Below are 144,179 nucleotides of genomic sequence, written 5' to 3' on the forward strand. Positions count from 1 at the left end.
TTGTGTGCAGCATTTTGCGTATCAGCATAGCATTTGTTAGTAAAGCATTCTTCATTGCATCAGCGTGTGTGTGTATCACTCTTCATTGCACCAACATCTGTATGTGTGTGTGGATCACTTCTCAGTGAATTGAATCAGCATTTCGATTTGTGTGTGTGTGTGTCACTTCTCAGTCAATCAACGAGTGCATATGTGTTCGTATGTGTGTTTCTCTTGATTCTGAGTCAGTGTATGTAGATGTGTGTGTTTTTGTGTGTGTTTGTGTTCATCACTTTCCTGTTCTGGTGTTCTGGGTAAACCACGGCCTGCCCTCCCCCTTTTCAGTCCGTTTGGGTCCATTGGTGATGCTGCCCAAAGTTCTGTCCATACTGGTTCTGGCCCCAATTGAGGCAGTCCTTTTCTCCAGTGTCCTGCATCTTCTCCTTGTCCAGCTCCTCCTTAACTTGACCCTTTTTGCTTCTGTAGCTCCTTCAGGGTTTGCTCCTGCTGTTGGAGCTTCTCGTCAGATTTGGCAACCTCCTGCTCCAGCAAGCTCCGGCCTGATTTCAAGTCCTGTATCTGGGACTCTAAGCCTGACTGACGGGTTCGATTAGCAGCCAGCTCCTCCTGAGCCATGCTCAGTTTCTGCTCTGATGCCTTGAGCTCTTACTGAGGGCAGAAACCTCAGAGTCTTTTCCGTACACGTCAGATTGAAGTTTATCGATGTTTTCCTTGCTTGGCTCCATGGCCTTCTGCAGCTCTGCTGTTCGGCTCTTCTCAGAGGTCAGCTCCTGGCTGAGCCCCAACACCTGTGCCTTCAGCTTATGTTCTTCTGGTGCTTTTGTCCAATCTGAGGTGCCTCCTGACCTCAGTTACTCCTCATGTCCCCCGTATAGTGAAACGGGCCTTGGATTTAACGCTCTCCGTCTCCGCTGCATGAGATCGTTTTCCTGCAGCACTGTTGACATTTTCAGGTTGTTGTTGTGGGTCCAGCTGCTGTAGCATTTAGTCAGGGTCACATCAAAGATGGTAGAGGGGAGAGCAAAGATGTTAGAGGGGAGAGCAGGAGTCCAGGTCAGCCTCGGCTTTCCGGGCCGACAAAGCAGCCTGTAATCAAGCATAAAGAGAAAAAACAAAAACAAAACAAAAACAGACGAACAGGAAAATGATGTTGTTTTGGCTGTGTTATTCAGAGAGGGGCCAGGCCCTGTGTCAGCCTTCTCCCCCCCTTTTTTTTGTTTTTTCTCACTATATAATCAACTCATAACCCACCAAGTTGACAGGACAACACAGGTACACGTTAAAATTCTTAAGATCATGTTTAATAACTCAAAAAAGGAATTTTATTTTATTCAGTAATCACTTGTATTAATCAATCAGAGGAAAACATGTCACAATTTGACTCTTTTAACCACTTAATTTGTTGTTTCATCACTGGTTGGTCATACCAGTGTCTTTCTTTTTGAAGTCAAGTCGTTGTCCTGCAACCCAGAGAGTTTATTTGTTAGTAGTGGATAAACTTTATCATTTAACAACAGGTGTATGTTAAGTTTCGCTACTTTAACCTTGCTGGGAAATTTTCACGTGTTCATGAAAGTAAGCTGTTTCTTCATTGCGTGTGTGTGCATTTTTGGGTGGGTTATTTTAACTTTTTCTCAAACAAGGCATTTCTCTAATTGTGTGTGTTTTTAATTTTGTTTCCCAAATTTTTAAGATTTTCCACCTTAAATAACAGCATTCCATGTCTTCAGCCAGGAATTAAAGCCTGCTTGTGAGATTCAGGGACACATGGTGCCAAAAACAATTCAGTGAAAAACTTGCCTGAAAATTTCCAGTTTCCAATTTCCAGTGATGGTAACCGATAACTGGAGGAGAAGATGTCCTTTAAGCTTCTTTTTCGGGTGAGGACAAAGTGAGAGGTCAAGCTGTAAAATTTTGAGCCAGAGCTTGGCCTGTCTGTCGTCCCAATTTTGTTAATCTATCCTCTTGCCGCTGTACTCAGGTCTCCAGGTTGAGAGAAATCCACCTGTATTAAGAGACTAAAACATTCATTTACTATTTTTCTTAAAACATCCATTTGGTTCATCTGCCTAGATTTTACTCTCTCTCTCTCTCTTGGTGCATAGTTCACACAGTCAGGCAGTTGCCTTTTATGGGCATGCAGACTTCCTTTCACACAGACACTCACCCCCAGCAGCTGCAAAGCCGTCTCTCCTATATCAAAACCCAGCCAAACATCAAACATTCACCGTAGTCATTCAAAACTTTATTTGTAATATTATAATCAGCAAAATCAGCATTTTAATTACAGGCATGTATCATTGTTTGCAAATCATACTTATAAAACTCAATAACACGCTAAACAGGAAGTCCTCTGTGGGCTTCACAGCAGCCACCTCATTTGCATGTTCACACACCGTCTAAGAATAGCTCGCAGCGCTGCAGCGCGCTGTCGTCACACACAGCCTCGTTTCACACTCAGCTCTCTATCTTATATTTACAAAGACGTCTTATATTTACATTCACTCTCAGGCCTGAAAGTTTTAGCGCCTACACAATTTTGACAAATTTAAGATAACGGGTCCAACCGAAGAAAGTCCAACTTTTTTGTAATCAATTAACCAGTATCAGACTCTAACTATATCTGGCCTCATCTCTAAAATCCCTAACTCAATTTAAAGTGTCCAAAAAAGCGCAGATACCGTTCAACACGGTAAGGAGACTCTAACTCCTAGCTTATTCCAGGATGCCCTGTACCCCACAGTCAAGCCAAACTGAACTAACCCTGTTCGCCGACAGGTCAAGGTCGCGCGTCCGCGGCCAGGAGGGAGCGTAACCTCTGGGCTATGCGCCTCTTAGCTATTGCCGTTCTTAGATAATTTATAATACTTTTAAACCGCCGTCAACCCTCTAAAACAAGAGTATGACTGACGCAGATGCAACGTTATGGACAATGGAGCCTCTAACTCGCAACATGGCCAACACAGATGCAATCCTTAGACCAATGGAGACTCTAACTCACAAAATGACCAATTCCCTATCAAACTACCTGGGACTCGAACCCAGTATTATTTTCCTTTATCTTGGGACTCAAACCCAGTATTATTTTCCTTTATCTTGGGACTCTAACCCAGTATTATAACTTATAAGCTTACTTCAAGTTTCAACACTCATGAGATTTTTCATCAAAATCAAAACAGACACTCACCGGCAACTTTTACTGAATAGACATTTAATTTTATCGTCCAATTCAGCACACTTCGGATAAAATCAACAGGCCTGTGCCTACCTCTGCCCGTCTGACCACCTCGGACCGTCCATGCCTCCAAAACTTCCACCCCAATACCACAGGATGAGCCCCCAAAACTGTTATGGATTCAAATATTGGGGATGGATACAAGAGGAAAACCAAAATAACAACACTGGTCCGGCCGGGTTGAGTCAAACGATGATTTAATGAATACACGCGTGGGAGATGGACACCATACAGCAGACAGCATCAGATCTCAAAATGGTGGAGCCTTGATCAAACTCTTATAGCCTCTAGTGGCCCCCACCTAATCATAAAAGCCTAAACATTCACATTCTTTCTCTCACACAGCGCCTAAGCTACGACCTTGGCTCCCTGTTTATCTGCTCCTGGTGAGATGGGGCAGAATGCTCTGTTCTCTTCTAACCAGAAAAAATAAGGCGATGACTTTCTGTGAACAGTATTTTCTTATAACTCAGCAGTATAATGCATCGTAAAACAATATCATTCATTCACAATAAATCAACAGTCTAATGTAATGCAAATCAGTTTACCAAATGTAATAGTTATCACCTTCTTCTAATTCAGGAGAATAATGCAAACTAAAACTACATAATAATTCACAATCTTTAATTAGGGGTCTAACATGGCATAAAATAATATTATAATCCCACACAGGGTAAAGTTTAAAAAACAAGTGCTTGATTGTCGCTTTGCTGTGGGAAATCTTTGATGTTTCTTTTACATCATACTGTATGACTACAGTATACACTTGTGTAAATCCCAACCTTTCAGTTCCCCTCTGCAGCATTTCGGCATTATTCTGCTAACTGTTCAAGAAATCAAGAAACCTCTGTAAAAGAACTACCAACCATTAGTGAGCAAACAACTTTACTCAAATAACTTGTTTTGCAACTAGTCAAAGTAAACAAAGGAGCTACAGAGAAGCAGTGTGACATTTCTGTGTTGACAGGTTGTTTTTGCTGCTCGTAAATGGTCAACCAAGCAAATGTTATACGTTTTAAAAAACTGTAATACAAGACCTTTGATGGAAATTGGAATAAACTGGTAAAAGTTGTTTATTAACCCTTTAAGATCTACCATAGAACCAAGTCCGCCAGAGCTTACTTTATATTTTTACATGCTGTAGTGCCATTTTTGGGAGAATTTCAAGTTGCTATACATCAATACAACTGTTATAGCCCCAATTTTAATAATATGTATGCATTAAGTCCATAGTAACTACATAAATTGTAAGAAAAAAAAAAAGGGCAATAAACTACAAAAAAATGTAAAATCGTTTTTGGATATTTTTTTTTACATATATTTCTACTCAGAGAAATTTAAGAGGTTTATCCCTCAAAACTTTAAATACAAAAAAGTTGCAAAAAATAGTTTATAACAACGATAAATTTAGTTTGTCTTCATAGTTTTATTTTTGAGATACACCAATTTTCATATACTGCAGAAAAAAACGAAAAACAATCCTATAATGCAAATTTGCAAAAAAAACAACAAAAAAACAGCATGTGCATCAAAATAAACTATTTAAAGCAGTGCAATTTGAGTTCTAAGCATCCCAGAAACTATTCAGAAATGCATAAAGTCAAACATGACTTTAAAAAAAGACTTACTCTGGATGGCATTACCTTGGCCTCCAATAACGCTGTGTCTTTTTTGACCAGGACATGTCCTTCAACGCACATATTAAACAAATATGTAAGACTGTGTTCTTCCATTTGCGCAACATCTCTAAAGTTAGAAATATCCTGTCTCAGAGTGACGCTGGATGTCCTAAAAACTCTTCAGTTAATCCAAAATCCAAGAGTACTGACAGGGACTAGAAAGAGAGCGTATATTTCTCCTGTTTTGGCTTCCCTCCATTGGCTTCCTGTTAAATCCAGAATTTAATTCAAAATCCTGCTCCTCACATACAAAGTCTTAAATAATCAGGCCCCATCTTATCTTAAGGACCTTGTAGTACCATATCACCCTATTAGAGCACTTCGCTCTTGCACTGCAGGCCTACTTGTTGTTCCTAGAGTATTTAAAAGTAGAATGGGAGGGAGAGCCTTCAGTTTTCAGGCCCCTCTTCTGTGGAACCAGCTTCCAGTTTGGATTCAGGAGACAGACACTTTCTCTACTTTCAAGATTAGGCTTGAAACTTTACTTTTTGCTGAAGCATATAGTTAGGGCTGGACCAGGTGACCCTAGGTCCTCCCTTAGTTATGCTGCAATAGACGTAGGCTGCCGGGGAATCCCATGATGCATTGAGTTTTTCCTTTCCAGTCACCTTTCTCACTCAGTATGTTTTAATAGACCTATCTGCATTGAATCATATCTGTTATTAATCTCTGTCTCTCTTCCACAGCATGTCTTTATCCTGTTTTTCTTCTCTCACCCCAACCGGTCGCAGCAGATGGCTGCCCCTCTCTGAGCCTGGTTCTGCTGGAGGTTTCTTCCCGTTAAAAGGGAGTTTTTCCTTCCCACTGTCGCCAAAGTGCTTGCTCATAGGACAGGGGTGTCCAAACTTTTTTCACTGAGGGCCACATACATAAAAATATAGGAGGGGCTGGGCCACTTAATAGAAATTAGGTATATAACCTTAACTTTAGTGTTAGAAAGTTAGAAAAAAGTTAGAAAAATCACTTAAAAGTGGTCAAATATGTTATATCGGTGAATACAATTAAAGACAAAACTGCCTTCATCACAGCTTTCCATAAATGGATCTTTATTGATTTATTCAGAAAAAGCTTAGGTAGCTCATTCTCAGAACAGCAGTAGATTTCTTCTTAGACAGAAGATTTACAGTACAGAGAAAAAACAATAAAGGGGAAAATGGGATGGGTAAATTTCAAGCTAGTTATTTAAGTTATTAGGCTTAGCAACACACCTATTAACGTTCGTTTGAAACGGTTATCAACATTAACAGGCTGAACTGGACTTAATAACAGGCGTCCGAATGATTTTAGTAAATTATTCTGGTGAGTATCAGCTGCGCTGGGTATGTAAACCGGGCCATCCAGCTGCGGTGCTGATCGCCACTCGTGCCAAAAATCTGGACAAATATGTCACTTGATCAAGGAGCAGATCATCAGACGAGATCGGCGTGTGCTGTGCACAGCGGTGTGTACTCTGTGCGTTAACAAGAAAAACGCATATAAGAAAGTGGTGCGAAAAAGCAGAGTAGTGACAGAATTGATGCGCATTATTGATATTTGAAGCATGTGTACCTGCACGTGCATTCTTATTAACACACGGGTACTGTGGAATATATTTTTTACTCACCTAAAGCGCTCGTGCTCTCGTCCACTCCCCGCAAAAAAATTAGCAGCTGTGCGGTGTCTGTGGCATCGGTGCTCTCATCGCATGCGATGGAGTAAAAATCAAAAGCACAGCTTCATCAGACAGTTGCAGTTTAATGTTGACTGACGAGTCTTCAGTGCATCGCACAACTGGATTTCTGGACATGCTGACGTTGTTTAAGTCCTGCACTTTTTTAGGGCACATTATTTCGGTGACTTTAACGAGGCCGTGTTTTATGAGGTCTTCATCTGAAAAAGGCTTGCCATGTTTTGCGATGAGTTGGGCGACCTCATAGCTGGCTATTGTAGCCTTTTCCTGGACAATTTGAGCACGAAAAAAAATACTGTTGCTGACCCCGCAGGAGAGCTACCATTTGCTTTAATTTCTGCTCTCGCTCAGCACCAGTGTAGTATGCATAGTACGGTGGCTGGGAAGTGCAAAGCGCAACAAATTAAAAATCCACAACAAATTAAAAAACCGCAACAAATTAAAAAACCGCAACAAATTAAAAATCCACAACAAATTAAAAAACCGCAACAAATTAAAAATCCACAACAAATTTAAAAAACCGCAACAAATTAAAAATCCGCAACAAATTAAAAATCCGCAACAAATTAAAAACCCACAACAAATTAAAAAATCCACAACAAATTAAAAAGCCACAACAAATTAAAAAACCGCAACAAATTAAAAAATCCACAACAAATTAAAAATCCACAACAAATTAAAAACCCACAACAAATTAAAAACCCGCAACAAATTAAAAAACCGCAACAAATTAAAAATCCACAACAAATTAAAAAACCGCAACAAATTAAAAATCCACAACAAATTAAAAAACCACAACAAATTAAAAACCCACAACAAATCAAAAAACCGCAACAAATTAAAAAACCGCAAAAAATTAAAAATCCACAACAAATTAAAAATCCACAACAAATTAAAAATCCTTGACAGAAAGAGATTGTCTGAAATACCGGAAGTGGCACAACGATTAGGCTTACTCCATATTTGTAGCTCAGAAAAGTGATTCGGGATGTCAACAAATGTCGAGAAACTCACTCCTCACAGCGCTTCCTCATTACCCTGACGGTGCTCGCTGCACTACATAGAGAACCGGAAAATGTTTTGTCCGTTTTGTGGCGTTAGCTTCAGCCTCTTCACCCCTTTTTGTGCTTCCTGTGGACGGTCTCTGGAGCTTTTGCGGCACACAGACCAGGCTGAAGGGTCAGACTCCCCAGGGACATCAAAACAAACAGAAAATTCTGAACAAAGTAATTTTGATATATTACTCACTTTTTATTCTCTTCAGACAGTCTATGCTATTTCAGTTAAATAGCACGTTTATTTACCATTTTGGCTCCGTTTTCTTTTTATGTTTGCTTATACTGTATTCTCGTGTACGTTTAGTAATGGAGAGTGCTTATAACCCCGTTTTGATGTTAAACGTTTTTCATTCAACCAGAACAAACATGTCCGTCATACAAGCAGTTCATGGAGTACAAAAGATCAAAATCCATAGAGCGTCAGGCCTTCAGCTGTGGAGCAAAATTAAAACTCAAGCAACAGAGTAAACCTGTCAAGGTAAGCCATCACAGGTAACTTTATAAATGAGGATTTGGCAATTATTCTTAAAGTGATCTGGCTTTTATTATTTCTTTCTAGATCAATATAGGTTTAATGGTGTCACAACAAACGGACTTAAAACCGCTAAGAGGGAAAACACTGCCCTTATTTATTAGCCCTGAAATTACAGCCCCTGACCTCCTGAAGCAGGCTGTAGAAAAAAATGAGAACATTCAACAAGGACTTGGTGGAGGGACCATATGTCCTTTTGTATCCCGACTGCACAGAGGTGATAAATGTGCCTGGGACAGAAAGGCCATTCCGATTGGCAGACTACAAAGAGGAAATAGGAAAGAACTACAACAGGATTTCTCTTTTCATTTGCCTAGAGAGCCACTTCAAACAAGGTTCGTTAATTTTATATTTTGATGTGTTTACATATACAGCAACTAATAATGTGTTTATTTTCTCAGCTCTGATTGCAGAGGATGGTACCTCAGACTCAGACCCTGAGATTGTGATTACATCAAGAAGCACAGCTGAGTTCAACCAGGCAGACACATTGGTGTGTACTTTTTTTCCCCCCTCCACCATGCCAGAGGCCTATGAGTGGCCCTGGCAGAGGTGCATGTCCTCTGAGTGCTCTATTTTTTTCTCTATAATGATCATAATTCTGTAACATCCATGGGTGGATTATTTTCATTGTGTGATTATATGTTCTTAAAATATATATAATTTTTTTTAAAGTATTGATGAACTATCTAAATACGATACGAAGTTGTTGAAAGCTTTGAAAAGTGCATATTTTTCATCTTAGGTTTTCAAACCACAAGACCAGAGTACCCCTAATGGTAGACATGCAGAGAAGGAGTAAGTTATTTCAGAGCTTGTTCTGCTATATATTAGAGTTGGGCAATACAATATTTTCATGTCACAATATTTCTTTGTTTTATTTCAGGGAATATTGATATACATCATGATATAAACCGCTAGATTTTTACATATTAAATATGCTATTGCTCATGGAAAATGGCCTGTATTTGTATAGCGCTTTACTAGTCCCTAAGGACCCCAAAGCGCTTTACACATTCAGTCATCCACCCATTCACACACACATTCATACACTGGTGATGGCAGCTACATTGTAGCCACAGCCACGCTGGGGCGCACAGAGGCGAGGCTGCCACTGGCGCCACCAGTAGGCAACGGGTGAAGTGTCTTGCCCAAGGACACAACAACCGAGACTGTCCGAGCTGGGGCTCGAACCGGCAACCTTCCAATTACAAGATGAACTTAAAATTTCACATAAGTAAGTTGTGAAATCCTCAGAAGCTTGTTTTGATTTAAATATTTATTTCCTGTCATAAGTTCAGACAGACAGATGTATTAACATATTACATCCGTTTCGGATAACTAAAAAAAGGTACATGTTAAAAACTAAATAAAAAGTCAGGGATAAAGATTTCCAGTTTCAAAAGACAACAAACACCAGATCACTCAAATTCTTGGTCAATTACATTTAAAAACAAAAAAGAATGATTCTAAAAATAAATCTTAGTTTACAGTAAGTTATACATGAGAACAGACGTAAAATTGACAAAGTTTTTGTCAATATCATATGAATAAGCTAAGAAATAAAAGCAAATTCTCCTAATCTCTCCTTGTATATTTATTTTAATGGTTGGTTTAGATGTAAATGGTGCCCAAACATCTCCGCGTGTGGCACTGCTTCCATTGCTTTCTGCTGCTACTGCTTTCCATTGAGAAAAAAGTATACTGCAATACATATTGTTGTTATTTTATTGCCCCGCCCTAATATAAATATTTATTGGTTTCATAGCCTTTTTATAATGTTGGTATCATAAATAATATTAAACGGTATGAGCTACTTATCTGGACATTTTAATTCCAATACTCGTATTCTGTTTCAGACATGCTCCAGGACCTTCATCTACCATACAGCCAAGTCAGGTATTTGGGCAATTTCTGTCAGCATGAGGTTTTTTGCAATTGTTGAAATAATACAATGCTATGTATGTTTATGTACAGTATGCAATTTTTGTTGTTGTTGTTTTTCAGATTGTAATATCTGATACAGAGGATCTTGATCACCAAAACGAAACAAATCCAGTCATGAGTCCCTATACGTAAATATAAATGTGTCTTATACGTAATTTTAAACCTGTAACTACAGTACACGTTTGGGTTTGTGAAATGGGTAAAGATAGTTATAGGGTGAATAGAAGTTAGTCTAATCTTGGAATTATAATTTCTCAACAGTAAATATGCAGACCTGTGTGCCCCCTGCATTGAGGACGAGGATGAAGAGCTGGTTGAAGTTGCTTCACCGATTGACTACAAAGCACTGTAAAATATCAAATACTACTTAAAATAACAACGCTAAATTGTATAGTCTTGCATTCTGTCTTTCATTTTTGTGATTACAGGGAAGACGTTAACATTACTCTACCTGACATCATTGCAAACTTATCCAGTGCTATTCATCATGGAAGTGTCAGCAGATTCAACATCTCAAGAGCAAATGTCTGGGATGGAGCAGTCAGGGGTTTCAGGCGGTTGTCATACTCTGAAACCACTGACATGCTGGTTAAATTTACTGATGGTGCTGGCATTCTAGAAGAAGGACTTGATGCAGGTGGCCCAAAACGAGAGTTTTTGAGTCTGCTAATGAAACACATGAAAGATCGTCCCATTTTTGATGGACCAGAAGGACATCGATTCCTCGTCTACAATGCAAAGGGTATGCAATGATCAGATGTTTGATAAACTTAATTTAAAGGCTTTTTTGGACTTGTAAATCAATTTGTTTTGATGTCTTTTCCTGTCAGAAGAGCTGGTACATTATCTTGCAGGCCAGACTTCAGTAAAAGCAACAGTTGCCTCAGTAACAGATGATGACATAGGGAAAGCTTTACAAGAGGTGAGGACAGCGCAGGATTTGAATGCAGGATAGAACTATAGCTTCTTCATCTGTATGAAATTAAAATATTCTTTCTTTGTGTAGGGAAAAAACAGGAATGAAAATCAGACATGTAAGCTTACATCGTGTATGTCCATTTTTATGGGTTTTTCAGATCGACAGTGCTGGTTCAGTGGATGTCCTGCGTGACTGTGTCATAAAACACAGTACTATGCTACAGGTGGCTGGTTGTCTAAGGCATGTTTCCACAGTTGAGGAAAAGAAAGACATTGTGTCTGACTATCTCTGGTGGTATATAATTGCTCGAAACTCATCTGTAATTGAGAGGTGAGACTACTATAGAAGAGACTATAGAATTATTGTTATGACGGTGTTGTGCATAATTTCCGACTGAAATGTTTTACATTCTCCAAGGTTTCCAGAGTTCAAAGTTTGTCCATAGTTTGTGCATGTATTATGAACTGGTAAATTACATAAAGTTCTCCTCATTCTTTAGATTTAAAGATGGTCTTTCAGCACTTCATTTCCTGAGTGCACTCCAGCAACTTTGCTTTCCCCGGTCCTGTGTCACATGGAAAAGAAACTCACAGCTCTTGAACTTGAGAGACTTTTCAAACCTGACTTCAGCCCATCTGGAAGTAACAGGAGACGTCTGGAAAGTCAAACTGTGGGCTACTGGTCAGACTATCTGCTTGACTGTGAAGGTGTATACCAGTATTTCTTTTAGTACTCATTACAAGACAATGTGTTGAGTTCACATATACATATATAATTTTTTACATGCATTTTTATTTTTTGCAGAATCACAAACTGCTGTGTCAGTGGGCGATGTTCTGATGTTTGCAACTGGGCTAACATCACTGCCACCTTCTGGATTAGATCCACTACCAAGCCTACAGTTCCTGGATGACTCTTTATTCCCGATGGCAAATACATGCTTAAACTTATTGAAACTACCAATGATAACCTCATATTCCGTGTTTAAATCCAACATGGATTTTGTTTCTAGGATGTCTGGCCTTGTAGTTCAAACCTGCTGTTGATTTGTTTCTCAAGTTTTTAAGTCAAGATTTTTTTTTAAAGATGTTATGAATAGGAGAAGGTGGGACATGCTGGTGGTGCAGCACAAATCCATTATAGTTTACCAGGGTTATTGTAGTTTTATTAGATAACCCAGTCACTTACAGCTGCTTCTTCTTGGCATTACATTGTAAATTCTGTAGTTTTTTTGCTACGGGACTTATCCAGAAATCAGTTGTGTATTTGAGCATGGTTTTTTTTATTCTAAAATGTAGGTACATATGTTCAAAGGAGATTTAAAATACAATGGCTTGACTTGATTTGTTCAAAGGTTTGACAGTGCTACTAAAAGTAAAGGCATTTAAAAGTGTTCTACTCTTAAAAGTTGTAATAAACACACAATACAGTGCATGATTTGATTTTGATTTGATTTATTATTGATCTAAATGTTCAGGACTGTATCTCAACTTCCATCAGCTAAACAAGGACCAGAATTAGCAAGACATTGCAGTAAGAATGTGCTTTTACAAACACAAACTTAAACTTTTGGCATCTTCAGCCAACTCATGTAGCCTAGTCCAAAAATACAGGATATGCGCTAGGTTTTGGTAAAAACGACAAAAAGCCAGGTTTTTTTTTTTTTTTTTTTTAGAAATGTGCAATTTCTAATAACTTCATGTAAAGTTCAGTGGCAGAATCCCAGCAGACTGGCTTTTGAAAATGATTTTGCTCCATTACAAAATTCAGATACTCCTGTATGTTTGAGTCCCCACATACAACTACTGACAGCCTAGACTCAGGAAAAGCGTCCAGTTCAGATTGTTGAATCAGGAATCCACAGTCCCTGGAGCCGTATCTGTGGTCAATGGAAGACAATTGCACTAATATAGGTTTACACATAAAGTAAAAAAAAAAAAATTTGTTTAGAAATAGAACATTTGAGTAATGTGCAAAAGTTAATTTATTTTAGTAATTCAAATTAAATGTGAAATTAGCGATATTGACTCATTACATACAAAGTGAGGTATTTCAAGTATTTGTTATAATGTTAATGATTAATCAATCAATCTTTATTTATAAAGCACTTTTCATACAGAAATGTAGCACAAAGTGCTTTACATGGTTTATTCTGGCTTTGAAGTTGGGGTTTTCTTATGTTCCAAATCATAATCATCATAATTACTAAATGGGCTAAAAATGTCTAGTTTGGCATATAATGAGTATTTAATATCGGTTTTACTTTTTAAGTTGAATTACTGAAATAATAATAATAATAATAATAATAATGGATTGCATTTATATAGCGCTTTTCGAGGCCCTCAAAGCGCTTTACAATTAGCCACAAAACCTTGCGTGAAACTCCATCAATGCACCCTGAAATGGCCAAACCGAATGGTTTGAGCTTGTCATAACCATCAGCATGCCACATGTAGTTGGGTCCCAGCGAATGATAGGTTCTCCTAATGAATCTTCTGCGTGTTCTCATCTGGCATCCATGAGGATTAAGCTCCCGGAGTATTTTCATCACATCATCCCTCTTCACTTTAAGATGATGCTTTTGTTTAAGTACCTGCCACATTGTTCGATACCCAAACAATCGCCCAGGTCCTTGAAGCTCCGCTCTGATTGCGTTAATGATCGTTGTTCTGGAGTGAAAATGTTTTCTTCGGTAAAGTCCAGCATTATTGAGTTTACTTTTAAGACTCCTTATACTCATCTTTACACCATGCAAACTTAACATCATGTCCACGATAACACTATATGAGTGATCTTCGTTGAAATATTTAATGCAGTACTGTAGGTTGTCTGACCCTTCAGCCTGGTCTGTGTGCTGCAAAAGCTCCAGAGACCGTCCACAGGAAGCACAAAAAGGGGTGAAGAGGCTGAAGCTAACGCCACAAAACGGACAAAACATTTTCCAGTTCTCTATGTAGTGCAGCGAGCACCGTCAGGGTAATGAGGAAGCGCTGTGAGGAGTGAGTTTCTCGACATTTGTTGACATCCCGAATCACTTTTCTGAGCTACAAATATGGAGTAAGCCTAATCGTTGTGCCACTTCCGGTATTTCAGACAATCTCTTTCCGTCAAGGATTTTTAATTTGTTGCCGTTTTTTAATTTGTTGTGGATTTTTAATTTGTTGCGGTTTTTTAATTTGTTGCGGTTTTTGTTGCGTTTTTTTAATTTGTTGTGGATTTTTAATTTGTTGTGGTTTTTTAATTTGTTGCGGTTTTTTAATTTGTTGCGGATTTTTAATTTGTTGCGGTTTTTTAATTTGTTGCGGTTTTTTAATTTGTTGCGTTTTTTTAATTTGTTGTGGATTTTTAATTTGTTGTGGTTTTTTAATTTGTTGTGGATTTTTTAATTTGTTGCGGATTTTTAATTTGTTGCGGTTTTTTAATTTGTTGTGGATTTTTAATTTGTTGCGGTTTTTTAATTTGTTGTGGATTTTTAATTTGTTGTGGATTTTTAATTTGTTGCGGTTTTTTAATTTGTTGTGGATTTTTAATTTGTTGCGGTTTTTTAATTTGTTGCGGTTTTTTAGTTTGTTGCAGTTTTTTAATTTGTTGTGGATTTTTAATTTGTTGCGGATTTTTAATTTGTTGCGGTTTTTTAATTTGTTGTGGATTTTTAATTTGTTGCGGTTTTTTAATTTGTTGTGGATTTTTAATTTGTTGCAGTTTTTTTAATTTGTTGTGGATTTTTAATTTGTTGCATTTTTTTAATTTGTTGTGGATTTTTAATTTGTTGCGGATTTTTAATTTGTTGCGCTTTGCACTTCCCAGCCACCATATATTTGGTGTCATAATGACATCGTACATTATACTCTTTCATAACTGCCACAGTTTCAGTGCAGATCAAACAGACACACTTCCCCTTGAATTCTTTGAAGAAATATTCACTCTCCCACCGTGTCTGAAATTTTCTGCACTCACTTTTCTACCTTTCGCTTCTTTGGTTCTGCCATGTTAAGTAACTGGTAGTGATGTGCGGATCGATCCTGAAATATCGATTCCTCCGATACCAGTCATTTATGTTCTAGAATCGATTCTCACATTAAAATATCGATATTTTAGTAATTTAGGGTAAATTTGTAGTTTATCATCAACAGGAACACAGTGGAAAGAAACTATAACATTCGGATTTTCTACAGTCAAAGGAACTACTTCTCCTTCCGCCTTTCATAGTTATGGGCGAAATACGGCTGTATAAATGTCTCGCAGCCGCTGGCGTGCGCACTCACAACAATGGCTGAGTGTAATTGGAGTCATGTGTGACGTATTTTACCTCCACAAACAGCTGAGACGTGGCTTGTGATACATGTGGCAAAAAAAGTGAGGTGTTGTGGACATACTTGCCAACCTTGAGACCTCAGAATTACGGAGACATTCAAAAGGGCTGTGTGTGTGTGGGGGGGGGGGGGATAAATACATTTTACAGGGTTTATTTATCGGATAAAATACGTTAAATGTCACCGTTATTATTGGCCGGCCTGGAAACAGCGGGAGTGTCCAAATTCAGAGGCTGCTTCCACCTGAGGACCCGCCCTTCGCGGTCTAAAGAAAGACGGGTGGTACGTCACAAGCTCCCTCGGTGGAGTGAAACTCTGCCATCTGCTCCTTGCTATCTAAAATATAACCGGGCGCTGACGTAAACTCTCGACCGTCTCACACTTTGTTTAATTAGTTTTCTGTTTGACGTTTATTCAGCTGTGTGAAAACCCCGGAGGAACCCTCCCGAGGGATTAATAAAGTTAAATTTAATTTAATCTAATCTAATAACTCAGCCAAACCAATTTACTCACGGACAAATAAAACACAGAAAAAGCCCAACAATAACATTTTGAAGTTATCAAAGTGACTTATATATCATGTTTAAACCGAGTAATGAAAGACCGCGGGGGTTTGAAGACGATGCGTCGGTCGTCTCAGATATTTGAAGTTTACACAGCTACATTCTCACCTGAAAATATGTTAAAAGTTTTTTTGCGACCCAGGAAGAGAAATAAGAGTAATATTAAAACTAAGTAGCTGCCGCCATTGTTGGAAACTGGAATTGGCTGAATTCTGTGATATGGTTTTTTAATTTTGTGTCCGGGTGGAAAATCGGGAGAATGGTGGCTCCGAGAGATTTTCGGGAGGGGCACTGAAATTCTGGATTCTCCCAGAAAAATCGGGAGGGTTGGCATGTATGGTTGTGGCAACATCACTAACGTCGTCAAACACCTCAGAGTAAATCATATCACAAAATATGACTAGCGTATGTTGAGACGAACTGAAGAGGAGGACAGGGACAGGTGCTGCTAGGGCGAGACAGACGTCTCTCAGAGTCCTTTAGTGCTGCAGGCAGGCAAGGTGTTCAAATAGCCGCAACTTCAGTTTTTTTTATTTCTATATGATGAACTCTGCATTATTAAGTGATAAGAACAAGTAATCTGATGTCCTGTAATCATTATGACCCTATAATTTGAGATACAATAAATAAAATAAGTTTTTGTACAAAGTATCGGTATCGGATCAGTATCGTCGATACCACCCTGAATATTACTTGGTATCGGATCGGAAAGGAAATCAGTGGTATCGCACATCACTAGTGGCCATACTTGCCAACCTTGAGACCTCAGAATTAGGGAGACATTCAAAATACATTTTACAGTGTTTATTTATCGGGTAAAATACGTTAAATGTCACCGTTATTATTGGCCAACCCGGAAACAGTGGGGGTGTCCAAATTCAGAGGCTGCTTCCACCTGAGGACCCGGCCTGTCACTACCCGATCCGTACCGGAAACCCGATCCGTACCCCGCATGCGCGAAAGGTGTCTACTTCCGGTCGTAGCATTTTACGATAGTTACAGGTCAGAGTATCGGTTAAGATGTTAAGAACAGTGTTGGGTAAGTTACTTTAAAATAGTAACTTAGTTACATTACTAGTTACTTCATTCAAAAGTAACTCAGTTACTTCAAGTTACTCGTTACTTTCAAAGTAACTAGTTACTAGGGAAAGTAACTTTGGTTTTACTCAGAATTCTCTTGTTAATGTGTTGCTTCCATAACTTTGCCAGTCTTCTAGCTTGCTTACTTGCCACAAGTGCACTGTGCCACCTACCAATAGAAAGGAAAAGATAATGTGCATATTTCCACGAGAGAAATCCCACGCCTGGACCATCATTGACCGCTGCCATGATTCTAGCCTACGTCACAGCGTCATGTGCGCCTTTTACATCCAACACAAAAACTGCAGTCGTGGTCCTTTGATTGTACTCAGAACTCGGAAATTCTGCCTTCTAAATAGGAAGATGTAGGTAACACCAGACTGCAGATGAGCTGCATACAGGGCTGGACTGGGACAAAAAATCGGCCTGGGCATTTTGACTAGAGACCGGCCCACCATTATAGGAAAAATCATAAAGCCTTTGAATGAAAACAAACGCTGTTGTGACAGTGATGTACACTGTCTTGATGGTATATATGCATCAATCTATCAATCGTTTGTTGTAAGATTCAGATAATTATTTTTTAAAAGCTAGACATTTTAAATGAGAATAAGAAAGAAAAGTATTTCTTTGTGCCCACTCTCCCTGTTAATGCCCTACCTGCCCCCCCCTGGCAAAACTTTGCTAGATCCGCACCTGCACAGTTACCAGCTGTTAGCTACCTAAAAAAGGATCCTGGGGTTATCTGTCTCTCAGAAACAGTTCATAACTTCCCTTCAACTCATTCATGTCACCTAAAAGGTAAACCTGTTTCTCCATCACCTGTTCAGCTCTGATGATTCAGTAAGGACATCTCCTGGTTTCATCTTCATGTTTCCCTCTCACCAGATAACCAAACCGACATCATGACCAGCAGCTTTTTTGCAGCTGTGGCTCCAGCAAACATCAGCTGATACTAGAAATTAATATTAAATAAATTCTAACAACTGCTGATCAAGCTTAAACGTGCTGCTGTTGTTTAACGCGACATTGGCTGGTTTCCTCTTTCTGGCGCAAAGTGGGCGATAAACAAACAAGAGAGCCGATCAGCTGATCATTGATCAGTTTTCATGATTGAAGTAGAAACGGGAGAGGGAGGGGGGAGAATGAGAGAAGAGTCAGCTGTGCAGCAAAGACACAGAATAACTCCAGCTTTGTGCCTTTTTCATTGTAGCTGAATTACGGGACAAACTGTTCCTTTTCACCTCAATAAGAAACGCGTAATATTTTATCTGAATACCAGACGGGACGGTTGGCAACTCTAATAACTTATGAACAAAATAAAGTTCAACATCATTAACTTCATAGCACCCACCCAGCTGTATAGAAACTCCGTCATGCTACCTAGTACGCAGTACGCAAAAAGTCAGAATAACGAAAATAAACTCCACCTAAACTTGGTTTATATCTGACCCAGATAGACTGCAGGTCATAACTTCTTACCTGAAGTTCAGTTCACACTTGGACCGGCGGCCGCCTCGGGTCTCTTTTCCTTCTGCGTCCCCTTTCCCTCATCCACCTGCTGGCCTCCACCACTTGCTAATGTTACAGAATCTGTGGAAGCTCCGCGATAGCCACCACACGAAGTAACGAGTAACGACCCTATCTAAATCCCAGTAACGACTAACGCGTTCCTGATTTTGGCATAATAACTAGTTACCGTGCTCGTTACCAGTGGCGGTCCTAGCCTGTTTGGCGCCCTGGGCGGCCCCCCCCCCCCATCCCCCCCCCCCCCCCAACACACACACACACACACACACAGACAAAGCATATTAAGGATTGTACATTAACATAAAGCTGTTGTACACACACACATATGAAGGGAGAGAGAGTATGCATAGTATGCACATGGTCACCAAACAGCCATCATAATTCCTCATACAATGAGAACAGGACAAATCAACAATTAACAATGACTAATTAATATTAAAATCTGTAACATAATGTATTGTTTGGAGTTTAGTCTGTTACTGTTACTATTTTTACCATTTCTTCTTGGACCAACTGTAACCCACATCATTTCCTTAGGGATTAATAAAGTATTCTGATTCTGATTGTTTCAGGATGACCTGCCATTATCCTGTGACACATCTGCTTACCTGCATCTTTTGCTCGTTTCTCTTCCTCTTCTTTTCTCTTTTTTTCTAAACTGAGCACCTGATGGCTTTGAGCTTTTCTTGTCCATCTTCCATTGGTTTTAATTTTGCACTCATCCCACCCAACGCCCATCCCTCCACAACATGATCTAACACACCTACACCTTAGTTCACAGATTCACTTTGTCTAGGGTTTATTTCTGAGATTTCACACAACCCAGGATTCAAATCATGAATACATAATGGGCTTGGATTTACAACATTATAAATGAAATGTGCTCAATTTGGAAGCAGCAGGCCCCACTCCCCTTTCGACGGCTTGTGTGTGAGATTTTAAATCATCAAACTGTAAATTATAAATTGTTATTGATCCCTTTAAACCGAGTCCTAAAGTGTATATTTATTTTCTTACTCTTTTTATGTATATTGTTTGTTTACTTCCACTGCTGTAACTGAAGCTTCGTCGTCTCGTCTCTCTATATACTGTACTGTATGTAGCGGAGATGACAATAAAGTCAAAAGTTTACTTTGACTTCATCAGCGAGCAGGCGCACCGAGGGCTCTCTCGCTCACTTTTCGTGTATAGAATTTCGAAAAAAACATCGGTGCAAATTATAAGTCTGTATCATGATGTCTGGTGTTTTCGTGTTTGTTGTTTTGTTTTTATTTTGTTTTATTTTGCGAGTTGGTTATTAGACGCTGCTCCAGCCAGCCAGAGAATCCCCCGCCGCCCCGCCCTCTCCTCCCTGCGCCGCAAGCAGCAGGCGCACCTCGCAAACGGAGGGCGTCCTTACTCCCAGCAAATGGGCGATAGAAAACCGATTGGTGCCTATGCCATTCCCAATATGCGCTAAAGAAGGGAAAAAGATAAAGAAGGGGAAAAAAAAAAACCAAATGCAGTATACAAGCCCAAACTCTGTGGATTAAGACTTGGAGCAATAACTCCATGGCTGACTTTGGGGCAGCATGAGTACGAGCATTTTTTTTTCTTTTTTTTTCTGCCCGTGATGCCGCCCCCCACCACGATGCCGCCCGGGGCAACCGCCCGTGTCGCCCGTATCTAAAACCGCTACTGCTCGTTACCACAATAATAACGTAGTTACTGTAACGCGTTACTTAATAACGCGTTAGTCCCAACACTGGTTAAGAATAATAAGTATATCTTAAAATGTTTGCAATAATGAAGCATTTCAGTACAATGTAGACAAAAACGAAAAATAAAAAGATAGTTGCGGATCGGGACTCCCCGATCCTTACTGCGCATGTGCAAAGTCGGACCGTACAAATCGGGTCTACCCGATCCTTACCGCGCATATGCAGATGTTTTCTTCTTCTTCTGTTCGTTTAATGGCAGTGTACTCCCCAGTGTACGAGGATACTGCCACCTGCTGACCGAGCGAATGAACCCCATTGTAAAATGAATTGGCGTCATTACAAACGTGTGTTAAATTTGATTTAGTGATAGTCGAGTGTGTTTATGCTTGTCTGTGAGGAGAGGATTGACTGGAATAGTGATGATGATGTCCGCTATCACTGTCAATTGTCAGTAAACACTTAATCTGGCTGATGAATCTTCACGTGACACATTGCTAAATCAATATTATTAAGTCTGTAATTAGGCGCCATTCTTCTTATTTTACGGCGCTGTTGTTCAATCGGGGAAGGCTTTCTGTTGAGGAGAAAAGCATGACTTTGTTTGTGTACGGATTATCCATTGTTTAAATGTCCCGGGGAGTCGAAAAGGAGGCAGAGCTGTTGAGAAATGCTAGGAGCTAACTGGGCGCTAACCGTATCATTCAAATATATTGAATGTCGCAATGTTGGCAAAGAGAGGAAGTGACGTAAGATTTGCGCATGCGGGGTACCGATCGGGTTTCCGGTACGGATCGGGTAGTGACACGGCCTTCGCGGTCTAAAGAAAGCTGGGTAGTACGTCACGAGCTCCCTCGGTGGAGTGAAACTCTGCCGTCTGCTCCTTGCTATCTAAAATATAACCGGGCGCTGACGTAAACTCTCGACCGTCTCACACTTTGTTTAATTAGTTTTCTGTTTGACGTTTATTCAGCTGTGTGAAAACCCCGGAGGAACCCTCCCGAGGGATTAATAAAGTTAAATTTAATTTAATCTAATCTAATAACTCAGCCAAACCAATTTACTCACGGACAAATAAAACACAGAAAAAGCCCAACAATAACATTTTGAAGTTATCAAAGTGACTTATATATCATGTTTAACCCGAGTAATGAAAGACCGCGGGGGTTTGAAGACGATGCGTCGGTCGTCTCAGATATTTGAAGTTTACACAGCTACATTCTCACCTGAAAATATGTTAAAAGTTTTTTTGCGACCCAGAAAGAGAAATAAGAGTAATATTAAAACTAAGTAGCTGCCGCCATTGGTGGAAACTGGAAATGGTTTTTCAATTTTGTTGTCCGGGTGGAAAATCGGGAGAAATTTGGGAGAATGGTGGCTCCGGGAGATTTTCGGGGGGGGGCACTGAAATTCGGGATTCTCCTGGAAAAATCAGCAGGGTTGGCATGTATGGTTGTGGCAACATCACTAACCTTGTCAAACACCTCAGAGTAAATCATATCACAGAATATGACGAGCGTATGTTGAGACGAACTGAAGAGGAGGACAGGGACAGGTGCTGCTAGGGCGAGACAGACGTCTCTCACGGAGTCCTTTAGTGCTGCAGGCAGGCAAGGTGTTCAAAATGCGCACAACTTCAGTTTTTTTTTATTTCTATATGATGAACTCTGCATTATTAAGTGATAAGAACAAGTAATCTGATGTCCTGTGATCATTATGATGCTATAATTTGAGATACAATAAATAAAATAAGTTTTTGTACAAAGTATCAGTATTGGATCAGTATTGTCGATACCACCCTGAATATTACTTGGTATCGGATCGGAAAGGAAATCAGTGGTATCGCACATCACTACAGGAAACCATTTGCATGCACACTCAGGGGCATAGGCAATTTAAAATCTACCCCCACTTTGGACTGTGGGAGGAAGGCAGAGTACACAGTGAGAACATGAAACTCTATACAGAAAGGCCCTGGCCAGATGGTGGACTAGAAATTAGGACCTTCTTGCTGTGAGGCAGTAGTGCTTATCCCTGTGCTGCCATGCTCCCCAAGACATCCAGCCTTCATATGTGAGTAACATTTGTTTAATTTGTGCACTAAAGGATATGTCACACCCTGGTCAAAAATGATTCCAGGGTGTTTCACAGAGTTACTGGAGACCATCCTGATTGAACATCAAGTCTGACATTTTTAGCTCACCTTTTGTGGGTGAGACGAGGGAGTCGAATGACACAGTTTGTTGGGTTTACTTAGACTTTCTAAGACTTTTTTTTAGGTTCCAGGTCCCCACTAAGTGTCACAGCACTCTTGCACCACCTGCTGGAAAGGTAAATTAATCCCCTTCATTGGCAGCTGGAGTGTGAATGCTATACGTACCAGTATGTGTTGTGTTTTGCATCTTTGTTCCACAACAGGTGTTCATTGATCTACTGTGTGTATAAAACAAACACATTCTTATTACTCATAGGGTAACATATCATGTTAACCATAGATTAGGATTCAAAATACAATTTATCAGTTTTTCTAGATCATTTGAAGTCGGATGCTTCAATTATTTTATATGTCAATCACTCAGAGAACTGAAACAGCTGGCCCGCATATATCCACAGATATGCTACACAGCCATACTTCACTCTGTGTTAACTAAAAAGCCTGCCATAAAAGAGCTAAAAGAAAGAGGTGAGTCTTCAGTCTTGTGTTCTGAAAAACATTCAAAAGAGAGAGTAAAACGACCACTCGCATAGCACAAATTGCTTCCTCACCTAAAAAGAGAGCAACTTTCATATAGAAAATTCTATTGTGCGTGTTGACCACAAGAGGACAGTATTGGTGCTACATTAGTGGAAAAAAAATTAAGTAAAGTAAGTAGAAGTAAATATACTTATGTTTGAAAATACTCCAGTAAAAGTACTGATTCAACTTCTTTACTCAAGTAAAAGTGAAAAATACCGGCTCTAAAAAGTACAGATATTTGTTTAAAAAAAAATGTCAGAAAAATAAAGTAAACTACAGATACCTGATAATTCTGCTTAAGTACAGTAATTATTTGTAATTTGTTACTTCTCACCTCTGGTTATGTGTGTTTTATTTAAAGTAGTTTTAAACAAAGTCTCATGCAACTTCTTAATATTTGTGCAAAATTATTTATAACAATTGTTTATAACAAACATGGCATTCTGCATTCAGCTAGGCCTGAAGATGGCAGTATTGGTTCAATCTGTAGTTGGAAAGTCTCCTCTGATTTCTGTTTTAAAAGCACCACTTAGTACTTTCAAAGACGGTGTGTCACAAAGCTATCTGTCCACATCTACAGTAGTCTAAAATTAAGACAGCATGGTTGACAAATCATTGTTGGCAAAGATGCATAAGAAGGTCTCTTGTCAGCCTCACACATGTAGAGTTTGGAAGTAGAAGTTAAGATCAAGATAGAAACAGTGCAAACCAAAGATAGCCACTTCCTCCTGCATCAAGACTGATGATGATGTGATCTCCATAGCACAATCTTCTCTGTGCCGCTATCGACTTACAGAGAAAGTCTTGAATTCGGCGCAGATTGTATTTTATTGTAAGTGTTTTTAAAAACTCTGCCATAAGGGGTGTCATGTAAAAGAAATACAAACTTTCATAGCCGCTTTCATTCTGGGACTCTACAGGGCTAGAAGCATACAACGCATAATATTAGTAATGTGCACAATAAAAACAGTTTTCATTTTAATCAGCTTAAGATACATAACAGAAAAGGTGTGCAAGAAACTACACAAAACAGAAAACTGTCTTTTTCTTTGATTGTTTATTAGAATATATTGTGGAAAAAATGAAAACCCTTCTCAGATTATCTATTATACATGTTTTTCTTGAAAGTATTTGCAAACAAAGTCATGCATACAGTGCTTAGATATTTACAAAAGAATTTTACAGCATGATCTTATGCATCTTGGGCCTTAGTATAAAAATCACCCCTGCTTTCCCTTTTTGATGGCTCCATCTGGTGATTTCAGAGGCAGACTGCTACAAAGTCATTTCTCCCTGCATATATGTTAATAGTCTACAGGTTAAAGTACAAAATGTGGAGCATAATAAACTAAAGTAATGTAAAGACTGATTCAAAATAGAAGCTCTTAAATGTAAGTATTATCCAGTGCTGTAAGAAGCATGAATGTGGAGACAATCAAAAGAGAAGTTCAAAGCTAAACCTGCCACGCCGGTTTAATTTCTCTATGTGAGTGATTAAGCTTCTAAGCTGTGTTCTGCTCGGGAGCCTCATCTTGCTGTGACTCCCTCTCAACTTCTTCACGTATTTCCTCATAACCTCTACTTCTAAGATGTGGCATCCTTCTCCTCCGCTTGAATAGGACCACTCCCACTATGGCCACCATCAGCATCACACCCATCACACCAAAAACTACACCTGCCTTTTCTCCATTAGACATCTGACTGAGTTCAGGGTTAAGGCCTTGAACAATTTCCTGGATTTCTTCTGTTTTGGCAAGTTTCCACATTTTGGTCTGGCCCACTCTCACCCAGCTGTTTTCTCCTTCAGTCATCACCATTACTGTGTTGGTGGCTTGCATGCTGATAAGTGGACGTTTTGTGAATGGAGGCAGACGAATTGGTTTGAGCTCCCCACCTGTGAACAGTCCAGACTGAACACAGTAGAGGATTTCACAGCCATCACTGATTGCAGCAAGGTGCTGACTGAACTTGGGAGGGCACCTGCGTTGATTACTTGCCAGTGGGTTGGTTGACTGACAGCTGAAGAGACCTCCGAATGGTACTGAGAATCTGGTACCTGCCTCATAGTCATTACTCAAACAGATCACCTCACCATCTGAGAAAAAATTTACTGGAATGAAATTTGGGGGACAACTTTTGCTTTTCGTGAGGGGGTTCAGGAGCGAGGGGCTGTATATACCGCCAAACAGATACCCTGAGTTTTCTGGAGCCTGTCCATTTATAGAGCACCAGTAGGTGTTGATGCGAGCAGAACGAACATAGTTGTTGTCTTGACAACGCGTTTTATGACAAGTGAAAAAACCCCAACAGGAATGACTTTCCCTATGACATTCATACTTAGAGTAACTCTGAAGTCTCACCTCTGATCTGAGTAAAGTTGGTGAGTAAGGTGGACGACAGGAGAAATCACCTGTATCTGGGTTTTTCTGGGCCAGGGCATCACATAGTGGATCTGCATCTGAGCTGATTTTAACACACTCTTGGTAGACACCACCAAAACTGAGGTTTGTAGCGGGACCCTCACAGGAATTATCATCCATGTTAGCCTGGAAGTTGAAGTTCTTGGAGTTGACATCAACACATCCAGGGCGAGTATTGATCTTGTAGTAGCGCTCTACAGCCTGACTGACTTTAAGAGCAACTTTTCCAATCGTAGGGTGTGGCAGATCAGTGAGAGTGTTGGTGTTTATAAAATAGTGCAGAGGAAATCCTGAACGATCGATGGCAACAAGGTTGTTTCTGGTACTTTCCTGCCACTTCTGCAGAGTGATGCCAGGATAAAAAGTTGTGCCTCCGTGGCTTTGAATGAGAGAGTATGTAATGTTGGACTGATATGTATGAAGCGATGAGCTCTGTTGGGCACTTTGACTGCTAATGTCAAACTTCAGCTTATCAAAGAAGTTTAATCCAGCCTGTGCTTTAACAGAGGAGCTTTGTGACTGGCTGTCTGACACATAAGAGGAACGGAGATAGTCCTCCTGCACCAAAGCCGCCCCAGCATCCACACTAGTGATGACATGAGTCCCATAGTCCAGCACCATCTTCTCCGAGAGATAGTCTGCACTTCTCGTCTGGTTGTTTTCAATCGCATCAGCGATGTCTCTGACTTGCTGAACAAATCGTGCGTCCAGAGTGAAGTCTGGATATGCCTTAACTGTGTAGAGGAAGTTGCGAACCTTTGAAAGAGAGGATTATAAGATTAATTATTGTTGTACATCACTGTGTATCTCAATCTCTTCTTTATTTTCTGTAATTAAAATTACTTTTAACGTATGTGCTGAGACTACAGTTAAAAAAGCTTTTAAAAGTGCATTATATAGGATCATAAAGGAATAAAATACTAAAGCTAAATTTCTAAGGATGTTCTACAACACTGTGCTGGAGTCTGCTATTTTTTATGCTGTGGTCTGCTGGCGTGGTGGAATGGCAGAGAGGGACATGGGGAAACATAACAAACTGGTAGCAGCTGTCAGAATCTATAACACAGTTTAACATGGTTATCTTATTCATTACCAGTTTAATTGACATATCACTTGTTTTTAATTGCTGTTACTCATTTGCATCTTGTTTGTACATATTTCACCAGGAGTATTCATACCCCCCCCCCCCCCTCCACCACACACACACACACACACACACACACACACACACACACACACACACACTTGTGTACATGTCTCTGCAGATTTTATACATGTCTCTGTACACTTTTATGCATATCTCAGTGACTTATGTATATAGGACTACTTTGTGTCTATATTCCTCTTGCTATAAGAGTTGTATAGCACCCAAATTTCTCATTCGTTTGATAATAAAGGTTTATTCTATTCTATTTTATTCTAAATATAATGTCTTAGCATACTGTACAAATACTGTATGATTAATAAACGGTAAATTGCTTAATATAAAAAAATGTCTCAACATCAGTACTGTGCATTTTCCTTTACCTTTATTGTTATTTATTCAAAACATCTGAAAACTTACCTGCACTCTGGCTGTGGTTGATGAGTCTTTGACCTGATGGGTTTTCATTCTAGTGTTCTCAACAGAAAATTTACCATTGAGCACCGTGAGGAAGGATATGTCAGCATTAATGGAGTGAGATGTCGAGCTTTTCTGCTCAAGCCAGGAACTGATGATCTCTGAGCTGGTCTCCACACCTGTCTGTTTTTGGGGGATGACAAACACTTCATCTGGAATGAGGTAGAGCCCGTCCTCAGTGGTCTGGCACTGGGAGTAGCTGAGGTTCATAACTCGACCCATGTCCATGTTCCGAAGGTTGTCCCAGCCTCCACCTGGCAGCACCTCCAGTGCTGTGATGGAGAGGTTGGTAGAAGCACGGCATTGTCTGAGCCAGTTTGTTGGACGGCTCACAGGTACTGAAGAGCAGACATGAAGGAAAGAGAGAGCCAGGAGGGTCACTGCAGTTTTCATGATGACTGTGTCAAAAGTGAGTGCTGCTGACACCACTGACTATAAACCCTAAGCCCCTCCTACTTTTGGGCAGTTTATCATATGACAAAGAGGAACATCTTTTTCCACAACCTTAGCTTATTAGCTTATTCCCTCACAGAAAAATGTCTTATCAGTAAAATGTAGCCACAGTAAAGGCACCATACCTTTTATTTACCTACTGGACATAAACCTGCAGTGATTTATCTAATGTTTCAGGTCATTTAAAGCTGTTATTTCATCAGTCAGTGCCAAAGTGTGCTGAAATGAATTCAAAGATGAATGAATTCATAGGAAGGTGCAGTTAGTTGGGTAAATGAGAGCTCCTAGGAGGAAAAAAAATATTTATTAAACTTGCAAAAGTGCACAATAATCTGGCAAAAGAAAATAATATTTAAGTAAGAGAAGTAAAATCAAAAACCTCTGCACCAGAAACGGGTAGGCTGGTTAAGTCTTCCTCATATTAAAAGGAACTGAAAGTTGATCTGAAAACATGTTGTGTCTTGCACTCACATGAGTGCACGTCACTGGGTTTTTCCTGAAAATTTCTCAGTTTCTACCCAGAAGTTGATAATAAGCTCTCTGCATGTTTCCTCTTACATGCATGGGGATGTCTACCTCATTTCCAATAGTTTATTTTTGATGTGTGACTTCTTTTGGTTATGTGAAAAAAAGGGGTGGGGTGGGGGTGGGGGGGACACTCTCCACACATTTAGCTCTTGTTTCCTGTCTGCTGTATGGAAAAAGCCTTAATTGTGACCTCAGTTTTGACAAGATCCCCAACACCACTGTCTGAAATGCAACACCTCACTGTTCTACCTCTTTCCTTACCTCCTCCACACATGCAATATCAACTAAAAAAGGTCAAGTTTGGGTTCATCACTTCATAAAACCGGTTGTCCCTGATTTTCACTCCAGTTCTTGTGTAATATGGCATACATTTGGCTTTTTTTCCTGTTTCCCTTCCTTAAGAATGGCTTGACAGCCGCCCTTTTGATGAGATCATTTTAACTTTTGACTCAAGGCCCAGATGCAGTTTTCAGGTCCCGTGCGAGGTCTTTTAGAGTCTTTCCTGTTTCTTAAGGACAGGACTTGTAGATACTGTTCATCTGCTGTTGATAGTTTTTTTTAGGCCTGCAACTTCTTCTTTTGTCCTGTGATTGTGCATTTCCCTTTTTTATTTTTTTTTAAATTGCACCACATGCCCAGTTTTGCCTATGCAAAAACAATTTTTGGTTAATAGGTCTTTGGGAATCATTTTGTTTGTGCACAAATACTATTTTATATCTCCAAAGTGTTGTCTTTGACATAAAAACCTCTTTAGAGTCAACTAAAGAAATGTGAACATATGGTGTGTTTTTGCAACAGGCTTGTACCGTGCACAGGTACATGTTGTGAACTGAAATTTTTTTAGCTTCTTTTAATAATGCTATTAGAGATGCGAGGGCTGCCTATTCCTTACAAATTGTTACAAAGAGCAGAGGTAATAATAAGGTGCTTTCAACACCATTAGTGACATGCTACTCCTGCTCTACCTGCAGCCCCTATTTCCTCTAATGAAGATTGTGAAAATTTTCTGTCTTTTCTGCTTGCAAAAATTAATAATGTAAGAATGATTTTTTTACAATCAGTACCTGTTTTGTCTGTCTCTACCCCATCTCGGACCGTCATCTTGGATACTTTCTCTCCTGTTTCACTACATGTGCTGGTAAAACTAGTGAATTCAGTGAAAGCATCTTCTTGTTGTTGTTGCACCTGCATCATTATTCAAAAATGTCTTCCAGTCTATTGGTCCATGTGTGCTCACTTTAATCAACTATTCACTGGCATCTGGTATAGTTCTGGTTTATTTTAAAAATGCTGCTATTCTCCCACTTTTAAAAAAATCCCAGCCAGACCCTTCTCTTTGGAGCAGTTACAGGCCAAACTCTAAATTACTGTTAATTTCTAAGCTTCTAGAAGAGGTTGTGGCTAAGCAACTTATAGAGGCTCTGGACAAAGATAGCTTTTCTTGATACGTTTCAGTCCGGCTTTCGTAGAGTTCACTCCACGCAAACAGCCCTTCTTAGGGTCTCTGGCAACATTTTGATAAGTAATGATGCAGGAAAATGCTCTGTTCTGCTTATGTTGGACCTCACCTCGGCGTTTGACACAGTTAACCACCATATCCTGCTTGAAAGGCCAAACCATTTGGGTTGGTGTCTGTGGAACTGCCTTAGAGTGGTTCTCCTCATATTTACATCACCAATGTTTTTCTGTGGGGTTTCTGATTTTAGGTCATCCTCTACCTCCCTTACTTATGGTGTCCCTCAAGGTTCGGTCTTGGGGTCTTTATTGTTTTTAATGTATCTTCAATCAGACCAGGAGTGACATGTTTAGCCGCATGTTCTCCTTAAATTGCTGGCTGTCTGAGTGGTGTCCCAGAAACGATGTGGGCTTCATAGATAATTGGCAAACCTTCTGGAGGAAACCTGGTCTTGTTAGGAGAGATGGCATCCATCCCACTTTGGATGGAGCAGCTCTCATTTCTAGAAATATGGACAAATTTATTAAACCCCTCAAAACATGACTATCCAGAGTTGGGACCAGGAAGCAGAGTTGCAGTCTTACACGCCTCTCTGCAGCTTCTCTCCTCCTGCTACCCCCCCAAAAACCCAAAAACCCATCTCCATAGAGACTGTGTCTGCTTCCAAAAAGACAAAAAACAAACTAAAAACCAGCAACAAACAACTTAAACATTTACAAAGAAAGAACAATACAGTATCCACATCTGAACCAAAGAGTAAAACAGTGAAATGTGGATTATTAAATATTAGGTCTCTCTCTTCCAAGTCTCTGTTAGTACATGACTTAATAAATGATCAACAAATTGATTTACTCTGCCTTACAGAAACCTGGTTGCAGCAGGATGATTATGTTAGCTTAAATGAATCAACACCCCCGAGTCATTCTAACTACCAGAAATCTCGAAGCACAGGTCGAGGGGGCGGTGTGGCAGCAATTTTTCACACCAGTCTATTAATTAATGAAAGACCAAGACAGACTTTTAATTCATTTGAAAGCCTGATGCTTAACATTATCCACCCCAGCTGTGTAACTCAGAAACCAGTCTTACTTGTTATCATCTATCGTCCACCTGGGCCTTACACAGAGTTTCTGTCTGATTTCTCAGACTTTATATCTGATTTAGTTCTGAGCTCAGATAAAATAATTATTGTGGGTGATTTTAACATCCATGTAGATGCTAAAAATGACAGCCTCAACATGGCATTCAATCTGTTGTTAGACTCAATTGGTTTCTCTCAAAATGTAAAAGAACCCACCCACCACTTTAATCACACTCTAGATCTGGTTTTAACATATGGCATAGAAACTGAACATTTAACAGTGTTTCCTGAAAACCCTCTCCTGTCTGATCATTTCTTGATAACATTTACATTTACAATAATTGATTACGCAGCAGTGGAGGGTGGACTTTATCAAAGTAGATGTCTTTCTGAAAGCGCTGTAACTAAGTTTAAGAATATAATCCAGCCACTGTTATCATCGTCAATGCCCTGTACCAACACAGAGCAGAGCAGCTATCTGAACGCTACCCCAACAGAGGTCGATTATCTTGTTAATAATTTCACCTCCTCACTACGTACGACTCTGGATACTGTAGCTCCAGTGAAAACTAAGGTCTCTAATCAGAAGTACATGACCCCGTGGTATAATTCTCAAACACGTACCCTCAAGCAGACGACTCGTAATCTGGAGAGGAAATGGCGTGTCACAAATTTAGAGGATCATCATTTAGCCTGGAGAAATAGTTTGTTGCTTTATAAGAAAGCCCTCCGCAAAGCCAGAACAGCTTACTATTCGTCACTGATTGAAGAAAATAAGAACAACCCCAGGTTTCTCTTCAGCACTGTAGCCAGGCTGACAAAAAGCCAGAGCTCTTTTGAGCCAACCATCCCTTTAACGTTAACTAGTGATGACTTCATGAACTTCTTCACAAATAAAATTTTTATCATTAGAGAAAAAATTACCAATAATCATCCCACAGATGTAATATTATCTACAGCTACTTGTAGTTCCATTGATGTTAAGTTAGACTCTTTTTTTCCAATCGATCTTTCTGAGTTAACGTCAATAATTACTTCCTCCAAACCATCAACGTGTCTTTTAGACCCCATTCCTACAAAACTGCTCAAAGAAGTTCTGCCATTGATTAATTCTTCGATCTTATATATGATCAACCTATCTCTAATAATCGGCTATGTACCACAGGCCTTCAAGGTGGCTGCAGTTAAACCTTTACTCAAAAAGCCATCTCTAGACCCAGCAGTCTTAGCTAATTATAGGCCAATCTCCAACCTTCCTTTCATATCAAAAATCCTTGAAAGAGTAGTTGTCAAACAGCTAACAGATCATCTGCAGAGGAATGGTTTATTTGAAGAGTTTCAGTCAGGTTTCAGAGCTCATCACAGCACAGAAACAGCTTTAGTGAAGGTTACAAATGATCTTCTTATGGCCTCTGACAGTGGACTCATCTCTGTGCTTGTCCTTCTTGACCTTAGTGCAGCATTCGATACTGTTGACCATAATATTCTATTAGAGCGATTAGAACATGCTGTAGGTATTACAGGTATTGCACTGCAGTGGTTTGTATCATATCTATCTAATAGACTCCAATTTGTGCATGTAAATGGAGAGTCCTCTTCACACACTGAGGTTAATTATGGAGTTCCACAGGGTTCAGTGCTAGGACCAATTCTGTTTACATTATACATGCTTCCCCTAGGCAGCATCATTAGAAGACATAGCATACATTTTCACTGCTATGCAGATGACACCCAGCTCTATCTGTCCATGAAGCCAGATAACACACACCAATTAGTTAAACTGCAGGAATGTCTTAAAGACATAAAAACTTGGATGGCCACTAACTTTCTGCTTCTCAACTCAGATAAAACTGAGGTCATTGTACTCGGCGCTGAAAAGCTTAGAAATATGGTATCTAACCAGATTCTTACTCTGGATGGCATTACCTTGGCCTCCAGTAACACTGTGAGGAACCTTGGAGTCATTTTTGACCAGGATATGTCCTTCAACGCACATATTAAACAAATATGTAAGACTGCGTTCTTCCATTTGCGCAACATCTCTAAAATTAGAAATATCCTGTCTCAGAGTGACGCTGAAAAACTAGTTCATGCATTTATTACTTCCAGGCTGGACTACTGCAATTCATTATTATCAGGATGTCCAAAAAACTCACTGAAAAGCCTTCAGTTAATCCAAAATGCTGCAGCAAGAGTACTGACAGGGACTAGAAAGAGAGAGCATATTTCTCCTGTTTTGGCTTCCCTTCATTGGCTTCCTGTTAAATCCAGAATTGAATTCAAAATCCTGCTCCTCACATACAAGGTCTTAAATAATCAGGCCCCATCTTATCTTAATGACCTTGTAGTACCATATCACCCTATTAGAGCACTTCGCTCTCGCTCTGCAGGCCTACTTGTTGTTCCTAGAGTATTTAAAAGTAGAATGGGAGGGAGAGCCTTCAGTTTTCAGGCCCCTCTTCTGTGGAACCAGCTTCCAGTTTGGATTCGGGAGACAGACACTATCTCTACTTTTAAGATTAGGCTTAAAACTTTCCTTTTTGCTAAAGCATATAGTTAGGGCTGGACCAGGTGACCCTGAATCCTCCCTTAGTTATGCTGCAATAGATGTAGGCTGCCGGGGGATTCCCATGATGCATTGAGTTTTTCCTTTCCAGTCACCTTTCTCACTCACTATGTATTAACAGACCTCTCTGTATTGAATCGTATCTGTTATTAATCTCTGTCTCTCTTCCACAGCATGTCTTTATCCTGTCTTCCTTCTCTCACCCCAACCGGTCGCAGCAGATGGCCGCCCCTCCCTGAGCCTGGTTCTGCCGGAGGTTTCTTCCTGTTAAAAGGGAGTTTTTCCTTCCCACTGTCGCCAAAGTGCTTGCTCATAGGGGGTCATATGATTGTTGGGCTTTTCTCTGTATCTATGAAGCGCCTTGAGGCGACATTTGTTGTGATTTGGCGCTATATAAATAAAATTGAATTGAATTGAATTGAATCTTCTCCCCCTCCAGCATATAATGGGCTCCTTCAAGGACATCTCTTATCACTGTTATGCTGATGACATTCAGTTTCTTTTAAGCCCCAAGATTTATCCAAGCTCCAGCTTCTGAATGACTGCCTAGATTATATCAAACGTTGGATGGCTGGGTTCCTCCAAATTAACAAGAGGAAAACTGAAATCCTTGTATGCACTCCTGACAGATTTTTACCCCAGATAGTGAAAGCCCTTGGTCCTTTCTCAGTCTATCTTAAGAACCTTAGACGTACCTTTTTTAAAATAGCTTTTGTTTAATTTTTTCCTGTTTTATATTGTCTGTTTTACCTTTCATGACTTATCTTTTTGCAGCATTTCGTGATTCTGTCTAGAAAGGTGCTATGTAAATAAAATTGTACTTATTTGTTGTTTATAAAATGCGTGAAAAAGCTAATCAGTGCCTTGAGTTTATTATTATTGGGTTTATCGTTGATAGTTCTTGATAGTGCTTCATGTTCCCATGTTCCATGTTTTAGTGCCGAGTCTGCATCATGGTGTTATTCTCAGTTTCCTGTTTTACTTTGGTAATCCTTGTCCCATGTTTCTGGTTTCAGCGTTGCTTCCTCATCTTCCATCGTCCCTGCATTGTCCCAGCTGTGTCTCCCTCCTGTCTCGCATTCCCTTATTACGCCAGTATGTATTTAAGCCCTGTGTTTTTCCCTGCCCTTTGTCGCGTCCTCTGCGTTAACTGTGTGTTCATCCCTCGTCCTATGTCATCAGGTTATGACCTGCCACGCTGCTTAATTACATACAGGTACACATGACTATCAGTATAAGGACCTGAAGAATGAGACTATTTCCAGTCACAGAAAAAGTACTTCAAGCAGACTAGATTAAAATCTAACCGTAGTAAAAGGCAGTATCAGAAAAACCACAATTAGAGATTACTGGGTTAAATGTTTAGGTAACAGCCATGATGCTGAATCTGTTGTGCAATTGGACTATCAGATAACACAGTGATTTGTGTTTTTTGATTGTCTAAGTTCAGTTTTAGCTGAATTTGAAAAGGAAAGTTCCATGTGGACAACATGAGAAGCCACTTAGGAGAGTTACAAGTAAATGAGGGACCTTTGCTTTCTTCTGTCAAATCTATTTTATTCATTTCAAAAGTGACTCACTACTTTCTTTTTTATTAGTATTTACAAACACAAAAACTGTTACCTGTTCAAATACAAGTGCGGAAGTATGCAGCAGAAAAGGGAACTAACATTTATTCTTAGTCTAAGCTAAGACTAGCACAGTGTCAGTGTTATTATTAAACAGAAAACATGAAGTAAATGTATAGACATGCTTTGTTTTCACACATACGGTTCCATAGAATCCAATTCCCCTACTTGAGTGCAGACCTGATGATGATTTCGGTCATATTCATAAAGAAATGCAGACAATTGAAAACTGTTCATAAACTTAAATGCACCACTTTACATGGCCAATAATCTCCTGGTACTTTCTGAGCCCAACAATAAAGTTCTAATCTTTAGCAAACTACATATTTTAATGGAAAAAATAAACAAAAAGAAAACGATTCGTACGAATAAACTGCAGAATTTCAATTAATGCATCAATTCAAAACAGCAAAGGGAGAACAACTGATTGTTATTTGTTTTGGTTTATTTTGGGTTAATGTTTGGCACTGAATAAATCAGTATGTTCACACTTTTCTCTCAGTTCCTCTCTCATGCTCTGCCACTGACAAACAGAGTAAAACTTCCAGAGTTACAGGAAATACATTACAGTAGCATGGGCACTGTCTCCATTTTAAACAATTATAACATTTTTCATCTGTTATTTAATTTACAAGAAAAAAAAATCACTCAGTTTTATGGCACATTTTTGAGTGAGAGGGATGCCAGCTTGTATTTGTGCAATAGGGTTCTGTAAAATACTTAGTTGGTTACATTTTTCGTCAGTAATCTGCATGTTACAGTGAAATTAAACCACACACAGTCTATGCATCTGACCCCAGATAAACCTTGCCTACATTTCCAGTTAACAGTTGTTAATTAATCCCGCCAGCAGGTGGCAACACTAAACCACTCAGCTAATGAGTGTCGCGAGTCACTGCTGTTTGGATACCTACAGTCTTTCTTCGTTTTGCTTCTGTAAAGCACCTTCAAAACGCAATCAAGGTGTGATTTTAAATGTAGGCTTTAGTTTGAGAGGCCTTATAGAAATCTACTGTTGATGGTTTTGTAATTTTAACTTACTTGTATCACGTGTCTTTAATTGGTGAAGCTGTGAGCTTGGTTTTTAGTCAGGTGTCTATTTATATTTAAACCTTTGTGAAACTGGGTGTAATTTCTGAGTAGTTAAAGAATTATTTTTGAGGTACCCCCTGGTGTGAATGGTTTTGTAGATTATTTCGCATTAGTTTAAAACCTCATGAAGTCAGAATATAATAATTAACAACAATATCACCCCTTCATCCCTATCATGTTCTCATGCTAAGCTCAGAGTAACAGCTGTCCTCTGCTGTGTACATTCAGTCATAAACTGCGGTAATGAGTGTGATAGAATAAGCCCCTTTTGGGAGATAAGCGGAAACCATGTTGTGATACGCCTATGAAGCCTCACTCTTCTTAGTATTGGTGAGTTCTTACGGCTGTCATAATATACCACTTCCCAAGAAACGGATTACATAGAGTCGAAAACTATATAATTCTGGGAAACTAGCTCCCTGTGCGTAATTGCGCGTAATACGCACTCTTCCCAAACTTAGCGGTGAGTCAGGCAAATCAGCTGTTAAGGCGTCACGCACCAAAAAAAAGTTAACCGCCGTTCAGAAAACATCGATTTTTTTCCTTTTCCCGATATTGTTTGTTTTTTCAATTAAATTTTAGCAGGCTGAAGAATTTCTTTTTTCAGATAAAAGCACACTGCACGCTCTGTAAATGAAAATAATTTTATTTCAAGCAAGTGCTATTCAGTTCATTAGAACATCATGACAGGAAGCAGGAAAGAAAGGCTTGTACAAACTGCGAGTTCATTTTTTCTACTTTAGAAAAAAAAAACTACTTAAAGCTTGACTTGAATGCAGCTCAGTCCGCATAGAGTCCACAAAGACCGGCATTTAGTGTTCAGTGGAAGAGCATTCACTTCTTGGCAGCAGACCTGGTCTTGGAGACTCTGCGTTTGGTCTTCTTTGGGCTCTTTGGCTTCTTGGGCTTCTTGGCCGCAGCGGGTCTCTTGGCTTTCTTCGGGCTCTTTGACTTTCTCCTTTTCTTGGGGGACTTCTTGGCTGCAGGAGTGGCTCCTCCTGCTGCTGCTGTTTTCTTGACGCTGGCCCGCTTGACCTTTTTCGCCTTTGGCTTCTTCTTTCTCACCACCTTCCTCTTCCTAGGTGTGGGGGGCTTTTTGTTGAGCTTGAAAGAGCCCGAAGCCCCGCTGCCCTTGGTCTGGACCAGAGACTTTTTGGTCACCAAGCGCTTCACGGCGATGAGAATCCTGGCATTGTTTTTCACCACATCATATCCACCGGCCTTCAGAGCCTTCTTCAGGGCTGCAAGAGACACACCGCCACGCTGTGTGGATGTGGACAGAGCCTTCAGTATCAAGTCTGACACAGTCAGGCCTGTTTTCTTCCTCGGAGACTTGGCTCTCTTTTTAGGAGATTTGGCCGGAGCTGGCGGAGTCAAAGCAATGGCAGCAGAAGACATTGCAACAGTTGTGATACCGAGATGAAGTCAGTGAGGGCCACAGACAGAATCAGTAGAGAGTGATATCTCTGCTTGCCCTCTTGGCTGGTTGAGGCTTTATAAAACCCCAATGAGAACCGTGTAGAGTCAGTCCCACTGCCACAGTGCGCCTCTTCTCCTCCTCCGCCACTTGATCAAATTTGTGTTTTCTTCAACTGGATAATTCTTTAAAATTCCAACGTTAATTGTCATACAACCATATAAAAGTCACTTCACAGCAATCAGCGAAATGTGAACTGTCTGTCTGTGTGTTTTTATTCAGCATGCGTTCAAATATATTAGCACCTGTTGAGCGATTAGAAGCTGACAAACGAAGAATGCAATGTGGGAATCGTGCTTTTAACATTTTGACTATGTTATATTTCCCAAATAAGTAAGAAAAAAGTTTTACAATCAAATAAGCTCTAACATAGCGACGTGTCTAGTACACCGAGCCCAAAATTTAGTTTTATTTCCACCGTTATTGCGAAATATTTTCACCCAAAGAAGACTCAAGAAACACACTTGCCTTGATTCTATTTCGAGGTAACCACAGAGAGACTTCTAACGATTAATATTCAACTTGGAATCAAAGCAAGGGCGGTCTTTGAGTTGGGGATGATGTGTTAAAGTATAATTAACAGAAAGTTTAGTTTGATATGAATATATGTAACATGAAAGTGAAATTAAGGCTATACATTGTGTATTCACTGTGTGGAGATGGACCAAAGCCAGAGTAGTTATCAGCCTGTGAGGAGGGGCAGCCCAAGAAACGAATTTCTGATTAATTTCCCGGGCTTTCTTTTTAACGAGATACTTTGTGGAATGACTCCAGTGGGGTGCTTGTAGATAAATATAAATTTAAATTAATTTGAATTTAGATCATTTCTTATTTATCCATCAATTAACTTTTATGAGGAAGTGCTGCGCCAAATTGTGCAAAAATAACTTCACTTATGAGATTATAACAGTTCTGCGCATATAAATGCAAAAACACGAATTATGTTTCAAATGTCCTCGTGTAGTCCAACATTGGAGTCTTTGTTTTATATTAATTATTTTTATATCAGTTTTAAAATGAATGCAATTATCAGACATACTTCTGGGAATGTTTTAATATTACACTCTTAGTGCAATCCATCAAAAACGTCTCCAGTGAAAGAGGGATGTGTTTTTCTCTTCTTCGTGCTTTCTCGCGCTACTTTTGTTTGTTTTCTTATTATTAATGTGAGATAAGATATGTACTTGTGTATGCGTGCGCGCGAGGGAAAAGATTGGCAAATGTTTCCGTGCCTTCTGTAGTGAGCTGATAGCGCCTCCTCACAAACACACTGGAGTTTTGTTTGGCTGGAGTGCAGTTCTGATGGAGACCTGTAGGTGGTGAGAGTGTTGTCACGGGAGACCAGGTTGAAGTGCCCACTGAAAGCCTCAGATGTGTAGTTTTTGTTTCCATTTCTCGCGTGTGGACGCTTTTAATCGTGGGCTTGTATGCCTTTGTGTATTTGTTTTTATTTTTATTTTTCTACTGGCTGTCACAAACTGCAAATTGCTCATAGGTAATTTTATTTCTCTACAAACTTACAAGGCTTTATAATGGAACTTAACTGAACTGCATGTTGAATTAAAGGGGGACATGAATAAAAACACATTTTTAAATACCAAAGGCATTTAAAAGTAGAATCCTTTCTACGCAAAATTATGTTAAAATCCTTTAACCAAAATAAAACGCGTGTGATATCGAGCAGTACGATAGAGTCTCGGTCTTCCTCGTGTGAGACTGATGTATGACGTGATGCACGGGTTGGAGTGGGAGGGGGAGCTCCAGGACCTGCTGTGTAGCTTTGCTCTCCTCCCATCATCATGTGACCAGGTGATCAGTCAGTGCAGTCAGAACACAACGAAAACTTGTGACCAAAGCGGGCGGGCAGCTGGAGAAACTCGGCGTACATAAAAAGCGACATAAAAAGCTGGACATTCGGTCTTTTTCTTTCTCTCCTCCACCATTCACTGAGACGCCATGGACTGCGGAGTCGCCAAGATCATCCTCCTGTTTATCAGCTTGATATTTTGGGTGAGTCGCTGTGTAATTCTGTCGTTCGTCCACCTGCAGAGATTTTATTTCCTACTGACGACGGTCTGTGATGCGGAAAGGGAAAAAATAAATATGTGGGGGCTTTTCTATTTGTGTTTCTCAAAAAAAAAAAAAAAAAAAAATCTGCTGCTATTTGTTTTCTCTTTACTCCTCCTGTGTGAATTGTGCTGTTTGGGGTGTAAACAAATCAGTATTATGGTTTGATAAAGATCCCAGTAGTCAGCCCCCCGCCCTCCTTTTTTATTCTAGCACAGTCGCAGCATTACAGAGCACTTCCTCATTTCACCCCACCTACCCTTTAATAGACTTCTAACGTATGTAGCTCTGAAATAAAAAGGCCTGGGAAATTTTCATGAGATCACTGACCTGCCTGACTCTGCTCTTATTTTTCCGGCCATTCACTCCCTCGTGCAGTCATGTCTGTCTTTGTGTCAGAGTACTTTCAGTTGTGTGTTGCTCGTTAATGTTGACTTAATAACCCAAGCTTCTCCGCCTGTGTCCTCTTCAGTGACCTTACAAAGGCTTTTGAAAGGAGTGGGTAAATTTCCCAGCCTGTCCCTTCCGTGGCTAATGTGTGTGTCTAATTGGATAACTGTAAGACAGAAACAGCCTGTGTCTGTGAATATTTACCAGAGACAACACAGACGTGCTTTAATTTGAGTATTCAAATCCTTTTTTCCTCTCCTCTCCACTTCCTAGTTTTCCTATCTTCTGTTCCAGCCTGTATACTTTCTCTTTCTATGCCACACTTAACATCTTACATCCAGCAGCCTTGGGTTGGATTACCGAGCCTCTTTGAATCAAATGAAGGTGTTATTGCATTTCTCTGACCTTCACTTTATTTCAGTAATGTTCACTCCCTCCCAGCATGTGAGCATTACAGACAACAAATCACTCCATATTTTAAAAACACCTCTGCTATTTTTTCCCTTTGTTGCACAGCTCAGATGTGGAGCTAGTCAAACCTGCTGAGATTGTTTAGCCAACAAACAGCATTCCTGTGTTTGAGCTTCAGGCTGAATGTGCAAGTTTGACGTTTTTTTTGTTGCTGATTTATCAGAGAAGAGCCCTGATTAGACGTGAGTTGATGAAGAAATCGCGTATCCGGTTGAATTAACTGTTGACCTTCATGATATACCCAGCAATTTGATAAATTAAGGAGTTTCAGCTTTCTGTGGGAAAGTGAACATTTTTTTAAATGATAAACAGCCAGTTTCATTCTGGGGGATTGTTTAAAGAAAATCATTCAAAAGATTGAACTGAACTATGACCCACTTATTGGCCTCGCTTTCTTGTTACAGTGATAAACATTACACAGATTCTCAGACACGTGTTTTAAACAGTTGCTGATATTTCATGGTTAGATTTAGTGAACATGTTCATAGTTTGCTTTTATAAAACAGGATTTCTGCTGCTTCACAGCAATAAAGTTCATGTATCTGGTTTAAGGAAACGATAAGTTAAATGGTTCCTGGTTTGCAAAATTTACAGTAAGTCTTGTCTTTTCCTGGAATCAGATTGAAGATGGACCTTCAGAGAACCCCTCGTGGCCTCAGAGAGCTAGTTACATTCCAGAGAGGTTGCGTTTTACGTTGTGTAAGCCTCTTTGTGCTGCTTCTGAGCCCCAGGATCTGAGATTCTGGAGGGATTAGGGGGTGAGCACTGGATGGGGGGGCACAGCGTAACAAACCCACAGGGATCCCGTGACCGTGAAGTGATCAAGAAAAGTGAGTCATGGGGCTGAGCTACAAAGTGAATTGTTAGGATGCGCTAAACACAAGCAACCAATGTATAAGTTGCTTAACTCTGAGGGGAAGTAAAACTGAAAATTGCATGAGTGACTTACTTAGGGGAAACTTTGTGTCTGAGACTTTCCGTCTGCTACAGAAAACGTTGTTGGTTAACACCTCCTCTGTTCCTGTGTTCTAACTGACATCACCAACGTATGAAGAAAGAATCTTTCATAGACTAGATACAAAAATGTTAGCTTATTAGTTAATGAAGCCTTTTTAAAATGTCTTTTTTTTCCATTGCTACAGTAGATTTTTTTTTTTTTTTTTTTTTTTTAATTTCAGTGTGAAGAATCAGTGTGATTCTTTTCTTCTTTTTTTCCCTTTTTCCCCTTTGTTTTTAGGCGTGAACTCCCTATGCACAAACTTGGCCCTCATACCTGCGGTCATATGACTGGTGATCTCACTACTAAAGCATGACTAGCAGAAAGGTCGTGATGGCAGTGTGACTTAACGCCAGATATGCATCAAAGTTCAATGGGGCAGACTATCAGTGACCCTCACAGAGTATGTTAATCACATGAGAGCCAGTAGGACAGAAAAATAAGAACAAACATCTTTGTGCTCAGTTTTAACACAAAGTTTTAAAATCAATACAAAAAATAGAACTAAAACAAATAATTGATTTTAACAGTTATAGGTTGGCCAGTGTAACATGTCAGAAACAGAAGTGTTGTAGAGGAGGAAGAATGATGCGGTGTGTCTGGTTTTAATGTTGTGTTGACAAAGCAAGGAGCATGTGACTGACTCGAATTTTAACAGTGTAAGCTTTTAAAAACCGGTTGGAGTCTGGTTTCTAGCAACTTCATGTCTAGAGTGTCAGTTTCTTCATGAAATCGTCAGAATGACTTGTGAAGGTGCAGATGATTTTGCATCTATTGTAACCTGTGTTTATTTATAGTGGAATCTTTTTTTTCTGTCACTATTTCCTTCAGGCTGCAGGAGCAGCACTGGCCTATGTCGGTCACTACGTGATCAAGTCCTTTGGCAGCTTTGAGAGTCTGATTCAAAATAAGTCAACTCTAATCCCAGCAGCCATTATCATCGGAATCAGTGCGGTGATGTTCTTTGTTGGGATCGTGGGATGCTGCTCAACCCTCCGCGAGTCCAAATGTGGCCTCGGCTTTGTAAGTGTGTGTGTGAGGGAATTAGGACAAGAGGTGATTTGTGCCATAATCATATTCCCAATTCCTTAATGTTTATATGCTCATCTGTAAAATCGGAAGGTAGAAGTCCAAGAGCAAACCCTTATCACCTCAGCTATGATGCTACTTACCATCCTTTCTGTTACATTTATGTTTGTTTCTGTTGATCTTTCGCTCTGTTTTAGGATCCAAAATTTACATCTCATTTCTTTTTTTCCCATTCATTTTAGTTCTTTCTGATCATCATGTTGATCTTTGCAGCTGAAGTGACTGCTTTGGTGTTTAGCTTCATCTACCGCGGCAAGGTGAGTCACAGACGCTTCAGGTGTTCTAAATAATCCTAGAATATTAATCTGTGTTTAGTTATTTATTTTAAGTAACATAGGGAAAATATACTTGTCGTAGCTCACGGTTAACTTACATGACTGCTTACATGTGGGGGGGATTTGTTTCTCAACAGATCGATGGACAGCTTGAGAAGCCCATAAGAGACTCTCTTTCCAAGTATAATGGGGAGAAGAACCCTGACACCGAAGCAGTGGACAGCATGCAGACTTTGGTTAGTGTATTTTCTACTTTGATAATAGATTTGTTTTCTTGATTCTACTTTCATTCTCATTGTCTCTTTTGCTGTTGTGTGCATTCTCTCTCTCTCTTACATGGTTTCACTTCCTCTTCTCCCTCCAATTTTGTCTTCAGAAGACAACAATAAAAATTCAAATGAAGTTCATAAGAAGTCGTTGCACTTTACAGCTTCATGACCTACATGCACTACTTTTACTTCTCCTGTCTGTCAAACGTACCTGTGGGAAACTGATAACTGGATTAGAAGAAGAAACCGATCCAGTGTGTACAAAACTTGAAACACTGCAACACAGCCGCAGTACCATATTTCCCTTAGCTCAACTTCTTGTAGTACCTTTATCTTTACCTGTACCTTTATCGCTGTCTTTATCATAGTTTCCATTTGCACATGACCCTTTTCTCTTTGACTTTTTGCAGTTAAAGTGCTGCGGTGTCAAGAATTACACCGACTGGACCAACACCACCTATTTTTCTACAAACAAAACGCTGCCTTTGTCCTGCTGTAAAAACTCCTCATCGCCACAGTGCAATGGCAAACTGGAAGAATGGCAGCAGTTTAACACTGAGGTGAATCACACTTGAGCCAACTTTGCTCTTTCCGTGTCCCTGGGGTCACACGTGTTTGTCTTTCTCTAGACTGTACGATGTTTACTCTGACTACATGTTCACCTGCAGTTTGGATACTTCTGTCATTCAGTCTCAGATTTATTTATTTTTTTAATAAAAAAAAAAAAAAATGTTATTATGACAGTTATTAAGTCTGCAAAATCTCCCAGCAGGGAGGCAACGAAAAAGGAGCTAAAGTCAAGTAAATACCCTTGATGTGCATGTACTATATGTATACTCACAGCGATTGTGTACGTGTTTTTTAGGGTTGTGAGCCCAATCTGGAGAAGTTCATACAGGACGTTCTGACCTACGCCATGCTGGTCGTTGTTGCTTTTGCCATCATCAAGGTAAGATCAAGCTAAAATGCGGTTCGGCAGGTAAATGAGGATATGTCATTGACCTGCGTCTTTCAAACTCTGAAGTGCATGGATTTGTTAACTTAGCACTACTTGTGTGATCATTGTAGTCTGCTATGTGAAGAAAAAAAGATGAATTGTTAAAAAAAAAGTAAGTGAAATAGAAGCGGTTGGTGTATGATCCTGTTTATTTCAGTATTTCCTTTGTCTCCTCCCCCCAACCGTTCATGGCAGATGGCTTCCCCTAACTGAGCCTGGTTTTGCCAGAGGTTTCTTCCCGTTAAAAGGGAGTTTTTACTTCCCACTGTCACCAAGTGCTTGCTTGTCTGTATTATTGTAGGGTTTACGTGTGTACGTGTGTGTATATATATATATATATATATATATATATATATATATATATATATATATATATATATATATATATATATATATATATATATATATATATATATATATATATATATATATATATATATATATATATATATATATATATATATATAATTGAATTATGTATTTCAAGGGGTTTTTTCACTCAGGAAGCCAAACTTTGTGATAGGTTTGTAAGACAAAAAATTTCATCCCCCTTATTAGTCGGTTCATGTAACCTAAACAGAAAACTTATTTTAATTGTGTCTCTGATTTTTATTTTTTCCTTTTCCAGTTTTTTGGGATGGTGAGCGTGTGTGCGATAACCTGTAAAAGCCGAAGGAGTGGTTACGAACCCCTCTACGCTTGAAACAGTTCCCGCAAGCTCCCACTGTACCTCCTCCTCATTCTCCACTGGGATTTCTGAGTGCTTGCTCTACATTGCACAGAAGCATCTGTTCGTTGTGCTCTTCTAGTTCTATTTAAGTAATTACATGACGATCATTGTCTGGGCCTTAATGGGGTCATACCGGAACATTCCTGCACGAAAGAAATCTTGGTGAATCTTTTTGGTTAATGTGAACGCAGCTCTTTATTCGTAGTTATTGTTTTTGTTTTCAAGCTATGGCTTGGAATTTTTTTTTCTCCTTCATTTCTTTGGTATCGTTTTCAAAATAGTTTAAATAATCATAAATGTTGTTCGCAGCTCGATTGTGCTTCCAGCGTAGGCCATCGTCGTAGCTGCCATTACATCAAAGGGGAAAAAAAGATCAAACAAAAGAGAACGAATATTAACATTTACTCATGTGCTTGTAAATCCTGCTGGGCCCTTCCTGCCCTGCTGCATCTTGTAGATACTCATTAAGAGGAAATTACGCTTTGCATTTCCACTGTACTTTAATGAATGACCTCTGTCCTTGTTTTAAGCTGTATGATCGTAAACAAAAAGACAGCAGTTATATGCCTTATCTAGGACAGCAGAGTTTATAGCCACCTGCACGAATGAATACATGCAACACTTTATGGTCAGTTAACTCTGGTAAATTGAGTTGTAGTTCCACTTTGACTTTTATTGTGTTTATTATATTTCTAAATTAAAAAAGGTGAATATCTCACAAGCGTGTGGTGTGGTTGTGTCACTTTCTCTTTCTTTTTTTTTCTTTTTTTCCTTTTTTTCCAACTTATTTGCAACATTTAATGATTTTTATAGAAATGGCAAGCATCGCATTTCTTGTTTCTGTTGCTGTTGTTCTGAACTGAGGGCAGAGGGAGCAGTTGTCTACTCCTGTGGCCACTTTAGTGCCTTATAGCTTTACTATTCACTGCTGCATGGTGTTCAGAGCATCCTATTAAACGTGACCCAAAGCATTTATCTGTTACCTCCTGACTCTGCTGATAAAGAGGCCCCTCAGTGTGGCACATACAGAAGATAGGAGTATTCATATTGCATAAGCCCAGTTAGTGTTCAAATAGATAAATAAATGATACAAACTCCTGTACAGAAGATCTGTGTTCAATCAATGTGCAAGAGGAAACTGATATAGCAGTCACTGATGAAGCTGTAGACAAAACTATTTTCAACCATTTAATCTCAAATGATCCCGTGTACTACATTTTTGAAATTAATGACACATTCAAGCTGTTCACACTTCAATCCTTATTTGTTTCCCTATTTGTTCCTTCAATTTTTCAGTTTGCAGCTGTGACATTTGATAATGCATAGTCATGTTGGATGCTGTGTATTTAGTTGCAATAACATATAAAATCCTGTATGTGGTGCTAGAGAACCTTTTATCTGAGTTTAAAGTTTAAACCATCATCTGTAGCTGTGACGCGGACCTCAAAACATTGACTTCTGTGGAAGATCGTTCATAATTTGTCAGTAATTACTTGAAAGGTAAGATGTGATGGTTTAGAGCCTAAAGAGACATCTGAATTTTTTCTTTAACCGTCACATTTACACTCGCAAATCTCACATCTCTGATAAAGTTTAGTTGCTCTTCGTCTGCCTGGGATCTTTCCGTGGTTGCTGCTGTATTAATGACATCGACTGATGTAAATGACCCTGCTGCTGCGTGTCATTCTGGGTCCCTCTCATATCTCCTGGCTGCATATCTTATGCCGTGCACATCCCCACTGCCCCAGGCTGTGTTGACATTTAGACAGGCTGTTCCTTTTCAGAGAGAACTTGGCACGCACACTCCTAGATAACCTTGTCAGCTCCGAGACTTGCCTGTTCCTCAAACTGCTTTTTTCTCCTCTCTCTCTTTCGCTTTCATGTCAGTTTCTTCTTGTGTGTTTGTGCCATTTCCCTAGCCTCACCTTCTTCTTTCTTGTCATACATTTTTGTTTACTCTTATTCTTTTTCTTTTTGTTGACATTTAAAAGTGTATTTGCATCTCTATCTCACACCTGGAGCACCCATCTGTTTTCTGTTCTGTCTTCTTGTTTTTCTGAACTTCTCTCACGAGTGTTAACCCTTATCATATCAGCTGGTGCAGCAACGAAGATAGTGCTCTTTCTCACTCACTCTTGCTGAATACTGCGAATAATACCAATCGTTATCAACACAGCAGCTGTCTATAAAAAGTAGGTCAGTTAATTAAAATCATGAACTAAAAAGGTGTTAATTTGAATTAAGCACTTGCTTAACTATATTAAGCAAGTCTATTTAAAAGTTGTGTCTAATTGGTGCATAAAATCCATATTAGAATAAAGCTCCAGTGTAAAAACAGTAAAAACAACTTATATTTATACAAACCCAGTTTCCAAAAAGTTTAGGAGGCTGTGTAAAATGTAAATAAAAACAGAACCCAATGATATGGAAATCTGATGAACGCATGTTTTATTATAGAACAGAGAAAACACACTCTTTCTATTTCATGCAAATTATTAGCTCATTTTGAATTTTATTACAGCAGAAGGCTGCAAAATGCTTTTTAGGGGGTACTAAAAAGAAAAAACTGGAGGAATATTTTCCAACAAATTAGGTTAATTGGGAACAGGTCAGTAACATGATTGGGTATAAAAAGAGCATCTCAGAGATGCAGAGTTTCTCACAAGTAGAGTTGGGCAGATGTTCACCAATCTGTAAAAAAAACTACAAATCAACAAATTTTGCAACAATATTCCCCAGTGTTAAGATGCAAAGACTTTGAATATCTCATCTACAGTAAATAATAACATCAAAGGATTCAGAGAATATGGAGAAATTTCTGTGCACAAGGGACAAAAATCAATATTGGATTGGATTGAGGCCCTCGGGCAGCGCTGCATTTAAAACAGGTACGATTCTGTCATGGAAATCGATGTAGGGGCTCAGGAACACTTCCAGAAATCATTGCTATAAACACGGTTCATCGTGCCATTCTCAAATGCAAGTTAAAACTCTATCGTGCAAAGAAGAAGCCAAATATGAACATAATCCAGAAACGCAGAGCGGAAAAATGTTATGGACAGATAATCAAAATTTGAAAATCATTTTGGAAAACATGGACGTTGCATTCTGTGGGCTAAGGAAGAGAGGGACCAAATGTGACAAAGAACTGTTGAGCAGCAAGAATCGTTTTTTCAGCTTAAACATCTGACATGTTTTCTGTGTTCTGTTAAAAATAAAATATTATATTTATATTTTACACAGACCAAGCACTTTTTTTTTTAGGAATCCTGTTTGCATACTGGAGGAAAACACTAGTTTTGTTTGTTGTTTTATGACAGTATCATGTTCACTTTGAAGATAAAAAGAACCAACCAGAGAGCGATGAATTCATGAGGTTATGAGTCACTTGTGTGGATAATTTATTACCGTGGCATTTTCTGTTGTCTTATGTGGACACCTCCAGATGTGGCCCCTTTCTCGCTCTCTCACACGCTCTCCAATTTGGGCCATCAACTCACAGGAAGAAATTCCTCACAAGCCAAGCGCACATGCCAAATGTCATCACAAGAAGATTTCTGCCTGCCCTCTAATTTATTTATTTCCTTTCCTACTTAGAGAGGGATCTTTGCTTTTACTTATTTATTTATTTTGACAGGAGCTAACCTGAGGAGGGCGCACATACAGTGCTGCTGCTCACTTCCTGCAGGAAGATGGACAAAAAGTTCAGAAGGACTGTTTTTCTGCCTCTTTGAAAATATTTGAGGACACTTACCTGAAGAATTCCTTCATGATGTGTGCAGCTATTCAGCTACTAAGTGTCTTTTCTGGATTTGTTTCATAACCCCTGCCTTTGTCAGCTTTACCATCAAAGGTTTAACAAAGAACATGCCTTGAAGTGTATCACATGATGGATTAGAGGGATGTTTGCTTTCTTATAGGTACAGCAGGGAAAAAAGGGTGGGATTTGTCTCCTTTTTATTAAAAAGTAATACAAACAAATTGTAGTAGAGTTGTAGTAGTGTCAAGGTTTATTTGATTTTCCAACCTTTCACCATCCTTTGAGACCAAATATTAAATATGCATTGTCAGGACCAAGAGCAGGTGCTACTGACAGCAAGCATGCCCACTACTGTTTATGTGTGCTTCTCTACATAGTCATCCACAACCGACGCTGTGATGTCTCCATTTGTTCTACGCCATCACTGTTAATTAGAGAGGGAAGCCAGAGAAGAGGCCCAGACACACAGGACAGAGAACAGAGGCTGAAATAGACCACATGAGGAGCAGCAGGTCACAGCTCTGTCCAAATTACCTATAATTGTGTATCTTCACAGCATGCATTGTTGAAGGAGATATCCGTATCTTCTAGCTCCTTTTTTTTTATATTCCTTTGCCCTTTTTCTCATTATTCTCCTCCTTTCATTTATTTATTTATTTATTTACCTCATTTCCTTTACACCCAGCTTATGTTGCTCAACAAAGAATCTGATTTGCCACATGAACGAACAGAACAGAAATGCAGAATGCAGAATGAATTTTAAAAATATATCCCCAAACAAAGGGTTATTTTTGTCCATCTTTTCTATATCAGTATTTTTAATTTTTGTCATTTAAGTTTGTTGCAGAAAATATGCACAGGAAAAACAAAATCTGCAGACAGATATGTTTTTGAAATGTCTGGTCACCAGTTGCATAGCATAGCAAAAGGTGTCCATCTCTGTTTTACATTTACAAGGATTCAATGGACTAGAAACAGGCTTTTAAACAAGGAGGTGGTGCAGAGGTACTGTTGCCTCACAGCAAGAAGGTTCTTGCATGTTCTCTCTGTGTCCGGGTACTCCGGCTTCCTCACACAGTCCAAGGATATGCAGTTGGTAGGGTTGGGTTATATGGTGACTCTAAATTGCCCGTAACTGTGAATGTGAGTGCAAATGGTTGCCTGTTCCTCTGTGTCAGACTGCTGACCTGTCCAGGATGTAACTTACCTCTTGCCCTATGGTAGCTGGGATAGGTTAGCTGGGATATCGGTCAGGATGGTTGTCACCATGCATTCTGATGCTTTTCCTGCTACTGAATAAAACCATCCTTAGAGGAAGTCTCTTTGGGTGCAACTGCAACCAAAGCATTTGACAGTTTTCTACTTTCCATTTGTAAACCTGTTCTATTTTTGCAGGACAAAGAGAAGATATGCTTCTGTAAGATGCAAATTTGATAGACTAGACCAAGATTCCCTTTAGATACATAAAAAAAAGGAGAGTGAGAGACAGAAATCCTGTTGTTGGAAATATTTCTTGTCACTTTTCATCTTAGCGATAGCAGCGGCTCTCTGGTTTCAAACCTCCTTCTGTAATCACAAAGAAACCACAGACCCACTTACTGGCTTGTGTTTAGCAAATGATTCATCCCCGAAACATAATTCAGCCAAACATTGTCAGATACTTTTTGCAGTCTGAAGACCTAATAAAGTTTTGTTTCCCAAACTGTTTTATGCCACGATGTTTCAGATTAGAGGTGAGAAAGACATCTTCATCTGTGCTCTCACGCCATGAATCCCCATTAGCTTAGATATCCGTACACTAATGAGGCAGAAATGGAACACAAAATCCAGAAGTGTATCTGTAACTGTCTCTTCTCCTTGACAAACCCACAGCATCATAACAACATCACACACAGTTCATTACATTAGGTGACTCATGGATCTGTTCTCTGTGGAGCCTCTCTCCTCTTTATTAATCCCTCCAGCTGAAGCAACCCTGCATAATTATTACGCTCACCGTGACCTTCCAGCGGCTGCTGAAGTTTGTAAGTCAACAGATTATTGAGATGCTGCAGAAGCTGAAGAAACTTTGCTTTTTCCTGTTTTTTCTGCTCTGTTAGTCTTCATAAAGGTCAACAACCCACACACTTTGAGCTCACGCAGTTTTCTGGAGTTGTCAAAAAAGGGTTTAGGAAAGCAAGAAATCATATCTTAATATAGCTAGAGAATGAGGAACCAATCACACTGCGTTTATCCAACTAGAGCTGCAGATTTTACCTTTAACATCACTGTTTTTCCCCTCTGTTTTTAGGAACAACAGCATGGCTCAAATGGCTTGTGAAATAGACTAATTTCATCTTAATTTATATAATAAAACTGGCACACTTTAGCTCATCAGCAGCCATTTTCTTCTGTTCCTCTTTTAAACACTAGCCAATGCCATGCTCACAAAAGCCATGTGTTTTTCATTTTCACTCTCCTCACCAGCTCCCCACCAGGTAGATGTTCTGCAGAACCCACAGTCAACAAAGGCTCCTCTCTGGCTTCCTGTCTTGGGGGATCTCAGACCCACAGATGTTGTGCCTGTCAGGATGATAGATGGCCGTGGTAATCATCAAGCTATAATAACGAAACTGGAGTGAGATGGAGGGGCGAAGGGATGAGAAAGATGGGGTCTGAATTATAATTTTCCCATTGTTTATCCTTCAGCGGGTTTGGAGACCAGTAACTGTGACACTCGTGGAAACTAAGGTCTGGGAGATGCTGCCGGGAGTCACGGAGATATGAGGGAGAGATGTGAAAGTGAGGAGGGAGAGAGATTAGTACTTAATCATGTGTGGTGCAGTGTGTGTGAGAGAGCCTACGAGGCCACTCAGGTCTGCTGGATGCACCTGAATCGGGGTGATCGCTTCCTCTCCGCCCCCTCACTCAGATCACCGCTCTGAAGCGCTGACAGAGAGCGGACAGTCGCTCACAATAACCGGCTCTGTAGCAGCCTCCGGCTTATCTCATCTCCCCCCAACCCCGGTGCCGACCCGCACCGACTGTTCCCCTCTCTATCAACTGAATCTCCCCGACACACCATAGAGGCAGAGCTGCGGTCGTGTTTCACTTTCTTTGCTTGCACGGAGCTCGCATCGCTTCCCCGGATCTTTGTTTCTGGACGGCAGGCTGCGGCTGTCTAATGCCCCGGTGAGTGCTGGATGGTTCCTGGTGTTATCTTTGCGTGTATTTCTTTCTTCTTCCTCTTGTTGTTTGCCACAGAACAGATGCTCTGATAAGATATCTGAGATATGTGTCTGACATAGGGTTGTTTATGGTTGGAATACTTTTCCACCCCTTATAAACTGGGCTTTATGTTTTATTACATGCACTTCCATTACATTGTTTTTGTTCTGTCAGAGGGGCGTTTCTAGAGTGTGTGTAGACACACAAAGGCAGCTGCATCAAGCCAGCATGCGCAGAGGAAGAACATGTAGTGTTTCCCATGATGTAAAGTGGGCTAAAACTGCCTTTACGCTTATTGGGAAGTAAACCCAGTATAAAAGAGAGAGCGACAGAGAGAGAGGGAGGAAGATGGAAAAGAGAGAGTAGAAAACAAAGCTACAGAGGTTCCTCTGGGACAGAAAGCCATCAGCACAAAGCCGGGAGTATGACAGATGTGCCCTTATTTGCTCATATCTGCTATCACCTACAAATTTAGTAACATCATATTGGCTCATGCCAAGAGTTCACTTTTATTTCCTTCCTCTTAAATATGAATGAAAGACTACATTATATTCTTTTAAAAGGCATGCACTCTGAATTTAAATCAATTGTTTTTGACATAAACATTTTTTGGACTGGATAAAGACACTGCATTGTTATTCATAATATATAGCACTGTTGCATAACCCGAAGAAATATAGAGAATAAATGCTCAGTTTGTGTGTGTGTGAGAGAGAAAGAGAGAGAGCACCAACGACATCTCTAGTGGTTATGCATTATTTATAAAGTTACCCCAGTGCTGCACCTCCCACCCAGCACCACTGTCAGTGCTGCCTCTCTGGTCTCTCTGTTCTCACCTTACACTCTTGCAGCCTCTTACTGAGCTTAACATGAGTGTGTAAGTATTTTAAAGGCTGTGGAAATGGGGGGGGGGGGGGGGGGGATAAAAGCACCTGCAGTCCAGTTCAGTTACAGGGTGTATGCTCTCCAATTCAAGTAAGAAAGAGCTAAAAGAGGGAAGAGTTCATTCACAACCGTGCCTTGAGGCTTCTGGTAGCACAGAGATTTGTTTTATGGATTGATGACTTCACCTCTGGGGCTGAAGAGAAGGACAAAGTCAATTCTTTTGTTTGCTACCTCTACGTGACCTTCCTGGGTTAGAAATTGGAACTAAAATTGTCTAAAGCAGATCAAAAACCGAAAGGATGAACAAGAAACTGCAATCATGTCAATCTAGTCCACCCTGTCAAATGGACTTTTTGCTTTGATGTGATAACAGTTTCATATAGCGCATATTAAAGCACCATAAAATTGATCATCCTCTCTCTATGCACTCAAAGTTGCTTGCATAGATTAGGTTACACTGCCATTTGGTGTTATGTAATGGTAACTCTGCCGCAACAGACCCCGTTAACACCCGGGCTCTGCTGCCGTCTAACTTTCCTTGTTATCTTCCTCGTCTCCAAGCTCTCACCCCGTTTCCTCTTTCTCTCCTCAGCAGCAGGAGCAGCAGATGTGCTGAGTGACGCAGCTAATGGTGGTGTCTTCCTATACTGGCCTTGATGCTGATGCTGCTGAAATCCCTACATTCAGGAAAAGGCAACAGGAAGCAGATTTCTGAGGGATTACACCCAAGCACATGTACACATATGCATACTGAGAGGATACCACAGTTCTAGGATTTGGCTGGCACCCAGGTGTGGAGCTCCCTTTGAATGAACTCGCGTGCCTGATAGAGCCACTCACTGGTATCATGGAAGAAGAGGAGGAGCCAACAGAGTCTTATTGAATATAAAACACATGATCCCTCCTCCCTTTTTTTTCTTTGCCTCACCATCAAAGGCTGCTTGATGACTTGTAACAAACAGCGGAGCGTGCATAAACAGAGAAGAGTACAGAGCCGACCATCCGCCTGCTGCTGCTGCTGCTGCTGCTGCTGTCCCATGATACATCAAGTCAAGAATCAGCCACACGGAGGGTTGTTTCTATGGATACCCCTTGCCCTGAGTAGTATTAATAAGGCTCCCTGATATTCTGACTATCTGTGCATGAAGATACAGGCAGAGATTAGAAGTACACCCCTGCAGCAGACTTCAGCTCTAAAATAAAACATCTGTGAGGGAGAGACAGACATCATCACCATCAAGAGTCAAGAGGAAGATGCTGGAGGAAAAAAATAAGTTATTTTTAAACATCCACTGCAGAGGCTTTACCAGCATGTTAAAAGTGTCCCTGTGTGATCACTGACTAAAGCCGAACATTACAGTTTTGCATATTTTTATCTGTACTGGGTTTGATGTTTTGCTCAGTTGCACCTTTTCTCAAAGGCATCAGAGTTCATCTTCTTTGTCCTCAGTTTGGGACACACAGGCAACAGATGGTGAAGTACAACTTGAATTGCTCCACACTGGACTAAACGAAGAGGTCAAATGACGCACAAAATCTTATTCTTTAGATCCCATGGAGATCATTTCTTTTCTTGCAATACTAAGAATAGCTCTGAAATTCAGCACAAGCATTTCTTAATAATCCCTTTTAAAGTTTTGGTTGGTCTCTTGAATTGTCCCCATTTTCCGTAGGAATAGTCCTGCATTGTGCTTTTGTCTACAAGGAAACATCTATCTACATGTATCTAAATGCAGCAGCTAAGTAAATAAAATTCAGGTCTCCACTCACCAGCAAGATGTAACATGTGTGCATAAAAGAGTGAAACAATCATTGCTAATCAAGAGATTAAATCGACCGTCTGGTACCTAGAATCATACATCCCTGTTACCTCCAGAGTGAGCAGCGATGGCCACACAGGACACACCGCTCTTTCTCCATGGCTTCGACCTCGGTGGTCACTTTGTTGACCCTCGACCTCTCGGTACAGGTGTCACAGGCTTGGTCCTGTCAGCTGTGGACCAGCGGACTGGAAAGCGTGTAGCAATTAAAAAGCTGGTGATGCGAGACGCCGTGACGGTGAAACATGCCCTGCGGGAGGTAAAGATCACCCGACGGCTGCACCATGAAAATGTGGTGAGGGTCCACGAGGTTTTAGCTCCATATGGACGGCCCTTGCCCCGAGATCCAACCCAGCTCAGCGCCCTCTACATTGTCCAGGAGTGCATGGAGACTGATCTGGCTCGACTGCTGGAGCAAGGGCCGCTACCTACAGGTAAATAAAAGGAAGGCAGAAATCTCACATCAAAACAGTCAAGATGGATAAACAGAAATACAGGCCAGAGGGATACGTATTTATTTTTTTACTATTGCCTATATCCAGACATGATAATAGATGTTTTTTAAAGAAGAAAATATGTGCTTATACATTGCATATGGACATTGGGGTGCATCGTGATGTGCTGATTTGATTTTTGCCCTTGAGCAGGTCATGCTACTCTGCTGTTCTACCAGCTGCTGAGGGGACTGAAGTTTATCCACTCTGCCAACGTCCTGCACAGAGACCTGAAGCCAGCCAACACATTTATCAACACGGACCAACTGCTGCTCAAGATCGGAGACTTCGGGCTGGCCAGAATAGTCGACCCTCATTATTCTCATAAGGTAAGCGTGAAGACGCACAAGGACCACTGAAGGACCCACGCGCACACAGGCACACAAACACACAAACACACACAGAAGTGCATGATCTGCAGGGAGACTCATGCTGACAAGGTGGCAGCTCATAGCATGGATAGCTCGCTCCAAAAAGTTTTCCAAATGACCTACAGTGTCTTTTCAAATTGGTAAATGGATGAGTCATATTACAGCAGTACTGTGCAAAAGTCTTGAGCCAACCGTCATTTCTTTATATTTTGCAAGGAAAACTGGAAATTGGTGCATCGATTTATTAAAACACGAGTTTGTACAATTCTAAAAAGCTTGAATGTCAATATTTAGTGTTACCAGCTTCATCCTCCAACACAGCCTGAACTCTCCAAGGCAAATTTTATTGTCATTTCTTCAGGTAGTCTTCAGAAATAGTTCTCCAGGCTTCCTTAAGTTCTTCTTTGGATGTGAGCTGCCTTTTGTTCCATCCTCTGTTAAGATGATCACACACTGATTCAATAATGTTGAGATCCAGGCTCTGGGGAGGCCAATCTATGATAGAGTTTCAGTGTGTTGTTCCATCAGGGCATGTTTTTACTGCACTGGCATTGTGTTTGGAATCACTGTCACACTGAAAAATGAAGCTGCCGCCAAGTAGATGCTTTCAAGATGGTATTGAATGGTGGATCAAAGTCCGACTGTACTTTCTGCGTTCATAATTCCATCAGTTTTGACGTATTGTTGTACCTCTATCCGGACCTCCTCCATACATCATTGACAACGATTAGAAACAAAATTTTCAAATTTGATTGATCATGTCCTCTTGCCTTATGACAGCTGGGATATGCTCCAGCCCTCCTGTGACCCAGAACTGGGTGGATGGATGATGAAATAAGAAGTGCTCAAGCTTTTTGCACAGTACTGTAGTTTTTGTAGTCTTTAGACTGGAAGCTAATTAATGCCTCTTTTCATTTTTTTAATATAAATCTTTAAATCCCTGATCAACCACGAAGGGCTCTGTTGGCCACATTGATTTTGAAATCAAAATCAAAAAATCAAAAATGAAATACTTTGTACGGCTTGTTCTACAAAAACTAATCATACCAAACATTTCAGCCAACTTGCGGGGGATTTTTTTTTCCTCTCTTCTCATTTCTCTGAAGCACCGTATGCCATTCAACTGCTGATGGCTACATCTAGGCAGCACATTGTAATATCAAACATTATCTCTGCTCCATCTCATTATGGTAGAGTTGTTATTAGAAAAGAGACACCAATTCCTCAAACCCTATGTGGTTATCAGGCAGCTGATCACACACAATAAATAGTGTAGTGCTGTAAAAGAATCCTTTCAAAGAAAATCAGTATGCATATTCTTTCTATATTTCAATTTGCAATGAGGAATCTATCAGGTTTTCATTTTATTTTACAACTAGATGCTTATCAATAGTCTGATCCTGCGTATGTAAAGTGCACCTGTCGACCAAGCAGCCAGAATTTCATAATCTCCGATTTTGAGAAGTGTGTAACTGATGTATCTCTCCTTACACGTTGCGATGCAGGCTCTCTGATTACACATCTCCCTGTTTGATATTGCCAACCTGCGTTTTTCACAAGAAGCTTCCCCTTCACCCCTTCACCCAGCTATTTATGTCTTCTTCCCAGAGCTGATATCAAGTTTTTCACTAATTAAACTCTGTGGATAGTCTGGCAATGGCATATAAAGACTTCTGAAAGATTAGTGTGAAGATTTACTGCTCTATTGTTCGGCTTTATTGTGTGCAAAGATCCCAAAGCCACACTGTAACACTAGCGGGACTGAATGTGTGTGCAAGCTTATATGTTTGTGTAGGGGGTTTTTGGGTTTGTGCTTGTGAAGAGGAGCTCTTGTGAAAGGCGATCTTTGTCAGCTCGGAGCACGGGACTGGGGATCAGCTGGGTGCAGACACAGGGGTGCATTCGGAGAGGGGGGGTGGAAGGGAAGAGGAGAAGGGGGAGAAAGAACAGATGAGAAGCAAGAGTGAGAAATTTTGAATCAGGGAAGGCTGAGCGAAAGAGCTAAAAAGCTTTGTAAAAAAGTATGAAAGCAGAGGCAGGGAGAAAAAGAAAGAACACGGAGAAAAGCTCAAAGCGGAGACGTCAGACAAGGGCGAGAAAAAGTCAGAGGCTACCTTTTTTCAAACACATTTCTCCAAAACACTATTTCAGTACTGAAAAAGTATTTTCCAACACCACTCACACAGTCATGTGAATGTGAAGTACACTCGCTTTTGGTTCTAAGATTTTTTTTTATTATCAAGATACAATTTAAAAAAATTTTGTCCTTATCAGGTCTTGCAATTAGATAAATGGAACCTCAGACATATTACATGTCACATTACACCATGTCATATCTCATTATTTATTTAACAAATATTAAGCCTAAATGCAGAAGAAGTGTGTGGAAAAACACATATTCAACCTTTCTCTTCCAACACCCACCAACTTCCATAGGAATTAAGAGAGTAAGTAACAGGCAGGTGCTGCTAATCAAATCGACCCGATTAACTGAGCACATTTACTGTATAAAGCAGAGGTTTTGTCAGTTTGCTGGTCTGCAGCATTCGACTGCCTGTTAACACAATGCAAAGACGTCAGAAATGATATCAGACAAGTAACTGTTGCTGCTGTTATAAATCCATTTCTAAACAATTTGAAGCTCATGATTTGACAGTGAGAAAGATTATTCACAAGTGGGTGGAAAACATTCAAGTCAGTTGCCAGTCTTCCCAGGAATGCACGTCACAGAAGATTCCCCCCAAGGTCAAACTGTGTATTGCTCAGAGACCCTGCAAAAAAAAGCAAAAGAAATCCACCAGCTATATCTCAGACTCTACAGAGTTCAGTTAGCATGTTAAATGTTAAAGTTCATGGAAATACAATTAGAAAAAAGCTGAACAAGTATGGCTTGTTTGGAAGGGTTGCTAGGAGACAAGAGAAAGTCTCTTCTCTCTAAAAAAAAAAAAAAAAACCCAGGGCAGCATGGCTTAGATTTGAAAAGCTGCATCTCACCACATTACAAGACTACTGGAAAATTTCCTTTGGACAGATGAGACGAAGGTGGAAATGCGTGGCTATAATATACAGCAGATTCTTGGAGAAAACCAAACACAGCATATCAGCGCATACACTTCATACCAACTGTCAAGCATGGTGGTGGAGGGATGATGATTTGGGCTTGTTCTGCAGCCACAGGAAGTGGGCACCTTACAGTTATCGAGTCAGTCGTGACATCCTCTGTTTGCCAAAGTATTCTAGAGTCAAATGTGAGGGCATCTATTTGTCAGGTAAAGCCTGGCTGAAACTGGGTCATGCAGCAAGGCTATGATCTCAGACAAACCACCAAGTCTACATTAGAATGAGTCACAACGACAAGAATCAAATGGCCCAGTCAAAGTCCAGGCCCCAACCTGACTGAAATGCTGTAGTGTGACTTTAAGAGAACTGTGCAAATGCCCACAAACCTCAATAAACTGAAGCAATATTTCAAATTTGAGTGGAATCCTCCACAACAATGTGAAAAACTCATAAAGTCAGACAGAAAATGCTTACTTCAAGTTATTGCTGCCAAAGGTGCTTCCTCAAACCACCGAATGATGGGGTGTAATTAGTTTTTCACACACTGCTTCTATATTTGGCTTGGCTTTAGTTTTTAATAAATAATGACATGGTGTAATATGTTTTGTTGTTTAACATCTGAGTTTTTATTTAAATAATTTAGACTACAGACAATGTTCTAAATTATGTTTATTGTCCTCAGCACTGAAACAGGGTGTCTCTTCTTTTTCACACGACTGTTTCTTGTCCTGCATATCATGACTGATATTATTGTATCAGGCCATTGATTTGCTGAGAATAACTGACTGCTAATACGAATCAAAGCTAATACTCTTTGGATGTTGTTTTCAAGGTTTTAAATTCTACCATATAAAGCAAAAGATTAGTATTTGTTGTAGAAAAAGAATCCTATAATGGACAATGAAATAAAATACAGCAATACAAAAGAAAAAAGAAAAAGATAAAAACAGAACAATGGCATGAAGACTGTCAATACCAAAAATAGGCTTTATTATAGTAGCAAGATAGTCTTAGGAACCAGTGGACATTCTGTCCATCTGTTTGGCTACATGACCAAGCACTTAATACTCTTCCTTGTACTGCAACAGGGGGATGTCTTCTGTATTCTACCCACATCACATCCTTCATCTTCAAGGTGGTTGGTTATTACCCCCATGAATGTTTATCTAGGCAGAATCCAGTATGTTCACAAAGTGCTGCATCTGTGTTGCACTTAAGCTCTATAAATATGCTTTAAATGGACTCAGCAGATTTTGACAACAACATGGACTAATCTTCACATGACAGCTCACACAAATTAAAAACGTCTAAAGATTTTTGCAAAATATTCAAGAAAAGAAGAATAATCTCATTCATAAGTTAGACAAAGCTGCAAAGGATTTCTCACATTATTATGGATGGATAACGTCTGATGCTATTTGGGCTATTTGTGATGCAGTTTTGATACCGAAGCAGATGCTTTCAGTGAATACAATAGCATTCTCTCTCTGTTGCTCTTATTCAATAATGCAAAGTAAAAGTGCCCTTTCAGGCATTTTCTGTTAATGGGCATAGGCCGCATTAACCTCAGCTGTGACGGAAATTCACAAATGCTGTTAACTTTAAATAAAACTGGTTAAGGCTTTAGTATCACAGAAGAACTTATGAAGATTTTATATCATGTTGTTTTTGAAAGAAAGTTGTGATGTGTAATTCTTCCTACTCAATGATCAATCCCCTGACAGACTTCTTCTCTGTATTAGCCATACCTTTTAATACCTGTACTGTATCTCAGTCCATGCATTGAAATGAGGTTGTTTGAAGAGCTGTCTGGAAGTGTGTTTCTGACTACACAGAGCAAACATTTACTCAGGCAGAGAGAGATGACAGAAGGGCTGAGAGGAGAGAGGCAGAAAACAGAGGGGGAAAACAACATTATTTGTGATGTTATTTACAGTCTACACCGGTAAGATCTTGGTGCTTCTGTGAAAGTGTATGTGTGAATGCCACCTGCTGAGGCAGCGCTGGATCGGCCCAGAAATTATTCATTACCTGGATGAAGGTCAGAGCAGAGGAAGGGGGAAGACAGGTGGATAAGGACAGAGTGTTTAAAAGTATCTGGAGAGAAGAGAAGGAGGGAAGAAACAGATGAGAAAGGAGGTAAAGGAAGCTTGGTGAGATGCACTGAAGGCTAGAAGAAAGAGAATGAGTGTGAAGAAAAGAGGAAGGGAAGGGGAACAGGCGCAGCTAATGATGACGCAGAGAAATACTGAGGTGGGAGGTTGGGATGAACGAATGATAAAGAAAGTGGGAGGAAAAAGCAGGAGGAAGAAGGTCAATGGGGACAAAGAGGAAGCAAAGATGGGGGGAATCACCCCGTAATCTTAAAGAGTAGCAAAAACACTAAAACAGAAGTGGGGATAGTTTTGGAAACAAAGCAAACACAGCTATAAATGACATATGTCACCAAATCTATGCATTGTTTTATAAAACTGAGGCCTAAATTTGCTTTTCCCTTAAAAACTGTGTCCAGTCTTGGGTTGGCCCTAAAAGAAATGTACTTTGGTACTTTTGAAACATCTATCAAACTCTCACCAGGGAGCGTAAACAAGAGCTCAGATATGAAAAGGCAACAGAGGGCCAGACAGATAGAAGATAAGGTCACTGAGTAGTCAGCATCATTTTTTGCACTGTCTCCTGCCACAAAGAAGAGAACAGGCAGTGATTTAGCAGTTACATTCAATGCACGTAGGAGTAGTCCAACTTTTAAAAAAAGAGTCGTACAGTCGTTTTGACATGCAAAGAAAACCTACTTCGGCCAGGCACACAGCGATGTATAAGTGGGAATCTTGGTGTGGGTGGCCCACAGTGAAGAAGACTCTGAGTCATACTCATAACCTGCTGATCAAGAAAAATTACCCTTTTTCTTTTTCCTATCGAGAAGGCACTTATTTTCAAGCTGTCGAAAACATGAAGCAGCTTTGGGACACATCAAAAGCGTGAGAAAGCGGGCCTGCCCTTTTTTGGCATGGTACCCCCAGATGATTTATTGATGTGAAGAGCAGTCTCTGGTATTCATTTCAAGTGTGATAGCTTATCTGAATGAGGAAAAAATTCAAGCTGTCTGTATTTTATTGGCTTAAATAGAGTACCTCCCCCCCCCCCCCCCCCCCCCAAAAAAAAAAAAATAGATAAGAAGATAGGAGACTGGTGAAAAGGAGAATAGAAAATTACTTTGGGAGAGGGGAGGATAGAAGGGAAGAAGAGCAACGAGGATAAAAAAAAAAAAAATGAGGGTTAGAGAGGCAGAAAGGATAAGAGAATAGTGCTAAGAGGCAGATTAGACATGTATGCCATGAGCCATTGTGGGGTTCATTTTCTATCTATTTCTGATCTTTGCCAGTTAATCATCAAATTCAAATTAGCCTGACAGATGGGCAACAGAATAGCATCCCAGCACAATGAAAAGTTTATGTGAGTGATGTCAGTCATTATAAAACAATTCACAGCAGCTGAGTGGAAAAGCAGGGAAGACTACATCTGCCTTTTCCTGCCAAGAAATCTAAAAATGTGTGAGGGGAAATATAACCGCATTTTCTCGTGCAGTTGGCTCTCTTTTCAAGCTGGGCTGTGAAGAAGTTTAAGAGCCTGGGGCAGCAAAATTTGGCTCAGGAGAACTACGAGGGGAATAGAAATATGATGTAGTAAGTGAAGGTATTTTGAGATTTTACAAGGCTGGAGAGTGAGAGGTGGGGTGATATACAAGAGGTGGGGAAAGTGTTAATGATAGCAACAGGCAGAAACATCTCATTATCTCTACATCAGGGAATATTCAGACTTATCTCTGTGGTGACTGCCGTATCTCTGTGCATAACATCATTATTCACAAAGAGGAATTTTTAGAGAATTAGATAGAGTCCTCTGAATCCTGTCAGAGCAGCACTAATGAGGACTTATGTTGTTGCTTTGGTAGAAATTCAGGGCAATCCATTTTAAAGACAAACAACTACCAGCAAACTTTATACGTATTCAAGTACATGCAACCTGCTAACAGTCCAATCTGATGCATGCCCGTTGTATATAAAAAGAACTTATTAAGATTCTCAGAGCTTTCATTTTCTGTATTTCTCACTTTCAACAATTTTATCCCTCTGCTTTATTTATCCAGGGCTATCTGTCGGAAGGTTTGGTAACTAAATGGTATTGCTCCCCACGTCTGCTGCTGTCACCCAACAATTATACCAAGGCCATAGACATGTGGGCTGCGGGCTGCATACTGGTTGAGATGCTCACTGGACGCATGCTATTTGCAGGTATGTCTACTGTTTTTAATGCGTTCACCGTTCAAGTACGGTCATTTTCAACTTTATTACGAATATATCACCCCAAACTGCAGATAACTGCCCCTCCCTGAGCCTGGCTTTGCCTGAGGTTTCTTCCTCTTAAAAGGGAGTTTTTCCTTCCCACTGTCACCAAAGTGCTTGCTCATCTGATTGTTGTTTGGGGGGGGGGGGGGGGGGGGGGGGGGTTGGTTTTGGTTTTTGCATTTACTCTAAAATATAAAGCACCTTGAGACAACTGTTGTTGTCATTGAACTGAACTGAACTGAACATAATTATAATAATTGCATCACACTAGTGACGCCATCCAGTTAGAGCAAAGAGAGTTTTTTTTCTTTTCCTTTGACAGTGTCCTCCACCAAAGACACTTTGCTCTCTTTCTGCACACTACTTCTTTGCCTGACTAGAATGACAATGATGATAGAGAAATTCTCACTCTCCAGAGTCGATGTAGTTCTTCCTCACAGGCTGGTTTGACCTCCATCAGCCCTCTACACCACAGGGCTGGCATCATAAACACATAGGTGTTCTTTGTTCCCTAGTGTTCCGGCATTTTTTAATTTCACACATCAGATGTTAGAGGTGTTTTCCTTGGCTTTTACTTAACCCGCAGACTAGAGTGGAAACAGCATATATTTGTTTACCAGAGAGGAGACCGCATTCTCCCTTCCAAACAAACTACCACCGCTTGCATATTTCTTGCAGCTACGACTCTGTTGATATAGCTCCACCTGCTGGTGTCCATTGGCTTTATGAAACATTTAAAGGGAACTTCACCATGTGTCAGATGAGCTGAAAATGCTGCTTTGTTGCTCTGTGTTAGAAGAAGACTTGCATGAAACAGAAGCATGCTACACTTCTGATTACTCCGCATTCAGTGACTTCAAAACATGAATTTTCCCTCCAGCTGTCAGAGGTAAAATGCTCTTTGTGAACTATAACTGAGTGGAAACTTATGACAACTGATTCCTCCCAGTTGATGCAGGCACAGCAACAAGCTAGGGTAGTTAGAGTAGATGTCTGCCAGTGTAAATGGGTTGCAGGATGTTTATTTCTTAATGTGAGAGTGGCCAAAAGAACAGTGTGCCCAAAGTTTCAAGTTTACTGATTCCACAGGGTGTGGTGTGAAATTTGAATGCTTTAGTAGTAATTTCCACCTAGCTGTTAACTTACTGTGTCTTTAAATTGACATCTTCCATCTCCCAGATATTCATGCTTGACTCTTAAAGTTGACGTTTCCCCCCAGCTTATGTAACTGATCCTCTGTCTCTTCTGAACTTGCTTCTGATTGGTTGTGTCTTGCTCCCAGGAGCTCATGAGCTGGAGCAGATGCAGCTGATTCTCAACACAGTGCCGGTGCTGAGAGAGGAGGACAGGCAGGATCTGCTACAGGTCAAACATCAGAGGCTGCTGCAAGTCATATTAGCATTATAATGTCTGACTGATTATTAAGCCTGACATTCATTTTCCCAGCTTTGGAGAGCAATTTATTTTATTTATTTTTTTAAAAATAAATATTGATTATGTCAAGAACTGCACATATTATAATATCTGAAATAATCATGCACTCCCCCCTGTTTTTGTTATGAATGTAGACTAAAGACTATGTCGCTTCACCTCTGTGAACTTGCATTTTGAATTTAATAAATCTAACAAAAAAAGACACATGATAAACAAAATATATGTATCATTCACCTGACCATTTTATTGCTTTTACTTTTTCCCCAAATTTTCTTTAAATAGTGAGATATTATCATTTTTATTAATCATGTTATTAAAGTCTGATGTTGTGAAAGGCTTAATTTTGTACAAGGTTAAATGTGTCTTTTTTTTCAGCGTGGAATGCCTTAAATGTAAACAAAATAAATAAATAAAATAATGAAATATAAGTAATATTTTAACCATGCATTTCTAGGTGATGCCTTCATATGTCAGTCATGAATGGAAGGTGAAGAAACCCTTTTCTGAACTTCTGCCTGAAGTGGATCCTCAGGGTGAGTGATGGGGACTGAGTGATGGGGAGAAGAGGAAGGTCAAGGACTTTAAAGTATGAAGGGAACAAATAATGGAAGTGCTAGAAGGGAGAAAAAAAGATATAGAAAACCACAGCTCTTCTGACCTGTGACAGATGAAGTGATGCTGGAGTCGTGTGAAGATGTTTGGAGGTCTATATAATTTAGGCTTTACTCCCACACCTTCTTTTCCCCTCCCAGCTGTGGACTTCCTTGAGCGTATCTTGACCTTTAACCCCATGGATCGCCTGACAGCTGAAGCGGCGTTGACTCACCCCTTCCTTCAGCAGTACTCTTGTCCAGAGGACGAGCCCACTTCATCACATCCCTTCCGCATTGAGGATGAGCTGGAGGACAGCCTCATCACCGAGCAGAGTCTCAGCAACAGCAATAGTCAGGCCTCCAGCATCCAGTGGGACAGGTGTGTGGATTTTTTTTAATCACCAGTGGGGAAAATTGGATCTTGTTTTCCTTGTCATTCTTAGTATGTTTTAATAATAAAAATACTACTAAAAATGATCTGTTGATCATTTTCTCATCAAATCAACTACCAATCTCAGCTGTTCATTCATGTATTTTCAGATTACAACTTAAATGTATGTGTTTGAGCACAAATTATTTACTCCTGACTTGTAATTTCTGCCTTTCTGCAGGTACGAAAACAGTTTATCAACAGTTATGTGCTGGCAACAATCAGGTGGGAGGTGTCGCTGCGTGCCCCCTTGTCACATTACCTCTGACCTGGGAGACACTACAGAGGAAGAGGAGGTGCAGAGAGACCCCCGGGCCAGTTCCAGCTCACTTGTAGAGGAGGCTCAGGTTGGTGATTCCTCCCTTTTCTAGATACTAGGAGACTGCTGTACTGGCACTACTAGTACTGTAATGTCTTTGTTATGCAAAGACATATCTGACGATGTTGGATGTTGGTCAATAATTGTTCTACATTTTAAAGCAGGGATACTGCAAGTGTCAGCAGTTCTTGTAACCCTGTTGGCTCTTGTCACAGTGAGATGACCATATTGTCTCAGTTCCTATAATTCCCCCCTCCTCTTGCTTCCTCTCACTGGCTTCCACAGAGATTCAGAATTCATTTAAAATGTTATTAATTACATATAAAGCCCTACATGGCCAGGCTTCTGAGTATATTTCAGACCTGCTGATAACTTATTCTGGCAACTTTTGACTGTGTCACACTTGACCATGCTTTTGTCGTTCGCCTGTCTCTAGTATTTATTCTGTCATGAGCTTAAGTTTCATTGAACACATGGGATGTGAGTCAACACAACTAGAATTAATTGCTTATTGAAATGAATTACTTTTCCCTCACCAACTGTCTCATATAGGTTGATCCACGCAAATATTCCCACAGCAGCTCAGCGGAGCGCTTCCTGGAAAACTCTCACTCCTCTCTGGAACGTGCCTGCGGTTTGGGATACGGGGAGGTTGACTGTGGCCGCTCCTGTGATTACAAAGTGGGCTCTCCTTCATATCTGGATAAAATTGCCTGGCGAGAGGGAAAACCTCAACACTACTCAGAGCCTAAGCTCATCCTTGATCTGTCACACTGGAAGCGTAACATTAACAGCCTCCTTGTGCCTCCTGAGCCTATTGGTGGCAGCATGGAGGACCTGGGAGAGATGAAGGAGGAGGAGGCAGAGAAGGAAGAGGAAGACAAGGAGACGGGGGATTTGTTCCAGGAAATCTCTCGCTGGGTTGAGAGCACCCAGTCTCGTCTGCACTCACCCAGTCCCAGTCCTTCTTTGGAGCAGCAGTCACCTTCCTGCTACACTTCCTCGCCACCTCTCCCACTGTCCCCTACTGACCTCCCAACTCCAGTCTTCCGCTACACGGAGGTTGTGCGGCAACCATCAGAGTACGATGAAGGCAGACTAAGCCCATTTCGCCCTATCATGTCTTCCTCTAATGCCCTCCCATTACTTCTTCCTTCATCTCCCACCTCCCTACATCCTCCTCAGTCATATCAAACGATGTCTTCCCCCACCACCACCACACAATTTTTCCAGCCCACAGAATCTCAGCCGCTTTCTTCCACTTCTTCCCTTTCTCAGCCAGTAAACGCTGACTCCCTGGAGTCTCTTCCTGTCAAACAAAAAGAGCGTCTGTTTGACCTAGATGTGTTTATATCCCGAGCACTGAAACTGTGCAGGCAGAGAAAGGAGAAAGCAAGCGGGAAGAAAGCGAAAGAAGGAGGACGGATGGAAGAAAGCAAACAGCCAAACATTAACCGAAAAGTACCCGGCTTCCCAGAGCACAGGACTCCATCACCACAGACGCCACAGACTCCCAACTCTTGATGTTGAATTTCAACTGCAGGTACACCACAGCATCATACCGGGTAGCACTCCCAAATGCTCATAGTGCTTTACATTGTGAGCGGTGCCCGTGGCTTAATATGCTGCTTAAACATTAGACCATAGTGTTAGCAGCTTTTGTCTTTTTTGGTACTATTGCAATGACGCACTATATGTTGTGATAAAACAACCCCCTGACTTAAGCAAGCAATCTTCCAGCTTCGTCGTGAGATGTTCTCAGGCAGTTAGAGGTCAGAAATGTGGACCACATTTGCCAATGCAAGCAGCAAAGATTTGATTTACATGAGCATATTTTAAAGCAATCAGGTGACATTCCTTATTAACTGAGGTTTGCTCTGATCGATCAGACAACAATTTCATTTTGTGCCACAAACATTTGCAAATGACAAAAGAAGGAACAGTCAGCTGCTGGCATCACCTCCCCACGCTATTAATAACTGATAGCTTAAGCCTGTTTTAGGCTTGCTTTCAATTTGTTTTTCTTACAAGATTCTGTACTTATTCTCTACTTCTTACTGTTTGTAATCCTTTTCGGAACAAAAATTCAAGTGGTCTTCCAGCGGTGAGTTTCACCAGCTAATAATAGTGACACAGAAGGTGTTTTTCCGGTGTGTCTCTGAATGTATTTATTGGAAAAATAATCCATCATATTATGCTACACGATGACCCATAAGGAGTTTAACACTCTAACAGCAACTTCTTTTTGTCACTGCTCCAAACGGCCTGTCAACTTGTAAAAAATACAGTCAGATTTAATTACATACTATATTTCTCAATGACTAGTATTTTTGTGTTTGTATTATTCTTGTGCTTTTTGTTCATTGCTACGACCCATGTTCATGTTATTTGGAGTGAATTGTGTTCTTGTTGAATGTGGAATGCTCTGTGGTAGTAATTTTTGACTATCAGACAGCTATGGTTTCTTGTTTGCTTGATGCACCAAGCAAGGTCTGTTTTACACTGAACATATACTATCCTCTCGTTCCAAGACAGCCACACAGAAAGCTTTCATGCAAACAACGGTATACTATATTTTGAAGTATATGGATACTTCACAACCTTTGCAGGAAATTATTTGTACTCAAAACTTTTTAGTGGTTTGCAGCAGCCAGATTAATACATGAAACTCAAATAAAAAGAATTAAAAAAATAGACCCTCTAAATAGCAGGTGAACATTAAGCAGTAGGTGAAGGCTGCTGGCTTGTGCCTCAAGAGCTTCTCACATTCTCTTGAACTGTGGAGCTAAAACTGGATTTACAAAACTCTTCAACGCTAGTGCCAAAAAGTAACCCGGTTAATTTAACATTCCCTGTATTCTGTGGCCTCAATCCCTCCATCTCAAATGTCACTGTTTGAAATGTGATATTCTGCTGTTAACTGATCAAAGAATGTACGAGTCGAGTTGAAATGCTGAAATACACTATATGGATAGAAGTACTGGGGCACCTATATATTACCCCTACAGGAGCTGGAATTGAAACCAATTCCATGAAGCTCCCAGTGCACAGTTTTTGTCCTGATGGGAATGCCAGAGGAGGTTTTGATCACTGCAGTTATTGAGTCAGCAGTGCAAAAAATAACCCTTAAAGTTGATAATGGAAGATAAAATACATTTCAAAAAGTGACAAAATCCATCCACAGACACACATAAATACAAACTGGCATTGCAACAGTGGCATTCTTACTGTGTAACTGTGTGTTTAGCATCCTATTACTTCCTTCACATATGTTTGTACAGGTAGACTACATAGATGCTTGATTTTATATACCACAGGACTGAAAACACCTGAATTCAAAGATTAAAGGGTGCGGCCTGTCACTTTTGTCCATATAGTGTACGTAAAACATACTGCCAGCAACACAACAGAATAAGAATGTTTTATTCCTTTCGTGTTATCAAATAATAAGTTGAATCCTTCCTTAAAATCCATACAAGCCACACACAGGTCGAAGTTGTCTCGAGTCTTAGCTGTTAACTGTGCAGATGTAAGTTGTTCTAAAACTGTTGACTCTCATGCTGTCTGCACCTGTAACGCATGCTGTAGTCTACATACAGATGCTGTAGGCACATTTTCACTTGCACAACTTAGTATGACTTCCAAAGAATTGAGCCATACATGAGATTTGCCATAAGTACAACCTACGAGACAGCAAAGCCGAGTTGGTTCTTTTAAACATCACAATGAAGCACAGGTAGTGTCACTAGCACATACAGAAATACAGGAGTTCAGCCTATTTTTTGCCAGTAAACTGCGGTCCACCTAATCAAAAGGAATTTTGCTTTAAGTCAAACACAAAGGATCATATTTTGCATTAGCAAATTTCTTCTGAGCTGCAGGTAGAGCAAAGCCAGCAATAACGTCACTGAAAAGTATCTGTAACACATGTCGGTACTGAGCCGAAGTTAATTATTTTAAGTGTTTAAAGCAATGTAGAAAATGTGCCTCGGTACACCTCAATACTTCCAGCTTGCTGAATGTAACGTGTCCCTTTCCTTCTGCATGGCTCTTCAAAAAGCTCAAAGGTTCTTGTTTTTATCATGTGTCACTTTGTGATAAGAGTCATGTTTCTGTGGGCACCTATTTATGTTGTATCCATGCTTCAAGGAGGCCTCAGCTTTTCATTTGGGAGAATCTGTGACATTTTTAATTCTCTCTATATTGATAGTATCTCTTTTGGAGTTTCTGTTCTTGCTGGAAAATGAATAAAACAGTACTAAAACAATTTTTTGATGTCATAATTGACTGCACTGGTGTAATAATGTAATGGTGGGGAAACTCAGGCAGCAACGATCCCTAGCAGGAAACACAACTCCAATCCTTACTCTGTCAAGCACAGATGGGAGTCTCAGCCCAAAATCCACAGAATCCAAATGATCTGCCAGCTTTCACAGGAAGCCCCCACAGTTTCTATGTCCACATGTTAGAGTTGTTTTGGCAACATGAGGGGGAAATGTTATGACTAATCAGAATACAGAATATATATTTCGTTACTCAGTTTATGATAATGCACTTGGGGGGGAGGGTTGAAAAAACTGTTAGAAAATTGACTTGTTTCGCTAAATTTGTATTTTAAATTGCATTTAAAATGTAAATGCATTCTCTTTTATAAAATAGTGTGTTAAAAAAAACATCAGCATACATATTGACTGAAAGACACTGTCAGTTTTTATGTACAATCTACATTTAGCATTCATTAAATCATGCCAATAAATATACATTCCATTTTTGTTGCTTTCAGATAAATATATAAATATGCCTTTCGTGATCTTTTTGCATTCTTCTGTTAAGACCTCTAGCAATATCCTAACATCTGTTGTCAATATTATTGTAGGATAGTTTAGGGGAGCAATGAGTGTTTACTCAGAGCATAGGCCCTATTAAACTCAGTTCATCATTATCTACGAGTTTCTGTGTAGCCTTCAAATAAATATATGGTAGATACGTCCTTATTCACAAAGGGTGACCACAGTTGGTAGCTCCGCATGTCTGATTTGGCAGATTCTTTACCCTGGATGCACTTCCTGACACATCCCAATAGAGATGTCTTCTCCTGAGACTGAACAGGGATGTTTTGCTTCTTAGATAAATATGTAAATCACACACGAACAACATAGCCACAAACAAATTTTCTACTCAATACAGTACCACAGCTTAGGATAAACTAGTAATATGACATAACACGCGCAAAATAACATGCGCGGGTTGGAGTATTTACGGTAATCGAGAGGGGAAACCCCAGCATCTGATTGGTCGAGCGGCCGGGTTCTTCTACAGCGTGTCCTCTCCTCGCGACTCAATCTGGTGTATGTGTGCTGGCAGGCAGGCTAATCCCAGGGTCAGTCCACAGAAGTTAGGCACAGCGTTGTGCCTAACAGACATTGAACGGCAGTATTATATTACTCAAGAGCAGGTAAGCGAAGTCGTTGTTCTCTAAATTGTAGAAAGTGTGTGTCATTTGAGAACTTCCTGCTTACTGAGCCAAGAGAGATGGCAAGAAGCAGTGCTGTGATGAGTAATTGACTGCATTTAGCTAAGTCATCCGAATAAAAAGTGCCTAGTGTCAGTGTGCTTAATCAGTTTAGCAGCTTCAGACATTAAGACTTAGGTGACAGAGGTGTTCAAATTCGACACCCTCTGCTTTATTTTAACTTAAAGCTAGCAAAAGGTTAGCTTGTAGCTGCTGTGGTTGTGAGGCTAATGGCTTGCAGTTGTGGTGGTGTTTTTGAAAGATCTCCAACAAGGTCACATTTGGCATTTGCCCCCAACTATCTTCTCATTCCTTTGAGTGTTGCAGGTTCTGCTAATATTTAACCTCCACAGGTGGGTTTTTTTACGTTCAGTGATCAGACACACTGACAGGGTGAGTGAGAAAGACTGAGAACAATAACCTGTTAGTAAGGCCACACCTAACAGCTGTGTTAAGTCTGTCTGGTCAGTTGAGGAAACTAATAACCTAAAGTATCATCTGTCTTCAAACCACTTTACCCTGATCATGTGAGACCATAAAAAGGTTTACACTTAAAATCATGCATGTGGGTGAGATTCGGAGCTTGAAAAAAGGTGCCCAGTGTGCACAAGAGGGTGGATTGAATGCATGCTATTACATTATGACTGGTTTAATTACCACAATTGTTGTTTGCACCAGTTATTATTTCAGAACCAATAAGAAAAGATTTATTAGCAGTTTAAATTGTACTGCCTTATTTGTCTCACCTGTTTACAAAGAAATTAAATTACCAGTTCTCCACAGGAAGACAGGTGGCAAGTGAGATGCCTGATTTTGAATGGCATTTAATTAAACGTATCTAAGTTATGGTTTCTAAACTTACAGAGCATCTGTATCTAGCTGCAGTACTGGTGAGCTCATGCTGTACATTTTCTGATCTCAGCACAATTTTGCTGTCATTTTGATTCCCACTTAGAGCAGTCCAGGTGCATAATTATAGGCAGGTTTCTTGTCTCCATTCATACTCTGTTTGCAGACAATTACTCCTACAAAAAGTCCCAAGCACTTTCTGGCTGTAATAGTGTGCGTTCATGCTCTGTGTTACAATAATGATGCGAAGCTGGCACATGTACAAAGATTACCTTGTTTGCTACAAATGGAAAAATAATTTGGCATCTACACCACATCAAACATTATCCTTCCCATTAGCCGGGGCCTTTTTTTTTTTGCTTCTGAAAGAGGTCGCAAACCTAACCTGTGGACAAGAAAAGATCTTTGTACAGTTTGAGTCATAAAGACTGTCATTTCACAGACGCTGCATCGAGACAGCTTCCTCTTTGATATCAAATCAACAGATCATTAAAATGTCTGCTGGTTGTGTTTGAAATGTAGTCTGGTATGACTTTGTTAAAAGAGCTAGGATCTCAAATTCCTTCACCCTAAATGTAGGTATGAGCTGTGCAGGGCAAGTGTTCACTGTACAGAATGTATTAATACCTTTATCCAGTATATTCCTGTCTTGGAAGTGTTGAAATTGCATTTTCTAAAGTGCTAATCATGGGCTTGGTCAAGATGGTCTTTCATAGGGAAGTGCTCAGCTGCTGAAATCTTACAAAAATGTTACTTTCAATTTTATGCAAAAGGACAAATGCTAGATTAAGGTGTTTGCAGCATGTGGCATTGCGCTGAAAGGAACTGATTGATAGAGCTGTGTGAAGTGAAATGCTCTATCAGCATGACTCAGCATTTTTTGAGGGGAGCCCCAGCACATCAAAAGTACCAAACAAGCAACTAGAGGCTGTTGCTGCGCGTTATGATTTTCTAAACAAGCCGGAAATCAAGAGGAACTACAAATGGAAAAATAATTTGGTATCTACACCACATCAAACATTATCCTTTCCATTAGCCGGGGCCTTTTTTTTGCTTCTGAAAGAGGTCGCAAACCTAACCTGTGGACAAGAAAAGATCTTTGTACAGTTTGAGTCATAAAGACTGACATTTCACAGACGCTGCGTCGAGACAGCTTCCTCTTTGATATTAAATCAACAGATCATTAAAATGTCTGCTGGTTGTTGGAGCTGCTTATACAGTCTGCCGCTTTAATGCTGCTTTCTAAGCAGCATCTCGTCCAGCTGGCTCCACTTGTTGTTTCCTTCATCCAGACATTATGGTCAAATAGAGGGATACATAATTCAGTGTGAAGTGCTTGAATTTCTTGATCAGGAAAGGATAGGCTAATTTGCTTTTCAGTTGTTTTCTTGTTTTGATATAGCTGCTCATCAGCATAGCATGATATTGTATTTTTAATATTTGTTTAGCTTAATACAACTTCATTTTGTGTTGGTCATTTTTGTGTGGCCCTTCCTTTCCTTGTTCATCCACATTTAAATGTGGATGAACAAGGAAAGGAAGGGGGCAGGATTATACTGACCGCACACATGAGTGCCTTTTGTCACATTAACTGACACCAACTTTGTTTTTTTGCCAGCTGAGCTCAGCTGCATGTTGTTCCAGGCCAAGAAATGAATACAAATTCTATTTCAAGCCTCACTGGGATTAAATTGCAATGGAAAAATACACTTTGTCGATTCTTATTCCTAATAATCGGCTGTGGTTTCCTTGTGTGTCTTGCATTTCAGTTTAGTATGTTTTTTGCAGAAATGCAAGTCGTGGCTGCTTATTTAAAAGGAACTGATATAGAAACTGCAATGTTGTCAAATTGCATTTCCTGTGACATTAAGGAAGGCTAACAGGAATTTTGCTAGATACAAAAAATTTGTAAGATGTGGTTTATATCTCTTTTAACATCTTCACAAAATTTAAAGAAGTCCAATCACTTTCTTTCCAAGTTCTTTACTGTTTTGTTTTGTTTTTGTCTGCTTTAGTCTAAAAGTAGTGAAAATCTTTGCATTCCTTCTTGTTTGCAGTCCACATGCCAGCTCATTTCTGCAGTTATTAGTTGGAGTCTTGCTTTCTGTCATGTGATCCCTGTTGTTTGCCTGTCTTTCCCATCGCTCCATTGCTGGATGATGCCATAGCGATTTATCTTGTTCTGTGTCTTCATGCAGAGCTCATCACGAAAGGGATTATGACAATCTGTCAAAGCTTTGTTTCTTAGAGCGCACACTAAATCACTTCAGGCCACATCCAGATTAATGTTGCCCACTGCTTCCAGCATTTGTAATCCTCAAGTGCTGTCCATGCACACAAAGAGGATTCATTGGCTACTGTGAATAGGTGTGTGTGTCTGTAAGCTGACAGCACTGACTGCGGTTAGCTTTAAGATGTGATAATCTGATACTGTCATATTAAAAGGCTTTGGTAACAGTGCACTGCACGGTTTGACTGTCAGAAACAAGAATAATTAATATTAAGTCTTTGACTCTAACCTGCCAAAAAGCCCAAATGGTAAAGCACCATGTAGACAGTTAAGACTTAACAACTTAAAATCTGAAATGTGTCACCATGGTGATGTAATCACTGTGCTGCACATCAATACTTTTGTCAGTAAAGCTATAATCCTTTCTACAGCCAGGTTGTGCAAATCATTTGCACATGTTCAGTATTTTTTCATCTTTCCCTGTCTTGTCTCCCTCAGAAACCAGTGGATCTTCTAGAAAGCACCAGTGGACCCACACCAGTGACTGTCTACCATGTTGTCCAGATTAAGGACAACCTGGTCTCTGAGGCCATGCATCTCTCTTTGCAGATGGGTCCACACCAAAGAAAAGGGCAAGCCCCTCATGCTCAGCCCTCGCACCAACAAAGTAGGTGGACCTACCTTGTGTTGGGGTTTTAAGACACGGTGACGACAGCCCGTTTTTGTCTTGATCAATGTTAATTATGTCATTATGTGAAGGATTATTTTTTTCTGTGTGCCTGGACAGAAAATAACTATAATGAATTGTTGAAATGTTATTGTTTGGTTACAGTGTCCAGAAGTGGGTAGAAATTTACTGCAAGATGTCATAACAGTGGTTATAATGTAAGCTTTTAAATTTTAGGCCTGCATATTTTCCACACGTTTAAATGCCATACTCGATCCCACTGCAGATGCCAATATCTGTTTATATCTCAGACAAAGAATAGTGGGGAGCTAAGCTTGTTTGCAGTGTGACTGATATAAACTGGCATAACCATTTTTAGTAGTCTGCAACCAAAATACAAAAGTTGTAAAAGAAGTTTATGCTTCAGTTATTTGTATTCCCATATCTGTAGCTATTGACTATTTATGATGAATGGTGCCTGTCTGTCAATGCGTTTCCAGCACATTGTTATTTGGCTGCTTTCTGAATTTTTCTTTAAGGTATTTGTGAAGTTTCGCTGTCGGTTTTAAAATGCTCACAGCAGGGTATCTAGCAGTGCGCATACAAGTGAGACAATTAAAGTGTTGTGTATTTGCTCAATTGAAATGATGCTGTGAAGCATTTGGCTTGTAGGGTTTGATTTTTCAGGAGGTTTGCCAACTACTGAGAGTTACAAATGATATTTGTAACATGAACATTTTGCTGCTTGAGGTGATTTGACCTTTTGCTAAACTTAGCCCATACCAGATAAATATAGAAATTCCAACCTACATGCAAACTGGACACAGACCAGCTGACCAGTGGTCCCACAAACTGGAATTTCAACTGTTTTTTTCAGCCAGTTTTTGATCTCCTGCATAGCTCCATACTTGATTTAATAATGGTTTGTAAAAGCAAGCTTGCAATGAAGACTGTATATAGAAAAACACTGATATAAAAGGCCTATAGAGCTGCTTTCAGGTCTGTCAGCACTCCCCTCCTCCCTGACTACCTCACAATACAACTAGCAACCATACCAACCAAGCACTGCCAGACATTATATGGCATGCTGTAATCTAAAGTTAACGGCATGGGCAAAATGACTGTAATTAGCACCCATTAAAAATCCTGAGTGGGAGTCCGAGAGTTTGCAGGCATCCAGGAAAAGGACACCCACATACATAACTGAGATAATAAGTAAACAGCATTATAGAAAACTTTACAATTTTTATTTTAAGGTCAACTTGAAATTCTTCTTGTATTAAAAGTCTCAGTTTCTAAACGAGAACATGCCAGCTAGTTCTAGATTACAAATATAAGAGCAGTACTTGATGTGACTTGCATCAGCAGTGTACTGTAGCAGTAAAGGTCACTGTGTTTGAAATGTAGTCTGGTATGACTTTGTTAAAAGGGCTAGGATCTCAAATTCCTTCACCCTAAATGTAGATATGAGCTGTGCAGGGCAAGTGTTCACTGTACAGAATGTATTAATACCTTTATCCAGTATATTCCTGTCTTGGAAGTGTTGAAATTGCATTTTCTAAAGTGCTAATCATGGGGTTGCTCAAGATGGTCTTTCATAGGGAAGTGCTCAGCTGCTGAAATCTTATAAAAATGTTACTTTCAATTTTATGCAAAAGGACAAATGCTAGATTAAGGTGTTTGCAGCATGTGGCATTGCGCTGAAAGGAACTGATTGGTAGAGCTGTGTGAAGTGAAATGCTCTATCAGCATGACTCAGCATTTTTCGAGGGGAGCCCCAGCATTCATCATTCTGACAAAATAATCAGCCCCCTTCTGCAGCCCCAGGCATGGCGGCCTCTTTGTTACGCCCATATTTCAGTCAGATAGGAGCTTATAAATGCATGCACACATGCTCTTGTACACTGCAGGGACATGCAAACAGATTGCATCCACCTCTCACCTCCCCCATCCTCTCATTTAAAAATTGGGGTGTTTCAGCCCACAGTGGTCTTCATTGGTTTCTTTGAGGCTACTCCTCCTCCACTACTACCCCCACTCTCCGTCCGTCTTTGTCCTGCTGCAAAATTGCTTTCGTTTTGTTTTTTTTCATTCCCTCAGCCTGAATTTATTTCTGTAAACGCTGAATAGGTAAACTCAATTAAAGGTCCCATAATGAGGCAGTGCACTGTCTAAACAAACTACATTACAGTACATGAACAGTTAGTCCAGAAACTGCTATATTTTATAAAGAACAGGACAAAAATGTGGTATGCCTTAGCCATGAGTAGGGGGATGGTTGACATAAACAAAGGCCTGCCCCCAACTACAGGTCGCAGGAGGAGTCCTGTTTTTTATGGTTTGCCAGTAAATTTCACAAAAACAGTCCTGTTAAGAAATGGCTACAGCAGACTTTGATGTCAGACGGTTACAGGAGGTGTTGCATTAGTACTTTTGGCGTCCCAAGTAGAGGTTGACATAATAGATGCAATATACAGTAGTGTGCAAAAATCTTGATTAGCCCATTATTTCTTAATATTTTGCTAGAAAAATGGGAACTATTGAAGCATGTGCATATTTACATAAACATGTCTTTTAAACACAAGGCCACCTTTTATTCTATAATACAGGCTGAACTCTCAGACAAGTTTTCTTTCAATTTCTTTAAGTAGTCTGAAGAATAAAAACAACCCTGACCACACACATTAAAAATACCCCTCATATTATTCATGAGAGTGCAGGCAGGGTGGAGGCAAGTGTCAGAGGTGATTTGTGACAGAAGGATAGCAGTAAGAGTGAAAAAGATGGTGGCGAGACCTGTTGTGTGTGGTTTGGAGACGGTGGCAGTCAGGAAAAGAAAGGCAGAGCTGAAGAAACTAAAATGTCATGTTTTTGTGTTCCTCCACAGGGTATGGCCTTTTCCCTTCAGGAGCGTCAGATTTTGGGGATACATGGTCTGCTGCCTCCCAAAGTGGAGACTCAGGAAATTCAGGCCCTGCGCTTTCAGAAAAATCTCAAAAAGCTGCACGATCCCCTGGAGAAGTAAGGATGCATTTTTCTTGTTGTACTGGAAAGCGTAAACATGTTTTTAAATAAAAAAAAACGAGCATTTGTCTTCCTGTACACAGCTTAACTTTTCTTTTTCCATACAGGTACATCTACCTGATGGGCATCCAGGAAAGGAATGAGAAGCTTTTCTATAGGGTATTGATGGAAGACATAGAGGAGCTGATGCCGATTGTTTACACTCCCACTGTAGGGCTTGCCTGTACGCAGTATGGACATATCTTTAGAAGACCAAAGTAAGGCCTTAGCAGATAATTTGAGTTTTTAATGTAGGTTTTGTTGCTCCAGTCCTACACAGCCAGATTTTTTGTCGCTGGGGGAAAATCTTCCAGAGGTGTGCAGAAAAGCTTGATATGGAAGAGAAGAGAGATTGCTACATGTCTTGACACAACATATTGACAGCCAGTTCTGAAGGCTATATCCTAACAAGGACGACAAATACTGTGTTCATGTCTGAGATTGTCAGCATCTACGTGTCTATCCAAATATGGCTAACACAGCTCTTATCATCAGTCTAAAGGAGCAGGAATGTTATGTATGCAAGATCCTATTGATTCTTCTAAAATTAGGACAGAGGCTCCTTTCAGGCGAGACTTTTGAGACCTTACTGAGTGAAGGGAGACCTGCTTTAGTCAGGAAAAGCTCTTACGTGTTTTATTTTTGACGGCAGGCGTATTGAATCTTATGCACATAAGGAATAGCATAAATTTGCGTCACCTTACTAATGTTAAAAAGTGGTTTTATGCTTAAGATGCATTTTCTTTTTCTGCTTAGTTAAAGTTGTGATTTTATCACAATTGCTGCAATAGCTAAACTGTCATCCTGTTTATCTCTCTAGAGGCCTGTTTATCTCCATTCTGGACAGAGGACATATCCGCTCCATCCTTGACAACTGGCCAGACACTAATGTTGCAGTAAGTCTCAAAATCCTCACTATAGTAAAACCTTTTCAGATATTACATTGTCATATGTCATTGTCATAAAGATATGACAGTTGCTTATAAATATGTCAGATTTTAATCTTCAGTTTTCCAACTAATGTGCTTCCTCCATCTCTTCTTTGTGTAGGTAGTAGTAGTAACTGATGGAGAGCGTATCTTGGGATTAGGGGACCTGGGTGTTTATGGAATGGGAATACCTGTTGGGAAACTTTGCCTGTACACTGCCTGTGCTGGCATCAGACCTGAGAAATGTCTCCCTGTGGTGATCGATGTTGGGACGGATAACAAGGTAGGAAGGCTAGGTGTTGGTTTTTTGTTTTGTTTTTTTCTTTCTGTTTATTGCATGTGTGAGAGAAGAGAAATATAATAACTGTGTTTACTTTGGCTTCTCATGGTTGCCCTTGTCCTCCCGTTAGACTCTCCTTAAGGATCCGCTTTACATGGGGCTGTACCAGAAGCGAGACCGCTCCCAAGCATATGATGATCTCATTGATGAGTTCATGGAAGCTGTCGTGGACAAATACGGGCAGGACACGCTGATCCAGTTTGAAGACTTTGGGAACCACAATGCATTCCGCTTCCTTAGAAAGTACAGGGAGAAGTACTGCACCTTCAACGATGACATCCAAGGTTCACACATAACCCCTGACACAGCACAACACTTTGAGACTACTGTAGTTAAATATGTGCAGATAACGTCTACCTTGTTGTATGACTCAGTCGTCTTAATTCACATTCAGGTTACACCACACAAAGTGCTTAACTTACAGTTTTATGTTTATGTATTTTTCCAGCTGATTCAAAGGCTCAACGTTTAGCAGTATTTACAGATCGGAGTATTTCCTAAGAACAGTTCTATAAGATTTGCAAGTTTAGGCCCATCCATACAAATGACTTACGGCCTTAACTGTTAAGTTACTGGAGCTGTTTCTAAAAGGATCGCTGCTTTATTAGAGTCCACCTGAAACTAAATGTAAATTTTTATTGTTGGATTAAATTACTGTGGAGCATTTCAGAAATCATCTGTTGTGAGTGATGCTGAAATAAGATGCATTCATGAGCTGTTTTGTTTGAAAATCTTTCTGATTTTAGACAAGTTATCATGAGTGTTTGGATGTCTTTGAGGCAGAGACTCAATTGTTTACTCTTCTGTTTGTCTACATGTTTCCAGGCACTGCGTCTGTAGCTCTTGCCGGTCTGTTAGCAGCTCAGAGAGCAGTTGGCAAACCCATCACTGAACACCGGGTGCTGTTCCTGGGAGCAGGAGAGGTAAGCTGATATTCATCCTTTTAATCAATTGACCTTCTCAAGGTTTTCTTTGTTTTTTTTTGTTCTCTTGACTTTGCTATATGAAAGTCACGTATTTGAAAATGGCAAAAAAGGCACAATTGGAAGAAGCGTACTGTTCCCGACTGACCACAAACAGAACAAAAAACCTGAGGAGTTGCTCCATTGTCTATTTAGAGAATAATCGTTCATGTTTCTTTGTGTAAAATTTTTTGTGTTTTTATTTTATTGTTTATTCATTCTTTTATTTATTATTTGGTAGGCTGCCCTTGGAATTGCCAATCTGATTGTGATGGCCATGATGGAGATGGGAATGACCCAAGCTGAGGCCAGGAAGAAAATCTGGATGTATGATAAAGATGGCTTACTTGTAAAGGTAAGTGTGTGACACAGGAATTTATAATAAGAAAATGATACAATTTTGTCTACTTTCCTGGCTGGTCCACGGTCTAAACAGTCAACGGCATTTTCACTGAACAAGTGTTGATTAGTAATTGTGTCTAATATGTCACATGTGACTCCAGGGCAGACAGCAGGAAATGGACTCTAACCAGGAAGCATTTATCCATGAGAGTCCAGGGGATGTACAGAGCTTCCTAGATGCTGTCAATGCCATCAAACCTACAGCTATCATTGGTGTGTACCTTTTTTTTTTCTTTTTCTTTTTTTTTTTTTTGTAATTATGTAATTGTAGCCTTGTAGCACTGCTTGCCAACCAGAAAGAATTATACAAATATCTATTTTATTAAAATATTGTTTGTTAATAATAAACAATAAACTCAGTCAGTTACAAAAAGGTTGTAGTCTTATTTCAGACCTTCTTTAAACAGTAATAATAAATCAGTCTCTCCTTTTTTCCAGGTGTGGCAGGAGCTGGACGTCTGTTTACCCATGATGTCATCAAGGCCATGGGAACCCTGAATGAACGGCCAATCATCTTTGCCCTGAGCAACCCAACCAATAAAGCAGAGTGCACAGCAGAGGAGGCCTACACTCTGACAGATGTACACATTTTTTTTCTAGGCTTAACTTTTTTCCAGTTTTTTGTCTTTTTTGACAAACTCTTAAGTTATGCATTCAAATTGTGTTTTTCCTACCTCATCACCTCTCAAGCTTTGTTTCTGTGTCTCACAGGGAAGATGTCTTTTTGCGAGCGGCAGCCCTTTCGGTCCAGTGACTCTGAGCGATGGTCGCGTCCTTACACCAGGACAAGGGAACAACGCTTACATTTTTCCAGGTGAGAGGGGAAAAAATATTGATTATTCATTATTTACATTAAATGCAGCACTCTTAAGATGGTATGAATTGCATTACATCATGCAAATTTGAATGCAGTATGTTGTAATTGGTCTTCATGCATTTCAGGCGTGGGCCTGGCTGTGATCCTGAGTGGAGTGAGACACATCAGTGACACGGTTTTCTTAGAGGCTGCCAAGGTCTGAAAACACTACTAAATATTTTCTACCTGTTCTTTATGTTCATCTTTAACTTTTCCCTCACTCCATCCTGTATTGTCTTGCTGACTCTATAGCCCATAACCACCCTTATATCCATCCATATATACATAACACTATTTATTACATATTTACTTTTTTACACTGGTTTGTATATTTGTACATTTTATATATTTTTTCTCTGTTAATACTGTTCATATGTATATAGTGCTGCAGAACTGACCCCCCAGCATGTTTGCACTGAGTAGGAGATGCTCTGTATCTCATTGTACAACTGTATAGTGACAAAAGGCATTCTGTTCTTCTATTCTATATTCACTATATGCTCATCTCAGCCCTGTTTAACCCTTCGATGTCTCCTCTTCCCTCTCTTTCTAGACTGGCATAACAGATGAAGAGCTTCTCTTTGCTGGGCTGCATTTGATACATTAACACTAATCAGTGCAACAGATGATCACTGTGCTTTGTTGCCAGTGTTTTTGTTACTGTTCAGTGTCAGAAACACTGTGATTTGCATGGTGTTAATAGTACTAGAAGGGGTTTGATTAATTTTGTAATTACAACTGGCCAAAAGCACATGACTAGTGTGGGTAGACAAACAGTAGTAGTAGTTTTGTCTGTTTTTTGTGACCTAGAAATTTTTCTTTATTGTAAAAGCAATCTTATGTTCCTTTCAGACACTTGCAGAGCAGCTGACAGATAAAGAGCTTGCAGAAGGCAGACTCTACCCTCCTCTGTCCAACATCAGGGAGGTCTCTGTCCAGATGGCTGTCAAGGTAAGCCTCCTCCAGTTTAAATTTTGGTTATTGTCAAGGCCAGTTTACGTATTAACAGTCTGCAAGTAATAATCTCTGTGTTCAGTGGATTTTTTTGAAAAAGAAATTCATGCCCTGCAGCCAGACAAACTGTAACATAACCTGTCAAACACTATTCTCCTTTTGGTCAAAGTCATCTTGTTGTTCCTGTGTCACCCCTTACGTTTGGTCAGTGATAAATTTTCTCTTTCCCACTAAAGGTGGTGGAGTATCTCTATGCTAAAGGCATGGCGTTCCACTACCCTGAGCCAGTGGACAAGGACGCCTTTGTGCGAGCTACTGTCTGGAAGACCGACTATGAATCTTTCCTGCCGGACACCTATGATTGGCCAGGTGTCAACTTTAGCCCCAAGTCCATCTAGAAATAGGGCACACTCACTGTGGCTCATGTCATAATGGCCTTCTCTTCCTTTTTTTTCTGCTTTATACCTAATCACAGATTTTGTAAGATTGCCTTACTTTAAACATATGCTTAAAAATAGACCACAGTAGCCATGCTGCTACATTTTCACCAAACCAGTCTTATTGGATCTGTGAACAGTCAAAGTGGAAAGTGAAGAGAAGGGCATTCAAATGAGATCAGCCATTCTCATTTTAAATTATGTGCATAATGTAGAAACCTGCACAAAGCCAGATGGCCACCTGGTGGTGGAAATGGGCAGTGGTTACATCTATTTTCCATGCTGCTCCATCAAAAACTCAGCACTAAATTTGCATAAATTTCATGATTTTTTTTTTTTTTCCCATTAATTTTTAAGATGTTATTGTTTCACTGTATCTGTAATCTAATAAGGACTAATCTGTCATTTTGTTGTGTACATTTCTGATATATAGCTGTCTCCAGTTAGGACGCACAAACTCCATTCTTTACTTGTACTCCATCTTCTAGTATTCTTGCAAGCTTGCAAGAAATTACCTCAATTTCATAACATTTAGTAATATCCAGTATGTATTTGTGTATTGCCTTTGTCCACCTTAAATAAGGCTCTGGTCAGTTTTCCTCTTCTCATTAATACCCAGTATAAGACATCTAGCAGAGCAGAGGACTAAAGAGGATAGCCTTTCTGTTAGAGACAAACAAAGACTGATTCACTAAAATTGAGATTTTCTGAAGGGAAAATACATGAAAGTTATATATTTAAAAAAAAAAATGTAGGCAGACAACCTTTTAACATCCACTCCAGCCTTCTATTTGTTTGATTAATTGTGTCACCTAATATTTATTTCTTTGAATTCATGTTATTTTGTATTCAACTGTTTTGAAAAGCCTCTCTTCAACACTCCTTAAGAATGGTCTTATGAAGAATGTATCCCATAAAATGAACATTTTTGCTTAAGTGTTATATGAATACTTAAGAAAATATGTGCAGTATAAAATCATTAGATACTCATTTATGTTGTTAAATGTACTTTTTTGGTCTGGTGCATAGTGTGTAGCGTTGAGGTATGTTGGTTTTACTACTATTGTTTCGTCTGAGCAGACTGTACAAACTCACAGGCCAAGCTTCGTCAGTGTTATGATCCACCACGAGGTTAAAACACAGGTTATGTATTTTAACACAAGTGTTCCTCGTGTAAGTCTGTTTTGACTCAGTCAAGTGATGTAAACTGTGAACTGTTTGAAAATAATATTGGCATTAGAAAATAGTGACTGAAAAGCCCTGGTTGATTAAGTCCTTCGTACTGAATAGTAATGGTGCCTAAGCACTGTATAGACTGGCAAAATATCTTTGTGATAAAGTGCAAGTCGGCTATACAGTGTACAAATCCACGTGTCAGTTTGATGTACTGACCTAATACCAGTAGGACACACTGCTGACTGTTAACCTGCTGAGGTTCTCTGTTAGCGCTTTGTTTTTGCTCAGTTCTGTGACAGATTGCTGCATTGTAATAGCAAATAAACTAAAGGTATACCACAGTGTTTCCTGTAAAATGCAGGATTCAATCTATGCTCTGATCATATTTATAAGACTTTAAACTGCTTTATGACAGGGGCATTGGCAGCATTGCACATTGGTCTTCAGAGATGTGTGTAAAAATGGAGATGATTGACCGGTTAAAGAAAGAAAATGAGTATTTTAACAAGGAGAGGGCACCTACATCAGGATAGAAGTGCTTCGTGGTTCATATGCAGTGAATGCTCCCTGTAACCATGCCAGCAAAAAGCTGCCTTCTTTTTCCTTTAAATTGTCATCCATCGATTTACACTGTAAAACTTTAACTCAAGGACCTTCCAACCGCATACATTGAAGTGCCTGCACAAATTACAGTGTCCCTTCATAGTCACTCCCATGCCTCATTATGTTAACCATGCAGATAGCCACACTATAATTATTGACATTATTGTTTTGTTATGAAATGGTGTAACTGTAGCTTTGAGCATACAGTGCTTTCTCTAATAAATGTTAGATTTAATGCAAACTTTTCAGTGGTTTAATGATCTATGTAAACACTGTAATGTCATCGGTGTGTTGCTCACATGTTAAGATGTTGTTGACTGTAATTGTCCAGTTTGAGTTTTTGCTGTTTTGTTCGATGAGTGGTTAGTTCATGTGACTCTTAGTGGTTTCAGTATTCATAAGTATTCCCATGCAGTCTGACACTGATTTTTGGTGCAGTCATGTTTGTATACCAGAGTGCAGTATGTTTGTGATGCTTTATTATACTTGAGGTGTGAAAACTCCAGAATAAAGCCTATTTTTACATCGGCTCCCTTGTCTTTCAATTTTTTTTTTTTTATCCCATTTATTTTTCTTCTTTTTCTTTCTTAACAGATTCATCTGTTAAACTGCTTTTAACAGGCAGTTTACTACAGTGACCTCCTTTTTGAACCCTTACTGAATTCTCTCTATATTCTCACTATAATTTAATCCTGTTGATACCAAAGTACGTTCGTCTAAACAGCTAGCTGTGTCCAGTTGTTAGGAGGACGATGCATGAGTCCGCTTTGAGTCAACAACTGGAATATATTTTGTGGACCACTTAAAGAGGACACTAACAGTTTTCGTGGCTGCGTTACCAAATGCATCAAATTGTAAACATGCCAACTTACCAGCCCAGGACTGCATGCTGCTTTGAGAACAATAAGACTTGGATCACTACTGATCTTAACTGCTTAATAAAAAGAAGAAGAAAGCTGAAAGAGGAGAACTGAGGAGAGTGCAGCCCGACCTAAGGGGGGAAGCTGAGGAGCTGCAAGGACTCCTACAGGAGGAAGCTGGAGGCTGAGCTCAAGCCGAACAACATAAGTGATGTGTGGTGTGGAAAGAAGATCTCTGGGTTTAAGGTAACAGCCAGCCAATGAGCACTCTATGGAGAGAGCAAAGAGCTACACAGATTCCTTAGTTCACAGCTTTCTACTGCCTTCTCTACCACACACTCTGGCCTCCACACACCCTGACTATCTTCACTAATTTGCACTTCTTCCTTCAAGTGGATTCTGTAGATAACACCTCCACATCGGTTAAACACCTTCTGTTTGAGTGTGACTTCTGGCCAGATTAGGAGACAGCCTGAGAACCAAAGCAAGGCTGCTGGCCCTGACAGCATCAGACCTGAGGCTGTGACGTCCTTTGTTTTGAAGAAGTACAGGTACATGGGCATCAATACTGACAAGCTGAACTGGAAAACCAATACAGAGGCTGTATACCAAAAGGGGGTGAGAAGTAAGCTGCAGAAATGATGGTGATACTCTTATCACTCAGTCGTGGTGGGCCCAGCACACTCTGCTGTGGTCTGCTGGAGGTGGGTTGGAGCTGGTAACACGGTAAACAATAGACTAAATACAGTGATCAGGAAGGGTGGCTCTGTGATTCACTGCAAAATGGACACTTCTGAAGCTGTGGTGGAAAGGAGGACACTGAGCTAACTGTTATCCACCCTGAACACTCTCTGCACCACTTACCGGACAGATCCTTTACAAAGAGGTCAAAAAGTGGTTTTGCTTTTGTAGATATAGGAATTTTGCATGAAACAAAATCAGACTGATAAAAAATACAACAGATGAGTCTTTCACATTGAGCTCTGTGATTCCAACCAAAATTAAAACAAAAACAAAAACAGCAGAAAATCAGGTTGGACATTAATAGATCAGAGCAGCAATGTCTTTCCTAAAGTTCTGTGAATGGGTACATTTTCAAAAAATTAAAAAAATGAATACATGTCCACGGATAAGCTTACAAAAGAGTAGGAGATATCTACATAAGCTTTATATTTCCGAAGGAAGTGTTTGGTTGGATAAAAGAAACTTTTTTAACTTAATAAGAATTAAGAAATTTTGTGGAAGAGGTCATATTTTTACCCAGTTCAAATTCTCCCCGCAGTTTTCCCAATAGGATACAGAGGGAATATAACATCGTATTTGATATGTGATCTTAAAATTACGACTAATCATACCTCACCGGACACGTCACGCATCCTACGTCATCAGCGGGCGACAGTATTTTCATTGACATGGCATGCTTGCTACTGTGTGGCAGATATTAGTTAACAGTTTTCTGTAACTCCGGGAGGATGACCATGGATTTGACTTTCCTCGGGACGGGCTCGGCGTACCCGTCCCCTCACCGCGGTGCCTCGGCTCTGGTGCTGCGGACGGACGGGGAGTGCTGGCTGTTTGACTGCGGAGAGGGAACCCAGACCCAGCTAATGAAGAGCCAGCTCAGAGCCGGTGTGCCACTTCAGATCCTCACACACACACTCTGTCTGTCCTTTAAATATTTCTGGAAAAATAAAAAAAAGGTTTTCCCCTGAATAAACGTCCTGTCATTGAAACAAATCTGTTCATGCCTTTCCATACCCCAAATCATTTGTCTGTAGGCTAATTAAGACTTCCTTTTATAAGTGCTCATAAATATGAAACAGACAAAACAGTGCACAGTGTTGTTTATGAAAATAAAAAAAAAAATCCTCATCTCTATCTTGACATGAACCTGTTTTAAGTGCATATAGTTTAATTCAGTTTACAGCAAAATGCCTGACTTGATATGAAGGTGTTAAAATGTGATGTGTTTTTCACACAGGGCGAATCACCAAGGTTTTCATCTCCCACTTGCATGGAGATCACCTGTTTGGTTTACCTGGTCTCCTCTGCACTGTGAGCCTCAACACCAGCTCTGAATCTCAGCAGGACCTGAACTGTGTGGACATCTACGGGCCACGGGGTCTCAGACACTTTCTCAGAGTCACTCTTGGCATCACTGGATCACAGCTGCTCTTCCCTTACGCAGGCAGGTCCAAGGCCTGATAAATTGATCAGGCACAACATTATGACCACCTGCCTGATATTGCGTTTGCCCCCGTTCTGCTGCCAAAACAGCCCTGACCCATCGTGGCACAGACTCCCCTAGACCACTGAAGGTGTGCTGTGGTGGCGTCAAGGTGTTAGTAACAGATCGTTTAAGTCTGTAACTTGCGAAGTGGGCATCCATGGAACAGATTAAATTGGATTGAGATCTGAAGAATTTGGAAACCAAGTCAACACATCAAGTGTGCAGTGCATATTATCTTGCTAAAAGAGGCCACAGCCAGCAGGGAATACCACAGAAGCTATATGGGTGTACATGGTCTGCTACAGTGATTAGGTAGGTGCCCAAAAGCATCACACTGCCTTCTGCAGTGCATTTTGGTGCCAGGTGTTTCCCAGGTTTTTCATTGGGTTAGTCAGTGTTATTGACTTCCCTTGCATGTGGTCATAATGTTATGCCTGATTGGTGTATTGATACAAGATTGAAAGCATTCAATACAGGGGTTTAAGAACAAGCAGATAGTGTAGCTTGTTGTGGATGCTCTGTTTACTACAGTTTCTCTGAGTCTGAATTTTGTTCCCTGGGCTATTTATAATTTGCTGCTGTTTTTTTTAATGCAGCTGCATCATTTTTTAAAAAAGAATCTTTAAGAAACCTAGTAGATGGCTTAGATATGCTGCTTGATGAACACTGATCAAATAATTCAAGTTATACCTAAGTTATACCCTGGTTAAAGATATAATAGTTCACATCTTTTCTCTTGGTTTTTAGTGCATGAATTGGAGCCCACACCTGACCAGAGCCCAGAAGAAGGAAAACTTAACCCAGAGGTAAGTAGTTGATTTTGTTGTTTTGATGTTCCTGTGTTGTAGAATATCACGCCTCCCTGCTGTCAGTCCCTGTTTTTACTAAATGATGAAATCTGGAATCCATATTTTCTATTTAGAAAATGATAAAGATGTAGTGAAAGTTACTAGTGATCTTATGGCCTCTATCAGTGGTCTTGTCTTAGTCCTTGTCCTGCTAGACCTCAGTGCAGCTTTCAGTATTGCTCATCACAACATTTTAATACAGACTTAAATACACCACTGGCTACACCAATCGTGTTGATCTGACAGAGTGTAAGTGTAAACAGTGACCCATCAAAGGTAGTCATGGAGTTCCACAGGGTTCTGTGCTGGGACCGATACCTTTCACATAATACATGCATCTCTTAGGTGTTATTAAAAAACTCTTTATACAATGGCATCCATGGGACAGTTCAAAGAGAAAACCACTGCTGACCAAAAGGAACACGTAGCCCTCCAGTGTGGCTAAATTACAACAATCCTGCAAAGATGACTGGGCCAAAATTCCACCACAGCGCTGTAAAAGACTCATTGCCAGTTATTGCAAATGCTTGATTGCAGTTGTTGCTACTAATTTTGGTTTAGGTTTAGGGGGCTCAGGTTATATTTGTGAGGACATTCACTGACAGTAATACCTTCTTAAGATTCTTACCCCTAGGTTTAACTGTGTGCTAAACCCTCAATCTAAACCTAATTCCAGCTTTTACTTTAAAAGTTGATCTTAGCCCTAAAAAAAGACTTTGAAGAGGTATGAAAAAGTCCATGTTAGCCAAAAAGATTTAAAAAATTCTCTTTTTGTGGGTTCATCATTTCATTTATGTTTTTATAAAAATATATACGATTTCCTGTCATGCAGGACAGTCATACTCTTCCTCCAGAGAAAGTGCATCTTCACAGCTTTCCTCTTTACATGATTACTTCCCTGTGTGTGATGTGTTTAGGGTCATCTTTAAATTGTAGCTTTTTTCTGTTTTGTTTTGTTTTATTACTGTGCATGATAGTTTAGTTGTTTATTTAAAAGACATCAGTGTGCAAATTGTTGCTGATATGCCTCCTTTGACTTGCGTTGGTACATGTTTGAGCATATCTCCTCAGCTCACCAGTTATGGCAGTTTCCACCTGAGCATTTACATTTTGTATTTTGTCCACTTGTATGTTGTTTTTTTCTGACGAATACTAGCACCTCTCTGTCTCCCCAGATGGCAGCAGAGTGCGGCCCTCTCCATCCTCAGGAGCAACCAGGCAGAACAATCTCCTTGGATGTCTCCAGTGACACTTATCTTCTCTTTGAAGACCAGAAGTTTGTGGTCAAAGCCTTCAGGTTGTTTCACCGCATCCCTTCCTTTGGTTTTTGCATTCAGGAGCGAGATCGACCTGGAAGGTTGAAAACAGAACTACTGAAGGAACTAGGTGAGAGGTATTTTCTGTTCTTTTGATATCTCTTCATTATTTGTGTAATATTAGAAATATAAATTCCCTGCATATAAAGTAGATGGAAATAACTGTCGTCACCAATTATTTATTAATGCAAGAAACAATTTCAGAAAAGCAACCCTTGCAGCTGGTCTCATTTTGTATCCTACAGGCCTGAAACCAGGCCCTCTCTATGGGCGCCTCAAAGCTGGGGAGTCAGTAACTCTTGAAAGCGGGCGTGTGGTGCAGCCTAGTGAGGTGCTAGAAGAAGCTATTCCTGGGAGGAAAGTCTGCATTTTAGGGGACTGTAGCTCGGTGCTTGGGGAAGGGCCGCAGAGGTTGTGCAGCGGAGCGGACATTCTGGTTCATGAGGCCACCCTTGGGAACGAGCACCGAGAGAAAGCAGTGGACCATGGGCACAGCACACCTGAGATGGCAGCGGCAGTAGCACGGGCTTGCTGTGCACGGAGGCTGGTGCTAAATCACTTCAGTCAGCGGTACAAACCCAGCACCATGGTGAAGGAAGGAGATGAAGACCATGTTTCAGAGTTAAAGAGACAGGCTGAAGAGGCTTTGCAGGATACTGGGGTAGATGTGATTCTGGCAGAGGACTTTCTCACTCTACAGATCTCTCTCAGAAGATCAAGGTAATAAGCAGCTGGTTTAGTGTGTATAAAGCTGGTAGTGTTTTTGGCTAAAAGCAGAGGAATTGTCTGTATATTTTATGATGTAAGGTGAAATTGTCTGCTCTTTGTCTAACTTGTTTTTATTTTATTAAAAGTCAAATTAGTGAACTGACAAAAAAGTCAAGCTCAAGGTCCTCTTGTTTGCAATCTAAGTTGATAATCTATATTATCATTAACTATTTTTCTATTTTAGGGAATTTTATTACCTGTAATACATGTTGGCTCTGAACCTGAGCTTGGCAATGGCAGTTTTTGCAGTGGCCAATATGCTTCATCTCAGGCTTGATTAATTTGCTTTATTCAAGTGTTATATTCTGGTTCCTAAAAGCAAAATTGCTGAGTGCCAATGTCACTTTGCAGTTAAATCACTGTCCTCCAGCAACTATATCACTGGTTGTGGAGGAATGTCTCTGTAAGGTTCTGGCTGAATATAAGTAGTTGTTGAGAATTTCTGTAGCTATTTTGCAGATTTTTAACAGTTAATTAATCAATGAATTACAATCAGGCAGTGAGTGGTTGCAAACCTGATCTCATATCAAGGAAGGAACAATTTTAAAAGAAAAAGACAGCGAGTTTATTGCACGCAGTCCCAATAATGTTGTTCATTATTCAATCTCTAGCCATTTTCCCTAGTGTGACTAGGAAAAGTACTTTTTAGTGCTTTGCCTACAAAGTAAAGGTTGCACCTTTGTGTTGATTGGACAGCTTTTATTTTGTAGACAAATGTTTTCATTTACTACTTAATAGTTGACAAGTGTTTGCAGACATGTTGCTGTCTTCCATACAAACTGTGGGCACCTGAAGCAATCTGATAGAGACCAAAGTAAGTGCAAGGTTTTATTTTGGTATAGCACATGGTTTGTGACTAATTTCACCCAGCAACAATCAGCAACCACTTGCTAACCAATCAAGCAATACATTTTCCCTACCAACCTGTGGTTGTAAGGATTTAAGGCTGGTTCAGATGGAACAGGCAGGTAAGCAGAACTTGAGCTGAGATTTTGTCAGTTTTGGGGGGGCTGTAAATAATACTTGGTCCAAAAACTAATGACTAAAACTTTTTTTTTTTTTTTTTATGTCACATGGAATTTAAGCCTCAAGTTTTGTTAAACAGCCGCTCTCATGTAAAGAGTAACCATAATGATAAAGATGCAGCAATAATCTTCGAACCTTTTCCAGAGCTTTATTTCTGGATCTGTACACAAGGTATTAAAGTACAACATAAAATACAAAATAATGTTTAACAAAAGAAAAAAAAAACAAACCAAAAACTCAATGTTTATGTACAATTTTTATAAACAATAAAGATAGCTTCTTGAACATTTCTCATAGTGAAGTTTTTGATTGTCTATATTTCTGGATATACATTTTTAAGTTTTGTAGGTTTTTATTCACAAAGGTGTTTTTATTTTCATCAAAGGACTTTGTTTCCTTCTTCAAAACCACAACTGCTATATTTTTTTCTTTTTTAAACTTCAAAACACAATACAAAATATAAAATAAATTTGTTTAGTGCTTGCTTGCACACACAAGTCTCATACCAGAGATATCAATAAAATATCACATTTTCGAGAGTTCACAGGGTGGTGAAAAACCTACTTCTACTACTTAATGGCCTTTACATTCTGACAGTTTTTCTGAGTCTTTGTACAAACCACAGGTGAAATAAATATCACTGCACTGCTAAAGCTAGAAGAGCTTGGAGGACCTACTGCATTATGCACATTGCATTAAAAGAGAAACTAGCTCTCCACACACTTACAGCAGCAGCCATCCCGTTACCATCGAGACAAATATAGACGACGACAACATGTAAAAACTCTTTTAAGGAAAGAAACATGAGTGTCTTTTACACATGGCTGCATGTTTTGAATGCAAAAATTGCAACATTGAGTAATATCAATACGTCTTCAGGTAAAGCCGTTTTCAGTGGTACACTTGAAACAGGGCACAGCTGGCATGCGTGGTTTCAGCTGTGTCCTGGTGTCTGGGTGACTTTCCAAGGAGAGAAAAGAAATGAAAACACCAAGTCAACCAGTAAAATGCAAAACCCAAAATATCTGTACATATCTACAAATTATTGCCTTTCTGACAAGGAATCAAAGTAAAACCTTTTTATCAACACAGATTCACAAGTGTAAGAGGTCAGTTAATAGACTTTTTAAAGGCTATTTGCTAATTATTTACATGAAACAGATGTGATTATCCTCTCTGATGCTGGCCGTTGAAACTGAACTGCTTGATTAAACTTAAGGATTATTAGGCATGAATGGACACAACAAACATGATGTACCCCTGAAACAAACTAAATAGTCATAGCACAATGCATAGATAAATTAAGTAAACACTACTACTGCATCCAATCAACTGACCTGCTAAACGTTTTACAACTCACAATTATGAACTTCAGTCAAGCGAAAAACAGCTCCATTTCTGCTACTAGGCTCCAAAATATTGTCAACCGGATTTCAAAAAGGCATAACTAGGCAGTACAGGCTAGGCAGAGGTTCAATACAAACTCAGAGAAGCTTTAAAAAAAATAATACTGCTAGCAGGTTGGGGAAAAAAAGGCGCTACTTGATTTAGGAACATATCCACTTAATTAGGACACACACACAGCTTAACTTGCCTAAGAGTAGCGTGAGTGAAAGCATGAACTGAAAGGGTGAGATAAAACTTTAGAAAGAGAAAAGTATATGCAATAAATACATACTTTACTGTGTCGAGGTTTAAATGGCTATTAACCCAACCAAAAATCTTTGCATTGCAATATTGCTGTTATGGTTCGTTGATATTCTAGCAAGTAGCAGGATTTTAAAAATATATTTATATACTCAACAGTAAAACAAGGTGACTCCCAGTATATTAACTTGCTCCGGTATTTTTCAATCACCTATTTTAAAATGTAAAGAAAAAACAAAACAACAACAAAAAAAACAAAAAACAAAAAAAACAAGGCCATTCATTTGGGTTTGACTACATGGGCATTATTGAAAGAAAAGGGAAAAAAACCTCCAGTATTGGCCACTTTGAACAAAGGTAAATAAGCAGACAGACTACAAAGCACAAGAGAACATAAAGAGATAAACCCAAACAAGATGGCCTTAGCAGCTTAAGCCACGACACTTCCTGGTTTCCAAGCTAATCTCCATGCTAGTGTTGCTCTTCGTACAGTTATGTACCCAGGTAGATTCAAATCATATAAAAACCATTTGCACAAGTTGGGTTACTGGAAAGTACCTGTAAACAAAAACAAAAAAAAAAAGAGAAAAAAAAATAGTACCACCTTAAACAACAAATACAGGCAACTAAATGCTAACACCAGAGCTGGGGAAACTAGGTTTTTGGCAGCTAGAAGAATGGCAGGATAAGGTACTGAAGCTCTGAAGATGGTGGGTGTAGATGTGAAGGAGGAAGAGACATCTCTCTCCTACTGCAGCCCCTGGGCCCTGCTGTACATGGACGTTACACATCTCAAGACCGCAAAACAAAAATAAAATAAATGGCTATATAAACTCTTGAGAGAAATCAAGATTTTAGTTCTATATGATAGACATCACTGATGTCATATTACACAAAAAAATGAAAACAAAAAGTATATTCATATACATATATATAGATATATATATATATATATAATAGAATTTAAACAAATTGAATTTTCCAGTGAGGTCAGTCTTATGTACAAGCAGGAAAAAAAGGGATCTTAAAAGGGAAGAACAGGGAAGAAGATGAGGAAGATCACTCTGACTGAAGTGCTGCAGTGTGCTGTGTGTGGTGCCGTGCATGTGCTCCCAGAAACCCGTTGGGCTCACCGCTCCCAGCCAAGCTCCCAAAGTCTGTGACAGATACTGCCATTTTGGCGCCGGTGATTCGGTGGTGATGCGTCGTCGTCCGTCGTGCATCAAAGTCCACTCCGAGGTTACCCACGGATACGTCATTGATAAAGGAGTCAGGCAGCGCCATCTTGAGTCTCTTGGAGGGCCGCTCACAGTCCTTGTTGACGCACACGCCTCCCAGCTGGCCCAGATCTGAGTGGTAGAAGCCAGCCTCAAGCATATTGAGGCAGTCAGGTTCTGCACCATTAGCAGGGAATCCAAGGGATTCCTCGTGGTTCAGGGAACCTCGATGGAGACTGTCCAGTGGAGGAAAGCTGTAGGAGTCCAGGCAGCTAACCTCTGCAGGACTGCATACTGTGGCTACAGTGTTGCTCAAAGCTGCAAAGACACAAAACAGTTAACAACAAGAAGTAGTAATTTATTTTGTATTTTTTTAAACCATCGCTGCACAACTAAGGTCCGTAACTAACCCGTGAGGTCGCTGGCAGTGATGGAGTTGAGCAGGCTAAGCTGCTGTTCTGTGGTTGTTTCCAGCCGTCCACCACCACCACCACCTGAACACACGGAGGAGGAACTGTCCACAGCTAACCCCTCCGCTTCATCCACCAGCCTGTCCATCAGGTCACTAGAAACAAAGAAATGTCACTGGGTTTGTTTCTTCCATATTATGTGAACTTTTTTTTTTCCATTTTATTGAAGCAAAGCAATAAAGACAGACACTCCGTTTCATTTCACTTACGTTACTCCAGGATAGTTGCTGAACTTTTTCTTCCCGAACCGATTCTGCTGCACAAAGAAGTCAAAGCGCTCTGACTTTTTCCACATGTAATAAAATGCCACACATTCTGCTACTGTTCTTGTTGTGACCTGAGAGGAGAGGAGGGGGACAGAGTTTACAAAACTTTGTATACATTTTTATTTGCATACACTTGTAAAAGGAACCATAAATTCACACTCACTTTGTGTTTCTGAATGAGGTGAAAGTTCTTGTCATACATCTGAAGAGCATGTTCAAAGTTCTTGCATTCCTCTTCAGACCATGGAGGTGATTTTTCTGCAATGAAACCATGAATCCATTTTAACAATGGGTGTGCAAAGGTAACCACAGGCCATGTCGAAACCAAGACACACCCCACCAATAAAATTCAGCCCAACTGAATGGTCCATTATTCCAAACTTAGTATCAACCATTTAGGAATAACAGGCATTTATATATAGTCTCTCATATTCCAAAGGTTCAAAAGTAATTGAACAAACTAATAATTTTTTAACAAATGTTTAAATTTGCCTCAGATCTAGCACCCGTGGACAATACCAAATGTATTGATTTCTGTCGCGATGCTTTCATTGGAGCCGTGTTCAATTTCTATTTGTTTGTGGATCTTCTGCCTTCAGCTCCATCTTCAGCAAATGTTAAGGGCCTATAATACTCACAGCGGCTACCTTGCAAATTGTAACACACACTAGACTAGAGATAGCATGATAACACTTTTTCATGTCCAACACCAATATCATAAATTTGGATTTCTGCCGATACTGATATGAATCCGATATAGTCTATTTTATAATCAATAAAACTGTTTTTTAAACACCTTGCTGCATTTTGTACAAGCTCATACTATAATTTTAAAAAACAAAACACTAAAGCTATTCTATTACACATGCATGCAAAAAATACACCCAAAATATTTTGCAGTTCAGCAATACTAATCTTTTTATTTAAACTTTTAGCAGAACTTTAAGGTAATATTCAATATATAATATTTAAAGTAATATTCAAAAGTAATTTAAAATGCAATTTTATGCAGATTTCAAAAACTCTTGTTCTGAAAAAAGTGTGCAATATCAGCACAAAGTAATGTTTATATTCAACAACTTAAAAAAAAAATGTAGAATGGACCCTTTTATACTTAAAGCTTAACATAAATAGACATCCAGAGTGGAAAGCAGTGCAAATAAATGCCAACACGGCTTCATGACACACATCTTTTATCAAGATCTGGGACAAAAAAAAGAAAAAAAAGAAATTGGCCCGGGCATTTTGACTAGAGACCGGGCCACCAGGTATTTGTAAGAAAAGCCATAAAGCCTGCGAATGAAAACAAACGCTGTTGTGACAATGATGTACACGGTCTTGTTGGTATATGTATGATTTCTATACATTTTACATCAGATGACCACTTTGGTTGTAAGACTCAGATAATTATTTATTAAAAGCTAGACGTTTTAAATGAGAATAAGAAAGTAGAGCATTTCTTTGTGCCCCCCTTTTCCTGTTAATGTCCTACCTGGCCCCCTGGCTTCCTACATTTGCATTAAGATCTCTCATATTTTGATGTCAGTGAACAGCTATCAAGTCCAATACTTGCAATCAGCTCGACCTCACATGATCAAGAAACTGTTCATCAATTCTCATTTGTCTAATTACTGAAAATGGGGGGCCCATGTATAATAATGACTTTGAATGAAAGTGAAATCTACATGTGAAGCATTTTGAGTGTCTTGAGGTGCAAACGAATCACAATGAGAAATCACTTGCTTACCTTTTGAGGACTTTACATGGTTGCAATATCTTTCTAGTGCTTCGCGGGTGTTGTAGTTGCATTTTACAAGCTCACATAAAGCCTACATTGAAAGAATGAAAGAGTAAAAATTATAGCATTTGCCAAAATTGATCAGAAACAATTAAACAGATATGAATGTCAGAGAAAATACCTTTCTTGAGGTGCACTGCTAATAACACATTCATCATTTTATCAAACCACGTAAAGGACTGAGTAAGACATGACTGACCTGCTCATTGTCTCGCACATGCATTCCTGGTTTGTCACACCCCGTCTTTTCATCTGTCGTCCGTGACAATACTTCACACAGGAAACTTCTAACCTTGTTTTCTGATAATACACCTGGACTCCACAGTAACTCATCTTCATCTTCATATGCTATACAACCAAATACATGATGTTAAAATTAATCACCAGATGTACATCACCTATTCTTAATTGAATGGTTAACAACACTGTAAGCAGCAACATTAAAGAATAGATTAGGAACGTGTGATGAAAGCAAAAAAAAAAAAAAGTAGTATTCACCTTTCTCCTCATCTTTGTAGTGACAGAGGCAAGAAGGAACTTCTGCTTGGTATTCCAATCCCACCATTATTTCCTATTACAAAGCATAAGAGGGCATGTCTGAATTCAAAAGCAAGCTGACTCTAACTTAACATGAAACAGCGAGTAAACTATATCCTTTACATGTTTCCAAATGAAAAAAATCATTTACCTTTCTCGAGTCCTCTGGGCTTGGGCCGTCTTCATCACACTCTGACTCTTTATCACCGTCAGAAATAGCGTTTGCTGGGGATTTTTTTTTAAAAAAAGAAAAGAAAAAAATGTTTAAAAATTAGTAAATCTTAAATACTTCAGCACACCCTGAATTTAAATGGCAGCTGCTTAATGCCGAAGCCTGATGTTTTACCCAAAAATTTTTTTCCAGTTTTTCTGCTAAAGGTTGTAAGATCTCCTCAAACATACTTGAAGCTTTCCAAAGAATTTAGGTAGGAAAGAACAAACACTGTTTCAAACCACAAACCCACGGTAAGTTGGCTGTGTAACTAACACAGCTGCAAAAACACATTTATGACAAAAATATTTTTCCAGTAAAATGACTGAGCTAATGATTCATTTTTGTTATGCAAACTGCATAACAAATCCCAGCTGTTTGTCTTTATTTTACAGTGTTACAGAGTTACTTTTCCAATCCAACCTATTTGTACTTTTTTTTAATTCTGGATCTATTTGGACATGCTAAAAATTAAATTTAGTCTTAAATGGACTTGAGAACAACAGTCAGAGACAGATAAGCTAAGCTTAACTTACACAAATAACTACATTAGCTGCACACTTAACACATCTTTATCTAAATGTTTTGTTAGACAACGAGCCTTTATAACCTTAACAGTAACTTTTTCATTAACAGCTGAGTGGGAGAAGTGAATATCTCACAGTGCACAAGAGTAAGTGACCCTCCTTTATAACAAAAAACATAAAAAAAAAAAAAAATGAGCGCATTAATCACTGTATTGCACACAATAAAAAGATTTAATTCTGACAGTTGCAAACATAAAATACTTTTAATCTAAAAGTAGTAATCTAACACTTACATCTAAGTGTTCTTGGGAAGAAATCAGTGGCCTCATGGGAGGTAACTGAAGGAGTCAGATCATCAGCTGAGGACTGGGTCTCCTCCTCATAATCTCCAGACAGAAGGTCTTTAGCTATTTCCTCCTAGTGGGTAAAAGGAATATAAATTGTACACCATACAAAAACCATAAGTTACAAATATAGCATTGTTTTACAAAGTAGCAACTGTATAACTACCAAATAACAGCAACTCCTTACCTTATCCAAAGTCATGTCGGGGAGCTCATCAGTCAGGTCTCCAGAGGAGCTGTCTATACTGGAGCCTGCTGAGGCCTCATAGCGATAAATGGCCAACAGTTCCTCTAAAGGCATGTTCCCTTCCTGTTAAAAGAAAAATGAATGGAAAAATGTATCAATTCCATTTCACAGGGTTATACCATTTTCATGTACGAAGTACAAGATGTTCAAGTTGGACAAATTTATACACTGCACCTATCATATGGCATTTGGAATGGCATATGGATTTACTGATTTATTATAATACCTTTTCCAGATCTGCAATTTCAGATCTGAAATTTGTTCCGCCTTCCAGAGACTCTTCCTCCTCCAGAGTCCTCTCATCATCATACTCATGAACTAACATTTCTGCTGTTGGATCAAAGTCATGGTCCTCTGATGATAAAGAGCCAACTAAATGAGAAAAATGGAAAGAAAAATAAAAGAATTATAAATACCAAATTGTTATCGTGCAATAAGCAAAACCTTACTTTATTACAAACTCATAACATTTTCAGAAATTCATCTCGATATTTCTGTTTACTATTATTTGTGAAAAGTAAAAATAGAGTTTTGAAAGCACACCTTAATATAGATTACACAGTAAATTGTATTACCTGGACTTGAACTCCCTAGGGAAGCCTGGAAAAGAAGGAAAAAAAATACCATAAATTGGAGCAAGACAGAAAATTTGAATTAAAAAAATTACTCGGGGACTTTAACCTCAAATATTAAAACAGGATGACCAATAAAATATTTTTACGTTGTGTGTAATATGACCCAAGAAAATAGCCGGGCAGGAAAACTGCAATTGTCGCTAATGTTACCTGATATAGGTGGCTAATACAACGCTAGCCGAGCTGTACACTCAGGGAAAGATACGTTTTTTTAAACGCTGGAATAAAAAATTTCCCCAGAGGACTGAATAAAAAAAACCTTGTATAATCGGTTGTATATGTCATTGCAGATCCAGTACTGCTTAGCTAGCCGGAAAGCTATTTCCAAATCCAAATGTTAACGCTGTCCACCGAAAAATGTAAACACTAATTTCGTTTGCGCGGTACTGCAATCGATAAAGTCGAGCAACCTTTTAAACGTAGGTGCCGCTACTCCAGCCTGAACATTAAAAAATATTTTTCCATTCACCATAAAGATTATATGGTCTGCAATTTACTTGAACCAGCAAGCTAACGTTAAATTTACGTATGAATTTACACAGCCGCTTCACCGAAGCAGCTGAGAGCGAAGGCGCAGAGGCCTCGTAGTGAAGGATCAGTCCAGACATTTAAGCATATTTAAGAGAAATAAAAACAACAATTATGAGACGAAACACGCTACACACAAGGCAAAAAGCATTGTTTCTTCAATCGATTGCGTAAAAATGAAAAATACAGCACACAAATTTTAAAAATGTCGATTTAACATCGATTGCTTCTCCCCTGTTTTCCCTCTTACCTCCGCCATATTGGTACCTTTAGCTAATGGGCTCCTTCTAGCGCAGTACCCGGATCAGCGCTCTGAGCCAATCAGAGATCCAGGTGACTGCTTGAGTCGTGACGCCGTACAAACCATCTACTGGTCAGACTAACGGTAATTACTAATAAACGGGTAATTTACGGTGTAAAAATGTGAAAAACTGAGATTACAAGTCAAATTGCCGATACACATTCTACCTACAACATATCGGTGTCATGGCGTTGGCCGGTGCCTTACACGAAGACGGTTTACTAGAACATTCCCGGTACATCCCAGCTGATTTCCTGTTCTCCTTCTTACCTTATTTATCGAAGCTATGGCATCTAAACTACTGTGTTTTCAACACCGTCTTGTTTTTCGCTGTATTTCTGAAAGAACAGTCCAATGCGGAATTCAAATAGAAATCATTTAAGGTTTTCCAGCTGTAACACTGGATATTAGGACAGTAATTTGTATGCTACTGTAATATTGCTGCTAACACACCTGTCTTCTTAAATAAAAATAATGCACAATTTAGCTATAGATAAACTTTTTTTTTACCAAGTTGACCGTTTATTTATCATAAAATTATTTTACTTGAATTCTGATCCCTTACCAATCAAACTCCTTGGTCTGCACATTTCTCAAACTCTTGAAAGAGCAATTTGTTGTATTTCTATTTGAAAAATAATACTCTTATAAAGCACCATACTAATTATTTTAGAGATAAACATAGCAATAATTACAGTTTAAGTATGTTTTTAATCATTTTTTTATATGTTGATATATTGTACTGTTGGTATATAACAGGGGTGGGCATTTAACTTTCTCATGAGAAGCTCAACTTAATTCTGCTCAATAATTATTTTATCTCTTTTCTAGTTCTTTTTCTATCTTTATAAATACCTACTGGTAAGAGTAAATTAGACGTTACAATTAGGCAATGAAAATGTGAAATAAATAGTAGCAGCATTTTATCCATCCATCCATCTTCTTCCACTTATCTGGGACCAGGTCACGGGAGCAGCAGCCTAAGCAGTGAAGCCCAGACCTCCCTCTCCTCCAGCTTGTCCGAGGGAACACCAAGGCATTCCCAGTCGATGACCTGCGGCCTAGGGTGTCCTGGTGCCACGTGCACTTATGGACAATATAAGGCTGTTTGTTATGGACAAGCTGTGGTTTGCACATAAGTCCAACCACAAAACACCGCTTGGGTTCAGATCCGGGAGGCCGTTCCTCTCAATCACACCCCTCCAGGTCTCATTGCTGTTGCCCACATGAGCGTTGAAGTCTCCCAGCATTTTATTGTTATTTAATCAACATCCCCCAAAACAATTGTGAATAAAATGTGCATATTTTTGCAAAATTTCAGAGACTTTTAACTTTATCCAAAGTGCTATTTCTGTTTTGCTTGGGCGGGAATTTTAAAGACAGTGTACACATGCTCACCGCTGAGAGAGGATCTGTATTGTTTGTTCTCATATGACGATAGATCCAAAGAGAACCCACATCTTCTGAGCATGTCTCTGACCATGTGTGGAAAGTTCTTCTATTTGAGAGTGATCTGCCAGAAGTGAATCAAAAGTGCTTGTGGTAAAGGTAACTATTTTTGTTACCACATCAACAACATGGTTAATATTTAGCACTGACTCACACAACACTTCCAGTTTCAGTCCTGCTGTCATTTCATGTCTCTTTATCTTGCATCCACTTCAAAAGTCTGAAAATTTTCCCTGTCAGATTTGGATAGCCATTGGCTGCAATACCAGTTTGTCCATTTTCAACCTCCATGAACAATTCACTTACTATCAGAGTCTGTTTCACTGAGTGCATTGCTGCCAGCTCCTCTGTAATCTCAGACTCTTTCGTTACCACATGTACAAAGATGAGTAACTGAGGTGTGTGGTGAACATCAGAGCTCTCATCTGGAGCCAAGGAGAAAACAAACTAAACTGTCTGCTTTTTTTTTTAAAGTTAAGCGCCACCAAACATTCTTTGATAAACTTGCAATTTTGTGGGAAATCACAAAACTGGTCTTGAAAGTTCCATCCCTGGATGTGTAAAGCTTGGTAAAAAGTCCTTGTTGCTTTTGCAGCTTTGCTAGCAAAGGTTCAGATGTCTGTCCGCACTCTGCATCAGTCAAGAGCTTGTATGTCGGTGTGTGCTTACTTTCATAATGGAGAATGTGATTGTAATCGTTACACACACAATCAGCTCTCCACAAACTAAGCATGCGGTTTTGCCTCTGATTTGAGTAAACGCATTCTTACAAGTCCAAGTCTTGTTAAAAAGTCCATTTGATCAATGGTGCATCGGTCTTTCTTTGTTTAGTGTGAGCTGGCATCTTTCGGCGCTGGCAAACTCACATCTCTCAAACATGACGCTGCATTCGCTTGTATGTAAATTTAAAAAGTAATAGCCAGCAACTTTAAAACAAAAGCAATAAATTTGTATAATGATTTTCCACAAAATCACAAAAGCCAGTAAATCATTTTCTTATGAGGATCATTATGGAGTGTTTGGGGGCTAAAATGGAACAAACTGCATGATGTATTCCATTTTTAAACCATGGGGTTGAATATGATGTCAGCCCACCCTTTTCACCCTTTTGCAGCTTCAGTCTGCATGCCTAGGTGCTTGATTTCATAAACCAGAGACCATGGCATTAACTGAAAAACCTGAATTCAACAATTTGGATCAGTGATTTAATAGTTATAGTGTATTTATGTTTAACCTCCTAGGACCTGGCGTCCACATATGTGAACATCACATTTTGGGTTATTTAGACCAAAATACTAAATTCTGCTCTACAAGGGCCTGATATCCACTTACGAGGACATTATACTGCTACTGTTCTATCAAAATTTTAAACAAATATCCTCATATGTGGCTCTTATTTTTCTTAAAAACAAAAATAAGGTAAAAAAAATAATTTGTTTTTACATTCATCGGGCCCAATCAGCCCAAATATCAAAGAGAAATTAAAAATGCATGCCGTGGAAGAGTTCGGGTCTTAGGAGGTTAAATGCTAATTTCCCATTTACATCACATGGGCTGGTAATAGACTACCAATGGGCTGGATGTGGCCTCCAGGCTGTACAATGCCCAGCACTGACACTGGTTACACTTACAAGACACTTTATTAACAACACTTTGCTAACACTGTGTTGCGCCCACCTTTTCTTTTAAAGCTGCCTTAGTACTACAGATTCAAGAAGGTGCTGGAAACATTTTTCTTGAGATTTTTGGCCAAATAGTCGCCGCAGATTTATTAGCTGCATACCGTGATATGGATCTTCTGCACCGCTACATGCCAAATGTGCTCTATAGGATTGAGATCAAGTGACTGTGGAGACAATCTGACTAAGATGAACTCAGTCACAGGTTCAAGAAACAACTTTAAGATTATTTGATCTTTGTGACATGGTAGATTATCTTGCTGAAAACAGTCATCTGAACATTAGGCTGTGGTCATAAAGAGAGGGACATGATCAGCAAGCTGGATCATGTCCCTGGATCAGCTGGATCAGAAATCAAGACTCATCAGACCAGACACTGTTTTTTAAGCCTTCTGTTGTCTAAATTTGCTGAGTCTGTTTGAACTGTAGCCTCAGTTTCCTGTTCAGGACGGACTGCTGTTGTGGCTTTCTGCTGCAATTCATCTATGTCAGTGATTGAGGTGTGATTATTCGATTGACGGTTGCCTTCCTATCGGCTTGAAGTAGACAAGCCATTCTCTCCAGATTTCTGGTATCAACAAGACATTTTCACCCACTCACTGGGTATTTTATTTTTCAGACTCTTCTCTGTAAACCCTAGAGTTGTTGGGGTTCAGATACTGAAATACTCAGACCAGTCCATCTGGCCTTAACAACCTTTCCCAAGTTCAAACAATTTCACCTCAAAATTTCAATTCACTTCGGCAGGTTGTATTGGGCGTGTCTGCTCGCCTAAATACTAGAGTGTGAATTTTGTTTGATATGTTGCTGTCAAATTTTGCCTGAATAGCTGTTGTAATTATTTCTGTATGGCATAAAATGTGAACTACCCCTTTACTTTACTTTTAGGAAATACTAAAACAATATAAAATGTACTGTACAGGCCAACAGGGGGTAGCCTGATCATACAATATATAGGAGTTTGTTCACAAAACTGAGCTCCCCACACTTTCCTGTTTTGGAAAAGAGGGAAATGGGATAAGAGTCATGAAAGCTCTTATCCTATTTGTTCATGCAGTCACATATAAAAACAAACTGACAGTTTTGGCAAGGAGTGGTGTATGTTGGAGAATCCAGATTTCAATCTATAAGGTAACAGGCAATTGTTGTAGTTGTTTCTGTATTTATTTAGGCATTTCAAGCTCTTGAACTTTGGTTCACAGGCCAGTAAGCAAGGTTTCTTAAAGTTGTAACTTGAGTTTTTGCTATTAAAGCCTTCAAATGTTTGTACACAGCACGTCAAAGATAAAGGAGCTTATTTCCTGGTCGGGTCAGATTCAGAGCAGGAGGTGAGGGGCCTTCCTGCAGTATAACAAAGTTATCTGTGCGCTTTTGCCATGTCAACCCCTACATTTGTCTTAGACTGGGGACGTGAATACATTTTTTTGTGTCAAAAGCTGGGGAAGGGGTTTTGTGTCTGTATGATCTAAAGAACAAGAACAACAAAAGGATTTAAAAAAGGTAATATTCCAGTTTCCGCTTGTCCCGTTCGGCCATTCAGAGCACAAACAAAAAAGTGGAGTTTCCACAGGAGTGATGTGACATTAAAATCCACATTACACGTCGAACTGCTTGATTGTGCTCGTAATGGTTGCCACCACTGAATTAGATGACACAGAATTGCAATGGTGTTGCTGTGTTTGACCAAAAACCTTGTATTCATTGGAGGTGGTTAGTATATATACAAAGACTACACTCGGATAAACACATCTTAACCTTGTGATGCAAACCAGACGTAATATCTAACTAATAAACACTGATTTGTGGGTTTCGAGTGGTGGGCGTTTTAAACTTATTGTAGCAAGTAAACACCTCTGTGTCTGCAAACCAGAATCCCCAGTAAGGCGTAGGAAGAGGGCAGCGTGGGCTTCGTTTGGAGGACTTTACAAACAGGTGAGTCACTGTTTTTCGGAGAGTTCAGAAACCCATCTCTCTGTAGGCCACCACATTTGCTAATTGTCTAAGCTACTTTAGACCACTAAAAGTTAAACAACCACTGATGCATACACTGCATTGAGTTGACATCTTAAATGAATGAATAACCTCCCCAAAAGGTTTAGGTCATCGTATCCGGCAGCTGATTCTTCTTAAAAGCAGATTTGTCTTTTTTGTGTTTCTCTTTGCACAGGTGGTCATGTTTGGATGTGCATTCTAAGTAGAGTAAATAATTAAAGCAGGGTAAAATGTCCTTCTTCCTTCTCTACTCTGTAGATAATTTATGATTGCCATAATTATTTGAAAGCCCAGTTTTAAAAAAACAACAATGTAGCCAGGAAGATGTGGGCCCTTACCCAATGAGTGAAGCTGTTAGGTCAACAAGTTATCCTCTGACGTAGGTTATGGGGAGGCGGTGATAAAGGGTCACAGTACATTGTTACAGAGTAAAAACGGATGTGGCTAATTAACCTACACCGTTTTTTCAGCTTCCCGGCAAATGCCCACTCTACTGATGTGCTATTCAATACATTGTGACTGTAATAACGCATAATTATCTATTATATTTCAGGCCATCTGAAAACATCAACTACATATTCTGGGATTTAGACATCACTGGAGGATATTGCACTGAATGAACTGTTAGTCTTGAAAAATTTTAGTATTATTATTTTTTGATTCTGTACCCTAAAGCACTAAAAAAATTGTAATCTAATTTGCATGGTTATCTAACGCAGTATAATGTGTTAGATAACCATGCTTCTCTGCAGGACAGGAACAGACTCCTCAATTTTGTCAAGAAGACCATTAAATCACTACTGTGCAAAAGTGTCAAGCCACCTCTCATTTATTTATATTTTGCTAGGAAAATTGAAAATACGTGCAAACATGCATGCATATAACTTTAAGTTTGTACAATTCTAAAAAGCTTTACAGTCAATCTTTGGTTTGACCACCTTTATTCTTTCACAAAGCCCAAACATTTTTTTTTTTTTTTTGCCATTTCTTTATAAAGTCTTCAGGAATAGTTTTCTATCCTTCTTGAAGGACATCCAAAGCTCTTCTTTGGACGTTGGCTTGTTGATGTTTTTATGATGCAACAATGGTTCAATAATTTTGTTGCCTGCGCTATGAGAGGAGGACAATCCATGACTGACAGTGTTTTTCTATCTAGGTATGCTTTTACCACATTGGGAGTGTGTTTGGGGTTAATGTCATGTTGAGAAATGAAGCTGTTGCCAATTACACACTTCCTAGATGGTACTTTTCTATGTTCATAATTATTGATGCAAAAACACAGTATAAAAATACAGTTATCTTTGGTATTTTTCATAGATTAAACAAAGAAAATAGGAACTAATTACGTGTTTTCAGGCCCTGAAGTACCTAAAGATAAAATGTGTGTGTGTTATTTGTGGGCACAAAACTGGTTCATCTCCTGTGTTAGGTGTTGTTTTTGACTTTTTTATTGAATTATTCGGCTCGAGACTTTTCCAACGTACTGTATGAGAATAACAATATTCTTTTCGCATACTGAAACTAATGAAAGATAGAAAATGCAGCGCATGCAATACCTTTGATTGTACACAGATTACAATCCCAAAGGGGATGCTGTGTAAAATGTAAATTCAGTTCAATTCAATTTTAATTACCGTATAGGGAGACAAATCACCATCGAGGTACTTTATATTATAAGGTAAAGACCCTACAAATAAAAAACCAATACAGTTTTTTATAATTTGCAAATTTATGAAACACATATTTTATTCATAACAAGTCAGAAACATAACTGGGTACCATTTTTTCTCAGAAGCAAAGATGAGCATTGGTTCACCTTCTTGCAAATGAAGCAAAACAAAAAAAAATCTGCAAACTGGGACAGAATTATCATCCTCAGCATAAAATTGCACAGGCTTTGGATAGCTCATCATAAAGTACATAATATCAAAAATTTCAGTGAATGTGGAGACAAGAGACAAGACAGAAAATCAATACCGGATGGTTGTTCCAGCAGCACTGCATGAAAAACAGGCGTGATTCTGCCATGGAATCACTGAATGGTTTCGGGAACACTGCATGAAATCACACTCTTTGGACACAGTTCCCTGTGCCTTCCACAAATGATGTAAAAGCTGAAGAAGTCATACATGAACGCTGATGCAAAAAGTAACTGTCTTCTTTGGGCCAAAACTCATTTAAAATGAACTGAGGACAACTGGAAAACGGTTATGTGTTCAAATGTATAAAAATCTGAAATTTTTTACTCACCTGCCTGCAGTCCAGATCATCACTAGGTGAGAACATTTGGTCCATTAAATTCAAAACGAGCCAAGTTTCTTAAAACAGTTGATTTTCTCAGTTTAAACATTTGACATTTATCTTCTACTCTCCATTGTAAATAAAATGTGAGGTTATGAAGTTTGCAAATCCTTGCTTTTTCTTTTTCTTTACATTTGTACACACCATCCCTATTTATTTGGAAGTGGGGTTTGTACACTATGGTCTTTTAAATCTAAATTGAAAGTGGCTGCACACTTTTTAAATTAAATGTGTTCATAACCATGTATTTTCAGAATTATAAAAATACATACATCATATATGAGCTGTTCTTTTATAGAAAACGCTGTAGTAATTCATTGTTTACTTAAGTGAGGTAATACATTTATGCACCACCAGGTGGCAATACGTGACAGATTTGTGTTCCTCATGACTCAGCTTTAGCCTTTTCCATTTCCTCTGTGCCCCAAACACCATCCTTCAGGCTTCAACAGTGAGTGTGAGCACTGACTATGTGTTGTGTTGATATTTTAGCATGAATCATGTAAAACTCCAGCATGTGCAATGACACAGCTTTGTTTGGAAGTGCAGTATTTATTCCCACGTACTGCTCACTAAACAGTCAGCAGCTGCAGAGCAAGTTCTATAGCATCAATAAATTTTCTGTAGTACTCGGCCATTTCAAATGTTTATATTATTCATCAGTAACACAAACAAGCTGCTTTCTTTCCTGTAGAATTTTGCAATTTCCATGAAATCCTGTAATACTGATTGCGCACATTAATAATTGTAAAATAATATGACATGAAGTGGCTAAAAGGGCAAGCAAACAGTTTACAGGGCACTAAATTTAACTCTATCAACAGCTTTTGCTTGCTAGAATAGTCCAAATGTAACTGTTGTTGCAAGACTGGTGCAACCATTATTTTAGTGCCGTCAGATGCTCTTTTAGGAAGATATGAAGGAAATCTTAACATACTCACTGGGAGATTATTATGTTTTATAAATGCCATAAACATACTGTAATCCTTTAGCACATCTATTATGTCCCACTTAATGAGTCATTTGTTCAGGGATGTTATTGCACAGTACATGCAACATGGAAAAGTGTGTTTTTAAAAAAACAGGTTTTTTGATGGGACATTCAAAGGCCTATTAGGCTCAAGTAGTTCTGTTTTTTGGTACTGAAGCGTTAGATGTTTTATTTTTAGGCACAAAACTGAGTCAGTGGTGCTGTAACATAACAACACGTGTTTGGTCACCCAAGATTTGAGCATGTTTATTACTAAATATTGCTCTCAGCACTCAGCCTTCTAAATCCAGGACTTTTTTTCTTTTTAAAAGATGTATTAACAAATTCGTCTTGCTGAAATTTTGACTTTGGCTCGTTTTTCTCTACCTCAAATTTGTCTGCACAAAGCACAAATGCAAAATGGGTTTATGTGCAAAAAGGGAAATGCTTCTGGAAATATTAATTTGTCTAAATTTAAATGAACCCTTTCAGTCTCTGAGGAGGATTTTGATTATATTAAGGGGACATTAGCAACAGTTGGTACATACAGGTGCAGAGGGGTCTTTGAAAATGAAAGAATACTCTTTAGTACGTTTACATCGCAGTCTGTGCCTGAGATGCGACACTAGCTCAGTACAGATTATTAAAAATGTAAAGCATAGTTGAAAATAACCTTAAGTGGTCAGAAATAGCATGATTACGATCACAGACTTTGCTAATGGCTGCCCTTACCTGCTTATATTAGTTCAGTCAGCATCAAACAATTTGTGAAAATTGGCATTTCATTCACACTTAAGTGGACTGTACCAGATGGTAGCAACTGAGACTGACAGACTGAGAGATTTTTCATTAAATCAGTCCTTAAAGCACTCACTGACACTACTTTAATGCAGCCATCATGGGCTGGTACACGGACTTCTCCAGTTTGTTTGGTATCTGTTATATATTTTCAGGTGATGCTGTGGTTGGGAATTTGAGGCATGCATTAACTGAGAGTATTAGCAGAGCTCCATCTCTGGACCCATGCTGAGCTCCACAGCAGAACACCACAGAGTTAATCTTTAACTGTCTGATTTGATTTAACTTAAAACATCATGTATGAATGCAGTCTAATTTAACAGTGCTTTAAATCCGTCCTACTACACTGTTTATCAGTGCACAGTCAGTGTTAGAGGTTGCAAATGTTGAATAAATCCAGTAGTAAAAGCTTGGCAGTTCAGCGTGTGCTCTCTTCATTTTTGCAAATGCTGGAACACTGAGTAGTGAGAGCTCACTTCAAGGCGGAGTAACAGTGAGTGGGCACTGCAATTTCCTCTCTTTCTGTAGTCAGACGCAGTTGTGGGGGTGTTTGTATATATCCATAACCTGCGTCATACTGTGTACTCACATGCTTTAAAATGAGATCACTTCTTTCAAAGTCTTGTTTTAAATAGCAGTTATGGAAATGCCCATATTTGTAAGAATGATGGGCATTAAACGCTCGAGAGAATTTCCAATCTCAAAAAACACAAAGTGGACAAGAGAAAACGAGGTATTGGATCCAGCAGAAGACTCGTGTAATGTCTATTTTCTTATATGTATGCTCCCAATAAAAGTATTGATTCAGCTGTAGCCGTGAACATTACTAAGCGCCAGTTCTCAGCAGTGGGTAAGGTTTTTAGAGTGAGCAGGATGTCGTGCTCTAAACGATCCTTTAATTTGAGTATTGTGCAGAATATGCAAAGTGATGAGCAACGTACCAAATGTGAAGGATAGAGGAAACAGCTGTGTTGTCATCGATAAGAGCATCCTCATGATGAGACATGTGGGTGATTCTGTCTCCATGGCAACCCAAGATTCAACCGCTAGAACAGTTTGTGAAAGGAGGAGAACAGAAGATGCTGAGGCTGAAAACTTGGGACGTTTTTTGAACTTTTTTTCTTTTCCTTTCTTTGAGTATAATTTCATTCAGATATCACACATACAACTCCCACTCCTAACAGAGACATTTTTACAGTGGTTACTTGGTTACTTTATTACAATGGTCTGCTGTCGCGTTTAGCCACCTACTCGATCGTTCCCAAATGATTGTAGAAAAAGAGACTAATTAGACAATTGTGTCTTTTGCCTTAAGGACACGGCTGGCTTTTCGATTAGGGGAACAAGTGAAATGGTTTGAACTACTACTCTTTGACTAATTTTCACATCTATGAAAGCCATATACAACCCAGAAAATAGCAAATACTTTTGAAGGGGGAACGAGCCTTTAGAAATTTGAGAGCTACTGCTTTCGATTACTTTAATTCTCAAAGTCATATTAATCACTTCTTTTGTAACAACAAAGGAGAAAATTACTGTGTGAATGGGAAAAAGGTTTCTTCTGATAACTCCACAAAAAAGCTGTGCACTTACAATTAACTATTTGGGCTTTTTCTGAATCTTTCATTTTTGGTTGTACAGAGTATAACTTTTCTTATTGTTATATTTTGCTTGCAATAGTTTCTTTATCCAAGAAGACACACATGAATGCACATCCTAAGATGATGATATTGTTTAGTACAGAAATGATTTGTTGACTATGATAGCAACATTACTTGTACTTTATCTTTATGCTTAACATAATATTCCATCATTTGTTCCCATTTCTTTTGCAAAATCCAACTATGTCTTGGTGTGTGTCTATAATAATAATGGATTGCATTTATATATCACTTTTCGGGGCCCTCAAAGCACTTTACAATTCCACTATTCATTCACTCTCACACTGGTGGAGGCAAGCTACAGTTGTAGCCACAGCTGCCCTGGGGCAGACTGACAGAAGCTAGGCTGCCATATCGCGGCATCGGCCCCTGTGGCCAGTAGACGGTAGGTGAAGTGTCTTGCCCAAGGACACATCGACCGAGACTGTCCGAGCCGGCAACCTTCCGGTTACAAGACGAACTGCCAACTCTTTGAGCCACGATCGCCCTATGGTGTGCACTGTGTCCTTAAAAAATGTGAGGTAACTGGACAAGTGAAGAAGAAGTGGCAGAGCTATCTATATAGACCTGACATAGGAACTGAGACATCTGGCACAGCTGATCTATCTACTGTTCACAAAAACCTCATTAGAAATGGTCTCAGCTGTCATTGCTGTCAAAAAGGCATTCTCTCAAAAATTTGAAATTTTTTTGATGATCAACATTTGAAATTGTTGGTTCAAATCATTGTCAATATATATGGTGGACGTCAGGAGAGAGGTACAATAGTGAGAGTCTACAGCAACCCGTAAAAACCTGCGGGAGCTCTGTCATGGTTTGGGGTCATAATCTAGCCAGTGGTGTGGGGGATCTTGTCAAAATTGCTGCAGAAAAGCACCATCAGATTCTGATCCACCATGCAATACCATCTGATTGCCAGTGGCTTCATTTCTTAAGATGACAATGATCATAGTAGAGCTTTAGATGTCCTTTGAGAAGCCTGGGGAACTATTTCTAAAAACTTAATGCTTACCTAAAAGAGTTCAGGTTGTGTTAAAGAATAAAAGTGGTCATGTGTATTCTGTGTTTCTATGTATTTTAATACACGTCAGTAAATTGCTGTACCTATTGCCCATTTTCCTACAAAATATAAAAATATTAGTGGCTGTTCAATACTTTTGCACAGTACTATATGCAAGTTGAAGTTGGAAGAGAACATTATGACCTAAATTTAGGTCAACAATTAGTTCTGAGTGACTATATCTTTTGATGTCCAGCCATCTGGCCATGGTTCTCTATTAAGTTGTGATTAAAGGATGAAAGCCAATCTGTGGGAGGACTTTTTCTTAAAAATAAACTTAGAAGATTGTCATTATCACACACTAAAAGTAAGAACGTCTTCTGATGTTGTCAGTTATACTGATAGGAATCAGTTGTGGTGCCTAATTAAACTGAAAAATTAATGAATTTGACTTTGAAGGAAGTAGAAATAATTGATGCTATCTTCAAACAGAAAGCCCGTCATTTAAAGAGCGCTCAACTGTATCCAGAGTTGTGCGTCTTTATGTAAAAGCCATCTGCAAAGTGTGATAAGAGGATAATATATATATCTACAACTATTTCCTCACCTGAAAATTTTTATCCCATGGGTTCTCAGCCAAGGCAGACAGTGTCGCTGCCTTTTGTGCTGCTTCACAAAGAAATCTGATGGGTGACGAAAAAGCAGTGCAGATATCTGATTGTTAAATATCTCTATTCACTTGTCAGACTTTTGACACTGTTCTAAATTTGGTAAAAGAGGAAGAAAAGAGCCAAAAAAATTGTTAAAAAAGGAACTTAGTGAGAAGAAATGATAAGGGATTTCTTTATTGAAACACTGGCTCCCAGGAGAGTAGCTCTAAATGCACGAGTTTAGAGTCTCCCCAAACTTTAACAACTGAGAAATTCTATCAAAGTGCTTATCAAAGAATATATTTTGCTGTACAATTCTTTTTTTTATAACTGGCGAGCGTTAGCTCATTGATACCTCTGAAGAATGGAGTCTTTGAAGTTACACGTACGTGTTCGAAATGTGTGAATGCTGCTTTTATCACACCTCTATTTTCCGTGGCTTTATCGGGAGACCGTAGGTGGTTAAATTGGAAAAGGAATAAAGGATGGAACTCCCTGGTGGAGTAGCATTTAGTGTTACATTACATAATAGTTCAGTATTACGGTACAAGCTGTACACCAGCGTGTACCGTGTATTGCCTCCATCTCTTCCTCTGTACGGCCCTAGTAATGCACCGCTGGAAATAAAGATATCTAATGATGCCCCGAATTCAGCATTCAAGTGCATCAACTTGTTTGCTGTTGCTATTAATATCAGTCTTTTGAGAACAGTCACAGAAGAGTGTCAAAGCCGGTTTGTCATCCACAAAAGACACAAAACAGGCACAAAGGAGATCGTTATATCCCAACGACACTAAATATAGTGCCTGTGAAACATCCTGCAAACAAAGACGTACGTGGCTGTAAACTTCCACCTTCCTTGCTATTCTGATCAGTTTTGAAACGTGAGAATGCTCATGATAAAAGTCTTTTTGGCAGATAGCCTGGATTCTCGGACACTCAGCGGCAGTAAACGCAAGTGTGTGGGACCAGTTTCATTATTTTGGTCTTAGTTTGACTGCTGAGCAGCTTTACTGTAATGTGCTGTAATGTTGAACATAAAATCATTTAAAAGCATGAAGGTTTTAACTATCCATGTTTTAATGATACCTTAGTAATATAATAAAATTACATTTACACTTAATTTTATGCTTTAAACATTTGTGGTGTTTTTATTTTCCCCCCCTAAAATATCTCTAACTGAAGATTTGTCAAGGCTGAGGTGGAAAATGGTTCCAGTCTGTGTGTTTATGTTGTGCAAACTATGGAAACAGACATCTTTGAATTCTCTTATTAGATTATTAGACGATAGGTGTTCCAACACGTGGTTATGCAGCAGCGAAGGGACGTGCTCCGTTCACCTCTCTGCTTTCTGATTCACAAGCACCTCACCCCCTAACCTGGGTGGTGGCTGACTTTCACAGCATTGTTCCAAGCCTCCCATTCTCCGCCATTTTGTTTCCTGTGCAGGTCAGGAAGTCCTGCTTGCAGCTGTTCCCAGCATTGCGAACTAAAGAGCTTTGCAGGCAAAAACACACACACACTAAAACACAACAGTAAACACACATCCCCTTCCTTTGTGCTTCCCCTCAGCCTGTGCTCAGGATGCCCTTTTCAGATGTGAAGATGACCCCCAGGAATGATGGGATGAGGCCAAAAGCATGTATGCTTTTCTTTTGAGGACAGCATCGCTTCTTGTACGTAAGCGCTACGTGTGCAAAAAGCTTGTAAAAATATTGCAACATACAGGTACTTCTGAACTAGCTCCAACGCTAGGAATATTAGCAGTTACAGTAATGTAACAGTGAGTATAAAACAAAATGCATTATGTTGTTGGAGATTTCCAGAAATCTCTCATTTATCTGGGAATGTGTTCTCAGAATCATTACTTTTGTATTTAGTTTTTCCCGCAGCGTGAAAATGTAAATGAAACCGTGATCCTTCTCAATAGCACAGAATGTGGGCAATTTTACAACCGTGGGAAAACACCTAATGACCTTGTTCTTACTGAGAAGCTGATGCCCTCAAGTCTCCATGCTGCAAAAGTTCCTGGAGAATGAATGTTGATATTAGCTTGGAATCAACAACTACATCACACAATTGTTCAGACACCTCATTTGCACTGACTCTGATAACCCTTTTTGTCTTCCAGTCCTTTAACCATACGGTTTGCAATCACTCACATTCTTTCAGCACATAAAGATCACATAGGCTATTTGATGCTAATGAGCAGCCTTCACAAGCATGAATGCACGTTTTTGGCTTTAAAGGCAAAAGTACCAAATGCAGACACAGAATTCTTGATTCTGTAGCCGGATGTCAATCTGTTGTTTATTGTAAGATAAGAGCAAAAATCAGCTGAAAACTTGCAGCATTGTTCATTCAGCACCAGTAGAGTTAAATTCAGCACTTTGAAAGTTTGGTCCACACCACAGAGAGTTAAAACTACACATCTAAAAATGTGTCAGATACTTTACGCCATGAGAGCTGCAGAGACTCCCTTAATAACTGAAATGTAACACTTGTCAACACAGGTCAGGATTGACGTTATGCAAGATGAGCGTGTTTTAGCAAACATTAACACCGTCATATTTATTTTTAACGCTAACCACGACTCTGTCTATTAAAATTAAGGAGTTGCAAATGTGACTTATTTTTAAGTCTTGTAGCACTGATTGACATTTCAAATACTATATTTACCATTTCAAGCAAAATTGTATTAAACAGAGCTGGGAGAATGTCCAGGCATCCATCCAGTTTCTCAACCACACATCAAATTTATGGTTGCAGGAGGGGTGGAGCCTATCAAGTGTCATTGGATGAGAAACTGGGTACACCCTGGAAACACACACTGTGCTGTGAAAGTAGCTTACTGCTTTTATATCATTAATCCCCCTTCACTCATGGTACAAAATAAATTCTTCATGGACAGCAACTGTAAGCTATGAGGAACTCTGTAGAGGTGGGAAGACCAGTAACACAAATGTACTACACAACTATAGTGCTGTAGAATAGCCTCATTACATACTGGTCCAGAGACACATTGTCTCAAAGAATGCTCAAAGTAACACTAATGAGATCCTGTGAAATCAGCACTGTATTTTGTTATTCACAGAGTACGACATTGCACTCTGTGTATCAACACCGGCTTTTAAAGAAAAACCTCCCTTATAGTGAAATTGGAGTAAACAGCTGTCCAACACAAAAACGACAAACACTTAAATTCTTTATTTATCCATTGCCTAGTTGCATTAGATCCCATAACAGAGTTAATATTTGCACTGATATTGGTCCTCATTTGGCCCACTTTTCCCATGATACAGGGGATTTGAGCTTATCAGCACATTTATAGTGTGGGAGGCAGGAAAATACTCTGGACATCTTGTTAATCCATCAGGCTTTACATCCTCTCCCATACCTGAGGGAAAATTTAGGCTGCAGTCCGTTTGAGTTGGAGTGTGAGAGGAGAAATAAAGGTTTGGAGGGAACCCATTAAAAAAATAGATGCATGAGACTTTACATAATTTTAAAGGTCCCATTGCAAAATGTAAGTAGGAGGTTTGATGTTAATTAACACTGGCATTATTCTGTCCTTGAGTAGTATGCATGATTACTCACGGTATAAGAAAAACGCTGCATAAAAGACATTTGAAACTGAATTAACATTTTTTTCTCTATGGTTGCAATATGACATATGATGTATAGCATATTTAAAGAATAAAAATTACTATATGTAAAAGTTCATCAGTGGAAATTTTTATTATAACGTTTATTTCACTTCCTGATTCTCATCTGTCCACATCAGTGTTTTCAAAAGGTGACAAATTACAACGGGGCCATTCGAGACGAGCACTCGGGACTAAAAAAAACAAGAATGCAGACAAATATTTCATCTGTGGCTCTTCCTTTGCAAAGAACACAATAGCTGAGTACATTTGAGTACAAGTACACAATTAACCAGCCATCACTGGCAGTATTAGGTGATGAGCAACAATGGTGACTAATGAAATCAAATTACTCTTCAAGTGTTATTCATATTTCTCTTTTGCATCTAAGTAAGGGTGTACTGCAAGGTACTCTATAAGCACATCCTTCATAAAAGAAAGCTGCTGTGTTTAAAATACTTGCTGACTTCAAGAAAAATGAAAATGGATCTCTCACATTCCAATAATTAATTGGGCTTCCTCTCCATATCCTTTGTTTTACCCTCTGGGGAAACTTGCTTCCTCTTCAGCACCATCCATGTGTTTCCTTTACAGGAGGATGCCACTCACACCTCTTCCACTCGGAGGGTTCCACCCTTTCCTCACTTAAGACCCTTGACCCAGTGATCCTGGATTGGGTGTGAAGTATTAAGTAATGCATTGTTTCATACATTAAATCCTGATCACATCTGTGTTAATTATGGGTGTGTGCCTGTGCATTTTTTTGAGTGAATGGGAAATATATGTGCTTTGTGTGCAAGGGGCTGTTTAAACAGTCTGGGAAAGTTATAAGTAGTTCAAGAAAAATCAAAAGAAAATCCAATTTGAGACATTTTATATGAAGTTCTCCTGTAAGCTCATGCAACATAGCCCGGATTTTATAATGTAACACTAAGCCGTAGCACTCCAGGGATCAGGATATGTTGTTTAAGGAATTAAATCTCTGCATTGGTATGTGATTCAACTTGGAAAGCAATAACTGGTTTATTGACACACCAGAAGAACAACATAACTTCATATTGCAGACAATTCATGCGAAGCATATTTCAGTGGAAATGAGGACAATGTGGGGGAACTTTCTTTTTCATAGTCTCTAAAGATGGCTGGATGAGGCTTGCAGTTGCAATAACAGCAGTCGAGCACATGGGGCACCATCTGCCCACACAGGGCATCTATATCCGTGGATTTACTTGTGACTCACTGAAAATAAAAAGAAGGAAAGGCTTTCTGACTAAAGGGAAAGAGGAGGAGTGAAAAGTCGGAACAGGCAAAGAGAGGAGAGAATAATATGCTCGAGACCAAGGAAGGTTAGTGAGTCATCACAGGGATTCCATGAGTGCGCAGGTTGGTGAAGCCTCCCTCATATCACTTTCAGAGGAAGAATCTCCCAGAGGGCAAATATGCAAGAACTAGAGAGCTTCCTCCTGCAGGGGAGCACTGACCTCAACTTCAAAGTTCGGTCATCTGAAGATGAAAAGGTGTGAATAAAGTTGGGATCACTCAGATCAAGAAGTATCAGAATCCCTGGATGCTGTAAAACACCTGAAGCCCACTGCCAGCCCACTTCCTGATCAGAGTCATTAAAGATTAATGCTGGGTGCTTTCAGCTCACTTAAAAGGCATTCAAGAAAATTAATGCATGCCCACATTTCCCCAATTTGTCAAAGGATACTTGTCTACATTTCTGGCATATTTAAAATGTTACTTCAAAGCCTCTGAAAGGCTTATGCTGATTTTTCACACGTGTGTAGGAATGTCCCTGTGAATGTGGCCTGGCTTGCACAACCCCCACATGTGTGAATACGTAGTTTTCACCCACCTGTGCGTGGTTATGTAGTAAGCCGGAATTCATGTCATTGGCACTTTCAGCACTTGCACTTGCAAACAGAATTTTTAATGTGAACATCCAGCAGGGCACAGCAACAGAAAAGTAAATCCTGTGATGCATGTCATATGAAATACATGAAAATATGTCTAAAATGTGGCAAACAGAGTTAAATTCTACTCTGGTTAAATAACCTTTGTGCCCGTTGAATGAATTTCAGTAGCTGAGGCATGCCTTAGCATGGCATGAAAAGTATGTCATTCAAGTGGCACAGTTACAACTAGTAGTACGACATATTTAAGGTAACAGTATATTCAAAGCCCTGTTATAAGAAGTATTGTTCAAAAACTTTATTAGAAATGACTCCATGCTCTACATGTAGTTCAACTACTGTGTGACTAAAGTACCATTCGGTTTCCTGTCAATTTTTTAGACAGAAGTTGCAATATTTGGACAAGAAAGGTGGAGAATTATCAGCTAACATTAGCAAGCTTCATCCATAGACTGAATAGATGCTACCCACACACACATGCACATATACCCATTAATTAATAGCAAGTATAAAAATAACATACTTTAATTTTCAATGCCAGAAGGCCCAAACTGTATTTTGTACATGGCTGTATGCAGCTTTTTAATGCTGCTTAATAAGGCAATTTAACATGGGAGTCACTGGGGACCAACTTACTTTTGGAGTCAGACTCAGCTGGACACTGCAGTTTGGGTCCAGAGTTTGCTGCAATACCGTACTGACTATTTAATCTGACAGGAAATAGTGAAGTACTGGAAGTCAGCTGGATTTCTATTTTTAGTTTATCACCGCTAACACATTCTTCAGTATAATAACAGAAATTGTTTACTAAATGTTTGTTGTGATTTGCTGTTATTTTTGTACTTCCTCTGTTAGCTTTGTTACCATTCCCAGAGAGAGCTTATGTGACAACACTTAGCTAGGTGGGGTACTGCTCAATTAGGGATATTTTTTGTGGCTAAAGGAAATGTCCTATTTCAGCCATCTAAAACAGTAAGATAAGAGATCAGCTTCATGTTGGCCTGCTGATTGATCAAAGAAACAGGCTGTCAAAGGTGCTAATACACACACACACACACACACACACACACACACACACACACACACACACACACATATATATATATATATATATATATATATATATATATATATATATAAAATATGTGAGTTATACTGTATTTCAAATCTTCCCCAAAAGCCCAGTGGCTGCACATGGCATTTGAGGTGCATGGGCAGACAGTCCTTTATATAATAATCCCAAATATCAACCACACTGACATTTACCCCATTTCCATTTTTTTCTCTCATGAGCAATATTTCTGAATATCAAAATGTAAAGAGCTAATCAAAATCCAAATCTTTGCTCTAAACATATAACACTCTGGAACATTATCATCATTAGCTTTACAGTTTCACACTGAATATGTCAAAGTCTTAAGTGATTAAGTGGTAGTGATTCCTCCGCCCTGAACTTAATCTGATTCAGGCACAGTGTTTTCTATCAACAAACACTATCAACAAACACTGTATTCCCCCCCCCCCAGGCTGTTTACAAAATACAGTCTAAGGTCGATGTCATCTGTGTCAGTGTTTAGAGCTAAATTACTAAGCCCGGAAATAATGGATGAGGTCATTTCTGCTGGCAAAAAGTCTTCTAGGGATGTTTTGAACACACAGGATAGGGGCTGGGCATTGTAAGTGGGGAGGCAGGAGAGGAAGGGGAGGACCTTGTAGGCCTTGGCTCTCGATGTGTGCAGCTGCAGGAGCGAAACAATAATGTGAAACAAACAGTGAAAGGAATAAATATGACCTCTCCCTCAGGAAAGCCCCTCTGGTACCTGGAGGATAATATGACAGCCTGTGATTAAGGCACTACCATCACTTGAAGCTGTCATGACATCAGAAATAATTAACTTCAAAGTCAGTTTCGGTGAGAAAGCACAGGCAACCAGATGGTCCGGTGTCCATTTTTATTGCTAAGCTAAGAAAGCTGTACATTTTTAGTGTGCTTGCTAGAAGCATGTCTCTGAGGAAAGTAATGTCAATGTCAATCTGAGTATTGTTTAAGCACCACTACCTACCTGATCATGTGCCTTGCACATGGTTTCAGCAGGATAACACATGAGGTCACCAAGCACAAATCATCTCAAACTTAAACTGAGAGTTCACTGGACTCAAATGACAGTCACCAGTTCACAGTTAAAGAGAGCACCTTTGGGTTGTGGCGGAACGGAAGATTCACTTTATCAGCTAACAAATCTGCAGGAGCTGTGTGATTCTATCATGTCAAGATGGACCAAAATCTTAGAATATGTTCAGTACGTTGTTGAATCTATACCATTTGGAATTAAGGTCTTGTAAAGATACTAGGTACTAGCACTGATCACAAAGTGACCAGTGAGTCTAAATTACCATTACACAGACAATATTGATCCTAAGAGGATGAGGTATGATGTTTACAGTGATCCAGTTATTAATTAAATGACTTACCATAAAGTTAGATTGAGACCTTTTCTGTCTCTGGATACATTTTGACATTTTTCTAATAAATCCCCAAACTAAACAGTCACAATGAACCAACATTAAAGAAACCACAAAGTCCCCTTAAGGAGTTGGGCTGGGCAGTAGTAGCAAAAACACACCCAGCTTTCAAATGTTGTTTGGTTAGGTTTAGGCACCGGCACCACTCGGTTAGACTTAGGCATGATTGTGTTGGTTAAAAATACACTAGTTTAAAATGGTGCCAATTTCCATTTCCATTTTGTAGGCGAGGAGAGCTGTGGTGGTTCAAATCAGCTTGGAGCCAGTGACATGTGTTCATATTCTAACATTTAACTTTGATGTTAGATTCCCAGTTTACTATGTTAGCACTTACCTCAAAACACTGCTGTGCCTGTAAGTGCAGCCTTACAGAGGTACTGAGGCTGCTGACTTCAGTTAGACAAACATGGACGTTTTATTGCATGAATTATAAATAAACTGTCAGGCAGACTGTCTAAAGCAGTCGGTTGAGGTACAACCTAGTTAGGATGGTTAGGATGCCTTCTGGGCACCTGCTTTGGAGGTTATCCAGCCCAACTGGGAGCAGACCCCAGGGTAGACCCATAACCACTGGAGAGATTATATAGGTCATCTAGCCTAGGAATGCCTTGGGATCCCTCAAGAGGAACAGGAAAGTGTGACTGGAACTAAGAACCCCAGGAATACCCTGCTTAATCTGCTGCTATCACAACCTGACTTTGGAAGATTACAACAAAAAAATTCATAAAATAATTCTGAATATAAAAATCCCCAATTACATGTGCTATATTTCAATGAAAAACAGCTGAAGTAAAGCTTAATTAACGTCCATCATTCTTGTTATTATCAGTTAACACCGCTCTAAGCTTCCAGTGTCCTCTGAGTCATCAGAAAGACTGAAAATAAGTGAACGAGAGGGGTGGTATGCAATGTTCTTGGCATCCAACATTGACGTGTGGTTATTTTTATTTTGTCAGTTATTGTTCTACTCTCTGTAGTCTATCATTCTTATTCATGAGCTGCAATTGCTATTTTTGTTGTTGTTGTTTTTTTAACCACAGATTGGTTTCATTTTGGTCGCAGCATGCAAAATTTAATTATTCTAGCCCCCTGGATGAAACATTGCGTCACCTTTGTAATGAGTGGGGAGCCAGCACGAGAGGCTAAAATACATTTTGTAGTCAAAAAGAAGACATATATAAATCTTGATGCATCAAGATACTCTTGCATGCAGGTTCCTGAAAAATAATTGCAAAAATCTGACATGTGTTGCATCATCTGTGGAGCGGTCTCTCATCTGTGTATTCAGTCCAGCACTCACTGATTGCAGCAACCCAGAATCATTTGCTGACAAAGTGCCTCATAGTTAAAACAGAGTAGTGCTGAAATTACATTCATTTATTTGTTAGATGTCCCCACAACAAACCGTGGAGAGCAGTATAAATGTGACATGCTATAGTAAGACATTTCTTGGACAGAGGGTCAGCTTGAGTTCATAAATATTTGTCTCACTATGCCTGACGTAGCCCCTCTCCCGTGTTGTTTCCCATCCTGTTTACCTATGCACTCGAGCAAGAGAGCCTCCTCTATATACCCTCAACCCATCATCTGGGTCCTCATTAAAAAGTGGAGTGCAGCTGCTAGGACAACGCGGGGGCAGTTGTTGCCCTGAACTCTGGTTAGTATAGGGAAGTTCACCACATTTGAAAGCCGCTAGTTAAACGCCATTGACCTGTCAGTCATACCACAGTGCTAACAGCAGTACATGCTGTACCCATTGTAAGAAGTTTTCCCTTTCACAGCCACATGGCAATGGCATTCAAGTAGATGGAAAAAAAAGAAAAAGAAAAAAACACCCACTTAGATGTTTTATTGAGGAAAAAAAACATCTGATTTTGTGTGCAGTAAAGGTCAGTCTTCAAACTGTCTTATATGCCGTTACCATGCAGAAAGCATGCTATAGAAGAACACAGAGAAAGGAAGAGGAGACAGTGTGTGACCTTTAGTAGACAGTCTGTAGTTTGGAAAGAGCAGCACAATCTTTTCCAGCTCTCTGAAGAGCCAGAGAGGATTCTGGGTGCTTAACTCATTGTAATTACATGTTAGTCCATCTAGATGAGAGGACAGAGCAGTCAGCTAGGGCAAGTGAGTCGGAGTGATTGGCACTGTGTGCAAAACTACTCTAGTCTATAATTAAATTTGGCAGCAAAATGTACTTCAACTAAACCCTAAATGTTCAAGTGTTTATTCTGCAATACTCCTTTTCAAAATGTTAAATTGGCGCATTAACCTGCTTGTTTTGATTTGTGTAGACCTGTGATCTACATGTGTCTTGCACACAAAATTAATACGAGTTCATACACTGAGCCAATTTATTTTTCTTGTTTTTTGGGTGTGTTTTTTTTCTACAAGTCAATTGCCTTGAACTAAGCGTATTAAATGTAAGTGTGGAGTAATGTCAATACTTTATGTGCTACATATGCAAGTTATTTAGTGCAAGAGAAAGAAGGAAGGGCAGGACGTTCTGTAAATGCGTGACAGGATGCATCTGTGCGTGTGAGCGCTACTGTGTGTCTGTGCTTGTGTGTATGTATGTTACCCAAAAGTGTTAAATAATGCCCACATGGGGTAAGGGTGGCTAGTGTTGCTTGGTGGTTGGTTGGACATGATGATTCTTGACAAAGTGTCTGTGTGGTTGTGTTTCTACATGAAAGTGTTTGTGTGTGGCTGCAGGGACCAAGGCTCCAGTGGAGCTGACAGTAACTCCAAGCTTCTTTGTCTGAACTTCACCCCCAGCATTAACAGAGGCTTTGCACAGACATGAAGAGACTGAAAATGACTTTCAAAAGAAAATCTTCTCTTCCTCAGCAGCATCGACACGGACATCAGCAGAGACACATGTGGGTTAACACCTGCTCAAAGGCACAAAAATAACATTTGTCAATTTTAACAAAAGTAGTCATTCTTTTTTGTCATATTCATTGTTACTATTTTTAATTTAATGTCAATATACAAAAACACGTCATCAGGCTCATTATTGTTATCGCAGTGCAGTATTTACACAGCATTGTTACAATATTGCTTCAAATTAGTCACGTCACATTATTAGCACTTTTGACACGTAAGTATTTGTCAAACCCAATAAATAAGACATCTAATAAATACTAATCTTCATTATCTCTGCAATTCCTTCTGCATTATAAATAATTTAGTTGTCTGTCTTAGTAGATGTTTGTATCATTCTTACCAAGCAAATATTTCTATATATTATTGTTTTTATTTATGTTATTTTCTCCACAATTTAGTAGTGAATAATCATCATTCTAACTTCCTATTTGTGTTCTGTCCTATCAGACGATGTTATGTACATTTTACTACATATATTTGGTTTTGGAACCCCAATAACTTGCTAAGAGATATACACGCAGATATATCCGGTTTAGATTGTTACAATAAAATATTAAATAATTTTATTTGATTACTATGGTTATATTGTTTTAGGTGAACTGCTGCAATGTTAACACTAGCAGTGACTTGTCCAAGCAAGGAAAGGAATCGTAGTTGATGGGGATGACCTTAAGAATAAACGTCTCCTTGACACATTATCTGTGTATCACCATGGATACTGCAACGGGAACCAGGCCAAACTTGAGCTATGATGATCTAAAACCAACGTGATGCGTCTTGGCGACTGAATGGCCTTGTTTGGTAGTTTTAATTTTCAGTCCAATAATGCTATGAATGTGCCAGCTGTTCTAAGTGAGGCAAGATTTTTCAGGAATGATGACATTTCTACATTGCCCAAATTTCTGCGTGTAATTGAGTTTAATGAACAGTAATAATTCAGTCACTGCACACAGTAAAAGAGCAGATTGTTTTATTCTGCCAGTATAAATGGTGCTTTGTTAACAAGGGAAGGATATGATGTCATGGCAAGATATTATAAGTGCAACTATTTAACAGTTTCTCTAGACCAACATTTGAGATAGAAAAAGAAAAGACAGCAATACCATTGTGTGCAATGAGTATATTGCATAAAATGTTTTCTAGGCATGTTTTAAGCGTTGGGAGCTCAAAACCTATGCCTGATTTTATTGTTATTTAAAGCTCTCAACTTTGGTGAAGGTTGGCATTTCTTTTGTGGTCATAAGAAGCCATAATAACGATGGTGCATTAAATTCTGTTGAACATCATAATCAAGTTGTAAAGGGCCTTAAAAGTTAGTCTATTCATTTCTCATGGAACAATTACAAATTTATCATTTTATATTTTTTTTACATCACTTACCATTATATTCTCGCCCATGTTAGGTTGCATAACTGCAAAACAGTGCAAATATATGACTGATTGAAGTTAGCTTTATAATGACTGACTAGCAAAACTTGCAAATGAACACAAAGGAACATGCAGTAGCCTGAGTTCCTAACCGACTGATATATAGAAAGATAAACAGTACATATATAGAAGGATAGATAGATATGTAATCACTGTGATGTAACCCCCTAACTTTGTGGAAACTCTTGAATTGAGCGTCTTGGTTTTTCACATCAAAATTGAGTATATTTTGCATGTTTTGCTAAGCTAACACTTATATTAACTATGTCAACCCCCCTCCAAGATGCCTCTCTATGCCAGAGCACATACTCCTTGGACAGTATGTCAGGACAATTATCTGCATGGCCATATTATTATTATTTTTTTTATTTTTTTATTTGTTTATTTATTTTTTTAAGCCACTAACAGAGTCAAGAGGGCCAGTTCAGGGACTTGAGCTAACACCTAGCAAACAGCTAGCATCTGGTTTGGGTCTGTCAGTCAAAGCAGCCACAGCCCAAGTTTAACGAAACTGGAACAAATGAGTCTAAAAATGTACCCTGTATAATTTGCATGAAAGCTGCATGGTAAGATTGGGTATATGAGTCTCTGGGGCTATGACTAGCAATATGATGAACAGCAGTTTTTAGCACTTTCATGCAATCATAATTTATCAGCATCAGTGACTGCAATTTGGTTAAGAGTTGTCACAATAACAAAGACAATGCTTTTCTATGAGGTTTGCTATGAGGCTAAACAAATCTGATTCAGTGTTACACGTGCTTCAACTGTTTATGCACAGCATGGCACAGGAGAAGCCAGTGCTAAAGATCACCAAAAGAGTATTGCAACAGGTTTTTTGTTGGGGTTTTTGGTTTTTGATTAGAGATTTTCTTCCATTGCTTGATTTTTTTCACTACTTACATTGTTTTGTCTTCATATATTCTGGTATATTTAGCTCAGTATATATTTTTTTCACTACAAAATTATGCAAAATAGACTACCAAGCAAATAATTTTAACACGTCTAACAGGAGAATCGCTTTGTGGATAGGGATGGAAGCTCTCTGTGCCTTGATCCAGGGACACTCTGTCTAATAATGCTGACATGCCCTTTAGCATATTTTGATATTGGTATTTCAGCTGTGTCCGAACAAAAATACAACAAAAACTTTTAATTCATTTATCAAATTTTTTGGCTGTTGTCAGCCTTCATTAATGGTGAATAATTCAACAGGACCGCTTCTAAGATGAATTTCAGAGCTTCTAATGGACCCTGGCAAAGATCTCTATTCATTTATAGTGTTTCTTTGTGGTTGCATAACGTGTGCAATGTAACCTTTGTGGTGGGGGGCGCTGATCACTACAGGAGCAAGAAGAGGCTGCAACAGAGACAAAGACCAGAAAACAGAAACGAAAGGTGGTTAAATCAAATCACAGCCATCCAGATTAAAAATGAAAGACTGCTTTTGGTAATAGGGCATAAAATGTCATGGGAGCCAGAGAATCATCATCACAAAAAAAAGCACTTATACCTGCAAACACGTTGCAAACTGTCTGTATGAAAATGGGGGAAATGCACCAGATGAGGAACAGAGAGCACCTGCTTTCCCATTCAGCGATCAGTGCTGAAGTGAAAAATTAATATTAATCAACCTTAAAGATTATGTGGTGAGCAGGGATGATGTCATATTTCATTCATGTGCTCTAATGGAAATATTTGTGTGTGCGTGTGTGTTATAGGCGCTCAAAATTTTAGCTGCTGCTTAAGGTTGTAAATAGAGAGAGAAGAAGCAGACACTGCATCAGAATTTGAATTCAGCAGCATTACCCCAGGCTGCTTCGCTCCCATTCAGTACTCACCATTGTTTTGTTATCACATGGTTTCAATCAGTTTGGGCTGTAATTGTGATTCATACCAAGATGTTCTTCAAATTCCAACAGTATTCCCTCTGCCATGACGGTTTTTTAGAGAAAACTGCACTTTTTTAACAATCTGTCTTGTACATTATATACACTACAACAGGTCATTAAAATACCATAAAGGTGCATACTAAAAGAGGACTACCCATCTGGGTATAACAGAGGATAGTGATAATCCTAAGAACGCTTTTTTAAAATAACTAACGCTCTCTATCACTGACGTTAAGAAAGACGTGTCCTCACATCACTGCGTGCTGTTCTCATCATCCTGAACTGTCCCGATTTGCTGCTATAATTCATGAGTCATGCTTCACATTCTTGACCTTCACACGTCACATCTTCTTTCGACAATCCCTTCATAGTCTTCAGGTCTTAAGGATTTCTCTTCGCACCCACTCTTTAACATCCCTCCCTGTGTTTTTCCTGTCACACTAGCTCTCTCTTCTTCCCTCCCCACTAACTCCAGCATCCGGCTCCTTCTATCTCTTTTTCTCTCTGCCTCCTGTTCGCATTAGTATTCAGTTCAGTCCCAGTCGGTCTAAGCGGGGAGGCTGTGGGTGTCTGCTCCTCTAGTTTGAAGCCACTGGAGTGAGGCACCCCGGCATGGCAGGAAGCTTTATTCATCAGAATTTAATTACTGAAAGAGACACACAAACAAACAAAAAACTTCACAAAAAACCCCAACTTGCTAAATATCTACCCAGCTTTGTTTGTCATCCTGTCCCCCCACACCCACCCCGCTATCTTTCTCACTCCCCTGCGTGGTGGTAAGTAGTGCTGCTGCTGCTGCTGCTGCTGCAAGCTGCCCCTGAGTGCAGTCTGCTCTGACAGATTTCATTAGAGCTGTAATGCAGCCTGTCTCAGTCTCTGCCTGTGATAAGTCCTTAAGGACAATGCAGACCTGAGACATCACGACACACAACACAGTGTTCAACAGCACGCTACAATACAGCATGACAAAGCAAAAGAAGAGGGTGGGTGGGGGAGGGGCCATAGTGTGGCATAGTCACCTTGAATTTTCAGAGTCGATAGCAACAGCGTTTTCATTTACCATCAATCATAGATGAATGTGTGTGGTGCAAGTATGCAAGTTAAATCATTCCACGTGATGTCCATGCACATATTATAAACACTACACCCTTGAGGGACTGGGCCGCACCATGCTGTGACTTCTCACTGAATACCTGCTGCATCTTAGCAACCCAGATGGCATTTGTAGACATTCAAATATCCACTGAAGCAGAATATGGTAATTCACACTTCAGTGCCAACTCAAGCAAAGAAGGGTGCTTCAGCCCCTGCTGCAAAAATGTCATAATTTCAGTGATGCTACAACATCCAAGCCTTCATGTTTTTCCACTCTCTTTTCGCTATTTATTGCACACAAGGGCTGCTCAGAGAAATAAAGGCAGAGTTTTGGCCCTCGGGCAACACTGTGAAGAGGTATCAAAGGTTTGATGTTGTCCTTGGGATCTATTACAGGAAAAAATGTGGACATGTAGAACAAACACAGAACAAGTCTGCCCCAGTCCCACTTCACAGCCCTGTGCTCAGTTCTGCAGATTTCACATCTCACTGTCAAAGGCTGTATTTGGAAGAAAACTCAAACACAATGTGCTGAATCTTTGGATGGCAGAGTTTTATTGACAACAGATATGAGCAAAAGGCACTGCAGAGACCTGGCAGGATAAACTGTGTGATGTGCATGACAGAAGAAAATAAACTGAGGTCCAAAGAAACAAACAGTGAAAAGAATACTGGGCTATTTATATATGCTGAGAGTTGATGAGTGAAGAAAGGTGGTGAATGAGACACAGTTGAAGCTGATTGAGACAATCAGACAGGGAAGAAGCAAAACGAGAAGAAACTGCCAAAATAAAACAGGAAATACAACAAAATCAAGATGTAAACCAAACATACGGGGAAGGAAGTTAAAATATTGCAAGATATTGAAGGAAATTAAACCAAACAAAAGATAAATACTAATCACAGAGACAAGAGGTAGACAGGGGAACAGGCACAGAAAGAAGAGAGGGAGGGAAGAATAAACAGGGAAACACTGAAGGAACTGAAGCTGCTACAGGTAATTTACTTCTGGTAATAAAATTCAAGACAAAAACCAAGACACAGGATCATAAAACTTATCACCCGAATAAAGTAGACGAAGGAATCAAAAACTTTGTAATAAAATCGCCAGAAATGAAAGTCACAATCTAATAGAATAATAAATGAAATCTAGGAACCCAAAGTTTCAAAACTTCAGAAATAATAAATTCCGAACAGGAACTCAAACTCAAATATATTCAGATATAGTCTCATACTCAAACCTGGGACCATGACACTGACGCCACACAAACCACGTGGTCTTCTCATATTCAACACATACTTGTAAGTTGCATGCTGCTCAAGATTTTCAACTGAATCATTTTAAGAGAACAACATTAGAGAGGAAAGATGCATTTAAGTTTGTCACTAATTTGGCACCATCTGTGGTTTCTGGCCACTTCATAAAGTACAATCTAACAATAAACATACTAAATATTACCTTTTTCCATCGCACCATGATCTGCAGCAGTCTTATAAACCACCTCTCAATTATGAGCGATGTTGTCATTGGAAAAAAAAAATCTCCCATCCTCTTCTCATTCCAGTTTCATAAACTACATCTCGCATGCAAATTATTTTTCATACTGACATATGCCACTGTGATGATATGCCACTGTTTTGTTGCTTGTGTCATATCTTAATGGTGTGTTGCTGTTATTTGATCACATTATGGGAAAATGATTAAAACTGTTAAAATTCTTTATATATTTTGTACTGGTATTTGGCACTCCTATAATATGATGTGCAAGACATGAGTCAAATAAAAACAGCATAGCGAGTGACTGTCTCAGTCACTGGAATTAACACGTGTTACACAAATCACATTCTAAAACAATTATTCAATAAATGAATCAACAAATGTCCGTATGAAACTAGTGGTAACGGTCAACCTTTGTTATTGGACTATCACCAGGCCTGTATTAGTAGTAGTTGTAACAGTTATGTAAAATGTAACATTGTTACAGAGGCTTGTGAAGGGGACGCGATAACAATAGGAATTAACAAAATTTACACCGAACCCTAATGAGGCATTGTATGTTAAATTGTTTAAATAACTGAAATACTTATTGTTTAAATCTAGATTGCTTTGTTATAGCTCAACTAAAGGCATGACAAAAAACTGCAAAAAAAAAAAAAAAAAAACAGGCTAAAGATCACTTAAGCTAAAAATGAATATGAATATGAATTCACCTCCTGATGCTGAAGACTTGGTACAGTCAAGTTAACACAGCTGTGCTGCTGCCTGCACTTTTCATAATCAGCACATTAACTAATTAAGCTATGGGAAGACAGATTATGCACCCAAATGAAGTCCCACATCAAATCCCATCAAACATCATGCAGCAAAAACTGTATGGAGCGTTGAGAAATACTGGAATCAGTTTTCTCCATTGTTTATTTTGAATGCATTCCACTTAATCTTCAATTGACCAAAAGCAGGAAGCAGCGAGCAATTGTGTCTAGCTTACTGTAAATTTCAACAGAAGAAGAAGAAGAAGGCTTAGATCTTTGTTAGGAGCAACCTCAGCCGCTAAACACTGTTGAAAAAGAGGACACGAACAACAGAGGATTTATATCAGACATATTCAATGAGTAAATTTGATGAGTAAATTTCTTAAACTGAGTATCTCTTATTAAATCAAAGAGTGTTGTGTGTTGTCATTTATGTGTAGGTGCAATGTGTATCACAAACTGGTAGCCTTTTTTTTTACTAGTAACTATTCAGGTTGGCTCTACTCAACTTCCACTCTGTTTTTAGGGCTTTCCATTAAATAGTAATACCTTGGTACAGGTACTTTTTTAGTACCTACTAGGCTGGGGTTCTAAGTGATTTGAGGCCATCTGAAAATGTGACATCAACAGACTGCATGACACTGATTGGCTAGTATATGGCATCATTCGATTAGTCATCAGTGCGTCTCCCTCGCGAAAATCAAAACCGCCATTTTTTAAAAGCTACCAGTGAGGGAAATGGCTGCACAACAAACAACAGGTATACCATCGCCTCAACATCCTGTTTTGGCCACATTGCTATAACGACCCCACACATGACCAAACTGAAAATGAAAATGGTACATATATTGTAACCTTAAATATCTGTATATATGGAAAATTAGGTTATATTCACAACTGTATTTTACAGTCTTTTTCTGTGTTATTTTCCCACTGATATTTTTTAAGCATAAAATTTTAACTCACATTCTATTTTTCTAATTTTATGAATATTTAATGTATTTATTAATAATAGGGAAGTTCTTTAACATTTATAGGAAAAACTCTAGATCACAGATTATTGCATTGTATTATAGCACCATAAGACAAGTGCCATTTAGTTCCATTATATTCCAGAGAACGCACACATCTTTACAGCCAATAGCTGGAAAAACTAGGAATCACATAACAAAACAATATGAGTCTCACTACAGGCAAGAAAACAATATGGAGCTTTCTTAGCTCTGTTTTTTAATCATTCTACTCTTTTTGTACAACCACATGATGCAGCCTACTCAGCCAACATCCTGCTCTACAACCCTGAAGAATCAATACAATGTACCCGGTAAACTTCATTACCTTGCTGCTTAGTAATGCTTCCTTCTATTCAATACTTTGACATTGAGTTCAAGTGCTGCTTGTGTGTCTTATATGTGCATGTCGTCCTTCTCAGTCATAAAGATAGTCTAGTTGGAAATGCTGACTAGTATCACACAAACACAACTTTGTACTTGAAATTGTACTTATTTGGTTGAGCATAGGATGGCGGCACTGCTTCTTCACGTGGAGACCTTTCTCTTTTTGTATTCCCACGCAAGAGCACACCGTGACAAAGTCATTTCAGTCTGTGGTCCTGCGAGAGCGCAGTGAAATTCAAGGACAAATCACACTGTCCTCTGCATGAAGCCTCAGGTTTAAGCAACACTTCTGGCATGCTGATGCTATCTCTTCATTCGTAGAAAAAACACAGTCCTGCACTGTCAGTAATGTGGGCTTTGGTGTGTGTGTGTGTGTGTGTGTGTGTGTGTGTGTGTGCGCGTGTGTGTGTGTGTGTGTGTGTGTGTGTGTGTGTGTGTGTGTGTGTGTGTGTGTGTGTGTGAGCCATTTTACCTCTGAAATATTAAGACACTGCAGGTAAACACTGATGCAACCCCGCCTTAATTCTCACCTCACTGCCTGCAATAGAAAGGTGAGTCAGCTTTGGGAAGGTTGGTATGCCATTGAGCAACTAATAACTGGTATGAACAAGCTTTCAAAGGAACAGTCACACTGCAGGAAACACCATGGCATTCTTGCTTTACTAAAAAAACTTTAGTTTGTGTCAAAATCACTCGTCAGTTCAAACCTGCAGCTGACAGCAGGAAGGCAAGGTTATCATAAAAACAATAGATAAAATCTGCAAAACCTGCAGTTTCGGTATTTGCGCTTGCTTTCATGCTCTTGAACTTTATGTGAGACATGCTTGGGCCACCTCTGTAATTGTGGCTCAAAATTAAGCCTTAGCAGAGCAGTCTCCTGATCCTGTTACAACACAACCAGCACTTACTTTAAACGTTTAACTGTCACATCAGAAAGAAGCCGATAGATACTGATGTGTTTGAACATGTCATCGATTAAACTTTTATGGTGCTCAGGTACACAATTGAGTATTATTTCAACCTGTGACTTCCTGGCCTTGGCCAATTTCCTGTGATATGACACATAAATTTTGAATTGCATAAAACTGTGCTGCCTTGTCTTGTACTGACTGTCTTGAGAGAACCATTCTATATTTTCTCACACTCAGCAGGTGGGGCACACCAAATAAATAGCTTTGCCTGTGCATCACAGTTAAGATGGCAAAAAAGGTCTCTGTTCGCAAGACTTTAAAGATGATTTTCGAAAAGAGTGAAGCTGCAGGAGATAATGAAGAGGATGAATTTTCAGAATTTAAAGATCACATTTCTGGCACTTCAGAGTCTGATAGTGAGTTTCAGGATGAGGATGCAATCGACCTTGAGCAAAACCATCTGGTCAGCAGCCAGCCCATCAAAAGACAGGAAGTAGATGAATATGGATGTTAAAAAACAGTGAAATTGAATGATCTCTTTGACAAAGACAGTGTCGCACTGCAGTGCTGTCAATGTGACAAAGATACAACCAGGGCCAACATGTCCAGGACATCAACCCAGATGACATCCAGAAAATCGTTCTAGATTGCAATAATGTATAGGGGAAAGGTGGAAGAAGATGGATCGAACCCATTTACATGCATAGTTTGGGCTTTTTATTCTTGCTGGAGTTTTCAGATCTAAAGGAGAATCCACAGAATCCCAGTGAGATGCAAAAACTGGCCATAACACAATGTCTCTGGAAAACATTTACACTATATCTAGTTTTCTGTTTTGATAAGTGAAATGACAGACTTGCAATGGACCGTGGGAGTGCACCGCCTTCCCTTGTTCTACAATCCTTGCCATAATGTTGGTGAGCAGCTGATGCAATTTAGGGGCTGGTGCCCTTTCAGTCACTACATGCCATCTAAACCTGCAAAATACAAAATCCAGATCTGGGTTGCCTGTGATGCTTAGTTTAAAACTTCATCATGAAGATAAGGTCAAAAACAGTTCTGAGATTACGCCATTCACCGAGTGTCTTTATTTGCTTGTTTCACAACATTCTGTAATCTGTGCCTGTTTTGCACACTTAAGGTTCCAAACCATGCAATCAGAGAACAAGAAAGCACAGGTTCAATAAATAGGCTTATAAAACAGTGTCATAATTTTCCTGTCAACACTGAAGACGTGCAATCTTGGGCAGACCTATAATCTTTGCTGGCCTTTTTTATAGAAAATTTGCAGACTTGACTGAGTGTTGGCATTGAAATTCTGTTTATTATTAATAATGGTGCTCAGATACTTGGGCTGGTGGGATGGTTAATAGGTAAGAACAAATTGTGCTCTTCCTAAAATCAGCAACCATATTCTTGGTCTTATTGGTGTTTAACCTCGAATAATGTATGTAACTGTGTCATGTGCATACTTTACAATATCTTGGTGCTGTATTATTTAATGCCACCTCTTCAACTCTGGCATATGTGCAACTCCCAGAATTGCTGATATGATATTTAAAGTCTGAAAAAAAAGTTAGTACTGATTACAGTTTTGTTTTTGTTTTTTATTAAAAGAGTTCTTCAGGCTGAATGTCATTAAACCATTATTTTTTAAAAACATACTTCTTGGATATAGTATCAGATTAAAATACATTTACACAAACACTGATTCTAATGCAACCAAATGAATGTAACACACATTTTAAGAATACAATTTCCAAGCCCTTCCTTGCAACTTATCATAAATTCAAGTGCAAAACAAGTTTCTGCAAACTAGTTGACTAGTTGTGTCTTTTTTTAGTTGTGAGAAACCTCATCGAAATTGTATTTATGTGAGGCTGGGGAATTTTCACACAGAGATCAAAGTAATGTGTACAAATTAGCAATACTAATTGTATTAATCAGTTATTATAATTAGCTCAGGGTCACAAATCGAGTACACACAGTAGTCAGTCGTTCTGGATTTGGAAAAACTGAGTGGACATGACTAGTCTTCAGCCCAATGGGAACTTTGCAGTTTTTGTTGCATAAGAAGTTTAAGAGACACCATTTTAACAGAAAAGCCACTTTTTGTTATCCCACAAAAGGCTTTGCTGCACCTGCCGAGGGAAGCAGAGACAATGGGGTAAAACGAGCTCATCCATCAACTCCTCTGAGCCCTTCCCATCTCTCTCGCCCTGATCTCTGTTTCCTGTTGTGCAGGAAGCGTAGCTTTATCTGCTCCACCCACTGGTTGGAAGGCTAAACACTGTGTGGGACAGAGATACAAAGCAGGGGTGCGTGACTGACAACCAAATCTCATATTATCTGAGTTTGGATCACTAAATAGATCAACTGAAGTCAGAGTTAATGCATTTGAAGAAGGTGACATTAAAAGAACCTTCAGAGCATTAAAGCAGATTTACTGAATGCAACCCACAAAGAAAGCTCTTTGCAGCTGCACATTTTCATTGTAAGAGGCTAGCAACGGTTCATTAACTCAGGAAACAGTCTGGCAGGAAAAGTACTGTTGGGTTAAATTAGGCTGCAGGAAGCCTTGCGCTTAGACAGCCTTCTCTTTCCTGCTGGAAGGAAAGGTGTGATCATTGATGCACTCTCTGATCTGCAGCTGCAGACCTTTGTATATAAAACGAACATTCCTCTGTTATATATGCTAAGTGGGGGGAAAATCCTGCCATTAGAGAGGTCTTTACACAATATGTACACAGTTAGCTGTCGTTTCTTCAATATAGCCATTAAATAAGTTTTCAAGTCATGAGCCTAAGCAATTGACATCAGCAGGGCATCAGCACAGTGCACAGTGTGTATGCAAATGGCATGTTAGCAACATTAGGCGAAGATACCACTTCACACCAACGCATTCATAGAATCATTCTGTGTGCGACTTTTGCATACTGATCATTGTTCCGCACACACAGATGCCACTGTTTACATCCATATCGGAAGGTTCTTCACTCTTAATTAATAAGCTCTTCATTGGCCAGAAACTGGCCAGATGAGACCAAAGTAATGACGTTTGGCCCACAATCTGCAACATTTATTACAATATCAGCACAAACAGCTCATTAATAATGTCCTCTGTATGTAAAAGTATTACAGAGTCAAATGTGAGCTTGGCTGAAACGGAGCCATCCAACAGGGCCCACGATCGCCAGGAAGTCTTCAATAGAAAAGAATCCAGATAGTGATAGTGACTGAAGTCATGCAAAAAGTCATATAGTTACTGCTGCTAAATGTGGTTCCACAATCTTCTGGATCATGAGGTGTGTTCATTTTTTCCACCTGACTGAATAGATTCATGTCAAAACATTTTTTTCCATCTAAGTGTAAGTCAGTGAAAATAACCGCATGCAAGCTGCGTGACACATAACAACAAAATGCCAATGCTCGGCAGCGAGAATGACTTCCTTATCTTCTGAAAAAATGTGTGGGTATCTAACAGCACAGTCCTCAGGAATATGGGGCTTTCGTTTTATTATTAGCACTAAGGTCTGCTATGGATTTGGTGACGTGTCTTTTGTTGAAAAACATCTAGGTAACACCTTATTATAATATTCATCTCAGTATACAGTCTGACAGCTTCCGTTAAATTATTTACAGAAGAAGAAAATCAGTAAACATAAAGCACTATTAGCCTTTTTTTGTTGTTGTTATGGCTCTGTCAATGAAATGGTCCACCTGATTGCCAACTGGCAAATCAACAAGTACCTAAAGATGCATTAAAGGGTATACATGTTTCATGTGTCGATTTATTGTTAAACAGCAAAATATGCGATTGCTTCGGGTGGTGATGCATATATGTGCTTATCTGTTAGCTGGCAGTTCAGTCCTTATCCCATTCCTGGGCAGTCAAAATGATTCAGCATAAACATGAGACAAAGCCATTGAAGTTGTGAAGAAGAGTTTAACAGTTCTCCCACAGCTGAATAATGAGCTGTCATTTCTGCTGACGTCTTTCAGAGCTTTGCACAAGCTGCTCAGTGCTGCACTTTTTGTGAACTTTATCTCGGCAAGTCTATTCCAGGAAACAAAAGGAACAAACCTAGTTAATATTCACAAGGTCACTACTGACTTAAAAACTTCAGTGACCAATGTTTCTCTTTAGCGTGGATATTTGGCAAGCAAATGGCAGCTCTCTTATGATTTGGTTGCATTTACCTATGAGCACTGAGAATCCCAATCTGCCCTTTCTGGGCCAGTAGTACTTTCTATTTCTTAGGAATCACACAACTACTTTCTATTCCTGCAGAAATGCTTTCTCTTAATTAAGTGTTGCCATGTAGCACTTTATTTCCTTTTTCTCGTGTCCACAGAGAAACACAACCATGTGACACACATGCTGCCATACACACAGGCTTTGCACTAATTGGTTTGCTATATATGTAGCTGCCATTCTCCACAGTGCTGTGACAGTTGATTGCTAATGGACTGAAACTATGGGTCCTGCTGTGAGGCTGCTGCGTCATCTCATCGTCATTCCAGATCCCCTACTGTAACAACCAATGCCTCACTCTTCCACCAAATCTTTTCAACACCTAATTCCACCATTAGGTGATTTTTCTTTTACCGGTAATGACTAACAAATCAGCTCTCCTGCCAGCCTAAAATCTTTTTCTTTTTTCATTCTTCCTGCACCTTTGACACGGGAAAACAAAAACCCTCATACTAAGTAAACAACCTCCTGACTCTTTTGTCACTGCACTGTAGGTGACATGATGCTGCAAATTTAAATTCAGTCTAAATATGATACTAAGTTCTAACAGAAAAAAAAGTGTTTCATCACTTCACAGATGTGCAGTAGAATGTTTTATCATTGTTTAAAGCGGGATAAAACAACAAGGTAGTTTAATTCAAAACTGGAAAAAGAAAACAAAAATATCTTATGTTTCTAATTTTTTTGCTTTTTTCCATTATTTGTACTTTCCAGTTCAGGGCGCTGAAGCCTGTCCAAGCTGTCATGGGGTGAGAGGCAAGGAATTGTCCAAGGAATTGGACAGGTCACAATGTGTCACAAAGCTAACACCTACATAGAGACAGCCATTCAGACACACATAGATTCACACTTATGGCCAATTTTGAATCACGAGTTACGAGTTTCTCATAAGGGGGTAAACCTGCAAACACACAAAAACACCCCAGCCTGGATTCACAGATATACAATGTTTGCCAGTATTTAAAAGTCTTTGGCTACAACATGGCAATACTTTAGCGCACAACTCTAAAATATGTTATATAATAATTACATTATAAAAACTGTGTTATATTACAGATTAAGTTGCCCTAATATGTTAATTATAGCACTGATAAAGTCAACCTAATAATGTAATATGTATTTAAAACTAAAGTGAGTCGTTTAGGAATATGAAAGTAATCTGAATATGATGCTGGGGTTACTTTGTAATTTACTGTGAGTCTTTCTTTTACTGTTAACCATAATTCATGCATTTAACATCAGAAGACCCAGAAATGACCCATCTGCATTAATTACCAGTAAAGTCATAAGAGTGTTATAAACAGCAACAGAGAGCCTTGTATGACCTATTTGTTTTTAGTCAAAATGGGAAAGTTTGAGAATAAAAATAACCCTCTGGGCTATGTAGTCTATTGTCATGGATGACTGGATTGACGCAGAAGACCTTTAGCGTAGTATCTAACGAAGCAGAGAGGAAAAACTCCACCAAGCCCCCTGGGTGAAAGTTTCCATCTATCTGCATGTTATATAAACACTACAGCAAGTAAATCTATTCAGATATAAAAGTCACACAGACTAACTGTAAATGAAACGGGGTTCTGTACTGTCATTCTCACTTTTTTCAGTGACGTATTCCACTTTAAGTGTTTAGACATCAGTGAAATACAGCTGCTGAAAACAACTTGTCTGTTGCATAATCTTTGAGGAGTTTAAGCTTAGTGAATTTTTAAAGACATCACTTTCTTGGCAGTAAAATGTCTGAGCCGAGGCACTGATGCTGAAGTCAGTCAAGTCGCACAGGACTCTTGTCTAGTCACTGTGTCAGAAGGGAGATTTTGGGGGGGTGGGTGAACAAGTGAGCTCATCTTGTCTACCTCCCACGACAGGCTGTGTAAACATGTGATCTGATTTTGTGTGTATCTTGTGATCAGCAAGAAATGACATCATCATCAGTAGAGGCAAAGACATGAGACACTGACAGATTTTTTATGTAATGAAACGCTCTGAGAAAAATGCATGAGGACTGACTCAAAATCTGGAAACGGAGAGATCGATGAAAATACCTGACAGGATGTTTGAATGAAGTGAATAGAAATGTGCACCGTGTCAGCTCTCATTTCCAGGTGAGGTGAATCAGCGAGAGAAACACTGAGAATCTTCTACTTGAGCTACCCAGTCGACTTGAATTTCAGTGACAAAGACAAAAATAAAATGACTTTAAATACTGTGTCTATTCCACTGCCTTGTGAAGTGCTTCCTGGAATGTTGCAAATACTTATAAATAGAGTTTTGGAAAACCCTTAACATGTGCGTTTTTCTGTGTGTGTATTAGAATGTGTATTTCATGTGAAATTCCCAGACATCTCTACTCTTTCCTGTCTTCCTGGCTCGTTCTCATCACAATATTTATCATTAGCTGGCAATGATGAGCACTGGAGGAATTTTGTGTGTAATGTGATTAGCTCTTTCTATCTACAGGAGATAAAAATAGGACTAATAATTAAAGATCAAGGTGGCTTATTAGCAAATCAGCTGTTAAAATCAGTACATTTAAATGATTTCTCAGAGCTAATCTGAAGGTTATATTGGGGCCTGCACCTGTTAAGCTTGCCTGTTTTATTATACCCAGCATGGCAGAAGTTGGGTCATCATCAAAGCTTTCTTTACTAATGTGCTGAAGGAGTTTCTGGCCAGGGTGGTTAATAACAGAAAAGTCATCTGTTAAAATGATAAATGACAGAACATTAATTTACTTGCTAATGCTGGCTTTGTTTCCACACAAAACTCATATCATAATTGATCTCACAGCAGTGAAAGCAGAACCAGCAGCAGCTTGTCTAGCAAGCTACTTCACCATCAGTCTCCCATCAAAGACCACCAACGGTTTATTCACAGTGCACATCTCATCGAACCAGAAAAAGCTTCTGGCCTCACAGCTTATTAGTTAGACAATTGGACAGTAAAAAAACAGAAAAATAAAGCAAGTTCAAAGGTGTCTTTAACTTGGAATTGTAAGGCCACCAGATGGCGATAGTGATAGTTACAAAAAGACTTCTGGTTCTATCGAAGTCTTTAGGAATTCTATACCTTGATCTCTGTAACTGCTTTACAGCCGAGTTTATTGAACCATTTGTGGTCATACTGAATAAAAATGAATCTTGATCATACTGTGTTTCATAATGGAGGGTTTCGATATACACCGTGGCAATGGCTCCTTGTCAAGCAGACTTAAGCCTGCTTCCAGAGACAATAGCTACAAGACTGGCCACAAGATGGCAGTAATATAGGAGACTACTAGCTTTCACTATAGCAAGTTTTAATTGGTTTCTGCTTTTAGATTTCACTGGACAAATACTGCTGGCCTTACTTGCCCTGACTAAACACCACTGATTGATTTATCAGTTTTCCATCAAAGAAGACAGCTGACGCCAGCTTAGAAACTTGCATCTCCATAGTATGTAGGTATCATTATCATTCTTTGGTTTTGGACAAAGGATCCTCACATTAAGAAACTTAAGGAACAATAAACGCTACCACTTGCAGAGTGAGATTGCAGAGGCAGATAGAAGATAAACCACCAGAAGACACTTTTATTGTCTAACTACATAAAATATCTTCCTCATTCCTGATAGGTTTGAACATTGGACTAGGAAGCATGCCCAGACTTGTTCACACTCTTGCAAAGAGTTACTTCATGTTTGTTTTGAAAGGATAGTCAAGGAGGTGTTTTTCCATCACTCTTATCAATTTGCTGATAGCTGATAGAGGTGAGATTCTTTTTGCAAGGTGCTGTAGACTGTATCCAACAAAATTGACAGGCTGGTAATGAGCAAAATCCTGTTTCTATTTTTCCTGTGCCTCCTCTGATTTGCGACAAACAGTGACAAACAACTGAGACACAAGTCCATCCATATCCAAAGTGTTCACAGACATAATGAACATAGACACTGTGGTGTCAGACATGTGTTTTGGGACTCTGGTTTGAAGCTTTAATTTTATCTGTGCTTGGAGCCAAAAATGATCTGAGGGTGGTAACAGCTAAATGTATCCATAAACTGTAGGAGTGAAATACTTTCATTTCACTCAGTAAAACTGGAGGACTTTGGTGGGCTGTTAGGACAATAAACCACACAGCAAGACACATTATTTAGCAGATAATTGCATTAAAAGATATATGTGTGTGCGTAGTGGTTCTAATAGCAAAGCAATCTCACAGACTCCTCAATAAACACATAAAAAGAAATGATATATCAGAGTAGAATACAAGCATACAATTGCAAGGAATCATAGCACTTCACACAGTCACAGTCATCCTTAAAAGAGGTCATCAGAGCATTGCAGGATATTTACACTCTATAGCTCAGAGTCTGTTTTTGTGCCAGCAGCCCTGAGAACCTGGGGAAAACCCATACACAAAAAACAAACACTGCTACAAGTGTGAGATTTAAATCCCCTGACCTGCTGTGCAGCGGTGAACTTGCCACCGTAGATGCATTTAAAAGGTGTTAGTCAAGCATGGATACGGGCCTGCGGGTGGGCTTTTAGTTGACACACACACAGATGCACAGACACAACTCGCAATTACAGTCATCGCATCCCTCTGAAAGGAGAGTGAGTAAAGCTGTTTGTCTGTGTTTCTGCACTTAGCTGGTGTAGTCACACAGGTGACCTCAGGAGAGCCTCAGAGTACGTGCTGACACCTGCTCCTCAGCACGTGTAAAGGTATCTGAAAGAAAACCAGACAGTCCTTATATGGAAGTCACAATGCAAAGTCCAAAACAGATGCATAGGGTTGTGAATTTCTTTGTTCTCTTTTAGAATCTGAATACAGGATTATTTCAGCCTTACTTTTCTACCTTTGTTGACAAACCAGTAAACCTGAGCTATCCCACTGCCACATTAGTTTTTGTCCTTTCTACTCAGTCACAGTGAATATCTTAGCATCTTCCAGTCTGCCACCTCCAGCTCTGCCTCCTGTGGCCATTAGTTCCACTCATCCAACTTCACTACCTCCGCTCCTTGCAGCTTCACTGTGACACCTGTGTCCATCCCATTGACACACATGTGTTCTGTCTTGCATCTCCTTACTTTCATTCCTCTTCCTCCACATACCTCCACTTCTCCAGGCTCTCTTCCACCCGCTGCCTACCCTCGCTACAGACCACAATGTCATCTGCAAAAATAGTCATAGTCCACAGAAACTCCTGCTTGACTTCTTCTGTCAGCTTGATCATCACCAACGTAAACAAAAAGTAACTCAGACCTGACGTCTGATGTAATCCCACTTTTTGCAATATATTTACTTTCATATATCCCACCCCCGCCTTGAAACCACACAACACTCCTACCGCACACCTCACCACTGTCTTGTTGTCTTCATACATGTGCAACACCACCCTCACATGCTTCCTTGCCACTCCTGATTTCCTCATGCAGTACCTTTTCTTCTCTGTACTTCTTCAACAACTGTCTCAAAGTAAACATTGCATCTTTCTCAGTGTGAAGCCATAGTGCTAGTAACTGTTCGTCACATCTCTTCTATCAACTTTATCCCTCTGGAACGACTACAGCTCTGCACATCACCCTTGTTCTTGTAAATGTAATTTTTGTTTAAAACTTGGTTTAAAATGACTTGAAACCCTCAGTCTTATAAACTCAGTTAAGATGGCTGTAAATGCATTTTAACTTTGGGGATAAAGATAAAGAAAAAACATTTTTCTTCTTTTCTTTTTTGTTTTGTCTTTACTGTATCTACTTGTTACCCCTTAGCCTCATCCTGAAACCCCTCAAGGGAAACCCTCCCCTACAAAATTGGACATGACATAATCTAAGTGACATCACTTATGAAACACAAGCTACTCCACCTGCATCTTTGAACATTCAGTTTGTCAGTGATGTCTTGGTTTTCCCCTCTATTTACCCCACTGGCTGTATTTTGCTGTAATAATTTATACATCTGCTTAACCTTTCTTCCCGTATCCACTATCAAAATCCAGCATCATCACACGCTCATCCTGCTATTTCAACAGGATTGTTGGGTTAGAGTCCAGCTCGCCATTCTCCTTCCAGCTCTAAATTCATGTGGCTTATTGTTCCCATTTCATCCGCTAAACTAAACAGAGGATATCCAGTAGGATGTGTTCCTGTTCACTTCCTCTGAAAGGAATACAAACAGTGACAACTGCTATTGTCCTGCTGCTTCGTTAACAGTAAATGGCATGACAGTTCGTCAACAATTATCGTGTCACATTTGGCTAGCTGAAAATTTATTCATGAACGCATGTACCTCAGTGACTGTCACTGTCTATCACTCCTGTCTCAGTCAGTTTCAATCATTCAGAAGAGCCATTGCAGCAGCTGCTCCCCGTTTGTTGTATAACAAGCAAAACCGATTTGTAATGCATTGATTATGGCTCTCAAATTACCCATATCATATTATATATTATATAGCATATTTACATGCCATGTTTTTGTCTATTTTAAAAAGCCTAAACTTTGCTCTTAACTCCGGGGTATTGTCAAATGGTCCAAGTAAAACATCTGTGTAACTTGTTTATGCAGACGGTGTTATCTGGGTGGATACTTCCTGTGGGTGTCAGGTGATTTACACAAAATAAACACAAGTGTAAAGTAAAAGCATGGTGATAAGGAAGATAAGTTTTGGCAAAAAGCTAAGACAAAGACAGTCTGAAAATACTGTTGCATGCATCATGAGCAAGTTACCAGTGAGCTGAAAGCAAAGAGAGAAAAGAACAAAGCTGTGATTAGGAGAGTCATTTGCGAATCAACTCTCGCAACAATGTGAAGTTCACAACCTTACGTTTTTTGGTCACCATAACATAAAAATTGTTTAGATATTATCACTGATTAAATCTAATTCATATTATGTCTACAGTAAGCCAAGAAAAATGATAAGTTCATTTACCTATTGATCACTAGATAAAACTATTCTCCAACTGGTTGGCAAGTGGTTGTTGGAGGTTTCTGGCTGTTGCTGGATGAAATCAGTCAGTGTTGCCAGAAACAAATCCTTGTAATTGCTTTGGTCACGAGCAGATTGGCGTGGTTGCCTTTAGTTTGTATGGAAAGTCGTCGTCGACAAACACTTACCAAAACTATTCGCCAAGTGTGAGTGAAACCGGAAACAGTGCAATGCAGTTGCACCTTTTGGAACACCTTAGTTGTAGCAGCAGGGATGGCAAAACTATTGCTTTGAATAGGTTTGTGTGGCACTTTCACTGTGTGCAGTTTCACTACTGCTCTGAGAGTAGTTAATGAGTGTTTTGAGACAAGTCTATGTTTGCTATACAAACTATGGGCGACTGCAGCAACCTGCCTACAATCAAAGCAATCACACAGAGGTTTCTGGTGTACTGATGTGTACTTCTTTGTAACAGTATTCACCTAGCAACTGCTAGCAAACACTCACCCACCAGTCATGAAATATGTATAAAACATG

General features: G+C 39.5%; 8 protein-coding genes across 11 annotated transcripts; 5 read left to right on the top strand and 3 right to left on the bottom strand.

The window, feature by feature from the left end:
* Positions 1–8,586: 8,586 nt before the first annotated feature.
* LOC148100244 (G2/M phase-specific E3 ubiquitin-protein ligase-like) lies at positions 8,587–11,231 on the top strand. Its single transcript, XM_087848732.1, has 7 exons — positions 8,587–8,666; positions 8,919–8,971; positions 10,033–10,072; positions 10,181–10,248; positions 10,382–10,468; positions 10,549–10,862; positions 11,197–11,231. Exons 4-7 carry the CDS (start codon positions 10,235–10,237, stop codon positions 11,229–11,231), a joined length of 450 nt encoding a protein of 149 aa, XP_087704858.1. The 5' UTR covers positions 8,587–8,666; positions 8,919–8,971; positions 10,033–10,072; positions 10,181–10,234.
* A 12,772-nt stretch (positions 11,232–24,003) lies between these two features.
* On the bottom strand, positions 24,004–27,393 carry LOC102787164 (macrophage-expressed gene 1 protein-like). Its single transcript, XM_087849206.1, has 2 exons — positions 26,944–27,393; positions 24,004–26,135 (listed from the first exon to the last, which is right to left on the bottom strand). Exons 1-2 carry the CDS (start codon positions 27,391–27,393, stop codon positions 24,462–24,464), a joined length of 2,124 nt encoding a protein of 707 aa, XP_087705332.1. The 3' UTR covers positions 24,004–24,461.
* A 9,041-nt stretch (positions 27,394–36,434) lies between these two features.
* Positions 36,435–37,287, bottom strand: LOC102786264 (histone H1.01). Its single transcript, XM_006789776.3, has one exon. The coding sequence runs from the start codon at positions 37,200–37,202 to the stop codon at positions 36,639–36,641; it is 564 nt and encodes a 187-aa protein (XP_006789839.1). The 5' UTR covers positions 37,203–37,287; the 3' UTR covers positions 36,435–36,638.
* Positions 37,288–39,074: 1,787 nt separating this feature from the next.
* On the top strand, positions 39,075–45,287 carry tspan36 (tetraspanin 36). The gene is made up of 7 exons (XM_006789777.3): positions 39,075–39,291; positions 42,038–42,229; positions 42,478–42,552; positions 42,708–42,806; positions 43,250–43,399; positions 43,705–43,788; positions 44,465–45,287. The coding sequence occupies exons 1-7, from the start codon at positions 39,238–39,240 to the stop codon at positions 44,537–44,539; spliced, it is 729 nt and encodes a 242-aa protein (XP_006789840.2). The 5' UTR covers positions 39,075–39,237; the 3' UTR covers positions 44,540–45,287.
* A 5,874-nt stretch (positions 45,288–51,161) lies between these two features.
* On the top strand, positions 51,162–69,552 carry mapk4 (mitogen-activated protein kinase 4). Of its 2 annotated transcripts, none has more exons than XM_006789779.3 (9): positions 51,162–51,497; positions 53,011–54,672; positions 54,886–55,061; positions 62,311–62,455; positions 63,792–63,874; positions 64,398–64,476; positions 64,696–64,915; positions 65,148–65,313; positions 65,838–69,552. In XM_006789779.3, the coding sequence occupies exons 2-9, from the start codon at positions 54,306–54,308 to the stop codon at positions 66,807–66,809; spliced, it is 2,208 nt and encodes a 735-aa protein (XP_006789842.1). In that variant the 5' UTR covers positions 51,162–51,497; positions 53,011–54,305; the 3' UTR covers positions 66,810–69,552. The 2 variants fall into 2 exon arrangements, with proteins under 2 accessions (XP_006789842.1, XP_035763225.1); XM_035907332.2 differs by having other exon boundaries at positions 53,014–54,672.
* Positions 69,553–70,615: 1,063 nt separating this feature from the next.
* On the top strand, positions 70,616–82,681 carry me2 (malic enzyme 2, NAD(+)-dependent, mitochondrial). The gene is made up of 15 exons (XM_006789778.2): positions 70,616–70,740; positions 74,375–74,543; positions 77,431–77,564; positions 77,675–77,824; positions 78,427–78,502; positions 78,657–78,818; positions 78,946–79,159; positions 79,701–79,798; positions 80,079–80,192; positions 80,341–80,452; positions 80,678–80,820; positions 80,951–81,053; positions 81,182–81,252; positions 81,948–82,046; positions 82,286–82,681. Exons 2-15 carry the CDS (start codon positions 74,430–74,432, stop codon positions 82,445–82,447), a joined length of 1,752 nt encoding a protein of 583 aa, XP_006789841.2. The 5' UTR covers positions 70,616–70,740; positions 74,375–74,429; the 3' UTR covers positions 82,448–82,681.
* A 3,846-nt stretch (positions 82,682–86,527) lies between these two features.
* Positions 86,528–91,620, top strand: elac1 (elaC ribonuclease Z 1). Its single transcript, XM_006789781.3, has 5 exons — positions 86,528–86,754; positions 87,107–87,313; positions 88,103–88,161; positions 89,379–89,589; positions 89,765–91,620. Exons 1-5 carry the CDS (start codon positions 86,598–86,600, stop codon positions 90,241–90,243), a joined length of 1,113 nt encoding a protein of 370 aa, XP_006789844.3. The 5' UTR covers positions 86,528–86,597; the 3' UTR covers positions 90,244–91,620.
* Positions 91,446–100,036, bottom strand: mier3b (mesoderm induction early response 1, family member 3 b). Of its 3 annotated transcripts, none has more exons than XM_006789782.3 (13): positions 99,991–100,036; positions 99,153–99,177; positions 98,804–98,949; positions 98,518–98,640; positions 98,280–98,403; positions 97,400–97,473; positions 97,210–97,282; positions 96,911–97,059; positions 96,661–96,742; positions 95,077–95,171; positions 94,857–94,984; positions 94,588–94,742; positions 91,446–94,495 (listed from the first exon to the last, which is right to left on the bottom strand). In XM_006789782.3, the coding sequence occupies exons 1-13, from the start codon at positions 99,997–99,999 to the stop codon at positions 94,020–94,022; spliced, it is 1,659 nt and encodes a 552-aa protein (XP_006789845.1). In that variant the 5' UTR covers positions 100,000–100,036; the 3' UTR covers positions 91,446–94,019. The 3 variants fall into 3 exon arrangements, with proteins under 3 accessions (XP_006789845.1, XP_087705334.1, XP_087705333.1); XM_087849208.1 differs by having other exon boundaries at positions 100,008–100,031; XM_087849207.1 differs by lacking the exon at positions 99,991–100,036 and having other exon boundaries at positions 99,153–99,219.
* Positions 100,037–144,179: the final 44,143 nt, after the last annotated feature.

This window comes from Neolamprologus brichardi, chromosome 12 (assembly GCF_056152115.1).
Source record: "Neolamprologus brichardi isolate AB-2024 chromosome 12, ASM5615211v1, whole genome shotgun sequence".
Taxonomy (NCBI): domain Eukaryota; kingdom Metazoa; phylum Chordata; class Actinopteri; order Cichliformes; family Cichlidae; genus Neolamprologus; species Neolamprologus brichardi.

Bases quoted from the DNA above. Each gene is read 5' to 3' on its own strand.
- me2 (XM_006789778.2), top strand. From the start codon at position 74,430: ATGTTGTCCAGATTAAGGACAACCTGGTCTCTGAGGCCATGCATCTCT. The intron at 74,544-77,430 runs GTAGGTGGACCT...GTTCCTCCACAG, and splicing joins TCAGCCCTCGCACCAACAAA to GGTATGGCCTTTTCCCTTCA. The intron at 82,047-82,285 runs GTAAGCCTCCTC...TTCCCACTAAAG, and splicing joins CTGTCCAGATGGCTGTCAAG to GTGGTGGAGTATCTCTATGC.
- elac1 (XM_006789781.3), top strand. From the start codon at position 86,598: ATGACCATGGATTTGACTTTCCTCGGGACGGGCTCGGCGTACCCGTCC. The intron at 87,314-88,102 runs GCAGGTCCAAGG...CTTGGTTTTTAG, and splicing joins GCTGCTCTTCCCTTACGCAG to TGCATGAATTGGAGCCCACA. The intron at 88,162-89,378 runs GTAAGTAGTTGA...CTGTCTCCCCAG, and splicing joins AAGGAAAACTTAACCCAGAG to ATGGCAGCAGAGTGCGGCCC.
- LOC148100244 (XM_087848732.1), top strand. The intron at 10,469-10,548 runs GTAAAATATCAA...TTGTGATTACAG, and splicing joins CCGATTGACTACAAAGCACT to GGAAGACGTTAACATTACTC. The intron at 10,863-11,196 runs GTATGCAATGAT...TGGGTTTTTCAG, and splicing joins CCTCGTCTACAATGCAAAGG to ATCGACAGTGCTGGTTCAGT.
- mapk4 (XM_006789779.3), top strand. From the start codon at position 54,306: ATGGCCACACAGGACACACCGCTCTTTCTCCATGGCTTCGACCTCGGT. The intron at 54,673-54,885 runs GTAAATAAAAGG...GCCCTTGAGCAG, and splicing joins GCAAGGGCCGCTACCTACAG to GTCATGCTACTCTGCTGTTC. The intron at 63,875-64,397 runs GTCAAACATCAG...ATGCATTTCTAG, and splicing joins ACAGGCAGGATCTGCTACAG to GTGATGCCTTCATATGTCAG.
- LOC102787164 (XM_087849206.1), bottom strand. From the start codon at position 27,393: ATGAAAACTGCAGTGACCCTCCTGGCTCTCTCTTTCCTTCATGTCTGC. The intron at 26,136-26,943 runs GTAAGTTTTCAG...TCTCTTTCAAAG, and splicing joins CAACCACAGCCAGAGTGCAG to GTTCGCAACTTCCTCTACAC.
- LOC102786264 (XM_006789776.3), bottom strand. From the start codon at position 37,202: ATGTCTTCTGCTGCCATTGCTTTGACTCCGCCAGCTCCGGCCAAATCT.
- tspan36 (XM_006789777.3), top strand. From the start codon at position 39,238: ATGGACTGCGGAGTCGCCAAGATCATCCTCCTGTTTATCAGCTTGATA. The intron at 42,230-42,477 runs GTAAGTGTGTGT...CATTCATTTTAG, and splicing joins CCAAATGTGGCCTCGGCTTT to TTCTTTCTGATCATCATGTT. The intron at 42,553-42,707 runs GTGAGTCACAGA...GTTTCTCAACAG, and splicing joins GCTTCATCTACCGCGGCAAG to ATCGATGGACAGCTTGAGAA.
- mier3b (XM_087849207.1), bottom strand. From the start codon at position 99,204: ATGGTATTTTTTTTCCTTCTTTTCCAGGCTTCCCTAGGGAGTTCAAGT. The intron at 97,283-97,399 runs GTAAATGATTTT...GCTTTGTAATAG, and splicing joins GCCCAGAGGACTCGAGAAAG to GAAATAATGGTGGGATTGGA. The intron at 97,060-97,209 runs GTGAATACTACT...TTGGTTGTATAG, and splicing joins CTACAAAGATGAGGAGAAAG to CATATGAAGATGAAGATGAG.